Source organism: Delphinus delphis, chromosome 3 (assembly GCF_949987515.2).
Source record: "Delphinus delphis chromosome 3, mDelDel1.2, whole genome shotgun sequence".
In the NCBI taxonomy this organism is placed as follows: Eukaryota; Metazoa; Chordata; class Mammalia; order Artiodactyla; family Delphinidae; genus Delphinus; species Delphinus delphis.
Genome location: NC_082685.1, coordinates 21,457,079 through 21,572,398, shown reverse-complemented (window position 1 = coordinate 21,572,398; position 115,320 = coordinate 21,457,079). Strand labels below are relative to the sequence as shown.

General features: G+C 42.8%; 2 protein-coding genes and 1 pseudogene across 9 annotated transcripts; 2 read left to right on the top strand and 1 right to left on the bottom strand.

The window, feature by feature from the left end:
* The first annotated feature begins 18,238 nt into the window (after window positions 1-18,238).
* Window positions 18,239-75,329, top strand: FAF2 (Fas associated factor family member 2). The gene is made up of 11 exons (XM_060008345.1): window positions 18,239-18,339; window positions 51,481-51,549; window positions 59,433-59,567; window positions 61,231-61,307; window positions 63,657-63,795; window positions 65,414-65,499; window positions 65,602-65,693; window positions 67,313-67,490; window positions 68,461-68,632; window positions 69,265-69,408; window positions 74,496-75,329. The coding sequence occupies exons 1-11, from the start codon at window positions 18,277-18,279 to the stop codon at window positions 74,676-74,678; spliced, it is 1,338 nt and encodes a 445-aa protein (XP_059864328.1). The 5' UTR covers window positions 18,239-18,276; the 3' UTR covers window positions 74,679-75,329.
* An 11,079-nt stretch (window positions 75,330-86,408) lies between these two features.
* On the top strand, window positions 86,409-90,472 carry LOC132422361 (mitochondrial import receptor subunit TOM7 homolog; annotated as a pseudogene).
* Window positions 90,473-92,085: 1,613 nt separating this feature from the next.
* RNF44 (ring finger protein 44) lies at window positions 92,086-107,349 on the bottom strand. 8 transcript variants are annotated; one of them, XM_060008338.1, is made up of 12 exons: window positions 107,198-107,289; window positions 106,295-106,468; window positions 95,961-96,112; window positions 95,563-95,752; window positions 95,217-95,384; window positions 94,636-94,809; window positions 94,368-94,529; window positions 94,161-94,285; window positions 93,757-93,844; window positions 93,547-93,668; window positions 93,311-93,410; window positions 92,086-93,107 (listed from the first exon to the last, which is right to left on the bottom strand). In XM_060008338.1, the coding sequence occupies exons 3-12, from the start codon at window positions 96,065-96,067 to the stop codon at window positions 93,045-93,047; spliced, it is 1,299 nt and encodes a 432-aa protein (XP_059864321.1). In that variant the 5' UTR covers window positions 96,068-96,112; window positions 106,295-106,468; window positions 107,198-107,289; the 3' UTR covers window positions 92,086-93,044. The 8 variants fall into 8 exon arrangements, with proteins under 8 accessions (XP_059864321.1, XP_059864318.1, XP_059864319.1 ...); XM_060008335.1 differs by lacking the exon at window positions 106,295-106,468 and having other exon boundaries at window positions 107,198-107,280; XM_060008336.1 differs by lacking the exons at window positions 106,295-106,468; window positions 107,198-107,289 and adding an exon at window positions 101,443-102,010.
* Window positions 107,350-115,320: the final 7,971 nt, after the last annotated feature.

Genomic DNA, 115,320 nt, shown 5'->3' with positions numbered 1-115,320 from the left:
TCAGTAGCTGTGGCACGTGTGCTCAGTAGTTGTGGTGCACGGGCTTAGTTGCTCTGTGGCATGTGGGATCTTCCCAGTCCAGGGCTCAAACCTGTGTCCCCTGCATTGGCAGGCGGATTCTTAACCACAGGACCACCAGGGAAGTCCCGCTTTGCCCATTTTTAAGTTGGCTTGTTTGTTTTTGTTGCTGACTTTTAGGATTTATTTATGTGTTCTGGATATTAATTCCTTATGATTTGTAAATATTTTCTCCCTTTCTGTGGGTTGCCTTTTTACTCTGTGTATAGTGTCTTTTGATGCACAAATTTAAAGTTTTTCCATGAAGTCCAATTTGTCTATCTTTTCTTTTTTTTACCTGGGCCTTTGGTGTCATATCCAAGAAATCATTGCCAAATCCAATATTGGGAAGCTTTTGTCCTGGGTTTTCCTCTAAGAGTTTTATTGTTTTAGGTTTTACATTTAAGTCATAGATCCATTTTCAGTTAATTTTTGTATGCGGTGTTAGGTAAGGGTTCAATTTCATTCTTTTGTGTGTAAATATCCAGTTCTCCCAGAACCATTCATTGAAGGAGTTGTTTTCTTAATTTCCTTTTCAGACCTTCATTGTTAGTGTAAAGGAATGCAACTTAAATTTGTATGTTGACTTTGTATCCTGCTGCTTTATTGAATCCATGTATTGGGTGGGCCAAGATGAGCCTTCGGTTTTTTTGTTGTTGTTGTTGTTGTTGTTTTGCGGTACGCGAGCCCCTCACTGCTGTGGCCTCTCCTGCCGCGGAGCACAGGCTCCGGACGCGCAGGCTCAGCGGCCATGGCTTACAGGCCCAGCCGCTCCACGGCATGTGGGATCCTCCCGGACCGGGGCACGAACCCGCGTCCCCCGCATCGGCAGGCGGACTCTCAACCACTGCGCCACCAGGGAAGCTCGAGCCTTCGTTTTTTTAAGTAAAAATAGAAGACACATTTTTCATTTTCACCAAGAACTGTATTGAACAACATATTCACCTTTTTGTTCCACTACCTTCTGCCATTTTTCAGGTAACTTCATAATTCCATCTTCCCAAAACTTTTAATATTTTTGAGCAAAGAACTGTTCTAGATGCCTTTTAGGGAATTGAAATTTTTTCCATTAACAGAATTTTGTAAAGACAGAAATAAATGGAAATCCGAAGGTGCAATGTCTGGTGAATGTGGTGGATGAATCAGAACATCCCAGCCAAGCTGTAATAGTTTTTGCCTGGTCATCAAAGAAACATGCGGTCTTGTGTTATCCTGATGGAAGATTATGCATTTTCTGTTGACTAATTCTGGATGCTTTTCATTGAGTGCCACGTTCAGTTGGTCTAACTGGGAGCAGTACTTGTTGGAATTAATCGTTTGGTTTTCTGGAAGGAGATCATAATAGAGGACTCCCTTCTAATCCCACCACATACACAACATCAACTTCTTTGGATGAAGACCAGCCTGTGGTGTGGCTCGTGGTGGTTCATTTAGCTTACCCCACGATCTCTTCTGTTCCACATTGCTGTACAGTATCCACTTTTCATAGCCCGTCACAATTTGTTTTAAAAACAGAACATTTTGGGCTTCCCTGGTGGCGCAGTGTTTAAGAGTCCGCCTGCCGATGCAGGGGACACGGGTTCGTGCCCCGGTCCGGGAAGATCCCACATGCCGCGGGGCGGCTAGGCCCGTGAGCCATGGCCGCTGAGCCTGCGCGTCTGGAGCCTGTGCTCTGCAACGGGAGAGGCCACAACAGTGAGAGGCCTGCATATCGCAAAAAAAAAACAGAACATTTTCATTACGTTTAAATACAGAATCGCATATGGAAATATGGTCAAGAAGGTTTTTTTGCTTAACTTATGTGAAACCCAAATATCAAAGCGATTCACATAACCAAGCTGGTGCAAATGATTTTCAACGCTTGATTTGGATATTTTGAGTATTTCGGCTATCTCCTGCGTGGTATAACATTGATTGTTCTCAATTATTGTTTCAGTTTGATCGCTATCAACCTCAACTGATCTACCCGACTGTGGAGAGCATTGTCCAGTGAGAAATCTCCAGCTCGAAACTTTGCAAACCACTTTTGACACGTTTGATCAGTCACAACATCTTCTCCATACACTGCACAAATCTTTTTGTGCATTTCAGTTGCGTTTTTACCTTTCTTGAAATAATAAAGCCTAATATGCCAAAAATGTTGCTTTTTTTCTGCCATCTTCAGTATTAAAATGGCTACACAATTTTGATACGTCTTTTTTTAAATGCATGCTGATATGACAGCTGTCACATACAATCTAATAAAATTGTTTCGAATGAAGTTGAAGACTAGTAAGTACTACTAGATCCACCTTATGGAAAAAAACGAACGAACTTTCTGGCCCACCCAATATTAGATCTAATAGTTTTGTGTGTGTGTGGAAGCTTCAGGGTTTTCTACATATAAAATCATGTCACCACATGTAGATTGTTATTTCGTCATAGAATCAAGGGCAATTCCTATGCATATTTCTGGAATACTTGCTGTGCCTCGTTCCCTCCTCTCCAGGACCCTGCCCTGTAAACCCTATCCACTTCAATCTCCCCAAACGCCTATCTCTGTCTCCGATTTTTGAAACCACTGAGCTCTGTTTGTGTTCCCCTTTCATACTCAGCAGTTTAGAAATTCCTTCAGGCAGAAAGCCTGGAAAATCACAGCGCTTACTTATTTGTTTCTCTTCTCTCAGGGATCACAATTCTGTGCTGTGTCAATGTTTAAAAACAATTCTATCACATATTTTGTCCAGTTTTCTAGTTGTGTATTGTGGGAGAGTAATTTTGAACCCTGTTACTCCTTCATGGCCAGTGGAGAAAAGTAGAAATCTCCTCTTAATCTTTAAAAAAAAAATGAATATGTTTATGAAGGATAAATATCACTGCTTGAGAAAAGCAGAGTTAAACTTCATTAGAGGATGTGCTTCTCCAAGACTTAATGGAGTTGCTGAAACTGAACGGAGACATTTCTTTGAGCAAAATTTTCTTCTCTGTAGAGATTGGAGGAGGGCTTTCTGGTTGACAATGAATACACATCCCTGAAGATGGAGATAGCATTCTGAGGTTCCTGACATTCTTGGTGCATCCTGGCTGGTGCTGGATTGGGCACAGGGACCCTGGGGGCCGTGGAAGGAAGGAGAATGCCTTCACTATTGTTGATCTTGGGAATTCACAATCTTCCTGAGATGTCTGTGTCTCTGATATACCTGTCTCTGCCTAGAAAATTCAGGCCCTCAGAGGTTACTGAAGGCTGCAGGGTCATCCAATTAAAGGATCTGGCTGTGCTGAGACTCTTTCTTTATGCCCAAACATGAAATTGACATTTTCTTCTCTAAGATCTGCCCAAAGCCTTTCTTGTTCTCCTGACTTTCAGCATCTTTACTGCCCATAACGTAGCCCTGCTTTTTCTGGGCCTGGGCTGACAGGGCTTGTTCAGGAGATGGTCCTGCCCTTTGCCTTTTTGCCAGGTTAAAAACCAGTGAAACAAACCCTGAGTCCTAGTTCTTTCTTTCTTTCTTTTTTTTTAAATTGACGTATAACATATAACAGCATATTAGTTTCAGGTGTACAGCATAATGATTCTATATTTGTATATATTGTGAAATGATCACCACAATAAATATAGTTAACATCTGTCACCCTACATAGTTACAAACTTTTTTCTCTTGTGATGAGATCTTTTAAGATCTACTCTTTTAGCAACTTTCAAATCTGCAATACAGTATTATTAACCATAGTCACTTTGCTATACATTACATCCCTATGACTTACTTATTTTATAACCGGAAGTTTGCACTTTTTGACCTCCTTCACCCACTTCATCCACCCCTCATCCTTGCCTCTGGCAACCACCAATCTGTTCTGTACCTGAGTCCTAGTTCTGAATTAGCATTTTGGAGGAACCTTTCTTTCCCTTCTGTAATGCAAACTGGAGTGTCTCCCTCACAGGAGCCTCCATTAATTCCCTGTCCTGGGCAAGTAGCTGGTCTCTATGGTATGAGAGGTCCATATCTTACTTACCCTTAAAGTTTGGGGTCTCTTAGGGTCTCACTCTATCCATATGCGGTGAAATATAACTTTGCGGAGCTTCCTAGCTCACTGGATTTAAGGATGTTTCTTAAATCTTTTTTAATTTACACATTTCCCCCCACACCCTTTTTTCCTTCAATTTGTTGTTGCTGTTGAAGAAATCCTACTGCTTTGTAGAGTTTATCTCAGTGTAGGTTTATCCATTTGCATTCCTGTGGTGGCGTTTAACTTGCTCTCAGGACCTTTATTACTTCCTATAAATTAGTAGTCAGATCTAGAGTGGTGGTTCTCAACCAGGGTTGATCTCATCCCCCAGGGACCATTTGGCAATGTTTAGAGAACTTTTTTATTTATCACAACTTGCCGGCTGCTAATATCAGCTAGTGGGTGGCAGCCAGGGATGTTGCTAAACATCTTACATGCACAGAACGGCCCCTCACAAAAAAGAATTATCCATCCCAAAATGTCAGTAAAGCCCAAGCTGAGAAACCCTGATCTAGAGGCTTGAGCAGATTCCAGATGAATTTTTTGCAAGAATATTTCATACATGATGTTGGGAAATTCCCATTGCATCATATCATATATCACATCATGTCTAGTCACCTCTTAGTAACATTAACATTGATCAGCAGGTTTAGGTGTTGTCAGCCTGATCATTTGATAATAAAGTTTCAGATCAGCTTTTCATCTCAAGCTCTTAGCACTCTTTGTGATTTTATCTAAATCAGTTACTTTATTTGGGGTTGAAACTGTGGTGATTCTATTTCTCTCACTATATTTGCATTAGCTGGAAATTCTTTTTTTAATTAATTAATTTTTAATTTAATTTAATTTTTTATACAGCAGGTTCTTATTATTCATCCATTTTATACACATCAGTGTATACATGTCAATCCCTATCTCCCAATTCATTATTTCTGTGATGCATTAGCTGGAAATTCTTGAAGAACTTTCTCGTTATCAGTTTGGTTGCCCGCAGGTAGAGTTCATAGAGGACAGGTAAGACCAATGCTTGATTGCTTCTCTTAATTTATCAGCTTTCAGAAAAATGAACTGATGTGCTGGCAATCTCCAAAAGCAATTAACGAGCATGGGTTTGTGGTTGTTCTCTTTCTGATATCATAATAAGCTCCTGGTTTTACGTATACTTGATGTGTTTCAATTCATTGTAGGCATTATATTTTCTAAGTACCTCTATTTATGTATAATTGACATGTAAACTGCACATATTTAAAGTTTACAATTTGAGAAATTTTGACATATGTGTACAGCTAGGAAATCCTCCCTGCAATCAAGATAATGAACATCTCCAAGAACCTGAAACATGTATTTGTTCCCTTTGTTCCCTTTGTTCCCTCTCTCCCTTATCTCCCTGCCTCCCTCCAATCCCCAGACATCCACTGATGTGTTTTACATTTTGTCTTGAATTTTATGTAAATAGAATCATACAAGACTCATTCTTTTTTGTCTGGCTTCTTTTACTCAGCGTAATTCTTTAAAGATTCATCTATGTTGTTCCATGTATCAATAGTTCATTCCTTTTTATTGTGCTGAGTACTAAAATTTGTTCATCCATTCACCTGTTGATAGATATTTGGGTTGTTTCCAGTTTCTGTTTCTGTTTCCAGTTTATCAATAAAGTTGTTATGAACATTTGTGTACAAGTCTTTGTGTGAATACATGTTTTCTTTTTTCTTGGGTAAATATCTAGAAGTGGAATGGCTGGATCATAGGGTAGGAGTAGGCTTAACTTTTATTTTTATCATTTAAAAAGTTAATTTTTTAGAAGAGTTTTAGATTACAGAAAAATTGTGAAAGTAGTACAGAGAGTTTCCATACATCCCATACCCACTTTCCCCCATTAACATTCTATATTAATATGGTATATTTGTCACAGTTAATGAAACAATAGTGATACATCATTAACTAAAGTTAGTGTAATATTATTATATTTTATTTAAAGGCTTTTACCTAGTATTTAAATTGGACTGTTTGTTTATTTTACTATTGAGTTTTTCTTTCTTTCTTTCTTTCTTTCTTTCTTTCTTTCTTTCTTTCTTTCTAGGCTGCGTCGGGTCATAGTTGCGGCATGGCAGGTTCTCCGTTGCGGCGCACAGGCTCTTCTCTAGCTGTGGCACACAGGTTTTTTCTTTCTCTGGTTGTGGTGCGCAGCTCCAGAGCATGTGGGTTCTGTAGTTTGCAGCACATGGGCTCTCTAGTTGAGGCACGAGAACTCAGCACTTGTGGCTTGGGGGCTTAGTTGCCCCACGGCATGTGGGATCTTAGTTCCCCAACCAGGGATCAAACCCGCATCCCCTGCACTGGAAGATGGATTCTTTTCCCCTGGTCCACCAGGGAAGCCCCTACTCTTGAGTTTTGACAGTACTTTATATTTTCTGACTAAAGTCTGTCATCAGATATAACATGCAAATATGTTCTTCCAGTCTGTCTTTTTATTTTCTAAACTGAGACTTTTGAAGAGCAGAAGTTTTACATTTTGATGAATTATAATTTATCTGTTCTTTTATGTATCATACTTTTGTATTATATCTAAGAAATCTTTGCCTAACCCCAGTTCGCAAAGATTTTTGTCTAACGTTCTCCTCCAGAACTTTTATAGTTTTGTGTTTTACATCTAAGTCTATGATGAATTTTCCTTGAAAGGCACAAACTACTTGAATACCCATATATCTGTTAAAGAAACAGAATTTTTAGTTAAAAACCTTCCTATACAAGAAAGCTCACTTTTGCCACTTCTGTTCAACATTGTACTGGAAGTTCTAACCAAAACAATTAGGCAATAAAAGGAAATAAAAGGCATCTAAATTGGAACAGAAGAAGTAAAATGTTCTCTATCTACAGATGAAATTATTTTATATATTGAAAATCCTTAAGACTACACATCAAAAACCATTAGAGCTAATAAATGAATTTAGCAACGTTTTAGGGTTCAAGATCAAGAGACAGGGACTTCCCTGGTGGCGCAGTGGTTAAGAATCCGCCTGCCAATGCAGGGGACACGGATTCGAGCCCTGGTCCAGGAGGATCCCACATGCTGTGGAGCAACTAAGCTCATGCACCACAACTACTGAGCCTGTGCTCTAGAGCCCGCGAGTTACAACTACTGAGCCCGTGCACATAGAGCCCGTGCTCCACAACAAGAGAAGCCACTGCAATGAGAAGCCCACGCACCCCAACGAAGAGCAGCCCCCACTTGCCGCAACTAGAGAAAACCCATGCGCAGCAATGAAGACCCAATGCAGCCAAAAATAAATAAATAAATAAATTTATTAATAAAAAGATCAAAAGACAAAGAATAGTTATGTTGTAAATCAACTATACTTCAATAAAGTAATTTTTTAATGTTCTATTTTATTTATTTATTTATTTTGGCCGCGTTGGGCCTTCGTTGATGCAGGCGGGCTTTCTCTAGTTGGGGTGAGTGGGGGCTTCTCTTGTTGTGGAGCACGGGCTCTAGGCACGCAGGCTTCAGTAGTTGTGGCATTCTGGCTCAGTAGTTGTAGCTTGAGGGCTCTAGAGTTCAGGCTCAGTAGTTGTGGTGCACGGGTTTAGTTTCTCCACGGGGGGTGTGGGATCTTCCCAGACCAGGCTCGAACATATGTCCCCTGCACTGGCAGGCGGACTCTTAACCACTGCGCCACCAGGAAAGCCCTTAATAAAATAATTTTTTTTAAGTTGTATTGCCATACACTGGCAATGAACAATCCAAAAATGCAATTAAGAAAACAATTTCATTTACAATAGGCTCAAAAGCATAAAATGCTTAGGAAAAAATTTAACAAAAGAAGTGCAAGGCTTGTACACTGAGAACTACAAAATATTGCTGAAAAAATTTAAGGAAGACCTACACAAATGGAAAGACGTGCAGTGTTCATGGATTGAAAGACTTAATATAGTCAAGATGACAATACATCCCCAAGTGGTCTACAGGTTCAGTGTAACTGCTATCAAAATCCCAATGACCATTTTTGCAGAAATGGTAAGGTTGATTTTAAAATTCATATGGAATCTCAAGGAACCATGAATAGCCAAAACAATCTTGAAAAAGAAAAACAAAGTTGAAGGATTCACACTTCCCACTTTTATAACTTACTACAAAGCTACAGTAATCAAGAGTGAGGTACTGGCATAAAGATAAATCAATAGAAGAGTATTGAGAGTTCAGTAATAAACCCATATACCTATCATCAAATGTTTTTGAAAAGGGTGCCAGGACTATTCAATAAGGGAAGAATAACTTCTTCAACAAATGGTGCTGGGACAACTAGATACCCACAGTGCAAAAGAATGAAGTTGGACACTTGCCTCATAACATATAAAAAATCAACTCAAAATAGATCAAAGATGTAAATGTAAGACTTAAAACTGTGAAACTCTCAAACCTAAGCGTAAATCTTCATGACTTGGTATTTGGCAATAGATTCTTAGAAATGACCCCAAAGCACAAGCAGCAAAAGAAAAAAATAGATGAACTTGACTTCATCAAAATTAAAAACTTTTGTGCATCAAAGGACACTATCAAGAAAGGGAAAAATACAACCTACAGAATGGGAGGAAATACCTGCAAATCACACATCTGGTAAGGATCTAATATCCAGAATATATAATAAACTCATATAATTCAACAACCAAAAGACAAACAACCCAATTAAAAGAAATATGCAGAGGACATGAATGGACATTTCTCCAAAGAAGACATACAAATAGCCAGCAGTCACATGAAAAGATGCTCAACACCATTAGTCACTAGGGAAATGCAAACTGAAACCACATGAGATGCCACTTTATACCTGCTAGAATGGCTGTAATTTTTTTAAAAAAGGAAAATGTATTGGCCAGGATGTTGCATAATTGGAACCCTCATACAGTGCAGGTGGAACGTAAAATGAGGCAGCCTTTGTGGCAAACAGTTTGGTGGTTCTTCAGAAGGTTAAACATAGAATTACCATATGACCCAGAAATTCTACTCCTAATATCCAAAAGAATCAAAAACAGGTATTCAAGCCAAAAGTTGCTTACAAATGTTCATAACAGCACTATTAACAATAGCAAAAATGTGGAAACAACCCAAGTGTTCATCAACTGACAAGTGTATAAACAAAATGTGGTACACCCATACAATGGAATACTATTCAGCTATAAAAAGACTGAATTGTAACTATAAAATGATTAAAGTGGTAAATTTTATGTTATATACTTTTTACCACACTTTTAAAGAATCAATGAATGTAATTGACAACATTAAAAAAAACCAAGAGAGAAAAACCATATGATCACTTCAATGCAGAAAAAGCCTTTGACTAAATCCAACATCTTCCTAATTAAAACTCTCAGCAAACTAAGAATTGAAGGAAACTTCCTCAACCTGATAAAGGACAGCTATGAAAAACCTTCAGTTAACATTAAACTTAATGGTGAAAGACTGAACTCTTTTCCTCTATGATCAGAGATCACACAAGGTTGTCTTCTTCTAGCACTTCTTTTCAACATTGTACTGGAGGTTCTAGATTTAAAAGGAAGAAATAAAAGTACCTTTATACACATATACAGACAATATGATTAAGTAGAAAAATAGATTCTACAAAAAGCTAATATGTGTGTTCAGCAAGTTTACAGAATAAAAGATGAACACACAAAATGAATTGTATTTTTATACACAAGCAGTGACCAAGAGGAAATTGACAATTTAAAATGCCATTTACAATAACATCAAAAATATTAAATATTTAGAGATAAACCTAACAAATAAAATGAAAGACTTGTACACTAAAAACTATAAAATATTGCTGAGAGAAGTTAAGTTCTAAATAAATGGAGAGATATTCTTTGTTCATTGATTAGAAGACTCAATAGTAAGATGTAAATTCTCCTCGTATTAATCTACAGAGTCAATGCAATCACAAAATCCCAGCAGGACCTAAAATAGTCAAAACAACTTTAGCAAAGAAAAAGTTGGAGGAGTATCATTACCAGATTTCAAAATTTATTATACAGTTACAGTAATCAAGACAGTGTGGTATCGGTATCAAGATAAACAAATAGATCAATGGAAGAAAATAGTCTGGAAAAAGACATGCACATATATAGACAACTGATTACTGACAAAGTTGCAAAGGCAATTCAGTGGAAGAGAGATAGTCACTATACTTTTTGACGCTTAAATTTTCCCATCCTTGGCCCCTTGTAACAGTTTGACAGCTTCTTTGTTCTCTGGTACACGTTCCTGGCTCATCCTGTACATTTCCTGCCCCCAGACTGGAATTAGCTGTTTCTTCAAAGAGTTCTATGACCTGTTAGTGGCAAATAATATTTAGAAACCACTGTCTGGGCTCCTCAGTAGTTATTTCTTATAGACCTCTTCAGTCAACAGAACTAAACAATACATTTTCTGTTTGAAAGAGAAAAATACATTGTGTTCTTGCTAATATTTCTAATTCAAGTTTAAGATTACAATGTTTTTACTCAATCCTTTTGATTTTAGATATATATATTTCTCTTTCACCAAAAATCTTGGTTCTAATGCATAACATAATCACTGTTTTTGCTCTATCTACATGAATATATAGTTTTTATTTTATTTATTTTTTATTGAAGTATAGTTGTTTACAATGTTGTATTAGTTTCTGGTGTACAGCAAAGTGATTCAGTTATACATATGTGCGTCTATCTATTTTATATATAGTAGTGTGTAACTGTTAATCCCAATCTCCTAATTTATCCCTCCCCCTCTTTTCCCCTTTGGTAACCATAAATTTGTTTTCTATGTCTTTGTAGTTTTTATTTTTTTTATTTTTTATTTATTTATTTATTTTTTGCGGTATGCAGGCCTCTCACTGTTGTGGCCATTGCTCCACATTGTGGAACACAGGCTCCGGACGCGCAGGCTCAGCCTCCATGGCTCACGGGCCCAGCTGCTCCGCGGCATGTGGGATCTTCCTGGACCGGGGCACGAACCAGTGTCCCCTGCATCGGCAGGCAGACTCTCAACCACTGCGCCACCAGGGAAGCCCTGTCTGTGTAGTTTTAAAATAACAACATCAATATTATTATTGACCTATGATTACTAAATATCATATAAGATTTCTTTCTGTTTTTAGGATATAGCCTATCAGGAACTTGTAGGCAAATTACTGTGTTTTAAATTCACTTGAAATTATTATTTTCTTATTATTTTCTCCGTGGTTGAGCCACTAATTTGATACACAGCATCATAGGCTAGGTCCCATAGAAAACATAGCCTGAATCAAAAGCTTACATGTTTATACTTTACTGGGGAGTACAATTCCAAGGTATCAGGCATGAGAGAATGAAGCAGGGAGGCAAGGAATAGGGACAAGTACAGGGTAGGAAGTACATTGCGCCACCCCATGGGTTTGCCTCAGAGAGACCATATAAATGACCGCATCTCAAGACAGCTCAACACGGGGCAGGAAATGAGAAATTTTCATGTGGTGGATTCCCGTCTGTCATTGGTCAGGGTTTTGCCCCATGGCATATGAATTCCCCCACATTTCTGGGTAGTGCATGTGTGGGCACCGTGCTGATCCGCAGTGTCTTGTGCTCCAGTAGCAACAGGCAAGCTGTAGCAGGGGAGGCGGGAGGCTGGTGGTGCACGGGTGAGGTGAAGTGCTGTCGGGTTGTGTCTGTGTAAATGGGTCACCATGGTGGTGACTAGAAAGAATCTGTGTAGAGTTGGTCCCACAGAAGTGGCCAAGGTAAAACAAGTGACCAAGGGCCTTGGAGACAGGTGAGACTGCAAAGATCTGAAGTGAAAACATAAGAGGCGTCTGATACAGCACACCCCTTGGACCCCTCCGTGCTATTCATTCCCTCTCATTATACCTGGTCTCATACGACAATATGGGTTCTCCTCTACTGTGGGAAAAAAATGCCCTCACTCCTTCCAAGTGATTTGAAGAAAACATACATTTTAGGTTTTCTCTGAGGATGCTGTACACATGTACTGAGATCTGCATGTCAAAAGGGACCAGCCATGTGAGGACTCAAGAAAAGTGTTCCAGGCAGAGTGTACTGCAAATGCAAAGTCCCTGAGGTATGAATAAGAATAATGAGGTGGAGGTTTGAGAGTAATGTGTTCACAGTAATGAGGTCATAGAAGCGTAAGTTAGGCTTCCTTGTCAGCCACAGGATGGAGGTTGGATTCTATTCTAAGGGCAATGGGAAGCCAATAGAGGGTTTGGAGCTGGGGAGTGATAGGATCTGACTTACTTTTTTTTTTTTTAATTAATTAATTAATTAATTTATTTATTTTTGGCTGCATTGGTCTTTTTTGCTGCATGTGGGCTTTTTCTAGTTGTGGTGAGCGGGGGCTACTCTTCGTTGAGGTGTGCGGGCTTCTCATTGCTATGGCTTCTCTTGCTGTGGCGCATGGACTCTAGGTACACGGGCTTCAGCAGTTGTGGCACGCAGGCTTCAGTAGTTGTGGCTCGCAGGCTCTAGAGCACAGGCTCAGTAGCTGTGGCTCATGGGCTTAGTTGCTCCGCGGCATGTGGGATCTTCCCGGACCGGGTCTCAAACCTGTGTCCCCTGCATTGGCAGGCGGATTCTTAACCACTGTACCACCAAGGAAGTGCCCTGACTTACTTTCTGAAACGTTTCTCTGGCATCTGTGATGAGACTGAATCAGAGAGGGGCAAATGTAAAATCCAGGAGACCAGTTAGGAGGGAACTGCAGCGTTCCAGGGGAGAGATGAGATAGGGAGATAAGAGGACCTATGTGACAGATACAGTCTATTATCGACTTTTGGGTCTCTGTCACTTTCCACCTGATACTGCAGTTGACTTCCTGTTATTCTAGGAGATTCCTGAGGCTAGGTCATCCGCAGAACTGAGTAACTGTAAGACAGTAACACATATTGAATCAATCTATAGCAAAATCTAACTTCTGCGAAGGGCTTTAGCAATGATAAAGCCTTCTCCCTTTTTTCCAAATTTAGTTTATTGAAGTATAGTTGATTTACAATGTGTGTTAGTTTCTGATGTATAGCAAAGTGATTCAGATATATATATATATATATATATATATATATATATATATATATATATATATATATATATATAGTCTTTTTCATATTCTTTTCCATTATGTTTTTTTTTTTGCGGTACGCAGGCCTCTCACTGTTGTGGCCTCTCCCGTTGCGGAGCACAGGCTCCGGACGCGCAGGCTCAGCGGCCATAGCTCATGGGCCCAGCCGCTCCGCGGCATGTGGGATCTTCGCGGACCGAGGCACGGACCCGTGTCCCCTGCATCGGCAGGCGGACTCTCAACCACTGCGCCACCAGGGGAGCCCTCCATTATGATTTAATCGCTGGATATTGAATACAGTTCCTTGTGCTATACAGTAGGACCTTGTTGTTTATCTATTCTATATATAATAGTTTGCATCTGCCTATCCCCAACTCCGAATCCACCCCTCCCCCAACCCCTCCCCCTTGACAACCACAAGTCTGTTCTCTGTCTTTGAGTCTGTTTCTGTTTCGTAGATAAGATCATTTGTGTCATATTTTACATTCCACATATAAGTGATATCATGTGGTATTTGTCTTTCTCTTTCTGACTTACTTCACTTAGTATGATAATCTCCAGGTCCATCCATGTTACAGCAAATGGCATTATTTCATCCTTTTCTATAGCTGAGTCATATTCCATTGGATATATATGTGTGTGTGTGTGTGTGTGTGTGTGTGTGTGTGTGTGTGTGTGTGTGTATCAATCATAACTTCTTTATCCATTCATCTGTCGATGGACATTTAGGTTTTTTCCATGTCTTGGCTATTGTGAATAGTGCTGGATAAAGCCTTCCATTAATACTTTATTTCATTCTGTCCTCTCCCAAATCTTCAAGGTGGCTATGATGAGGGCATGAATTTTACATGTCCTCTCTGAGTTAACCCTTGCCACAAACTGTGAGGTAGAGACTATTTGTTTACAGCTGAGAGATGAGCAAACTGCAGAGAGGTTCACTTTCCAAAACCACACAATTAATGGTGCAATACTCAGGTGTCCCTGCAGAGCATGAGATGTACTTTTTGACTTACATAAGGCAAAACTTTGCTTCCAAGCTTAATTTTTTTTCATCAGTCCAAACACCCCTAGCAGAAGCCTGAGAATCTAAAATACACTATTGGGTGCAGGTATTACTTCTCTCACTCCCCTTACTTTTTGGATGAATCTAGTTGAGTCACCTTAATTCCTGCTAGCTCCACTTAACCAATAATGAATAATTTGATGGATAGCAGGGCAACAAACAAAAAACTGTTGCTGACATCTCAATGGTCTGCTTTACTCAGCAATCAAAATGCCATGTCCCCAACTGACAGAAAATATCTTATGTTCCAGTTATTCAGAAATTGAGGACTTGTTCTAGGATTTCCATGACTCAGCAGGACAGAATTCATCCTTTATCAGGAACAAAATGGTAAGGTGTCAGCAAAGCCTTATTACTAGGATTAGAGAAACAAATATTCATTAGATTCCCTGAGACAGCTCTCAGCCACAAATCCCTGTGTGCACTCAAAACCTCTATCTCTCTCTCTCTTTCTTTCTCACACACACACACACACACACACACACCCCAGTCCAGAGACTGATGAAAATTCATTTAATTTTTCATTAAACTGTGTGTTCTTTCGAGGACAGTGGCTGTGTGTTAACTTTATAGCATGTGGTACAGAGCCTGGATCAGAATAAAGCACTCAGTAAATGTTTGTTTAATCGACTCCTAAAATCTGTAGATGAATATAATTTTTAAAATTTTATTGAAGTATAGTTGATTTACAATGTTGTGTTAATTTCTGCTGTACAGCAAAGTGTTTCAGTTACACACATATATACATTCTTTTCATATTCTTTTCCATTATGGTTTATCACAGGATATTGAATATAATTCCCTGTGCTATACAGTATGACCTTGTTGTTTATCCATTCTATATATAATAGTTTGTATCTGCTAATCCGAAATTCCCAGTCCTTCCCTCCCCCCACCCCCCTTTCCCTTGGCAGCCACAAGTCTGTTCTCTATGTCTGTGAGTCTGTTTCTTTTTAGTAGTTACGTTCATTTGTGTTGTAGTTTAGATGCCACACATAGGTGATATGTAGATGAATATAATTAATAAATCTATTAAAAATATCTTCAGAATGCTTTAGAATGCACTGTCCAATGCAGTGGTCAGAAACCATGTGTGGTAACCCAGTACTTGAAATGTGGCCAGTCCAAATAGAGATTTAGGGAAGTGTAAAATACACCCCAGATTTTAAAGACTTAGTACAAAAAAAGATAATATATTTGATATATTGGGTTAAATCAAATATATTACTAAGATTAATCTCATCTGTGTTAAATGTGATCCTATAGTATTTAAAATTACACATGTGGATATCATTGTATTTTGATTGGACAACACGGCTCTAAAAAGGAAAATAAAGGTCAGAAAAAATTATTCTTAAAGAAGATGGCAAGCCAATATTTGATGCCGCTTTCCACACTCTTCATCTTGAACCTATCAAAAAAGCTTAGGTTTCTTCCAAGGCCAGCTTCTCCCGTGGCAAACAGAGGCCATGAGGATTCTGCCTAGGTCAGAGGGGTGGGCTGGTAGCTCATGGGCTGAAATGTGGCTTGCAGTTATGGTTGACAGTAATTTTCTTAAAAACTGAATTAGTTATTACCATTTCAAAATGGGGAGATTTCATACACAGATCCTTATTTGTTAGGTGCTCTTAGAAAAGGGGAAGTTGTGGCAATGCTGGTCTTTTTTTAAAAATTTTTTTTTATTTGTTTATTTTTGGCAGCGTTGGGTTTTCCTTGTGGCGCGCGAGCTTTCTCTCCTTGCGGTGAGCAGGGGCTACTCTTCGTTGTGGTGTGCAGGCTTTTCACTGCAGTGGCTTTTCTTGTTGTGGAGCACGGGCTCTAGGTGCACGGGCCTCCGTAGTTGTGGCACACAGGCTCAGGGGTTGTGGCTTGCGGGTTCTAGAGCGCAGGCTCAGTAGTTGTGGTGCATGGGCTTAGTTGCTCTGTAGCATGTGGGATCTTCCCGGACCAGGACCCGAACCTGTGTCCCCTGCATTGGCAGGTGGATTTTTAACCAATGCACCACCAGGGAAGCCCTGGTTTTCTTTTTTTTTTAATTGAAGTTTAGTCAATTTACAATGTTTCAGGTGTACAGCAAAGTGATTCAGTTATACATATATATATACATATACGTACACATATTCTCTTTCAGATTATTTCCCATTATAAGTTATTATAAGATACTGAATATAGTTCCCTGTGCTATACAGTAGGTCTTTGTTGTTTATCTATTTTACATATAGTAGTATCTACCTGTTAATCCCGAATTCCTAATTAATCCCTCCCCAGTACTGGTCTTACATGTAAGCCAAAAGGTACAGCTAAAAAGCAGAAGCCGCCTTTGCCCAGGGAATGGATTCTCCAGTTTGCCATATTGTATTCCTATGGTCGAGTTGTTGTTGCTGTTGCTTTTTTTTTTTTTAAGTAAAATATTTCTTGTAGCCACACTTTTATTCAAAGAAGAAAAGGGAAATGTAGACTAAAAGGGTGTCTGTGTCTTAAAGGAAGAGAAGAACATTCAATGGTGTTTAATATAACCACAAAGTTTGTGTGTGGAAAGAATACATCTTAAATCAAAATTATGCAACAACTCCAGATGGCACCTGACTTTGCAATCCCTCATCTAGTTCTTCCGGATCCATCATTATTGGAGACGTTGAATAGTACTGCATCTCATTTGAGCTTTGAGTTGATGTAAAAGAAATTCTCCAAAGTGGCTCTACTTGCTTACAATTTTACCTTAAGGGTCTAAGAAAAATTCTAGGACATTGTTATGCAGTTTGTGCAGACCTAGTAAGACCTGATTCAGGCCTGAAAGAAAGAAATAGCCAAAACTTAAGTCCTTCCATCCTTTAATGTACTCTTCACGGAACTTCAGCTTTCAAAGCACTTCCGGTTCTGTCTCACCTAATTCAACCCCGTGAAGTTCATGGGGTGAGATTCCATAGATGGGGAGGACAGCGGGTGCCCAGGAGGCTGAGTGCCTTGCTAGGAGTCAGACGGGTAGTCTGTGGAAAAGCACCAGGCCATGAACCCTCTGCCTCCCAAGGCCTTCTGGACAGTGGACAGAGAAGGCGGGTGGCAGGAGAAAAGAAGTGGAAACGAAAATGGAGACCTGAAGAGAGGTGGCGGGTTAAAAGGGGCAAGGAAAGTGCAGAAGAAGGCAGACATTGAGGGGTGGAGATAAGGCAGTGGAAAGGGTGGGGGACTGCTTCCAAGGAGAATGAGCTTAGACAGCATATCTGGGGCTGTTGGTGAATCTCATTCCATCAATGGCAAAACTAGAGCAGAGAGGAGGTGGTTTGCCCGGAGATGTCCAGCACTTTGCCAGGTGGACACTAGAACGTGAATCCAAGTCTCCTGATCCCAGTCCTGGGATCTTCCTTCGGTTGGTCACAGGGAAGACGGGCCAGTGGGCAGAGAGACGAGTGAGGGCCTGAGGCAGGCAGGATCAGAGTCGCAAGAGGCGTGGACGGAAAGCTCTGCCTAAGGCTGGTAGTGCCCGGGTGGCCAAGGGCCAACCATTTTCAAGGGGCGCACATCTTCCACAGCTTCCGGCTCGAAGGCGGCGTGGGAAACGCCCCCATCCCCACCACGCCCCCAGTATTCGGGGACTTTCGGAACCTCCTGAGAGATGGTCAGGGGATTTTGGAAACATCATGGCAGGAATCAAACGGCCGATATTTCTGAACGACTGCAATTTCCTAAGAAACATTCAGAAACATTGGAGATGAAAATGGTTAGGAAGAAGGCGAAATCTGCCGAGGGGCATTCGTGAATTTCCGAAGCTTCTCGAGGAGCATTCGGGACCTCTCGGTTCTTTGCGATCTATTCGAGAGTCAAGTCCCTGGTAGATCCGTTCGTCGCCTAACTCCTAAGGGCGACTTGGGCAGACAGTCCCCCGACAATTTTCGTAAGTGTTAGGGATCGGCCCGAGAGTGGTGCCCTCTAGCGGCGGAAATTGTCACCATTCCCGCCTCCAGGTTGGGCCGGCACGCGCAGACGCAGTTGCGCGCCGGCGGCTGTTCAGACCGGATGTGGTTGCTGCTGAGGTCATTTCCGGCGGGTGACGGTGCGGACGGGTCAGAAGCGTAGAGGCGGCTGCAAAATGGCGGCGCCTGAGGAGCGGGATCTAACACAGGAGCAGACAGAGAAGCTGCTGCAGTTTCAGGTAGCAGCGAGTACTCGGTGAAGCGAATGCCACCGCGGGCTAGGGAGTTGGTCCCTAGAGGAGCCCAGAACCCTGCTCAGATTGGGCCCGAGATTCTTCTCAGACCAGCAGGCGGCCTCCTCCCCCCCCAGGCGCCAGTTGCCCTGCTTGCTGCCCCCGGCGCCCGAGCCTCTGTCGGTCCCCAGCCTTCCAGGAATGGCTGCGGGCAGACCCGCTCCCCCTCTCTCCCCTCAAGAGGGTCAGCTTCCCGGGTTCCCCTTAGCGGCGCCCGTCCTCAGCCATCCTTTTTCCAGCCTGGTTACCGGTTGGACCCTCTCCGCCAACGACTGTGGATCTACTGGGATGCTTAATCCCCATCGTGGAGTTGACTTCGTTTCGGGTCTCTGGAAGGCCTCCTCCCAGCTTCCCATGCCATTTCCACAAACGTTTACTGAGGGCCTCTTGGGTGCCAGGCCCTGTGTTGGGCGCTCTGGTGGCAGTGGGGTGAGGATTAGCCCCCGCCCTAAAGATGTGGGAGGACACCTCGTAATGAAACAGTGCATGAGAAATGTCACCAGTGCCGTCTGACGGGGTTTATTACCCCGGGCTTATTCCTGGGCTCACGTTCTTGACTCTGCTTGAGGAGGGTGGGAAACTTGGCTGGAATCTGCCTCCTTTTAGTGGATGTTTGGGTTAAGAACTTTGGACACTATGCACTTTATCCCTGAGCTGGAGAATCTGGTTGGAGGAGACTTAGGTAACCTTGACTCTGTGTTACCCTGATGGGTACCAGTTTCTTTATTTCTAGAATACGTATCTTAAAAGTGTTTATCCCCTAAGGATGTTGTGGAGATCAAAATGAGTTTATGGATGTCTAAAGGGCTTTGTAAACAGTAAATTGCTCTGAAACGTATTGCAACTATTAATCATTATTTAACTTAGGATAGAATTAAAGTTAGTGGTATGCTTATTTCCTAATATAAAATATGCTAAATATTCATTAATTACACAATATTTACCAAAAACCTTAGTGCTCAGGCAATAACAACAAATGGATAGAATACCATTTATTGAGTATGGTGTTGTAAGTACTTTCCTGAAACACTTAATATACATTATTGTATTTAATGCAACCCTATGAGAGTCATACTGTTACAATCCCTATTTTAGAGATGAGGGATATGAGGTTTAAGAAGTAACATGCTTAGGTTACACAGCTAGTAAGTTGTGATGTCAGATTTAAAACCAGGTCCATCTTTCCAGAACCCTTCCTGAGCTCTTGACGTGTGTGCTGTACAACCCATGTAAGTAGCAGTGTACACCTGAAAGTGGAATGCAAATGCTCTAATATTGTATTTTTTTTCTCTTTGCAAGCGCTCACTTTTCTGTGATTTCCTTGATTTCACTGCAGTTAATTTTGAAGTGTTTTCTCTTAAATCAAGCAGTGGGTTGGAAGTGTATAAATTGGAAAATACTGTCATAGAAGTAGTTGACATTTGTTTGGAGTTTTGAGTAGAGAAATTGATGACACAGCACATTAGAATTAAAATGAATAAAGAGCAGATAACTAGCTTCTACTTCCTTACAGACTACTAATTTCAGAGTGTTGTTTAACTCTGGCAGATCATTTTATCCCTTACAACTCTTGAGGGATAAGCCCCCATGTTGTTTAAAGTGTAATGAGGTGAGGTGAACCATAAGTCGTGAAGTACTTAGTCTGGTCCTGGAAGAACATGAATATGTGGTAGCATTTCTGAGATAAAGTGCATAGGAATCTCTGTTTTTGTCTTCATTGGCTGTCTCTATCAGTAAGAGAGGTGAGTAGCAGGTTAAAGTTGTATTAAGATTGCTTTATGAAATTGGATTTAATAAGACAAATACATTTTACATTTGTGTATTCTTTAAGCAGTTGCTTGGGTCAGGTTCATCATCCAGATTACCATTAACATCCTCTGAAATTTACTAGGTGTCAAGTGTTATACGAGGTATTTGATGTACATTAACTCTTTTAAACCTTTTTGTAACACTGTAAGGTGTTAACCCCAATTCAGTTTATTAATGAAGAAACAGGTTCTGCGAGGTCAAATAACTTGCTCAGGTGGTAAGTGGCAGAGATTTAGAAATCCATACCCATAACCATCTTGCTTATAACCTAATGGAAGAGCCAGACACATACATAAATAATGAGTATTCTGCAGTATATTAGTGCTCATGGTGTAATATACATAGTAGTATAAACAAAGTGCTGTGGAAATTTAGGAAATGATAGTATTGATGAGGATGGAGGGGGAAAGAAGGATGGCTCAGTAGTTACCATTAAGTTTCTACCGTGCCTTAGGTATGGTGCTAGATAGTTTAGAACCATTATGCTTAATCCTCACAATAGCCTTGTAAAAGTGCCACAGGTGATATGCCTCCTCCTAGGTAAGGAAACAGGTCTAGTAAAGTATTTGCTCCAGATCATTAAGCTCTTAAGTAGTGGGGATGAAATTAGAATTAGAAATCTAGTGGATCTGGATCTGAACTTAAAAGCTGGACCCTTTCCACTGTACTTTGCTGCTTTGAAGGAGGAATGGAATAACAGGTGGTGGGCAGGAGTATGTTCAAAGCTGAGGCATGGATATGAAATAATGTAGAATGTGTTTGTTGTGATGGATTTAGAGAATTGGAAGATGAAAATAACACTGGAAAGGTAAATTACAGCCAGATTTTGGAGGCCTGTGCTCAATGGTTTAAACTTAAATCTGTAGGCTTGAAGAGCCATCAAAGATTTTTTCAACTAGAGAGTGAAATAACACTAGGTTTCAGCTTTGCTTCACTAACAGTATGGAGCATGTGCTTGGAATCTCCACAGGGGTTAGGACAGAACAGGATGACACTGCTAGGAGTCAGTTTTCAATAAGTTGCTTCATTTGATATATCGAAATTAGCAAAAGTGAAATATTTTGGAAATCTCAGGTTTCCTCTATTTCACTTTTTTTGTGACATATGATTTGATTGGAACTCCTTAGGTTATATTTAGCAGGCTTCTAAGTCTGTTTGATGTCTTTTAAGATTCTTCTAGTTACTTTCTCCTGTTTATTTTACAAGCAGTTGAATATGAATAACTAATGCCATATTTATTTTAGGCTTTCCCCATTTTCTTTAAATGGGAAGTAATGAGTTTTAAGAGGAGCTAATACAAATATGGGGAAGGTCAGTTGTATTGAAGTCCATGTTTCCAAATTTCCAGGTATAGCCGATTCCCCTGGTGTCTTGGTTTACTGCCTCTAGGTTGCTGTTTGAACACCTGGAGAAGGATGACATGGATAAAGAGAGAAGCAACTAAAGGAGCTATACATGGCCAATAGAGGAAGAAACAGTCCTTTTCTGCTTGTACAGCAGTATGAAATTTTGAGATTCGAAGGTGTTTTTGTTTTTGACATTGTTTAAACACTTATTGAGCATTTACTTTATCGAAAGTGCTCTAGATCCATTGTATCTTTAAGTCCTCCCAGTAAACATGGTGTAGGTTCTGGTATTGTTGAGTAAACTAGGATCAGGAGATAATTTACCTAAGGTCAGTGATGAGCTTAGATTTGAATCCAGAACTCTGGATTCTCTTTCTTACTACCTAGCACTGCCGCTCTGGCCCTAGGTTTTGATTTGTTTTCAACAACAGGTAGGTGAGTAGGGCCAATAGAAACAGTATGGGACACTTTGAAGAAAGAGAACACAGCAAAGGAAGTCCAAAAGTGTGATTCTAATCCTGGACATCATCACTAATGTTAATTCTCTTAATCTTCTCTACGTGAAGATGGACTTTTTAAGGAGAAGGGAAGAAGAATCCCCCAAAGTGGGAATGAACAAGGAGGACCGTTCTCTCCCTTCCATACCCACAGGTATGAGAGAGAAAATGGGAGAGAGGGCTTCAGGGGGAGTATCTTCAGGGAAGAGCCAAGTTTCAGTTAGACCATGAAGATGAAGGAAGTGTTCCGGAAGTTAAGGATCCTAGGGGATACTGCTGACATAGCAGGGCTTTTAATTCTAAACAGAATCCTAAAAATGTGGTGTTACTGGGTCAAAACAATGTACGTTGTAAATTTTAATAGCTACTGCTAGACTGCTTTCCAGGGAGTTTTGGCAGCTCACACTCTCACCAAGAGGATGTGAGACGACCAGTTTCCCCACATCCTTGCCAGCACTGGATGGTGTCTTTTCAGTTTTTGTTAATCTGATTAAATTTTCAGAGTCCTTGTTTTAATTTGCATTTCTAGTCGTAGTGGTGTTTGTAGTTTTTGATTTTGTTTTGCAGTCAGTTGAGTTTGAACAGCTAATGCAAACACTTGTTTTAAGCTATTTCAAATGGGAAAGAGTAGGGACATAAGAGTGACGGATTGGCTTTGCAGGTGTCCCATGGTATTATGGAAGGTTTGTTTTCTGTTTGCAGAATAAAAAGTGCTGATTTTAAGATTGAATTCCGTTCTATAAACTCCTGATTATGGATGAGATTGAGCTCCTTTTGGCTACTTATGGTTAGTTATTGTATAAATTCCCTGTTTATCCTTTGTTCATTTTCTATTGGATTATTTGACATTTTCTTATCAGTTTGTACGAGTTCTTTATGTATACTGGTCATGTATAGCAAATATTTTCTTTCGTGACATTTATCTTTGATCATTAATCTCTTCACTTACCCTTATTTAAAATTATGTCATCAAATTGGCATTTTTTTCGTTCTGGCTTTTGGATTTTCTGTTTTGTCTAAGAATGCCGTCTACTTAATGACATTATACATATGTTCTCTTTTGTTTTCTTCAAAATATTTTATAGATTTCTTGTTAAAATCAGATCTTTACTCCATGTGGAATTAATTTTTTGTATGTATGAGATGAGAACCCAAACTTGCTTTTTTCCAGGAAAGACTATAGTTTAGCTGAATAGTCAATCCCTCCCCCAACTGATTTGAGTAGTCCTCTTTATCATAGTGTACTCTGTTTTCGATAACCTATTTGCTAGTGGCATTACTGAATTAATAATAATAGCTTTCTACCAAATTTTACTGATAATACCTGATAGGACAGGACTCCTTCCCTATTCTTTTTTTTAATTATTGGTAATTCTTACAAGTTCTTTCATGTACATTTAAAAATCATTTTGTGAGCCACTATGGAGAACAGTATGGACGTTCCTTAAAAAACTAAAAATAGAACTACCATACGACCCAGCAATCCCACTACTGGGCGTATACCCTGAGAAAACCATAATTCAGAAGAGTCATGTACCACAATGTTCATTGCAGCTCTATTTACAATAGCCAGGACATGGAAGCAACCTAAGTGTCCGTCGACAGATGAATGGATAAAGAAGATGTGGCACATATATACAACGGAATATTACTCAGCCATAAAAAGAAACGAAATTGAGTTATTTATAGTGAGGTGGATGGATCTAGAGTCTGTCATACAGAGTGAAGTAAGTCAGAAAGAGAAAAACAAATACCGTATGCTAACACATATATATGGAATCTAAAAAACCCAAAATGGTTCTGAAGAACCTAGGGGCAGGACAGGAATAAAGATGCAGATGTAGAGAATGGACTTGAGGACACGGGGAAGGGGAAGCTGAGATGAAGTGAGAGAGTGGCAAGGACATATCACTACCAAATGTAAAATAATAGTTAGTGGGAAGTAGCCACATAGCACAGGGAGATCAGCTCAGTGCTTTGTGACCACCTACAGGGGTGGGATAGGGCAGGTGGGAGGGAGGGAGACGCCAGAGGGAAGAGCTATGGGGATATATGTATATGTGTAGCTGATTCACTTTGTTCTAAAGCAGAAACTAACACACCATTGTAAAGCAGTTATATTCCAATAAAGATGTTTAGGGCTTCCCTGGTGGCGCAGTGGTTGAGAGTCCACCTGCTGATGCAGGGGACACGGGTTCGTGCCCCGGTCCGGGAAGATCCCACATGCCGCAGAGCGGCTAGGCCCGTGAGCCATGGCCGCTGAGCCTGTGCTCCGCAACGGGGGAGGCCACAACAGTGAGAGGCCCGCGTATCGCAAAAAAAAAAAAAAAAAAAAAAGATGTTTAAAAAAAATCATTTTGTGCAGCCGTGGAATTATTGGAATTGCTTAAAATAATAATTTGGGACTGGTTGAAATTCAGGCACATGTACATTTCTTTATTCAGATGTCACATGTCCTTTAAAATATTTTTTTTAACTTTCCTCTAGTTTTTGGATATTCCTTATTACACTTATTCCTAGGTATTTTGTAGTTTTGGTCACCCTGTGAATGGGATATCTCTTTATTTCTAAATGGTTACTAATAAAAATGCTGTTGCATTTTGTACATTTATCTTGATTTTTTTGATCTTCTATCGAATTTCTTATCATGTTTTCTGATCATTACTAATTTTCTAGTTTTGTCTCTTGGGCTCTTTTTTTTTAATAACAATTTTATTGTGATATAATTGTCGTATCTTAAATTAACCCTTTTAAAGTGTGCAGTTCAGTGGTTTTTAGTGTATTTACAAAGTTGTGCAACCATTACCACTATTTACTTCCAGAGCATTTTCATCACCTCAAAAAGAAACCCATTAGCAGTCACTCTCCATTCTTCTCTCCTTCTAACCCCTGGCAACCACTAATCTATATTCTGTCTCCATAGATTTTGCCAATTCTGGGCATTTGGTATAAATGGAAGCATACACTGTACAGCCTTTTGTGCCTGGCTTCTTGCACTTAGCATAATGTTTTCAAGGTTCATCCATATTGTAGCCTATATCAGTACTTCATTCCTTTTTATGGCCAATAATGTTTCATTGTGTGGATAAACCACATTTTGTTTATCCATTTTATCAGTTGATGGCCATTTTTATTGTTTCAATTTTTCAGCTATTAATATTGATGCTGCTATGAATATTTGTATACCAATTTTTTTTGGACATATTTTCAGTTCTCCTAGGAGTAGAATTGCTGGGTCACATGGTACCTCTGTTTAACTTTTTGAGAAATTGCCAAACAGTTTTTCCAATGCAATTATACCATTTTCCCTACCAGTAGTATGCGAAGGTTCCAGTTTCTCCACATCTGCACTAACATTTGTTAATCATCCATCTTTGAAACCATCCTAGTAAGCGTGAGGTATTAATCTCGTTTAATCTCGTTTTGATTTGCATTTCCCTAATGACTGAAAAGATGGTTGAGCATCTTTTCATATGCTTATTGGCCATTTGTGTGTCTTCTTTTGGAGATACAAAAATCAAATCTTTTGCCCATTTTTTAAAAATTGAAGTGTAGTTAACTTACAATGTTGTGTTTCAGGTGTATAGCAAAATGATCCAGTTATATTTTTTTCAGATATTTTTCCATTATAGGTTATTACAAGGTACTGAATATAGTTCCCTTTGTTTCACAGTAAATCCTTGTTGCTTATCTATTTTATGTATGGTAGTTTGTATCTTTTAATCCCATACTTCTAATTTATCCCTCCCCTTTCTTCTTTTCCCCTTTGGTAACCATAAGTTTGTTTTCTATGTCTGTGAATCCATTTCTGTTTTGTATATAGATTCATTTGTACTATTTTTTTAGATTCCACATATGTGATATCATATAATATTTGTCTTTCGCTGTCTCACTTCATTTAGTATGATATTCTCTAGGTCCATGTTGCTGCAAATGGCAATATATCATTCTTTTTTATGGCTGAGTACTATTCCATTTTGTGTGTGTATGTGTGTGTATATACACACTACATCTTTTTTTTTTAACTGAAGCATAGTTGGTATACAATATTATATAAGCTACAGGTATACAATGTAGTGGTTTGCAAGTTTTAAAGGTTATACTCCAATTATAGTTATTATAAAATGTTGGCTATATTCCCCATGTTGTACAATATATCCTTGTAGCTTATTTTACACATAGTTGTTTGTACCTCTTAATCCCCTGTCCATATATCACTCCTTCCCCCTTCTCCCCACTGGTAACCACTAGTTTGTTCTCTATATTGGAGAGTCTGCTTCTTTTTTGTTATATTCACTAGTTTATAGTATTTTTTAGATTCTACATATAAGTGATATCATACAGTATTTGTCTTTCTCTGTCTGACTTATTTAACTTAGCATAATACCTTCCAAGTCCATCAGTGTTGCCGCAAGTGGCAAAAACTTCACCCTTTTTTATAGCCGAGTAGTATTCCATTGTGTATATATACCACATCTTCTTTATCCATTCATCTGTTGATGGACACTTAGGTTGCTTCCATATAATGGCAATTGTAAATAATGCTGCTGTGAACATTGGGGTGTATGTATCTTTTCAAATTGGTGTGGGTTTTTGTGTTTTTGGATATATACCCACCAGGAGTGGAATTGCTGGGTCGTATGGTAGTTCTATTTTTAGTTTTTTGAGAAACCTCCATACTGTTTTCCACAGTGGCTGCACCAATTTACTTTCCCACCAACAGTGTATAAGGTTTCTCTTTTCTCTACATCCTCTCCAACATTTGTTATTTGTGTTCTTTTTGATAATAGCCCTTCTGACAGGTGTGAGGTGATGCCTCACTGTGGTTTTGATTTGCATTTCTCTAATAACTAGTGATGTTTGAACACCTTTTCATGTGCCTGTTGCCATCTGTGTGTCTTCTTTGGAGAAATGTCTATTTTGGTCTTCTGCCCTTTTTTAAAATAAATTTATTTATGGCTGGCTGGCTGGCTGGTTGGCTGTGTCGGATCTTAGTTGCAGCACATGGTATCTTTATTGTGGCACACGGACTCTTTGTTGTGTCACGTGGATTTCTCTCTAGTTGTGGTGTGTGGGTTTTCTCTCTCTAGTTGTGGCGCCCAGGCTCCAGGGCACGTGGGCTCTGTAGTTGTGGCATGTGGGCCCCAGAGCGCACGGGCTCTGTAGTTTGCGGCACGGGGGCTCTCTAGTTGAGGTGTACGAGCTCAGTAGTTGTGGTGTGCAGGCTTAGTTGTCCCGTGGCATGTGGGATCTTATTTCCCCGACCAGGGATCGAACCTGTGTCCCCTGCATTGGAAGGTGGATTCTTTGCCACTGGACCACCGGGGAAGTCCCGGCCCATTTTTTGATTGGGTTGTTTGTTTTTTTTGATATTGAGTTGTATCAGATGTTCATATATTTTGGATGTTAACCCCTTGTCAGTCACATCATTTGCAAATATTTTCTACCATTCTACCATTCCGTTGTCTTTTCGTTTTTTTGATGGTTTCTTTTGCTGTGCAAAAGCCTTTAAGTTTGATTAGGTCCCATTTGTTTATTTTTGTGTTTATTTCTTTTGCCTTGGGAGACTGATCTAAGAAAACATTGCTATGATTTATGTTCGAGTATGTTTTGCCTATGTTCTCTTTTAGGAGTTTTATGGCATCATGTGTCATATGTAGGTCTTTAAACTATTTTTATTTTTGTGTATGGTGTGAGGGAGTGTTCTAATTTCATTGTAGCTGTCCAGCTTTCCCAACACCACTTGTTGAAGAGACTGTCTTTTCCCCATTGTATATTCTTGCCTCCTTTGTCATTGATTAATTGACTATAGGTGTGTGGGTTTATTTTTGTCCTTTGCCCATGTTTTACTTGGGCTATTTGTCTTTTGTTGTTGGGTTGTTAAGAGTTCTTTATATATTCTGAATATAAGTCCTTTATCAGATATATCATTGGCAAAAATATTCTCCCATTCTGTGGGTTGTCTTTTCACTTAATCGTGTCTTTTGAAGTTTTTTAATTTCATGAAGTCCAGTTTAATGTTTTATCTTTTGTTGCCTGTGCTTTGGTCATGTCTTAGAAACCATGGTCTAATCCAGGGTTACAAAGATTTACACCTGTTTTCTTTTAAGACTTTTGTAGTTCTGGCTCTTACACATAAGGTCTGATCCATTTTTAGTTAATGGATATGAGGTGGGGGTCCAACTTCATTCATTTGGTTGTGGATATCCAGTATTCCCAACACCATTTCTTGTAAAGATTATTCTTTCCCTATTGAATAACCTTGAAACCCTTGTTTAAGATCAGTTGACCATAACTAAAGGTTTATTTCTGGATTCATTTCTGTTCCATTGATCTGTGTCTACCCTTATCTGTATCTACACTGCCTTGATTATTGCAGTTGTGTAATAAGTGTGATCAGGAAGTATGAGTCCTCCAACTTTGTTCTTTTTCAAAAGTGTTTTGGCTATTCTGGATCCCTTTCATTACCAAATAAATTTTGGGATCACCTTGTCAATTTCTGCAAAAAAAGGCAGCTGGGTCTTTGATAGGGATTGCTGTTACTCTAGATCAGTATGGGGAGCATTGCCATCTTAACAATATTAAGTCTGTCAATCCATGAATATGAGAAGTCTTTCCATTTATTTAAGTCATCTTTAGTTTCTCTCGATGTTTTGTAGTTTTCTGTGTACAAATCTTGCACTTCTTTTATTAAGTTTATTCTTTTTGAAGGTACTGGGAAAGGAAATGTTTTCTTAATTTTATTTTCAGGTCGTTCATTACTACCATATAGAACTATAACTGATTCTTGTATATTGATCTCATATCGTACAACCTGGTTGAACTCTATTAGTTCTCTATTAGTTTTTTTGTAAATTTCTTAGTTTTTTCTATATACAAGATTATGTCACATGTGAATAGATAGTTTTATTTCTTTTTTTTCCTTCTTGCTTAGTTTTAGTATAATGTTGAATAAAAATGGCAAGAGTAAATATCTTTGTCTTGTTCCTGATCTTAGGAGGAAATCATCAGTCTTTGACCATTATTATGTTAGCTGCGAGTGTTTCTTAGATCAGGGTGACAAAGTTCCCTTCTATTCCCAGTTAGGTTTTTATCCTGAAAGGGTGTCTTGGGTTCTTAAAAGGGTTATATGAGACAACGCAAGTAAAGTACCTGATAAATACTAGGGCTCTATCAAAAAAAGGGGCAGTTTTGGAGAATGTTCAATTGTACACATGTTTTGTTACATTTCTCTTTATTTTTCCAGGGAATATTTAATAAAGGGTAGAACTGAAAATTTGCAAAACTGTCCTCCTTTTTTAAAACTGGAGTTAGAAGATAAGAAACACTTATCAAGTAGCCTAATGTATACTCGAAGGAGTGCAAGTCCTCTTCAAAAAGGATACATATAGAAAATATTTTATATACAGAAGACTTGTCTGATATTTTTCAAATTTACAGAATTAACCCTGTGATTTGGGAATTTAAAGTGTTGACAGTTAAACTTTGTAAAGATTTTTCACTTGAAAATTCAAATTTAGCTTAGTTTTAGTATCCTTAGATACATTTTCCACAAGATTAGCATTAGTTTTTGCCTAACCTTTTCATACAAAATGATGACATTCTGACGCTGTCAGCCCTTCTTTATTTGTTAATAGGGATAAAGATACATGTTCCCTCCCCTGTTTAGTTACACCGAGTTATAGTGTATATAATAAAGGCAGGATAAACATTTGATCCTTTCAATTATTTATTAGTTTTTAAATAATGAGTTGATTCCTAGCATCCTATGAAGTAACCATTGAGATTTTTTAAATTTTTATTTATTTATTTATTTATTTTTGGCTGTGTTGGGTCTTCGTTGCTGCACATGGACTTTCTCTAGTTGCGGCAAGAGGGGGCTACTCTTTGTTGCGGTGCGCAGGCTTCTCATTGTGGTGGCTTCTCTTGTTGCGGAGCACAGGCTCTAGGCACGCAGGCTTCAGTAGTTGTGGCACGTGGGCTCTAGAGTGAAGGCTCAGTAGTTGTGGCGCACGGGCTTAGTTGCTCTGCGGCATGTGGGATCTTCCCGGCACAGGGCTCGAACCCATTTCCCCTACATTGGCGGGTGGATTCTTAAGCACTGCGCCACCAGGGAAGTCCCACTGAGATTTTTTTTTTTAACATCTTTATTGGAGTATAATTGCTTTACAGTGGTGTGTTAGTTTCTACTTTATAACAAAGTGAATCAGCTATACATATACATATATCTCCATATCTCCTCCCTAACCCACCCCTCTAGGTGGTCACAAAGCACTGAGCTGATCTCCGTTTGTTATGCGGCTGCTTCCCACTAGCTATCTGTTTCACATTTGGTAGTATATATAAGTCCATGCCACTCTCTCACTTCGTCCCAGCGTACCCTTCCCACTCCCCATGTCCTCAAGTCCATTCTCTACGTCTGCGTCTTTATTCCTGTCCTGCCCCTAGGTTCTTCAGAACCTTTTATTTTTTTTTAGTTTCCATATATATGTGTTAGCATACGGTATTTGTTTTTCTCTTTCTGACTTACTTCACTCTGTATGACAGACTCTAGGTTCATCCACCTCACTACAAATAACTCAATTTTGTTTCTTTGTATGGCTGAGTGATATTCTGTTGTATATATGTGCCACATCTTCTTTATCCATTCATCTGTCGACGGACACTTAGGTTGCTTCCATGTCCTGGCTATTGTAAATAGAGCTGCAATGAACATTGTGGCACATGACTCTTTCTGAATTATGGTTTTCTCAGGGTATATGCCCGGTAGTGGGATTGCTGGGTCGTATGGTAGTTCTATTTTTAGTTTTTTAAGGAACCTCCATACTGTTCTCCATAGTGGCTGTATCAATTTACACTCCCACCAACAGTACAAAAGGGTTCCCTTTTCTCCACACCCTCTCCAGCATTTACTGTTTGTAGATTTTTTGATAATGGCCATTCTGACTGGTATGAGGTGATACCTCATTGTAGTTTTGATTTGCATTTCTCTAATGATTCGTGATGTTGAGCATTCTTTCATGTGTTTGTTGGCAGTCTGTATATCTTCTCTGGAGAAATGTCTGTTTAGGTCTTCTGCCCATTTATGGGTTGGGTTCTTTGTTTTTTTGATATTGAGCTGCATGAGCTGCTTGTAAATTTTGGACATGAATCCTTTGTCAGCTGCTTCCTTTGCAAATATTTTCTCCCATTCTGAGGGTTGTCTTTTCGTCTTATTTATGGTTTCCTTTGCTGTGCAAAAGCTTTTAAGTTTCATTAGGTTCATTAGGTCATTTGTTTACCACTGAGATTTTTAAAATTTGAATTGTAGAGTTTTAAAATTTGCAGTGAACTCATGGATGTAAATATATTTAACGTATTACATTTCATTGCCGTTGTGCTTATTAAGGCTTAGGTTGTGCCATCTTTGACAATTTTGAGTCTATTCATTTATTTATTTATTTATTTGCGTACGTGGGCCTCTCACCGTTGCGGCCTCTCCTGTTGCGGAGCACAGGCTCCGGACGCGCAGGCTCAGAGGCCATGGCTCACGGGCCCAGCCGCTCCGCAGCATGTGGGATCTTCCTGGACCGGGGCACGAACCCGTGTCCCCTGCATCAGCAGGCGGACTCTCAACCACTGCACCACCAGGGAAGCCCTGTGAGTCTATTTAGATTGGCTCCTGATGAGTTTTATTTTTTAGGAAATCCTAGTATTTACATAATTTTATTTTTTCAGAGTCACAGAAAAGATTTACCGTTTGAATTTGTAATTTGGAAGAGGCTTGTATTATTTTTCCTGAAGACTTTTATCATATTGTCATGGCCCCAGTAGTCCTTGATAGGTTTTTAGCTTTTTGACGTTGTAAGATGTTTGACTCATCTTGTGCATTTTCTAGAATCAGGTGTTTCTCCAGGAAACCTTGTTACTTTTTGGTAAGAAATTATATTTAGATGCCACAGGTCTGGTAGCTATGAGTGCTCATCGCTGTTGGGTTGGTCTAGAACTTTTTAGTTAACAGAAGTAGGAAATACATATAATATATAGTACAGACACACACATATGTTTGTATTTATTTAATTCATGATAAAACAATTTGATATTTCCAATTCAAATTCAGGACTGCCAATTCAAATTCAGCCCTACATTTTACCTCTCTTCTTTCTCCATACCCAAAAAATTGGTTCTTAATGAGATTAACATGAGTATTCATTTGCCTTATCACATAATCAACACTTTGTCTCAAAATAATAATACCCTTACTAGTAACAACAATTTGATTGTTTAAAACAATTTAAGCCCTTTTATTGCAGAATGTATAGTCAGTTTACTGTGTTTTAAAGTCATGTGGGATAATTTCATTTTGGATAGTTATGCTACCAACTCTACACTTGATTTTTGCTTCTGATGTTTAGAAATTGTTGCTGCTGCTTTTTCTAAATTTTGTTTTATAAAACAGCTGCAGGATTCCAAAGTCAAATCTACATGTAACAATATATTTAGAGAACTCTAACTTCTGTTATTCTCTCTTATACCCTGTTCCCTGCCTTCCCCTGCAGAGAAGTTTAGAATTAAAACAAAAACAAAAACCTTTCTTTTAAAAAATCTAAGTAATAAGTGTATATATTTGTGGACCCCTCCCTTTTAAAAAAGATAAATGGTGATGTATATTACACACTTTTCTCCAACTGTCTTTTATACTTATTATCTCCTGGTGATCACTGCATAGCAGTATAGGGATTTATTTCTCTTAAGTATTTACAGCTGTATAATACTCTATTGTATGGACATACCGTAATTTAGATTGATGGATGTTTAGGTTATTTCTCATCTTTTGCTGTAATAAATAATAGAGCAATAAGTAGCCTTGTGTACCAACATTTTATTCTTTGCTAGTGTGTCTTTGGGATAGATTCGTAGAAAGATTTCTGGGTCAAAGGATTAAATGCTTATATATATGTATACGAATCTGTAGTGTTGCTAGATATTGCCAAATTTTCCTACATGAGGATTGTACCATTTTGTATTCCCACTAACAATGTATGGGCCCCTGGCAACCTCACCAACAGAGTGTGTTGTCAAATTCAGTATAGTGTTTTTTTTTTTTTTTTGCCGTACGCGGGCCTCTCACTGCTGTGGCCTCTCCCGTTGTGGAGCACAGGCTCCAGACGCGCAGGCTCAGCGGCCATGGCTTACGGGCCCAGCCGCTCCGCTGCATGTGGGATCTTCCCAGACCGGGGCACGAACCCGTGTCCCCTGCATCGGCAGGCGGACTCTCAACCACTGCGCCACCAGGGAAGTCCCAGTATAGTTTTAATTTACTTTTTCCTTATGAGTGAGGTTGATCAACTTTTCATATATATAAGGGCCATTTGAGTTTATTTTTCTATGAATCGTCCACTTTTTCTTACCCACTTTTGTAGCAAGTTATCCTTTTTCTTCTGGGTTTTTTGGGTTTTTTTGGGGGGGGGGTTGTCATTTTGTTTGTTTGTTTTTTGGGTTTTTTGGCCGCGCTGCACGGCATGCGGGATCCCAGTCCCCGACCAGGGGATCGAACCCATGCCCCCCTGAGAGTGGAAGTGTGGAACCCCAACCACTGGACTGCCAGGGAAGTCCCATCCTTTTTCTTCTGTATTTAAAAAAAATCTTTATATATTAGGAATTTTTTTTTTTTTTTTCTGTACGCGGGCCTGTCACTGTTGTGGCCTCTCCCATTGCGGAGCACAGGTCCCGGACGCGCAGGCTCAGTGGCCATGGCTCACGGGCCTAGCCGCTCCGCGGCATGTGGGATCTTCCCGGACCAGGGCACGAACCCGTTTCCCCTGAATCGGCAGGCGGACTCTCAACCACTGCGTCACCAGGGAAGCCCTCAAAAGAACTTTATAATCAGCTTCTCAAAATTGAAATTTTATTAAATTTATAAAATGAATTTGAGGGGATGTGATTGACATCTTTATGCTGTTGAATCTTCTTATTCAAGAACACAGTTATTGTCCTCTCAGAAGCTTTTTGACAGACTGATTCAGTAGCGCTTGCTAGGCTTCGTTTGTTACATTTTTATGTAACAATCACAGGCATTTATGATCAAGTTGGTTCAAGTTTTGGGTTATTTCTTCAGAATGGGCTGGGCATCCCTGTTTGTTTTTGCACTCCTTTAAGTGTTTCAAGGAATAACATCTGTGTAATTGGCAGAGTAGTATAAAAGAATATCTGTATTACAGATATTCTTCTAGAAGCATATCTTCGAGGTGGATATTGATAAGGATTAATTCTGCCAATTTTCTTTTGGGCCAGTTGAGGGTCATTTGACATATTTAGGAAATCTTAGTGGCTATTTCTCCATATTATATTTTTCCTTAAAATGAATAGCAAAAAACAGTAACGTAATAAAATTGAAGATTTGATGTTAAATGCTTCCTCTGTGTTCGTGTGTTTTTAAACTACCGTTTGGTGAGAGTGCCAGAAATGATAAATAGCAAAATCACTATGAGCACTGAGGTGCCTCTTGGCTTTGGATTTTCCCACCAAGGAAATTTTGAAAATGTTTTCATTTTCCTGGTATAAATTTAGAAGAGAAAATATTTTCATGCTAAGTATCTGGGGAATTTTTTTTCAGTATGTATGCATGTGTATATGTATTAGTGTTTATAAATTCCTGTTGGAGTTAAATAAGTGAAACCAAAAAATCCACTACCCTCAATTAACCCTCCACTCTATCTGCATTGCCTCTACCCTAGTTTACACTTCATTTCCCCTTTGGAATATTTCAGTAACTGTACCACTGCCCCTAATTTCAAGTCTCTGTCCTCTTCAATTCAGCCGTCTTACTCTTTCCAGAATAATCTTTCTAGCAAAGATTTGATTGTGTCACTAAGATTTTTCATTTGCTTTGCATTGATTAAAGCAGCATGAAATCTTTGCATCTTATGATCTGACCCATATTTCACTGTCCAACTCCATAATTCTACCCTTTCCATTTCTATTCCAGTGATATTTTTCAGTTCCCTTAACATGGCATTCTTTATCATTGCCTCTGTGCCTCCATGCATACTCCTCTGTTGCCCTGAAACACCTCCTTCTGCTAGTTTTCAGCTCAGAACTCTGATACCATCCTGAGTTCCCTGGAAGACTTGGATTTGTTTATTACTGGTGTATAGTTTATTTATTTACATGTCTTTTTTTTTTTTTTTTTTTTGGCTGCATTGGGTCTTCATTGCTGCACGCGGGCTTTCTCTAGTTGTGGCAAGCGGGGGCTGCTTTTCATTGCGCTGTGCAGGCTTCTCATTGCAGTGGCTTTTCTTGTTGGAAGCACGGGCTCTAGGCGCGCAGGCTTCAGTAGTTGTGGCACGTGGGCTCAATAGCTGTGGCTCACAGGCTGCAGAGCACAGGCTCAGTAGTTGTGGCATATGGGCTTAATTGCTCTGCGGCATGTGGGATCTTCCCGGCCTAGGGCTCGAACCCGTGCCCCCTGCATTGGCAGGCAGATTTCTTAACCACTGCGCCACCAGAGAAGTCCCTATTTACATGTCTTTTTACTCCACAAAATTATTGGGGATCAGGACTGTGATTTCTTTGTGGTGCTTGCTGCATGATGCTCAATTAATATTTGTTGAGTGAATTTAATAACTCACCAGAAATCTCACTTAACCAGAGGGGTTTTGTTTTAGTTGTTGTTGTTCTTGATGTTGTTTCTCTTTCTTTGTTAAAGCAGTTGCAGCAGCTTTAAGTATCCCATTTTTAGGAGGAAGGGAAAAGCAAAAATTCGAGTTAGCCACATTCTCATCTTTGCAGTATGATGTAGGGGAAAGAGCTCCATATTAGGAATTGCACCATTTGAGATCTTGACAGTTAATTAATCCCTCTAGGCCTCAGTTTCCATATCTGCAAAATGACTCTGATATTTCTAACTTTACAGGGTTGTTTTAAGAGTGGATAAGAAAGCACATACTACAGTGCTTGACTCATAGATGTTTAATAAATAATTGAATCTAAATCATGGAGCATTTTATAATGCCAAGTTTTGAGGCTGAAAAGTATAATTAAATTTAAAAGTAAATTGTTAACATTTTGTCACTTGACATTAGATTATACATATATGGATACATGTATATATGTATGTATATATACATACATATATACATACACAAATCTCATGCATGTCAAGTTTTGGAAGTGTAATTTCACGCTATTTTGAAACATATACAGTGGCAGATACTGTTGGCCTCGAGGGTGGGGAGGGAACAGGGAAGGCCAGATTCTCAGATGACATTTTGGAAGACTAGTAAAGTTTGGTGCCTTTGTAATGTTTCTCATAAAGAAGAAAGCAATAACACCTTTATGTCTTCCTAAACAACTTTTCTGCTTGATTCTGAGTAGCTGAGTCACATTAGGAAAGGTTGAATAAGGCCAAAGTGGTTTTTGTTTGTTTTTTAGTGGAATTAAGTGTGTTAAATGAAAGAATAGATACTGAAATAGGAACTTAGTGAGAAGTAATTTATTTGATTCCCAGAAAACAATCTGATTGTAGTACTTTAGAACCTTTTAATCAAGTTCAAGTTCATCTCACAACACACTACAAATGTCTTTTTCCCCCAATTTTTAAAATGTGGCAGAATACACATAAAAGTTACCATCTTAACCTTTTTTTTTTTTTTTTTTGTGGTACGCGGGCCTCTCACTGTTGTGGCCTCTCCCGTTGTGGAGCACAGGCTCCGGACACGCAGGCTCAGCGGCCATGGTTCACGGGCCCAGCTGCTCCGCGGCACGTGGGATCCTCCTGGACCAGGGCACGAACCCGTGTCCCCTGCATTGGCAGGCGGACTCTCAACCACTGCGCCACCAGGGAAGCCCCTTAACCATTTTTTAAGCATATAATTTAGTGATAACTAATACATTCGTAATGCTGTGCAACCATCATTATCATTCATCTCCATAACTCTTTTCATCTTGTAAAACTGAAACTATACCCATTAGACAATAACTCCCCATTTCCCCCTCCTCCAGCCCCTGGCAGCCACCGTTCTACTGTCTTTCTCTATGATTTTGAGTACTCTAAATACATCATTTAAGTGGAACCATACAGTATTTGTCTTTTTGTGACTGGCTTGTTTTTCTTAGCATAATTTTCTCAAAGTTCATCCGTGTTGTAGGATATTGCAGAATTTTCTCCTTTTTGAAGGCCGAATAATATTCCATTGTATGTGTATATCACATTTTGCTTATTCCACTCATTTGTTGACAGACACTGAGTTGTTTCCCATCTTAGCTACTGTGGATAATAATGCTGCTCTGAACATGGGTGTACATACACAGAAGTGGAATTGCTGTGTCATATAGTAGTTCTACTTTTGATTTATTGATGCACTGCACACTGTTTTCCACAATCGTACCAGTTTACATTTCCACCAGTGTTGCACAAGGGTTCCAATTTCTCCACATCCTGGCCAGCACTTTTCATTTCCTGTTTTTTCAATAGTAGCTGTCCTAACAGGTGTTAAATGGTAGCTTATAGTTTTGATTTGCATTTCCCTAATGATTAGTGATGTTGAACATCTTTTTATATGTTTATTGGTTATTCGTATATCTTCTTTGGAGAAATGTCTATTCAAGTCCTTTGCCCAATCAAGTTGTTTATTTTTCTGTTGTTTTAAGAGTTCTCTATATTCTGGATATTAATCCCTTATCAGATATACAGTTTGCAAATATATTCTCCCATTCTGTGGGTTGACTTCTTACTCTGGGTAGTGTCTTTTGTTGTACAAATTTTTAAAATTTTCATGAAGTCTAGTTTGTCTCTCTTCTTTTGTTGCCTGTGCCTTTGGTGTCACATTCAAGAAATCATTGCCAAATCCAGTGTCAGGAAGTTTTTAGCTTATGTTTTCTCCTAAGAGTTTTATAATTTTAGGTTTTACATTTGGGTCATGGATCCATTTTGAGTTAATTTTTGTATATGGTATTAGGTAAATGAGTAGGAAAAACACACTCCTCCTATGTTTCTCCTTTTCTCTGAATAGACATGTACGTTTTCCACACATCAAGCAATTCTTTTTTTTTTTTTCAAGTTCTCATCATTTATTGATAAAGCATAATAGTCCATGGCATTAGAGTCTAAGGAGCATTCTATGCAATTCATGGTGAGTTACAGGACGAATAAGGCAATATTTTACTCTTCAAGTTATAGTCATGGAATTAACCTGACTTTCCTTGGAGCGTAGGACTTCTGCTGGGAGGAAATGATGCAGTGTGAAGTAGTGGAACGTGTACTGTTTTTCTTTTTTAACATCTTTATTGGAGTATAACTGCTTACAATATTGTGTTAGTTTCTGCCAAGCAGTTCTCCTAGATTCAATTCAGTTCAGTTCTGACACTGTGTACCTGAAGTTAGCATCAGATCCCACAAGTTAAGAGTTCAGTCCCACAAGACTGCCCCCACTTCAGATGCCAATCACAAGTCCCAGATGCCACCTGAACTTCTGACTGACCAGCTATATATTGGGGTTCACATGACCCCCTCCTTGGGTTTGATAATTTGCTAGAGTGGTTCACAGAACTCAGGAATACACTTTCGTTTACTGGTTTATTACAAAGGATATAATAAAGGATACAGAAAAACAGCCAGGTAAAGAGATATCTAGGGCAAGGTCCAGAAGGGTCCCAAGTGCAGGGGAGCTTCTATCCCAGCGGAGTTGGGATGCACCACCCTCCTGGCATGTAGATGGCTTCACCAACTCAGAAGCTCTCTGAATCTTATACTATTGGGATATTTACGGAGGCTTTATTGCCTAGGCATGATTGATTTAAATTCCATTTTCAGACCCTCTCCCCTCTTTGGAGATTGGGAGGTGGGGCTGAAAATTTGAATCTTCTAATCATGGTTTGTTCTGTCTGATGGCCAGTCCCTATCCAGGAGCCCACCAGGAGTCACCTCATTAGAACAAAATACAATGATATCATCCAGGAAATTCCAAGGGATTTAGGATCTCTGTCAGGAACCAGGATCAGAGAACAAATATTAGAACAAAAGATGCTCCTAGTGCTCTTATCACGTAGGAAATTATAAGGGTTTTGAGAGCTTTGAGTCAGGAACTGGGGTCAAAAACTAAATGTTAGAACAAAAGAATCTCCTGGTACCCCTATCTGCAAGGGTTTTAGGAGCTCTATGTCAGAAACTGGGGGCAAAGACCAGTATATATATTTCACAGCAAAGATCCAGCTTTGGCATGTGGATATCTAGTTTTCCAGCACCATTTGTTGAAAAGACTGGTCTTTCCCCATTGAATGGTCTTGACACCTTTGTCAAAAATCATTTTACCATATATGCAAGAGTTTATTTCTGGACTCTATTCCATTCCATTGGCCTATATGTCTGTCTTTGTGTCCGTACCACATTGTTTTGATTATCTTTGTGTCAGTACCACATTGTTTTGATTACTGTAACTTTATAGTAAGTTTTGAAATCAGGAGGTGTGAGTCCTCTAGCTTTGTTCTTTTTCAAGATTGTTTTGGCTCTTCGGGTCCCTTGAGATTCCATATGAGTTTTAAGGTTGGTTTTTCTATTTCTGCAAAAAAAAAAAAAAAAAAGGCATTGGGATTTTGATAGGGACTGCTCTGAATCTGTAGCTCACTTTGGGTTTTTAACAGTATTGTCTTCCAATCCACGAACACTGGGTGTCTTTCCATTTATGTAGGTCTTTAATTTCTTTCAGCAGTGTTTTGTAGTTTTCATTGTACAAGTCTTTCACCTCCTCAGTTAATTCACAGTATTCTTTTTGATGCCATTGTAAATGGAATTGTTTTCTTACTTTCATTTTTAGAGTGTTCATTGTTAGTGTAAAGAAATGCAACTGAAACTTGTGTGTTGACTTTGTATCCTGCTACTTTGTTGAATTCATTTATTAGTTCTAACAGGGATGGGGGGCGGTCTTTAGAGTTTTCTACATATAAGAAGTTATGTCTCAATTGATTTTAATAGATAGCTATCATACAAAGTAGCTTCTCAAACCACAATGAAATTAAGGTAGAAATTAATAACAAAAGTAAAACTGGAAGATTCACAAATGTATGTAAACAACACACTCTTAAATAACCAATGGATCAAAGAAGTAATCACAAGGAAAATTAGAAAATATGTAGAGATAAATGAAAACACAACACGCCAAAACTTACGGGATGCAGCAAGAAATGCTTGGGGAGTGGTGGGGGCATTGGTAGCTATTAAACACAAATGTTAAAAAACACAAAAGATCTTAAATAAAATAAAAAAAAATAATAAAAGGGTCTTCCCTGGTGGTCCAGTGGTTAAGACTCCGTGCTTCCCGTGCAGGGGGCACAGGTTTGATCCCTGGTCGGGGAACTAAGATCCCGCATGCCACGCGGTGTGGACAAAAAATAAAAAAAAATTTTTAAACACAAAAGATCTTAAATCAACAACCTAACTGTATAACTTAAGGGACTAGAAGGAAAAGAACAAACTAAACTCAGAGCTAGCAGAAGGAAGGTAATATAAGGAACAGAGCCTAGGTAAACAACACAGAGAATAGAAAAATCAATGAAACCAAAAAATCGGTTCTTTGAAATCAACAAAATTGACAAACCTTTAGCTAGGTGGACTAAGAAAAAGAAAAGATTCAGATTACTAAACAGAAATGAAAATGGAGACATTATTACCAATTCTACAGAAGAAAAAAATGATTAGAAGAGAGTACTGTGAACAATTGTATGCCAAAAAATTAGATAACCTAGATGAGATAGACAAATTCCTAGAAATACAAAACCTACCAAGACTAAATCACAAAGAAATAGAAAATCTGAATAGACCTATAACCAGTAAGGAGATTGAATCCATAATCAAAAATCTCCCAACAAAGAAATGCCTTGAACCTGATGGCTTCACTGGTGAATTCTACCAAACAAATTTAAAGAACTAATTCCAGTCCTTCTCCAACTTTTTTAAAACACTGAAAAGGAGGGAACACTTTCTAACTCATTCTTTGAAGCCAGCATTACCGCCATACCCAGATGCCGCTAAAAAACTACAGACCAATATCCCTTATAAACATTAATGCAAAAATCCTTGACCAAATACTAGCAAACTGAATTCAGCAGCATATTAAAAGGATTATACACCATAACCAAGTGGGATTTATCTCTGGAATGCCAAGAATGCTTCAACATATGAAATTCTATCCGTGTAATATTCCACATTAAATAATGAAGGGAAAAAATCCACATGGTCATCTTAGTTGATGTACAGATGTCTTCCTTGTCCACATGAACTAAGTACAGTTTCATTATAACATTCTCATTTTTAATGTTTCCTTCATGTTTCTTAAAAATAATAAATTGAGCATTCTATACTTAATCTTTACAACCCAGTGGGTTAATTAGTATTTTAATTTCCATTTTACCAATAAGGAAACAACCTTGTGACTTCCCTGGTGGCGCAATGGTTAAGAATCCGCCTGCCAATGCAGGGGACACGGGTTCAATCCCTGGTCCAGGAAGATCCCACATGCCACGGAGCAACTAAGCCCATGCACCACAACTACTGAGCCCACGCTCTAGAGCCCGCGAGCCACAACTACTGAGCCTGCGTGTCACAACTGCTGAAGCCCACGCACCTAGAGCCCATGCTCCTCAACAAGAATAGCCACTGCAATGAGAAGCCCGCGCACCACAATGAAGAGTAGCCCCTGCTTGCCGCAACTAGAGAAAGCCCCTGCACAGCGACAAAGACCCAACACAGCCAAAAATAAATTAAAAAAAAAAAAAAGAAACTGAACCTCAGAAAGATGCCTAAGTTCACCCAGCTAGTAGAATTAGAATGAAGGATTATTCAAGATTCTGGTGTCTTCTAAATTTCCAACAAAGCTCCACCACTTATTCCACCTACTCTTAATTGCTTGGATAAGACCTTCCTTTAGGTGAAGTTAAATTTTTTTTTTCTTTTTAACTAAAGGCAGGACTTTTCAAAGCCTTTAAAAGATGTATTGGGAATTTCCAGAAAGGGGATTTGATAAGCAGCATTTTCCAGTCTTATCTGACACCAAACTCAAAAGAACAAAACTTAATTGTTGACTCTGGGTATAAAGGTGAAAAATTTTATGTACATCTATGAGCTGTTTCTTAGCTACCAGTAGGTACAGTGATGATAGAAGAGACTGGGAATAAGAAGACTGGACAATTCTGCCACCCTCATGCTCTGTGACTTGGGAAAGCTTGTTCACTTTGCTAAGCCTCAGTTTCCTTTTATGCAAAATGAGGGGTTGAAATATTGTCCTCAATTTATCTTTACTCTTTAATGTGAAAATTGGAAAAATTCCAGATGTTTTATTCTCAGTTGAACGAAAATTTTGTTGAAATTTTCCAAATTGAGAATTTATTGAAAACTTCTTGTTTTCTAAGATGAATTAGTTAAATAATGGGAGACAGTATAGCATAGGAGACAACCTGGACTTTGGACATAGTTATTCTAGGTTTCAGTCTTGGCTCCACCACTTATCATTATTCTTAAACGAGGATATTCTTACACAAAGTATATAACCTCTTGAATCCTTGGGTTTCTCGGTGAAAATGAGGGCTTTATTACTTACATTGCCTATTACATAGTAATAGGTGCTTAGGAAATGGAAGCCGCTGGTATTTAATTTGGTAAATCAGTAATTAAATGTGAATAATAAAGATCTGAGTGTAAGAGCTTTAGTTACAGATTAGAGCCGAGGTGTGATCACTTCACTTCCTTAAAGGACTTCAAATTCCATTTCTCCTGCCACTACTAGTGAGAGCATACTGCTTATTGCATAAAGCAAAGCTATCTGTGTTGCAGGAAAGAGAGAACAAAGATCTCTGCTTTTTCCCAAGTTTCTCTCTGGGAATAACTGAAAACAAGTTAAAATATGCATCCTCAACAAGCTAGAGCCAACAAGCCAAGTGGAATTTAGAGAGTACTTAGATTTCAACTCAACCTCCTGCAGTGTTTGTTAGTATAATAAACAGATGAGGTGTGGAAAGAAACACTTCTTAGGAAAGCTCTCTAGTGATTACTGTAGAGTGATTAACTCTAGTTACCCAATCCCTATCCAAATAGTCGAATGAGACATCTGGTTACAACACTGTACGTCTGTTGTTTGTGGTACCTTCCTTGAGTTATACTTAAGCAAGAGATAGATCGAGGATCACAGTATTTCAGATGTAGGTTGCCAAGTGGTGTTGACATCCTACTGTCATCTAATTTGGGAGGAGGAAGTTAGACTAAGGTTGGAATAGGAGAAGGATATAGAATGGTTCACGCACATCCCTCCAATCTCCCCTATGCATTTTGCTAGTTAGAGATTGATTGGGGTTCTGGGTCTTTTTTGCCCTAAAGATAAGTACTTCCTTTCTCCTACTAATGCTGTCAGTCTGTTACATTTGTGTAAATTGATGTAACTAAATGTAATATTATGCTAAATCCTTGGGAGGGCAATTCATTGAAGAGGAGTTAGCTTTGAGAGCTTTGAGGGGAGGCGGAAGGGAGAGATCATCTTGGAACAAGGGATATTTCTCAGTGAGACAGACTTGGATGGGCCTGCCTGAATAGGGGATTTGTGGTACACACTGGTCCTGAAAGATTAGAGGGAGAAGGAGGTGCCAAAGTTAAACTTTCTACTCCTTGAAGCTGTTTTGTCCAGTACCATCTCAGATCACCTCAGATGTCAGTAGATCTGAATGTAAACCAGAGTTCTGAAGAGCAGGCCAGTTAGGTGGAATTACAGATTTAGCTAACCTTTATTGATCACTTACTGTGTACCTGAATTAGTGCGCGGTGTCTTCCACATAATTCTTTTTAAAGAGTCTTGATATTCTCAACTGATAATGGGTATGATGGCACTATCTCATGGGATTGTTGAGGAAACTGTATAGCTCCTTACACAAAGTAGGAATAAATGAGTGATAATGAAAAGAACAATGTTTAAAAACTAGAGAGAGATAAAGAAGTAAAAGTTGATCATTGGCGTGAGGGCAAGATGTTCATTTAAACATTTTCTACTGTATGCTAAGGCACTACACTAGGTCTAGGGGATATAGAGATAAATGGGTTCTCTTTGCAAAAGAAAGTTCCTATTAAAAGAATTACAGCCTGCTGAGTTCTAAAGAAATTAGTTTGGGAGGAGCTTGAAACCAATGACTGAGGTTATTAAATATAAAATTCCCTCAGCTTCTGTGTTTCATCTCTCTTCTGTAAGTACTTATAGCCAAACATGTTATTGCTGAGGAGAGAATTGGTAGCAAAGCTAATACAGTGTCTCCAGCCAAACCTGTAATATTCTTTCTTTTTGAACAAAGCTGGCATTGCAAAGCTTAATTGGCACCGAAATGACTATTGGCTTGACACATATTTAGTTTTTTATGGGACACATATTTAGTTTTTGACTCACGTTGAAACCAGCCCTATTTAATGTAAATTGGAATAGTCCTTTTAAAGTGCATTTTAGCAGTATGTATCAAGAACATAAAAATATGTATATTCCTCTCAGGGAAAACTGAGAATGTGGGGGGAAAAATGTATATTCCTTGGCCCATAATTTTAACTGGATCCTAAGGGGTAAAAGCCTAAATACAGAGAAACTTTATAAACAGAAATGTTCATCAAAGTGCTGTTTTAATAACAGAACATCAGAAGCAGTTGCAAAATCTATATGTAAATTGTTTTAGCCAATTAGAATATTATATAATCATTAAAATGGGTTATGGAGACTAATGCATAAAGGAGTACTTGGTATAATAAGTAAGAATGCTCAAATTTGTGCATATCCTGGAGAGAAGACTCTCATGGAGAAGAGAAAATTGAGAAATCTCCCCAAACCTTGACTGTATGCAGTGATGTGTGAAAGGTGGGGCTTGTTAGTGGAAAGAATGGGGTGGAAAGATTGGTTCCCAAGCCAGGAGAGAAAACACCAGAAGAGTCCTACGAAGATCAGAAAGCGAAGGTGAATGGATTTTTGTCAAGATGCTTACAGTCTAGAAAGGAGAAGCAAAGACCATTAATCAGTTCCCCCTGTATGTTTGTTTTTGTTTGTTTGTTTTTAAGTTTGGAAAGGAGATTGAATCAAAACTCTAAATCCTTTTCTTGGAATACAGGGAAGTGGTAGTGGTTGTGACCACAGGGAAACCTCTCCCTTCCTCATCTTTCTCTAGTATTTAAACTGTCTTAACCTAACTTATACTAGGTTTTTTAAAGTACAAAACTGAGAGAAAACCCAGGTAGCCAACCCATGTCTAGGTTATGAGTTGCATCTGTTTTCAGACAGTGAGTGCCAGATGAGTTCGGCATGTTTTTCATTTTTGGATCCTGTTGGCTAGCTTTGAGGTCAGGAAATCCATTCCCGCACGATGCATTTAGCATCATGATATAATGAATAAGAGTGCATTCATCTTTGGCGGTCTGTTTCCACTTTTCCTCCTAATTTTTTTGAACACTGTATCTTAATATTTCTCTTCTACTTCCACATATTATCCAATCTTCTTGGCTCTGTCTTTACAATATAACCTCAATCTATCCTCTTCTTTCCCTTTTCACTGCTACGATCCTATGCTAAACCAGCATTCTCTTTCCCTAGGATTCCTGTATAGTCTCCTTGCTGTTTCTTGCTCTCTGTCATGCCCTCTACAATTAATTCACAAAGCAGCCAGAATGACTGGCTACATATGGTCATGACACTCCTGCTGAACTTAGAAGTAAGGCTCTGGGTTAGTGATTCTCAACTCTGACTGTACATTAGACTCAGCTGGAAGCTCCTTCCCTTCCAGGAAAAAATTTACCTGTGCCTAGCCTGCATATTCAGAGAATCTGATTAAATTGCTTTTGTGGGGGGGGAGGTGTCTAGATAGCTGTAGATTCCCCTTGGATGCTTCTGATGTGCAAGCAGGGTTGAGAAACACAACCCTAGATGAACTTTCCCTACCCTGCCTACTTCTCAGACCTTATCTGCCAACTTGCCAAGCTTGTTCTGTCTCAGATGTGTCTCTCCCACCCCAGTTTTGTTTTGTTTTGTTTTGTTTTTCCACTTTTTTTTTTGGCTGTGTTGGGTCTTCGTTGCGCACAGGCTTTCTCTAGTTGGGGTGAGCGGGAGCTACTTTTCGTTGCGGTGCGCGGGCTTCTCATTGCAGTGGCTTCTCTTGTTATGGAGCATGGGCTCTAGGTGTGCAGGCTTCATTAGTTGTGGCACGTGGGCTCAGTAGTTGTGGCTCGCAGGCTCTAGAGCGCAGGTTCAGTAGTTGTGGTGCACAGGCTTAGTTGCTCCACAGCATGTGGGATCTTCCTGGACCAGGGCTCGAACCCATGGCCCCTGCATTGGCAAGCGGATTGTTAACCACTGTGCCACCAGGGAAGTGCTGTTTTTCCACTTTTTAAATAAACTTTTTATTTTAGAATAGATTTACAGAAAACTTTTAAAAATAGTATGCAGACTTCCCATATACCTTCACTCAGTGTTCCTTATTAACATCTTACATACTAGTTTGGTACATTTGTCACAATTAATGAACCAGTATTATTGCATTATTATTAACTAAAGTCCACACTTTATTCAGATTTCTTTAGTTTTTACCTAATGTCCTTTTTCTGTTCTGGGATCCCATCTTACATTTAGTGACTGTGCCTTCTTAGGCTCCTCTTGCCTGTGACAGTTTCTCAGACTTTTCCTGGTTTTTGATGACCTTGACAGTTTGAGGAGCACTGGTCATGTATTTTGTGGGTTGTCCCTCAATTGGGATTTTTGTGATGTTTTTCTCATGATGAGGCTGGAGTTTGGGGTTTGGGGAGGAAGACCACAGAGGTAAAGTGCCTTTTCATTACATTTTATCAAGGGTACATATTATCAACAGGATTTATCGCTATTGATGTTGACCTTGATCATCTTGCTCAGGTGGTGTTTGTCAGGTTTCTCCACTATGAAGTTAATCTTTTTTCCTCCTTTTCCGTACTGTACTCTTTGGAAGGAAGTCACTATGCACAGCCCATACATACCTAAGGAGTGAAGAGTTATGTTCCACCTCCTAGAAGGCAAAGTATCTACATAGTTATTTGGAATTCTGCACAGGATTTGTCTATTCTCCCCCATTTATTTATTTATTCAGTCATGTATTTCTGTTCATATGGACTCAAGGATGTTTATTTTGTATTTTGGATTATAACCTATTACTACTTTATTTTCTTGCTCAAATTGTACCAGCTTTGGCCATTGGGAGCTCTTTCAGTTGATTCCTGTATCACTTTGATATATTCCCATCATTATGGGGTTTTTTGAGCACTCCTTTACTTTCTGGAACTACAGGATTCTCCAGGCTCATCTTGTGTATTTTTTGCTCCAGTCCTAGAATTAGCCATTTCTCCAAGGAACCTGGTTCCTTTTATTGGAGAACAGTATTATAAACCAGAATCTGGGCATTATGTGTGCTTGCTATTGGGGTGTGTGTTGTTGCCTCTAGGCCCTCTCAGCTGATAGAGCAAAGACATACGTGTGTATACTAAGCTAACTAGTTCTATATGCAGCCATCTGTCTAAATTAAACTTAAAAATGAGTTGATTCAGGTGTTTCCAGCTCTCACCCACATGGATCATTCCAGCCTTCTCCCCTCGACTATCTGTAACTTCCCGCTTCAACAATGAGAAAACTGGCTCCCACTCTCTGTTTTATTGTTCAGAGTATAAGTATATGGATATAGTGCTTCAGAATGAACATATACAGTGAACCAACTCTGTCAGCTAGAGCACAGTGCTTGTGTGCAGTTCCTTTTGCCTTTAGTCTTACAGACTTCACTCATTTCCAGAGTTTTAGGTTAACACCTTTTCCTCCCACCCCATTCAGTGAGGTTGTTTCATATATTTTTAATACAATTAGATTATTTTGTCACAGTCTGTGTTCCATCCTGGGATCCTCTCACCTTCTAAATTATTTTTTAAATTTCTGTACATTAAGGTTCACTCTGCTGTAAAGTTCTGTGGGTTTTGACAAATGCATAGTGTCATGTATCCATTTGTCTCAGAGTTTTTGCATTTGTCCTTCTGCCTGGAATAGTCTTCCCACATATTTTCCCATGACTGGACCCTTATCTTTCATCAGGTCTCTCCTGAAATGTTATCTCCTTGGAGAGTCCTTCTTTGAGCACCGTATCCTGAGGAATCCCCAGCCTAAATTTTTGTTCATTTATTTTCTCTATGTGTGTGGTTTGTTTTGCTCAGTCTCTCTCTAGTAGGATACAAGCCTAATGAGTGCAGGGACTGTATTTGTATCCTGGATATCTAGAATACCAGATCAGTTAATATTTGTTGATATATGAATAGTCCTTTCCTAGCATATTGCTAGTGCATGTTTTTAATACTCATCAGTAGTGACTGAAAAGCAGGCTTATTCAAGTTGGGCTTCTAGTTTACCCTGATTCACTACTTATACAATAAAAGGGTTTTGCTTGCATTAGGTTAAGTATTTCAGTATACTGAAGATGTACAGTTACCCTGATTGTTCTCTCCTACAGTGTTCATAACCCCTTTTTTAAAAAGTTATTTTAATAAGTGACGTATAATCTCTGGTCCCACTTAGAATTGTACAGTACCATGGATTTCCTGGCCTGACTGTACATTAGAATCAACTGAGGAGTTTTCAAAAAACCCACTGATTCCTTGGCTCCATCCCTGACTTATTGATCTCCAGGAAGATTCTGCAAATATGTATTTTTAACAGCCAGCTTAGCATCTAGTTCTGACTAGATAGAGTTTAATTAAAACCCCAGGGTATTAATATACCATGAGTTTTGGTGACATTTTCTAGAGGATTTCACTTTAGTAGCTATGATTATTGAAGCTTATACTAAAAGGTCTTTTTAACTCGGACAGACTTTTTCTGCAGCCTTTTAAGCCCTTAACTGTGTGCTAGGTACTGGGGAGCATTATATAGAGATGAACCACAGACACTGCCGTTAAGGAGCATGTATCCTCTGATAAGGCAGTAGAATGAGTGTAAATAGTCATAATAACTGATAGAAAATAATAGGTTCATAAGAGAGGTAGAAAACATTTTTGGTAAAGACAGAGTAGTCATTCATACCCTGAGAAGAAGGTAAAAGTAAAGTCCCAATTCTTAAAGAGAATGTACAGAGAGGGAGTGGAACCCTGGACATCCCAGTTATCTGCAATGGGCTGTAAGGAAATCAAAAGTTAAAGGCGATCCTATTATAAGCCAGAAGGCAATAGCCAAACTGGTAAGAGGCCCGCAGGGGTCAGGAAAAAATCCACATTGTCAGAGCTGTCAAAGCCAGTGGTTCTTAATAGAGCTCTAGAGTTCTTAACAGAGCTTTCCAATTGCACTATTGAAAATTTTGTAGTATTTTAAACATAAAAATATATTAGCAGGGACTTCCCTGGTGTCACAGTGGTTAAGAATCCGCCTGCCAATGCAGAGGACACGGGTTCGAGCCCTGGTCCAGGAACATCCCATGTGCCATGGAGCAACTAAGCCCATGCACCACAAATACTGAACCTGCTCTCTAGACCCCACAAACCACAACTACTGAGCCCGTAAGCCACAACTACTGAAGCCTGCACACCTAGAGCCTGTGCTCCACAACAAGAGAAGCCACCACAATGAGAAGCCTACGCACCGCAACGAAGAGTAGCCCCCACTCGCCGCAACTAGAGAAAGCCGGCGCGCAGCAACAAAGAACCAACGCGGCCATAAATAAATAGTTCAGTTTAAAGAAAAAAGCAAATTTCTATACTACTTGTGTAATTAAAAAAAATAAACGACTGCATACCTAAAGAATGCAAAGTTCAGTTTTTGGTTTTCTTCTTCTAAGCTTTGGAAAGGATATCCAAATAGTCCAAATTAAATCCCTCACGTTGTACATAAAGGAAGCTAGAATTAAAACATGTTTGGTCACTGATCACAGGGCACAGAACCAAAGCGAGAATCTCAGGCTCCTGACTCACCAGTACATGTTATGACATTCTTAGCAGGTTGAGATCAATCTCTTTTTCCTGTTGCTTGCTGGTTATTAAGAGGAATTTCTTGAGGATAGAGACTGTATTGTATTCATCCCTATATCCCTGGACATAGTAAGTAATACACAGAATAGGAAATAAACAGTAGACATGTGTTGCATGAAAGGATGGATGGATGGGTTTGGCTTTTGTATTAGACCTTGAAGCAAGGCTAGAATTTAGCTCTGTGGAAATTCTGGTCATTAGGTGTACACGTAAGCTGTTAGATTTGTTGAGTATCGGACACCTAAAGGGAAATAGAAAATAATGTAGAAAGCTAGGTTGGGGCCACATTATAGAAACAATTGAATGCCAAGCTAAGGATTTTGGATTTTATTACCCAGTCAGCTGAAAACTTTTGAGCAGAGAAATAACACACACACAGGGGAGTGGGGAGACCAGGGGAGGTGGGGAAGAGTTAGAAAGAGGAGGAGAAATTAATTATTTTGACAATTCACTTGAGGTGTCATTAAAGCTTGATTGAAGATGCCGGCTCAGGGAATGGAAATGTGATTATAGATATAGAAAACAGTCAGAACTTGATTACTGATGAAGTATGTAGTTCAAGGGATAGAGTACTCAAAGATGAGGCTGAGGTTCCAGATGTCATATTTGCCTGTATATTTTGGAAGGTGGTGATGTCATTAACACATACAGTGGTTTTAAATGATGCATTTGTGGTACTGGTGCCACATCTACGTAGAAATGTTGAATAGGCTATTGGAAACGTGCTGCTAAACTTCAGAAAAGGTGACAGGTCCAGAAATTTATGAGTCATTTGAGTAGAAAGGGTCATTGAGGATTGCCAGGAAGAGGCAAAAGCCAAGGACACATCCTTAGGGAAATTTCTACATTTAGAGGGGATAGGAGAAGAGCCAGAGAAGGAAATTTGGTCATAGACAAAGTGAAACCTGAGAATAGTACAAGGAGAAGGGAGTAGGGAAAGTACATATTGGAGGGAAGCATCTGAATTACAGACTTCCTTTGATAAAAAGTTTTACACATTTTGAATTATAAGCTAATAGGTAAAATGATGTAAGTTAGTGAAAGGCATTACATTTGCAGAAAACCTGCATTTTTATATCAGTATGATAAACAATAGATGTTTAGCATTAAAGACTATTTTGCTGGGCGCAGAGGTTGAAGAAGTCTTTCATTTTTTAAACTTGAAATTGAGAGAATATTGATTTTGATCAAGTAGTCTTGAAAGCCTTGAAGTTTTAAAAGACAAGGAATTTTCATTTTTTTGTTGTTGTATGGGAGTAACATCTACAATAACTGACTGAATAAATTCTGAATAGTGACATTTTACCATACTTGAATATCTGCCTTCAAAACTTTATTTTCCCAGCGGTATTCATAAGTATTCTATTAGGAGTAAAAATATCCAATATGTACTGTTAGTTTTTCCCTAAGTAACTTTTTGTTTTTAATCTTTCAGGATCTGACTGGCATAGAATCTATGGATCAATGTCGCCATACCTTGGAACAGCATAACTGGAACATAGAGGTATAATAGGATTCATTGTGAGCTTACTTATATTTCTTTTTCCCTGGTCTGATAACAAATCTCAAAGACACGTGTTTTTTTTGTTTGTTTCTTTGTTTTTTTATGAATGTCTGAAAATTTTTGTGAAAGGTAACAAACTGTACCTTTTCTGCAAAGTCCCTCCTTTTGCAATCCATGTTAAGTTTTGAGATTTAGCCATTTTGGATACATTTTAGCTCGGTTCATTCATCCTATGTAGCAGGTCTCCTCTATGAGTATACCATTAAAAAACCCCACCGCCCTGTTAAGGCTTTTCCTTTCTCTACTGTCTTGCTATCACAAAGGAGCCTGCAGTCACCACGCAGGGCTGTCTGGACGCCTGCTTCTGGGTGGAATTGTCAGTGGATGGCAGGTGACACGTATTTTTTTTCACAGCAGGAATCTTCTCTCAATAGATGTTTTTCAAATTTACAGCTCTTTAGTCTTTAAAAATAAATTTGTGAGAAAGGTGAGTTTTATGATCAAAGTTTATAAAATCATAGAAAAGATTGTGACCAAATCTCTCAGTATAGTGTCCCTCTCTCTTTATTTTTTCTTAATTACTCTTCGAGAAAAATACTGGTTTTTAAATATTTGATTTGTAACCAGATACCATCATGTGAACCTTTTTCTTACATATTTTATAATTTATTCTTTTGGATTTTCTAGATAGTTGTGTCATCTGCAACTGCATGATTTTTTTTTTCAGTATATGGATCTTTCGGTTTTTTTGATATTGAATTGGCTAGAACTTCAGAGCAGTCTCAATTAATAATGGTAATAGCAGACATCTTGTCCTCACTATAATGCCTGTGATGTTTTATTATCAGGTATGTTTCTGGTTACGTTATTATTTTGAGATAGAACTACTAGAATGTAATAAGCTCCATGAGAGCAGAGTTCTTTTGGTTTTGTTAACTGCTGTATTCCCAGCATATAAATTTGATCCTAGTATGTCTTAGGCTCTCAAATATTTATTGACTCTTCTTCCATTCTTGGTATATTAATATATATCAAGAGTGGATGTTGAATTTAATCAAGCACCCTTTTGATATCTGTTGAAATTACTGTTTAATTATGGTATATTATTTGAATAGGGTGCTGGATTTCTGAAAATATACTCCTAAGTGATATTTAGTTATTCAGCACTATTTTTGAGCAATTAAATTCTAGGCTCTGGTACTATGCCAGCAAATAAGACGAAGTCCCTACTCTCATGGAGCTTAATTCTAGGTAATTTAACTTTGCAGTAAATGCTATGAATAAGATGAGTATAGAAAATAGAACAAAGAGGATCAGGAAAGTTATTTTAATAGGGTGGTCAAGTAAGGCCTTTCTGGGGAGGTTATATTTGAGCTGACACCTGAATGATGAAAAGGAATAACGAATGTGCACATTTAAGGGGAATGCGTTTTAGGCAGAGGGAATGATGTTGCTCTGTATGATACTCTGGTGTTGTCTCCTTGTTAGGCTTTGATTTCAAGCATATGCTGGCTTTATAAAATGACTGACTTGATAAAATGAGTTGAGAAGCCTAGATAGCATAGATTTTAAAGAAAGCACTTGAAAACTTATTTCTGCCTGTTCTTTATTGACTTCTTCATGGTTTCCCCATTATTCATAATCTATTTGTTGATAAGCTTTCTTAGAAGATGCTTTTTTCTTAGAGATTTCCAGGTTATTTAGCATAGGCTATACAAAGCAGCATATCATTTACTCTCTTCTGTGTCTGTTCTATTATCCTCTCTTCTCATTATTTTTATTATGCTTATTTTCCTTTTTTAAAAACAAGACTTGCTGGAGACTAGTTTATTTTATTTGTTTATAAAAAGCTCTTATATTTATCAGTTCCTTTTTTCTGTTTATTAAGCAAAATCTCTCTTTAATGTATTTTTTCATACTTTTGTAGGTTTATGTTCCTTTTTTTAGCATTATGATTTTTGCAGCTTTATTTGTACTCTTTCTTGCATTTAAGGCTGTGAATTTTCTTCTGAAACTGTATTTTAAAAGTTTTTCATTTTCTTCTTTGGCCCAAGAGTTATTTAGAAACATATTTGGAATTCCTAGTAGCTTGTTTTTTTTTGTTTATCCTTTTCATATTAATCTTTCATTTTATTTATATAATTTAATATTTATATATTAAGGTCCTTGTCATTTAATAACATTATAAAATATATATTTTTAAAAAATTAAATTCTTAAAATTTAGAGAAAAATATAGAGATAAAAGGAGCCACCATGTACCTACTATCCAGCTCCTGAAAGCAGGCATTTTGCAATACTTGTTTCAAATTTCTCTTAAACAAATATAGATAAAATTGAAGCCCCCATTGTCAGTTGCTTGCATGTCATCCTGTCTGCACCCCCTCCCTTTCTTTCCCTTCTTTCCTAGAAGTAACCACTATCGACAACAGTGGTTGTCAAGGAATGTGTTTTTTGTGGGATGAAGGTTTGGTGTCTGTATTCAATCAAGCTTATTAAATGTACAATTAAAATCTGCTGTTTCTTTTTTTTCTGGTTACTTAATAAGACTACTTGACATGATGAACTTGAATGTGGTTTTATAGATTTCTTTATTTTTCATTGGTAATATCTTTGTTTTTTCCTGATTACAAAACCAATACATGTCTACAAACAATTTAAGAGTTTATAAAGTTGAAAATTAAAGTTCTTAATAACCATACTTGAGATAACTACTTTTGATGTTTTAGTATATTATATGTCCTTCCAGACTTTCTTATATATACACCTCTGCTTAGTGTGCTGATAATATTAACTTTCCCAATGTTAATAACAAATATATCAAAGAGAATGCTTTTCTATATGCTGTGGGAAGACAGTACATGGTGCAAATAAAATGCATTAATAAATTCTGTGTTTATTTGGTGGGGGATATGTTCTAACTTTTATATAGTTTGACTATTTTATTTGATGCATGAAGACCCGTGGCCATTAGAACTTTCTTGTAATAACATATCCTTTGTTAATATCAGATGATGCTTTTTACTTTAAATTCTAATTTGGTTTATTACTATTGCTGCCCCTGCTTTATTTATTTATTGTTTTACAACTAATCTGGTATAATGTCAGCCATGCTTTAACATGAAATGACGTATAGAAATATTAAAAACTTGTTGCAAAAATACCCATGCACCCACACAGGAAAAGAATTCCAGTGTTAAGAAGAAAATGCTCACCCTTAATCCCATCATTTCATGGATAGCTAGTGTTAAATTTTAGTGTATATCCTTTCAGACTATTTTTGTTCGTTTATATGGCTATATAGGTTTAAATATAATTTTCTTGTTACACAAATGGGATTATGCTATATTTACATTTTTTCACTTTTAGTAACTCATAAAAATAATACATAAAGATAACTGTCATTTGAAGACATACAGATGGTGGCCAATAGGCACATGAAAAGATGCTCAACATCACTAATTATTAGAGAAATGCAAATCAAAACTGCAATGAGGTACTATCTTACACCGGTCAGAATGGCTATCATTAAAAAATCTACAAAAAACAAATGCTGGAGAGGGTGTGGAGAAAAGGGAACCTCCTACACTGTTGGTGGGAATGTAAGTTGGTGCAGTCACTGTGGAAAACAATGTGCAGTCACTGTGGAAAACAATGCGGAGGTTCCTCAGAAAACTAAAAATAGAATTACTGTGCGATCTAGCAATCCCATTCCTGGGTCCATATCCAGATAAAACTATAATTCAGAAAGATGCATGCACCCCTGTGTTCATAAGCAGCACTATTCACAATAGCCAAGAAACAACCTAAATGTCCATTGACAGATAAATGGATAAAGAAGATGTCGTGTATATATACAATGGGATACTACTCAGCCATAAAAAAGAATGAAATAATGCCATTTGCAGCAACATGAAGTTCAAACAAAGCCTAAGATTAAATATGAAAAAAATCCTGCTCAGATCATTTGCCTACCACTGTTTCTCAGTCCTACACACCCAACATAGCAATATTAACAATTTCTTTTGCTTTTTTCCCAGATATTTTTGTGCCTGTCTAAAAATATGTATATTTTTCTCCAAAGAGCTTCTATTTATATGGACTGTATCTATTGATATCTATTACCATATGACAAATTAAAACTGAAATTGTTCTGTTTATTAATTCACTTTAAAAATAATAAACTCGGGACTTCCCTGGTGGCGCAGTGGTTAAGAATCCGCCTGGCAGTGCAGGGGACATCGGTTTGATCTCTGGTCTGGAGGATCCCACATGCCGCGGAGCAACTAAGCCTGTGCTCCACAACTGCTGAGCCCGTGCTCTAGAGCCCGTGCTCTGCAACAAGCCACCGCAATGAGAAGCCCGCATACTGCAATGAAGAGTAGCCCCCGCTCGCCGCAACTAGTGAAAGTCTCGCGCAGCAACGAAGACCAAATGCCAAAAATTTTTTTTAAATAATAATAAATAAATAAACTCATTACATGTTAACATTAATGTTTGCAGACTTTTTTGTCTGGCTTAATAGAAAACAGCTGGATTTTCATATTCACTCCTGCTTGTAATCTTTTGTGATACGTAGTTTTAGTTGAAGTATGTGAAGAAAATCTGGCTTCACCCAGGTATGTAGTTTACCATTTTAACCATTTTTAAGTGGCATTACAATTTAGTGGCATTAATTTAATTACATTTACATTGTTGTTCAACAGTTACCACTATCCATCTTTTTTTTTTAAATTTATTTTTGGCTACATTGGGTCTTTGTTGCTGCGCGTGGACTTTCTCTAGTTGTGGTGAGCAGGGGCTACCCTTCGTTGTGGTGTGCGTGCTTCTCATTGTGGTGGCTTCTCGTTGTGGAGCACAGGCTCTAGGCGTGCGGACTTCAGTAGTTGTGGTGCGCGGGCTCAGTAGCTGTGGCACAGGGATTTAGTTGCTCCGTGGCATGTGGGATCTTCCCGGACCAGGGATTGAATGTCCCCTGCATTGGCAGGCAGATTCTTAACCACTGCGCCACCAGGGAAGTCCCACCACTATCCATCTTTAGAACTTTTTCATCGTCCCAAACTGAAACTCTATACGCATTAAACAATTACTTCCCATTACTGTCTCCACCCAACCTCTGGTAACCGCAACTCTTTCTGTCACTATAAAATTTGACTATTCTAGATACGCATATAAGTGGAATCAGACAATCTTTGTCTTTTCGTGTCTGGCTTATTTCACTTAGCATAACGTTTTCAAGATTTATCCATGTCACAACGTGTATCAATACTTTATTTTTTATTATCAAATAATATTCCTTGTATGAATCTACCACAATATCTTTATCCATTCATCAGTTGATAAACATTTGGATTGTTTCCCCTTTCAGTTCTTGTCATTAATGTTGCAGTGGATATTAGTGTACAAGTTTTTGTGTGGACATATGTTTTCATTTCTCTTGGGTATATATCTCGGAGTGGAATTGCTGAATCATATGATAACTATGTTTAACCTTTTGAAGAACTGCCAGACTGCTTCCAAAGAGGCTACACTATTTTACACTCCCAGCAATGGTATATGATGGTTCCAATTTTTCCACATCCTCACCTATAACTTGTAACATCTGTCTTTTATTATATTACAGTCATTCTAGTGGTTATGAAGTAGTATCTTGTGATTTTGATATGCATTTTTCTGATAGCTAATAATGTAGTACATCTTTTTATATACTTCTTGGTCATTTGTTTATCTCCTTTGGAGAGATGTCTATTCAAATCCTTTGCCCATTTTTAAATTGGATTGTTTGTCTTTTCAATGATGAGTTGTAAAAGTTCTTTATATATACTGTAGATACTAGATGACCCTTATCAGATATATGATTTGTAAATATTTTCTCCCATTCTGTGGGGTTGTCTTTTGACTCTATGTTAGTGTCCTTTGATGCACAAAAGTTTTCAGTTGTGATGAAGTCCAGTTATCTATTTTTTTCTCTTATTGCTTGTGCTTTTAGTGTCTTATCTAAGAAACCATTGCCTAATCCAAGGTCACAAGATTTTCACCTGTGTTTTCTTTGGAGTTTTATAATTTCAGCTCTTATATTTAAGTCTTTGATGTATTTTGAGTTAGTTTTTGTATATAGTGTGATTTAGGGGGTCAGCTTCATTATTTTGCATGTGAATATCCAGTTGTCTCAGCCTCATTTGTTGAAAGACTATTCTTTCCCCATTGAATTGTGTCTTAATATTTGAAAACATGAAACCTACAGGACTACATGAAGTTAGCCATATGGCAAAGTTTAAAGCCAACTGTCAAGGTTGGAGGACACACAAGTCCTCCAAAAGACCACCCTCACTTTTTTTTTAATTAATTAATTAATTTTATTTATTCATTCATTTATGGCTGCGTTGGGTCTTCATTGCTGCCCGTGGGCTTTCTCTAGTTGTGTTGAGAGGGGGCTACTCTTTTGTTGTGGTGCGCAGGCTTCTCATTGCGGTGGCTTCTCTAGTTGCGGAGCATGGGCTCTAGGCGCACGGACTTCAGTAGTTGTGGCACATGGGCTCAGTAGTTGTGGCTCGCGGGCTCTAGAGTGCAGGCTCAGTAGTTGTGGCGCATGGGCTTAGTTACTCCGTGGCATGTGGGATCTTCCCGGACCAGGGCTTGAACCTGTGTCCCCTGCACTGGCAGGCGGAATCTTAACTACTATGCCAGCAGGGAAGTCCCTACCCTCACTTCTGACAGCAACTGCAAGTTCAAGGTGTTCCTAAAACCACCTTCAGGTTTGATAATTCACTAGAAGAGCTCACCGAAAGGTATTATAACTCATGGTTACAGTGTATTACAGGGAAAGGATACAGATTAAAATCAGCTAATGAAAGAGACACTTAGTGCAGAGTCTTGAGTTCCAAACACAAAGATTCCTTACTTCTCTCATGGAATCGGGACATGTTACACTCCTGGCACAAGTGTGTGACAATATGCATGAAGTATTACCAACCAGGGAAGCTCACCTCAGCTTCAGTGTCCAGAGTTTTCACTGGGGCTTCATTACATAGGCATGATTGATTTGATTGGTTGCCTATGTAATTGAACTCAGTCTCTAGGTTGACTGATACTGCATTACCCAAAATCCCCAGCCTAAATTAAATGGTTGGTCTTTCTAGGGTGGTCAGCCCTACCCTAGGTTCCCATAGCAAAGATACTCTTATCAGGTGTGACATAGATTATCTCCAGAAGTCGAAGGCAGAGATCAGACCTCCTCTTGTGTAAGGCCAAATTTTTTTACTACAGTGGGACAAATATCCATTTTCAGGGGCAGAGTTAGGAAAGGAATGAGACTTTTTAACTGAAGATCGTCTGTCTGCCAGGAATTATATTAGAATCTTTGTGTATGGTCACCTCATTAATTTTTCAAATTAACCCTGAGAAGTATTGTTTCTTCATTTTGCACATGAAAAACTGAGGCACAGAATCCAAGCAATTCTTCTGAGTGCTGGAGCTAGGATTCAGACCTAAGTTTCTCTGCTCCAAAGCCAAGCCTTCCATCAAACACCAACCATCAGGATTGCTCCATTGCACAGCTCTGGGGACACAGTCTGCTTTGCTGTGTTCTCTGTGGATGGTTTTCCTTACGCTTGTACAGTGAAGCACCTTGTATCCCAGCCACCCTAAATAACACATACCATCTTAATAAAAGCAGTGAGCTTCCAGACAAGTTCCTAGTACTCCTCTACTGTGTATGAATTCTGGAGCCATCACCACACATTGCCTCCCACCATAGCAAGTTAAAGAAAGGTTCATAATTATATACTCCCTGGTGACCTATTTCGAAACACCAGCAATGGTTGTCTCATCTCTTCTAGGTTGATTTGAGCATCACTGAAGTTCTTGCTATTCTTTTCTTCTCAGGCTGCTGTACAGGACAGATTGAACGAGCAAGAGGGTGTACCAAGTGTTTTCAACCCACCACCATCCCGACCCTTGCAAGTTAATACAGCCGACCACAGGATCTACAGCTATGTTGTTTCAAGACCACAACCAAGGGCAAGTTATTTCATAGCTGGAATTTCTCCCTTTTTTATTTTAAAAGTTCTTTCACTTGGTTATGTTGATCTCTGTATGATAGGAACAAAAGGAATATTCAGAATATAAAGCTGTTAGCTTGACCTAGCTCCTTGGTAGGTTTATTGGGTTTATCATTTTTCCTTTATTCCTTAATGAACCAATGAAAGTATCCTTTTTTTTCCTGTTTCCATGCCAGTTATTTGAAGAGTTTTCTGTGCCTTGTTTATAGCACTTCATCTACATGTATTTACATGTCTAAAAATGTTTGCTATGTGTTTAATAGATCTTCCACTCTTAAGTTAGAGTGTTTACTGAATTCTTTGTTGCTTCATTTTACTTAATTTTAAGCTACTTCTAGGGAAGTACTTGTAATCTCTGTGGGAGAAATTAGCCTTGAAGGGCTAGCAGCGAGGAGGTGGTTCAGTTAAATTCAGCAAGCACTTAAGAGTGTTCCAAGGTCCTTGATATTTTGCTGTTGGGGATCTAGAGATGAATAAAGAGGCATTCTTCCCTCTTCAAATTATTCAGTCAAATTAGGGAAGTCAGGTGTGTATACTGATAGTGAACACTCCAGAGAACTTTTTGGAGTTTCTTATTCTTGGAGTTACACTCACCTCTTATAATTGGATTTAGAATTTACTCCATCACTCCTTTTTGTGGAGTACTTGATAATGTTTTAAAAATAGTTTCTAAGTAGATGTTTTGGGGTATTCTGAAGTAGAACAGCACAGATTCCTAGAGCAATTATATGATTCAAGGAGTAGTTCTAGGGAATTCCCTGGCGGTCCAGTGGTTAGGACTCCATTTTCAGTGCTGAGGGCCCAGGTTCAATCCCTGGTCAAGGAACTAAGATCCTGCAAGCCGTGTGGTGTGGCCAAAAAAAAAAAAAAAAAGAAAAAGAAAACTTTTTTCTTTTTTAAATTAAAAAAAAAAGGAGTAGTTCTGTATGTGTCCAATGTTTCTCCAGTTGTTTTGGGCTTGAATGTGTTTGGGACCCTAATGTCCACTAATGGGGCTCCAGAGCTCTAGAGCTCCCTGGCCATGGACACAGAGGGTCTCAGATTAACACAATATACCGTGTAAGAAATGTTTTGTAAGCTATAGAGCCTTATATATTTGCTAATTAATAATAAGAGCAGCAGTAATCAACACTGTTAAAATAATAATTAAGAGTATTACCAAGATTAGCAGCTGTTTGGAGATTTATAATTGTGGTTAATATAATTATTTGTCATTTATATACAAATGTTCAAGGTAGCAGTAGTGGTTATCTTTCTTGTTATTTCTATATACCACATTTTAATATATTAAGTCTAAAAAGGAAAGAATGAATATTTATGATTTAGAGAGGAAAACTTGCAACTGAATTTGACAGCTAATGTATGTAAGTAGCTGCAGAATAAGTGTTCAAGCAAATTTAATACAAAAATTATTGTATAAAAGAAAAATATAATAGTATTAGATGAAGTGAGGTCAAAGGTAGTTGGTTTTTAAGAAGGATGAGGTGGGCCAGGAAAAGGGAACCTTGTTTTGCAGAGGGAGAAATTACAAGAAAAGGACAAAAAAGAATGTAAATCTTAACTAGCAATTAAGGTATTAGGGATTGAGAGAATGATATCTAACTTTGTTTTTGGAATTTCAGGGGCTGCTTGGATGGGGTTATTACTTGATAATGCTTCCATTCCGGTTTACCTATTATACAATACTTGATATATTTAGGTATGTACCTTTGTATGTATGTGTTAGTAGTAACAAGGTAGACGTTGGAGCTGAAACATAGACCAGAATAAGGTTTATGCTCTATCAATTTTGGCTGCCAGTTTGTCATCAGATTGAATACTTTTCCTGAAGTATTCATATAGCATGAAAATATTTTCGGTTTTTCAGACATAACAACAGATGTTATCATTTTCACAAATAAATCTGCCTCCCTATCCCACATGTTTGTCCCCCTACATTCCCTAGTTAATCTTCACACCCTTTCCTTTCCAACCTCTGTTATCTTTACTAGCTTCACACTCCTTGTAACTTTTACCCTAAATCATTTTACAACTCATAATTCCAACAAATTCTTTTGCTCTGAGATGACCTACTTTCTTCTAGATTCCTCCTATAACAATTTCACCATTCTAGACACACCTTCTGTACATTTTCCTCTGTCCTGGCAACCCATAGGTTGCTGGCACTGGAACCCTTCCATATGTGTTCCCCCTTGCTTCACACTTTCACCTTTCTTCTTAATTCCTTCATGTACCATTTGGAGAGCTCAGCACAGGAAGCTACAGAAAGGCTGGAAAATGTCAAGGGGCCCAAGTTTCTGGCACATCAGACTTGGGGTGTCTGGTCTGGAACTCAGTAGTAGATGAACCCACACCTAGACTTCATGGAGAACTAAAATGTTTTATGGGCATCCATGCCAACAGATGGAACCTTGCATACAGGGCATTCTATACCTTCCTCTAAATATGGGCTAATCTTTGCCTTGCTCTAGGGAGCAGAGCCTGAAGGTAAGGACCCAGCAGCTGCAGAGGATCAGACAATACCTAAGAATGGGCATGTAAAAACCTTTAAAATCATAATGAAGTCTTAGTTGATATCTCTATTTTTTTTAAAAAGCTGATTGTCCTAAATTGTGTTGGCCATTGGAATATATTGTAATGAGAAATAAAAAAATTAAAACCTTTATCCATTCATCAAAATTTGAAAACTTAAAGAGTAATAAGATAATCCTAAAATACTTGACTTCAGAGAAAGTTATCAAAACATTAATCTTCTTAAGGATTTCTAATCACTCCCTCACATACACAGCTTCTTACTTTTGTTTTTAATTTGCTCTGGAATGTTTGTGTCAATGAGTTTGATTTGATTACTCAGGAGAAATTCCAAGTGAAATCATGTTTATATGGGGAATTTGTTAAGGGGATAAGGAATTGGCTCGATATTTGGTAAGGAAGGTATCATAGTTTAGTCAGCTTTTCTATGCTGATATTTCTTTAAGTATATGAATATTGTTTGCTTTCTTTGGGAAAAAATATGCATGGCATGTGTTACTAATTTTAATCCGACTGTATCATCCAAGTAACTTATTTAATGTTACATAGCATATTGACTTATCAAGCCCCTGCTCCTTTGCCTTTTATGGAAACCCAGAGGATAAATAACTGGTACTATACAAATGTGATAAGATGGGCTCTTTAGAAACAGATGTGTGGTACCGTCTTTAACCTTACAGTAAGCCAGGTCTCCAACTCTGCCAGTGTTGTCTAGATCCATTTTATAACTTCCTCCATGGATGCTATCAACCATAAATCACTGAGCAGAATTTACTTGCCCCGTTGAAGAGCAAGTCAGTCATGACTGCAAGTTTGGATTTGAAGTTCTTGTCCATAATTTGAATAGTTTGGGAATGTGGACTCATAATTCAAAATCCCAGGAGAACAGAAAGGAAAGGGAGAGGCAAGTAGAAGAACCAGAAAGAGATACAGCTCTGTTCTAGAATAGCACTAATAGAACTTTCTGTGATGATGGAAATGTTCTATATCTGCAGTGTCTAGTGTGGAAGCCACTAGCCACATGTGGCTGTTGAGCACTTGAAATGTGGCTGGTGTGAGTGAGGAAGTGAATTTTTAAAATTGTATTTAATTAAATTAATTTTCTTGGTAATTTAGATAGCCACATGTGGCTCGTGGCTGCTGTTTTAGACAGTGCCGTTATGGAGAGTCTGGGGACACAGCCTGACCTGTGATCTTTTTGGATATTGCGTCTTCCTTTCCCAATTCTTATAGCCCTAAATTTTTCTGCAAAAAGCACTCAAGATTTGTTTAGGCCAGTGTTGGAATTTATAATTCTAGTAATTTGCATTCTTCTTAAGCAGACAGTGGTGTAACACTTGCTGCTTTGTGGCTTTTGAGCTAGCCTGTACTCTCAGGTTTGATGGTCCACTCACAGACCGTTCACCTCCCTTTGCTGCCATGCCCATGGCTCTGCTATAGGAATCTTTACAAACTGGCCCACTCCATATGCACTACAGTAAGCCGATTCATGTGATATTTATTCCTTCCTCCCCAGGTTTGCTCTTCGTTTTATACGGCCTGACCCTCGCAGCCGGGTCACTGACCCCGTTGGGGACATTGTTTCATTTATGCACTCTTTTGAAGAGAAATATGGGAGGGCACACCCTGTCTTCTACCAGGGAACGTACAGCCAGGTCAGTGCCACAAACCATATAGATGCCAATTTTTGATATGATTCTATCCTCAAAGGAAAGCATAGCTTAGCACTGATCATGTCATTCTTTGATTCAGAAACTTTAAATAGCTTTTTATTGCTTACACAAAAAGAGACCAAGCCCTTTAGCTGGGCCCTCCTTGATCTAATCCCAACCTCCTTTTGAGGTCTTTCCTGCATAACTTGTTTCCCTATACCCTAGGTTCCAGCTGACCATTCCCTTAACATACTCTGTACTTTCCCACCTCTGTGCCTTTGCTTTTGATTTACTGTTTCCTCTATCTAGAATGCCTTCCTCACATTTTTGCTAATTGGAATCTTGCCCATCCTTCACCAGCTCATGTCACTCCCCTCTTGTACCCTTTCCTAATTGTTGCGCCCTACCCTGCCTACTTGCAATCTAAAATAGTAGTCTTTCCTTTTGTACTTTCATAGTGGTTTTCTTTTTTTTTAAACGTTATAGCAATTTCACATTCTTCCTTATTTTATAGTTGTTTGTGTTAATGTCTTATCTCCTGTATCAGACTGCAAGCTCCTCCTTATAGGCAAAACCTAAGTCTTGTATCCCTCGCAGAATTGAATAAGGGGATAGACCATAGACTCAAAGCAACACATCTCATTCAACCCAAGCCACGCAGACATTCGACTGTTGTTACCTCTCAGGGAGCAAAAATTAGGAGTTCTGTGGGTGTTGGGCATATCTCTAGTTTACCAGAGAAAAATGTAGAAGTAACACCTTATGCCTGAGGGTGGTTCTGCAGCCTCCAGGATTCCTGGATCTATCTGGAGAAAGAGAAAAATGCTTACTCTTGCTTCCTTCTGTGATTCTCCCACATCTGCTTTTTCCCACTGGCTGCTCCCACCCCACTCAATGAGCATTAAGCACGTACTATATGCCATGCATTGTGCTCAGTGCTAGAGATACAGACATGAATGAGATGGGCACCTCTCATACACCCTCTTTGCTGTAATCCTGAAGGTAGACCACCAATGGTCATTCAGGAAATCTTAATTAAATTGTAATGTACTTGGGATTCTGCAAATGCAAAAGCATACACAGAAATCTGGGACACTAGCCTTGTCTTTGAAGATCTTTTAAACCCCATGCTCTTTAAAATGCCCTTGGGTCCCTCAGTCCCTCATCCCTGCTTGGTATGTGGCCTTGGATCAGGCTCATCTTCGCAGTATTTTTTATGTTGTAGCTGTAAAGTGGCAAAACTCTCATCTCCCTTTTCAGGTCAGATTTTCCTGTTTACATCTTCCTTTAGATTGTGGGAACAGATGACTTTTCTGTGATTGGGTGGGAAGGGGGCCTTTTTTTGTCAGCCTGCCTACTCTTATGTGCCTGATAGAATTTAAATCCTAACAACACTAAAAACTTTTTCATTGAAGCTTGTTAGCATGGACTTTTTGTAGGGAGAGAAATGCCAGGGTTATGAAGGTAGGAACCCAGGAATTTTCTGGTTTTCTTGCTCACCTTTTTCCCTCATTTCTTCTTTTGTTCCTAAATACGTAGCTGTATCCATTAGGACCCTTAGCCTAACTAAAAGTTTGAGGCACAGTCATCATCATAATTTGTGATCTTTTGTTTCTCACAGGCACTTAATGATGCCAAACGGGAGCTTCGCTTTCTTTTGGTTTATCTTCATGGAGATGATCACCAGGACTCTGATGAGTTCTGTCGGTAAGTGGATTGATTTTTTTTTTTTCCCTCTTTTCTGATCTTATCTACTGATAATTTGTAGTAAGCAAGTTCTTCTCATGTCCTCTTCATCCCTCTCCACAGCACCACACTCTGTGCTCCTGAAGTTATTTCACTAATAAACACTAGGATGCTCTTCTGGGCATGCTCCACAAACAAACCTGAGGGATACAGGGGTAAGTCGTGTTTCTTTTGCCTCATTGAGATTGTTGAGATATCTTTGGAATAATCTGGAAGGACATGCCATTTATTGCATGAGTATTCTGTGGCTGACCGATCCTCTCAGCAGTCCTGAGAGATGGGGGTTGTATTACCTCCACTTTATGGTTTAGGAAACAAGCTCAGAGAGTTTAAGCCACTGGCCCAGGATCATACAGTTAGCAAGTTTTGGAGCAAGCTCAGGTCTGTCAGGCTCTAGCCCATTCATTACAGTTAACCATTGCCAGAGCCTGTTTTATTTTTAAAAATACCCAGTCCTGGGGCTTCCCTGGTGGCGCAGTGGTTGAGAGTCCGCCTGCTGATGCAGGGGACACGGGTTCGTGCCCCAGTCCGGGAAGATCCCACATGCCGCAGAGCGGCTGGGCCCGTGAGCCATGGCCGCTGAGCTTGCGCGTCCGGAGCCTGTGTTCCGTAACGGTAGAGGCCACAACAGTGAGAGGCCCGCGTACTGCAAAAAAAAAAAAAAAAAAAAAAAACCCAGTACTGGCCAGCAGCTTGCCTTTAATCTTAACGAGCTTTTTACTGAAGAGTTTATTCTTGTCATCAGCAATTTTAACAGAGCTTCTTGCACAATGAGTTTGAGTACCCTGAGTGCTGATAGGGATTCAGAAAGCTCAGATCTTTGCTGACTATAACTAACTCTTAACTGGAGGTAAATATCTTTAGAAGTCAGTATAAGATATAAAGGCATCTAGTGAAGGAAAATGTAGTTACTTTGCAGCTACTTCTATTCAGCAACTTTTGAATATATACTAGCATACCAGGTGCTGTGCTAAATCCTGAGAACCAAAGATGCAGCAGATGTTTTGTCTACATCCTGGAATCCGAATTGTTATTCCTAATTGGTTTTTAAACATCTGATAAGTTCCTGCAGTATATGTTTTGCCATTCTCTTACGGCTTTGGGTGTGAGGAGTGATAGATAGAAGGAGACTAAGAATATTTTTAACAGAAGCTTAAAATCTCTTCTTTCAAATCATAAGGTAAAACAGGTAAAGCTCTGTAATTGTAAAATCTTGGTTATTTGGAAGACCAACTTTCTAAACTCCTTCAGAACAGAAAAGCTAGCCCTTTTTTAGTGGGTGGGGGCAGGTAGGACATAGGAAAAGGGGATAAGGAAGGGATTGGATGAGAGGAACAAAAGACAAGGAAGATGATGGTGGAGATCCTCACCAGTAACATAAACTTGAGACTTGCAGCCTTGTCCCCTTCGACACAGGGGGAAATTATGCTGAGCAGTAGCCAGAGTCTTTGTAGAGCCTTTTCCCTCCATCAAATAGACATTGTTCTTGAACTCTGCAGCCTGCCCTAGCATCATCATGACAACCACACCCCACCAGAAAAGCCTGTCCTACTCTAATCAAATTACCTGGGAATAGGGACACAAGTATATAACAACAACAGCAAAAAGATTGAGAAACTAGGAGGGAAAAAGGTAGGCAGGGAATAAATGACACCTCCCTTCTTTCCCAACTGAGACCAAAGCAGTTCTCTCTTGCTTGTTGTGTAAAGTCTAAGAATTAATCTGTTTTATCCCTAAGTCCTGCCCTTGATCTTTTGGGTCTTCTTTCTGTCAGTCTCACAGGCTTTAAGAGAAAACACCTATCCATTCCTGGCCATGATTATGTTGAAGGATCGGAGAATGACTGTGGTAGGACGGCTAGAAGGCCTCATTCAGCCTGATGACCTCATTAACCAGCTGACATTTATCATGGATGCAAACCAGACTTACCTGGTGTCAGAACGCCTAGAGAGGTACAGGGGAGTTCCTCTCTGGAACTGAGACGAGCTGTAGACTTGGGTGCCTTACCTGGGGCTCCACAAATCCTGACTTCTTCTCTGTTAGGCAACTTTAAAAGCCTTGTCCATTTAGTGTTAAAATATTTATATATTTTTACCTAAATAACTCCATCAGATCATCTTTTCTTGGAGATGTGATTCAAAATAAAGACAGGACTCTATGCTCAGGAATGTAAATTGTGTCATTTAAAATAGCTGAGCATGATATAAAGAACTTAAATGTAAAAAATGAGGAATGCTTATAACTTGGTTATAACTCCTCCCCCATCACATAAGTAATGTACATTAATTAATGTAGAAAATTCAGGAAACATAGAAAAGCACAGAAGAAATTTTAAATCACTCATAATCCTACCACCACTTTTAACATTCTGGGGTATTTTCTTTTAATTTTATAGACACAGACACACACACTCCTACGTACATACACAATTTTTTGGAGAGAAAAAGAAATATCCCAAAATGTTACAGTGTTTTCTCTTTAATTAGTAGAACTCTGAATAAGATGTTTCTTTATTTTTCACATCTTCTAAAATGTGTGTATGTGGTTTTTTGGTTTTATGAAAGCAACATACACAAAAATGTTGTAACCCAGAAAGGTATTTACCTATAAAATATGATCCCACTGATCATTTTATGGCAATAATATTGTGTTACTTCTGTTAGGATTGGGGGGAAAGGATAGTTTTACATGGAAAGTTAAAAAGAGAGGGAAAAGCTTGCCATTTCTTTTTCTGCCAAATTAAAGTAAGAAAAGAGATGGCTCATTCAGATTCTGCATGAGAATCTGAATCCCTTATGGTAGTATTAACTGTCATCTGCCAAGATTGTCAACCTTTTTAACCCCCTAAAAAATTTCAATATAAGAAAACACAGAGCTTTGTGAGATTTATTTTTTCCCTCTATGCTTTTGATCTGTCCACAGGGAAGAACGAAACCAGACCCAGGTGCTGAGACAACAACAGGATGAGGCCTACCTGGCCTCTCTCCGGGCTGACCAGGAGAAAGAGAGAAAGAAGCGGGAGGAGCGGGAGCGGAAGCGGCGGAAGGAGGAAGAGGTGCAGCAGCAGAAGTTGGCAGAGGAGAGACGGCGGCGGGTAAGGAGCCTGTCTTTATTTACTTCTGGTGACTCTCAAACTGGTCTTTTCTCAAGTGTGAGAGAAAAAACTAGATGATAGGATTGTGAGTGATTTAAATTCTCCATGCCATTTTAATATTTACTACATTTTCACAAAAAGTATTTTTTAATTGTTTAAAAAGTTTATTAAAACAAATACAAGAGTAAGTAAAAGTTAGGCAGAAAAGCTCTGTTCCATGAAAAGTAAGTATAAATAGATAATAAGCAGTTCAATATGCTAATTCACAGCAGTAGATTTTAAGCATTCATTCTTAGTACCAGTGTTTAGCTCATCTGACATTTTATTCATCATCTTGTTTCATTGCATATTGCCGCTTGATTATAGCCAGGGTCTTTTAGTCATTCCCTTTTTTCTAACAGTTACATACCTTAACATAGTCAATAAATAATACATGTGATGCAATAGTGTGTAATCAAATAAATATAATTTGAATTAGGGTGTTTCTGACCCTTGCCAAGAAGTTTTCTTCTGATACTGGTCATTAATTTTTCATCTGACTGCCTAGTAAACCTACATGTTGTGATTGTGTTTCTTGTTTCCTTGTTCCCTGATTGGAGCCATAGCCTCACCTTTGCTTTGTGTCTCTACAGAATTTACAAGAGGAGAAGGAAAGGAAGTTGGAGTGCCTGCCCCCGGAGCCTTCCCCTGATGACCCTGAAAGTGTCAAAATCATTTTCAAATTACCCAATGATTCTCGAGTAGAAAGACGATTCCACTTTTCACAGTCTCTAACAGTAAGGACTGCCTAAGTTGTGTGAAGTGTATGTAAAGTCTGGGCTGTGTGGGCTGTAGATATGGAAACTTTTAAAGACTCTCAAGAGTGTTATTGCTGTATCTGCTGCTCTGATGAACAGGGGAGGAAGGAGGTGGGGCAGAGAGAAGAGTGCACTGAATTATTGTAGGTTCCTTCAGGTCTAGCTGCCAACTCAAAGCAGTTATTAAGGTTTCATTTTATCATGTTTGAGCTCTGCTAAGAAGAAAAGATAGCTTACCAAGAAGTCCCACAAAAGACTTGTATGTTGGAGGTGGGAGGCTCTTCCAAGCTGCTCGACTCGCATTGGCTTTAGAATCCCACCAGAACCCCTTGCTGTGTAGAAAAAGCTCTATCCCCGCTGCCCTGGAAGGACTGGAATTACACAACTGAATATAAGTGCATGCACAGCTTGCATGCAGTTGTCACCCTTTCTTTCTACTCAGCCCATTAGAAGCCCCACTTAGTAGGGCTACCTTGGGTATCTGGTGTCCATAGGTAAATAGTGTTTGTCATTCCATAGGGATGTAGTTACAAGCAGAGACTCTCAGAGTCTCACAGAATTAAGATCAAATTCTCATTGTTCCAGTGTTAATAGGTGTGTTTCCTTGGTCAGTTTACTTAATCTGTAAGCCTCAGTTTCTTTATCTTTAAAATGGGTATAATAGTCACTCTCTAATAGGATTGTTAGGATTAAGTTCATATGTAAAGTGCTCAACATTGTGCCTGGCTCATAGTAAGCATTCAAACGCTATTGTTTTTGGTGTTTATTATCAGAAGGAAGTTCCTGTTTATATTGAGCGTTGGTAAGTTGCCTTTCCAAGTTTACAACTATAATAGATGCTGCCATTTCCCTGATCATTTGAAATAATCAGGAATAAACTGCATAATAGAAATGTGGATGCTCTGTAGTCAGGTGAGGCTGGGTAGCACATTCATTACTTCTCCTGTTTAACTGGAAAACATTGGACAAGTTACAGAGTCTCTTATAGGGCCTCAGATATATCCTGCATGTAAAATGGAAATATAACCTGTCCTCTGATAACATTAAACTGAAGGTATGTCAGGCACTGTGCTAGGCACCCTAGGGGTTATGCAGGTGAGTAAAGCGTGGTTCTGGAATTCATGGAGCTTACTGGCCAGTAAGGAATGTAAGACGATTCAAAGAGCTAATTCAGAGTAAAACGTTGTGAGGCATCCTAGTGAGAGAGAAGCAATAGCTTCCTCGTTTTATTTGTTTCTCTCTCATTTATACATTGATTTATATGGGAGAAGGTGCTCACATCTCTAACTTTGGATGTTTTAGTTGGGAATAACATGAATGAGCCTCACACAGGACCTAGCATGTAGTAGATGATTTCTAAATGTTCATTCCCCTTCCTTGATGTGTTTCCTAACTACTGTTTTCTGTGTGGGTATTAGCTTGCAGCCATGTTCACTGACAGTTTCTCTGTAGTATGCCCAAGCGCTTACGGAGCTTTTACTCCCCAAACTCTAATTATCATTTTGTATATGAAAAGCCTAACCAAAATTTCCTCTCTTGAGAGTTTTGGAGGAAAATCTGTTAGAATTGTGGAATAGAATAGACTTTTAGCCAAAGGGGAACCAACCCATTTATTAAATATTTAATCCTTGTAGGCTTTTTAAATATGTTTACACTACAAGTTATTTTTTAAAGAAGAAAAAAACTTCAGATGGAGAGAAATAATTCGTAAATGGGGACAAGGATCAGATGGGAAAGAAAGAAGTGTAAGAGGAGAGGTGTATTGGCAGTGCTGGCCTTTCATTTAACATTTATAGAGTTAATAACGTAACTGAATAGTGAGTTACAGTTTTTTAGTGCTCCTGCGGAGTTTGTGTGATCTTCTGTGAGCTCTACCATTTATAAATACTCTCAATGAGTGAATGTTCAGCAAAATGCTCAGTTTGTGTATGATGCTCAGCTCTTGACAGGTGTTAAAAGCTAGGATAAAAAAGGGTAAACTGTAGAAAAATCTCTAGCCTTCAAGAGTGAGCAGAAAAGTGGCAGCTGACTTTCTCCTGAATGAATGCATGTAAGAGAGAAACCAAATTATACTCAGCCCAGAAATCATTTTTCTATCCATTATGAACCAAAAGGGACCTGTAGAGGTGATTTCATCTGTTTCCTGATGGTATTGGTGCATTGCCAATGATAAACAGAAAATGTCAGTGTTGTATCAGTGTTGAGTATTGTCAAGCAGTGACTGAAAAGGAAGCAAGATATTTTGCCCTTTTGTAAAACCCTGTTGGGTTCATACCAAGAATACTTGGTGCAAGTCTAACTGATGCATCTCAAGAAAAGAAAAGGAGAATGAATGTTAATGGAAATTGCAAAGACAGAGAAAGGAGCTGAAAGTGATTAAGGTTGATGGACCAAAATATGAGAATTTTGTAAAATCATGAATGGATTAGGTGAAAGGAAAATGAATTTACTCCTTAAATGGATTTGTAGCAATAGCCTCTTCAGGCAGAGGGAAATAAACTTATGAGAGGTGGAACAAAAAGGAAATAGAAATAGATACCCTCAAAAAAGTAAGGGTAACTTGAATGGGGTGCTCCTGATCTTTGGGATGGACCTGAAAGAGGTTAGCAGTGCCCTTCACTGCACATCCCTTAGAGTCTTGTTAAAAACAGAATTTGAGATAAAGAGGACCATAGATCAGATCCAGGGTGCCTGTTCTTAATGTGTGGCGTTAAGAGACAGGGGAAAATAAGAATTTACCTGTACCTTGCCAGAGCCAGACCAGGGTGAAGAGGGCTTTCTCACAGAAGAGAGGTCTACGTGGAAGGTGTCAGATCTCGATCAAGTGAAGGAGGTGTGCATATGTGAGAGCACCCAGTGCAGAGAAGTCAGAGCCCAAGTGGCCTGGAGATGGGGTGGGTGTTAAATCCAGAACCAGGTAAGGAGGGTATACATGAGGAGAGGGGAATCAACTCATGGCTCTCAGTATACAGGGGGAAATAGAGATATAGATGCATATATGTATGTACACATTGTCTGGCTTTCTCCACAGAGAGTGCTTGGGAACATCAGCACCCCAATAGCAATGAACATACCTAGCACCTAGGTCATTGTTGTTATTTATTTATTTTCTGTTTTTTCGTTTTTGGCCGCACCACACAGCATGCAAGGTCTTAGTTCCCCGACCAGGGATCGAACCCATGCTCCCTGCAGTGGAAGCATGGAATCCTAAACACTGGACCTCCAGGGAATTCCCTAGATCGTGGTTTTTAAATAGCATTGTCCATTAAGAAGAATCACGGTTCCTTGGAGAAATGGCTGATTCCAGGACTGGGACAGGGAAAATACAAGATTAGCCTGGAACACCTTGTACCACAAAGCAAGGAATTATTCAAAAAATGATGGAGACATGTCAGAAAGACGTGGAGGCCAGCTTGATTGGGCTCCTCGGACTCCATCTGAAACAGTTTGAACATTAGAACCTATTGAATAAAATAGGAAAGCATGGCTCTATATTAATATAAATAAATAAATTGAAGAAAGTTTGAAGAGCCAAATGTCTCCGTAGTCTCAGAGTACCCCCCCACAAAATACTCGTTAATAACAAAGGAGAAAAGACTAACTTAGAGTGGAGAGACCTGGCAGGCACCATCTTAATCAAGTGGTCACAGTGGACATCATAGGTAATGGAGCAAAATGAAATTGTACTCCACCTGAATAGGATGCATTGAGTAGAGCACAGCATCATTTCTGTAATACTCCTGTCAAAGATGCATAACTGGAATCTAATCAAGAGTAAACATCAGGGCTTCCCTGGTGTCGCAGTGGTTAAGAATCCGCCTGCCAATGCAGGGGACAAGGGTTCATGTCCCAGTCCGGGAAGATCCCACATGCCGTGGAGCGGCTAGGCCCATGAGCCACAACTACTGAGCCTGCGCGTCTGGAGCCTGTGCTCCGCAACGGGAGAGGCCGCGACAGTGAGAGGCCTGCGCACCGCGATGAAGAGTGGCCCCCGCTTTCCGCAACTGGAGAAAGCCCTCACACAGAAACGAAGACCCAACACAGCCAAAAATAAATATAAAATAAATAAATTAAAAAAAAAAAAGTAAACGTCAGATAAACCAATTGAGAGACAAAGTAACTGACCAGTAATCTTTAGGAGTGTCAAGGTCATGAAAGTCAAGGAAATCCTGAGTATTTGTTCCAGGCTAAAAGGAGCAGACTTAGGAGATGTGACAACTACTAAATGCAACATACAATTTAAAACTGGATCCTTTTGCTATAAAAGGCAACTGCCAAAAAAAAAAAAAAAAAAAAAAAGGCAACTGCCAAGACTTGAATGGGGCCTGAATAAAAATTTAGTGTACATTATTATATTACAGTAGTAATGTATCAGTTAAGTTTCCTGATTTTGAGGGTTGTATTATGAAGGTGATTGCCCTGTTTGTAAGATATACACAAGAGGGCTTCCCTGGTGGTGCGGTGGTTGAGAGTCCGCCTGCCGATGCAGGGGACACGGGTTCGTGCCCCCGTCTGGGAGGATCCCACATGCCGCGGAGCGGCGGGGCCCGTGAGCCATGGCCGCTGAGCCTGCGCGTCCGGAGCCTGTACTCCGCAACGGGAGAGGCCACAGCAGTGAGAGGCCCGCCTACCGAAAAAAAAAGATATACACAAGTATTCTGGGGTGATGGGACATTCAGTTGGTAGCTCACTTTCAACTGGTTCAAAGAAAAAATTCTGTACCTGTGCTTCCAACTTTTCTGTAACTCTTGGTTATTTGTAAGTTAAAAATGTTTAACTTTATATCAGACACGTTTTCAAAAAAGAAACAGATGGGTCAATTCAGAGTAGGACTAGCATTGGGCTATGTAATAAATCTCTTAAAAGAGCTGCCCGACATGTTTGCTCTTTGAAATTGATCAACTTTGAAATGGAATTTCAGTCTAATGTGATTACTTCATATCTCCAAGTTACCCTGGGGAGAGCTGGGGTATATTTGATTTCATGGTTGTGTGTGTGTCTGTCTTTGTCTTTTTCTCACTGCCCTTTTTCTATAGGTAATAGAAAATTACCTTCTTTTTCTGCAGGTAATCCACGACTTCTTATTCTCCTTGAAAGAAAGCCCTGAAAAGTTTCAGATTGAAGCCAATTTTCCCCGGAGGGTGCTGCCCTGCACCCCTTCAGAGGAGTGGCCCAACCCCCCCACGCTGCAGGAGGCCGGACTCAGCCACACAGAAGTTCTCTTTGTTCAGGACCTAACAGACGAATGACACTTTTTCTTCCTCTCCTTTTCAACCCCAATCCCTAAAAGAAATGGAAAAAAACAAAAAAATAAGAGAGAGAAATTCATATTATTATTATTATAATACAATATTTTTTTTAAAAGACTGCTGCATCCTCAGGAAGGATCAGAAACCATGCTGCCTGCAAAAGTCACCACCTGTGTGTGCACTCGAGGTTAGCAGTGAACGTTCCTGCTGGCAAACCCACCCTTCCCTACTGCCTCTGCACCACACCTTCCAGTGAAAGGAGACTCTTCACCTCCAACCCAGCCATTGTCCCAACTGGGGAAGGGGACATTCCCACTAGATCTCATTCATTCTTGCTTTTATAGAAAATAAAAGTGAAAAAACCTCCAACAACCAGCTACTGCAGCATCTCCTGAGGACTTGCTTCTTCCACCTCTGGAGAAGAGAGAGAAGGGAAGGCACAGAGCAGAGATGTTCCTTGAACTTCCCACAATTTATGAATAACTTTAATTTTTTTGTTGTTGTTGCTTTGTAATGACCAAAGGAATGAGGCTGACATAGATGTATTTTTTTTCCTTAACATCATTTGATAAAGAGCCATTTCTTAAACCCATGAGTTCTTGCCCTGGGCTCCTTAGCCCACAAGAGTGTAATAAAGGTGTCCCAGGCTGGTTTGTGCTTATTTCTGCCATTGTCCCTCTCACGTTCCCAGAGAGGTTCTTTTTGGTCCAACTCTTGCTGTCCTTTCTTGCCACCTATGCATCCCACTTGGTACAATGGGAGGAAATCTGGGTTTGTAGCTCTACAAAGGCTGTGTATGTACAGATACACCCATATACATGGTATGAACTCTGTGTAGACTAACCTATACGTACAACTGCAGCTTTTCCTTGGAATCTGGACCAGGTGGTCATTATGGGATCTGAACAAAGGATATGTGTTCTGACATGTGCATGCTATTCCTGCCCAGCCTTGAGCTTTCCTGAATTGCCAAGCTTGGTGCCTTTCCAGAGGACAAGCAGGGTCTGTGGTGGAACCAGCAGAACCATGTGAGAATACCCCGCCTGTCTCACTGGGAATGTGGTGGTGGTGGTGGTGTTTTAAGGGTTGAAAGAACCGGAGGCCTTGAAGGGAGCCAAGACAGAACTCAGCCTGTGTAAAGTGTCAGAAGGCACATTTCAGTTTTTGGTGTAGCCACCTGCTGGGGGCAGTTTTATCCTCTCCCTCTATTGCTGTGTTGAAGCAGTAGGGGTTTTTCCCTCTGATGTCTCATCTGTGGTTGAGTTTATGGTAATGAGTATAGGGGTCAGGCCATGTATTCACAGATGTCAGCGTGAGCTGACAAGTATTCCAAAGTGTTCTGTAGCTAGACTTGCAGAACTTGTAACGCTGCAACCTACTGAAGTTACTGAAGTTATTGCAGTTCCCTAGCATGCTGTGAGGCCAGGGTTCATGTCAACATAAAGCATAACTTGCTAGACTTGCAGCCTCCAAAGGCTTTCTCTTGCTTAGCTAAAAGCTAAGGACCATTCTTTTAAGTAGCAGTGATGTGACTGCTCTTCTCTGCCACCCTTAGTGTTTGGGGTAAACACCAAGGGGCAGGGTGAGGAGCCCCATGGGTATCACCTGGGGAGCCTGAGAATTTCCCAGTTGCCTTGGCACAGGTGTTTGCAGTACCATCTCCAGGAAACTTTAATTCTGCTCCTGGCTCCCTGTTTTTCTTTCACTTTGTTTCCTGCTGTCCCAAGTCCAGATGAGTGGGAAATCGCTTTCCGACTGTTGTCATAAAATGTATCTGGAGTGACTAAGGATAAACTGTTCTCCACTCTACCTTACGTGAAGTCTACTTCCTGCTGACAACCATGCAAAGATGAATTTTTCCACTTAACTCGGAGCCACCCTCCCTGTCTGGAATGCAGAGCTGTTTCCCCGCATAGGAGGGTATTAAGGACCTTCACCAGGCTGGGTGTACCAAGTATCTTTTCCACACCACTTTGGGAAGTTGTAAATATTTTCTTAATAATTCAATCTGCATATTATTCTATGATGTGCACTTTACGCCTCTTGCCTTTTGATAACTTGTCCAGTGAAGAAGGTCAGATGCCAGAGTATTAAAGTCTTCCTAGCGTTGAAACAGCCCTGCTTTACTCAGTCTCGCTTCCTGTCTTCATGCTGACCTAGACCTGCTGCCTAGGTGCCATCTCCTCTCCTCCATGAAAGATGCACATTTTGTCAACGCCCGGACAATCTGTATGTTACTCCCAAAGACCTCTGGGAACTTGATGGGACCTGCAAGTGAGAAAATACTGAGAAGCCGGTGATCTGCAAGCATTTGCTCTTCTTTCCAAATCACCTCCTAATTATTTCAGCTGTTGTTTCCAAATGGCAAGTCATCAACTAAACAAAAACACTTGTTTCCAGTTTTGTTTTGTACTCCCAAGACTAAAGTTGTAGATTCAGCTGAATTTCCATAGGAACTGACCAAGCAAAGATACCTAATTGAAGTCAGTCGAATTTCTGCAGCCTCAGTCTTTTCTTTCACTTCTGCAGGATTTCCTGCAGCAAATACTTCTTTCTCCTTGCTTGTTTTCACTATGATGTTTGGATAAGAGATGGCCAATGGAGAATATTTCTTTTAGAAAAAAATAAAAAGAACCTAGAATCTTCAACTGAGCTGTCATGAAAATTGCTAATGGTGCCAAGGCCAAGGAAAAAGTTACAGAAAATGACTGTGGGAAGGAGTGATAACCCCCAGAATGCAAAATCAGGAGTGTATTATCTGGTGCTTGAACAAGGAGCTCCACTTTACAACTGGTTTTTTTTAGGACTTGTGAGGGATGCAGCAACAGGAAATCCATCCACAAAGGATGCAGTGCCCCAACTTGTACTGCACCTGAATAGTTACGTGATAATTTACTGAAGAAATCTAGTGTACTTTAAATTTTTTTCATAAAAGTTTACATTGTATTGTAGGTTAACATTAAATGTTTTATAACAAAAATTTCCTAACAAGTTGTGGGTCTTTCTGTCTAGGGGAGATCTGGTAGATGTTTCTCTGTCTGAAGGCAAGGTTGGAAAACACCAGGAGAGGGAACAGAGGGAACATTGCCAAGAAGCAAGGAGTTAAAATAGACCTTCTACAATGTGTTCTTGTGGAAAATGGCAGCTCAGGCAGTGTGCTTTAGTAGAAGGAGCTGGCAGATCTGGGTTCAAGTTGGGGCTCTGTCATTTGTCAGCCTTATGACCTCAGACAAGTTTTTTAGCTTCCATGAGCTTTAGTTTCCCCAACTGAAAAGTTAACATCATCTGCCTCAGGATAGGCTTGTAGATTAAAAGATTAAATAAATGGAAAAAAAACTTAAAATGTATATGAAGCACCTGACACAGGTGTCATTCAATATTTGTTCCCCTTTCTCTAAGGAAGTGTATTTTGAAGGTGTATTTTCTGGCATTAAGAACTCAGTTTTTTAAGGCATGTCGTTTCTCCTGCCAGAACAGGCCCGTGTCCTTGCAAATCAGTGGCTAGAGAAGAGTCACTTTGGATCTAACAGATTCTGGACTATTGGAACTATGCTCCTAGGTATTTTTGCTCGTATTTTCATTTGAGAGGAAACTTAAGCCTCAATTCTTTGCCTTTCTCTTTCCCACTGTCTGTCCTGGGCAAAGAACTCATTTCTGTGAGTATGGATTCTTGTCATCTTCAGAGTCTGCCCTGTTGCTTATCCAAAGGTATGTAGGTGGGTATGCGTGTGTGTGTGTGTATATAATTTTTTTGAATGCACATCTTAAGTGTAAACTAGAATGTCTTCGTCTAGTAAGTTTTCAAGAAGAGTTTATTCACCTTAGGTCAGAATCCACTAAAAATGAATACTTCGCAATTGTGAAGCTTACATATAAAAATTTTGCCATCGATTAATAGAGTCAAGGAAGATGCAGACTCTGATGCCAGATACACCTGGTCTCAAATCCTGACTGGGGCTGTGATTTTGGCCAACTAACGTCAACTCTAGGCTTCAGTTTCATCATCAGTAAAATAGGGCCAACTGTACCATTTCCATGAAGATTCTGTGAATTGCTGCTGCAGATAGCCTGGCACATAATTAGTGTTGGGTAAAAGCTCCTATTACTGTTTGCCAGTTTGTAGTTTGCCCACTGCTAGCAATTCACCCCATATGGATTAAGGAAGGAGAGGAAAAGGGGAGGGGTTGAGGCTTTGCTTATGGGCAAATAGTGCCCGACACTTTTTTCTTGACACACTTCCATCATTGCAGTTGGAACTCCACGTGTGCTTTTACCTTGATGGAGCCACAAGCCCCGAGCCACCAGAGTCCCTTCCTCTTGCCTCTTCTGCCACTTTGATGCACTGTCCTCCAGGGCAAACTCCCAAAGTACATGCCATCTGCTTGGACTACTTTATCCTGTTCTGGTTGCTACTGGCCATTCTCCAGATGTTGGCAACTGATAGTTTCCACCAGCAACCTCAATGACTCACATCTACATATTTGGATTCCCTAAAATTCCAGTTCTTCTGCTGATTTGCCTTGTGTGGCAGCTGAGTATGGTGGGATGTGGCTTTGGGGTCAAATCTGGATTTGAAACTGCTGCTTACGGATTGATCTAGGGCAAGTTTCCTCCTATATAAACCTCATGGCAGTACATTCCTTGCAAAAGTCCGGGTGCCATTTTTGGGGGGTTGGGTTTTTTTTAAATTCGTTTTGGCCGCACTGAGTGGCTTTCAGGATCTTAGTGCCCCGGCCCCCGGCAGTGAAAGTGCCAAGTCCTAACCAGTGGACCACCAGGGAATCCCCTCCAGGTGCCATTTAAATGAGCTGATACCTGTGAGTGCCTGGCATTGGGTAGATGGACACTTAGATGAGTGGTCACTTCCCTCCCTCCTTTGCCAGCAGTCCCCTGCTTTGAGTGTGGCCTTCACTCAGAACTACTTCACCCTCAGGACTTCAGAACCAGTCCCTCTCACCACAGCTGTTACCACCCAACTCCACTGTCCTTACTCTCCTCTCAAAGCCCTCCTGTCCCTTCACCCTCATTTCAGTCTCCCTTCTGATGTCATCTTGGCTTCACGCCTCTCTCCACTACAAGCCAGTACTGACTGTCACAATTCCCAAAGTAAACTCAACCGTTTGATTTCTTTCCTCTTGCTCCTTCAGCTGCAGAATCCTAGTATGTATCACAGTGAGTTGAAGAGCCCTGGGGGTTGGTGCCCACTCCTTTGATCCAGCTCTAGGAAACCCTATGCATTTCTACACCATAGGCACTGCTTCACTGTGTCCCCCTTTCTCAAATCCAAGCCCACCTGCATCCTCCTCACTCTAAACCCACTGCAACATCTTACTTCCTGAGAAAACTGAGGTCTTGTCACAGAACTTCCTCATCTTCCTTTTTCACCTCAAAATTGTTCTGTGATGTCACCTGCTTCCTGTTTCTCTTCTGTCTTGTGGGTGTATTTTCTTTTAAAAGAGATATAATTTACACCCAGTAAAATGTCCAACTGTTAAATCCACAGCTTGATAAAATTTTACCTAAGTATACACCAAAACTAAGATGCAGAACACCACATTACCCCAGAAAGTTCCCTTGTGCACCTTCCCAATCAATAGCCTCTCAGACATAACCATCTATTCTGACTTCTTTCACCATAGAAGTTTTGCCTGTTCTTAAACTTGGTATAAATGGACTCCCTATGTATGTGTGTGTGATTTTATAAGTTGTTTTCATGATGAAATTTTAGGAAGTTCAAAGAAACAAAAAAATGTATTATACCACACTGTCCAGAGATGTCTGCTGTTAATACTGTGGTGTATATCTTCCCAGACTTTTCATTGCATATAAAAACATTTTTAATACAGAAATGGGATAATATTGTAAATACTGTATTATCTCTATTTCACACATTCTTCTATATCGTTTTTAATGGCTATGCAGCATTTCACTGAATAGCTGTACCATAAATTGATCAAAAGCCTATTGTGACATTTAGGTTGTTAACCTTTTTGTTTGCTTTTATCTAATAGATTATCTAATAGATTGATAAACATCCCTGTAGCTAAATATGCACATCCATGTTTATTTTCTCAGGAAAAAAAATTTTTAGTAGTCAAAAGGACTACTAAAAGGAATGGAAATTTTTACTTTTTAAAATGTTTGTGTTATCTCCAAATTGTGGTGCAGAAAAGTTATTTATACTCCTATCAGCAGTGTGTGCTCAGTCTCCCATCTGTGTCATGATCGCCAGATCTTTACCAAAAACTATCCCCTTTCCAATTGCTTGGATCTCTTTATCTTCCACCAAAAACTGTTTGGCATCTCCTCCCTTACAAAATCTTAATGTTGCTTTACCCACAAGTCACCACCCTGTCTCCTTCCCTGCCAAGATAGGTTGCACAACCAGCCTCCACTTCTTTCTTAACCTCCTGTTAATTATACTTTCATCTCCACTGACTGTCTCTTATGGTCACCTGTGACCTCTTTTTTTTTTTAATAATGTATTTTTAAAATTTGTTTTATTTGTTTATTTTTGGCTGTGTTGGGTCCTTGGTGCTACGCGCGGGCTTTCTCTAGTTACGTGAGCGGGGGCTACTCTTTGTTGCGGTGCACGGGCTTCTCATTGCGGTGGCTTCTCTTGTGGAGCACAGGCTTCAGTAGTTGTGGCACGCGGGCTCTAGACACAAGCTCAGTAGATGTGGCGCACGGGCTTAGTTGCTCTGCGGCATGTGGGATCTTCCCGGACCAGGGCTCGAACCCGTGTCCCCTGCATTGGCAGGCAGATTCTTAACCACTGCACCACCAGGGAAGTCCCACCTGTGATCTCTTAATTACCATTTTCATTGGCCTCTTACAAGACCTTTCAGAATGTAGAAGTCACCCAGCTGATATTTGACACAGAGTAAGTGTCGCCTTGTTTCCATTCCCACAGGTTGGGGGTCAGAATATGTAAACGAGGTTAAAGAATTCACACTTTATCCTGCAGGCCATTGAGGGGCTTTAAACAAGGGATTGGGGTTTTAGAAAGCTGATTCTCTCACCATGGGGAGACTGGATGGGAGGGGGCAAGATGGCAGGCAAGACAAGTGACATGATGAGAGTCGTGGATCAGGAGCGGCCTGGGGACGGAAAGAGTCTAATGATGGGCTGAGCACTATTTAGGAGGGACAGTGGCCAAGGCTCGGAGGCTGATTAGATATGGAGGGTCAAGGAGAGGGAGAAATTAAGGATGGTTTCTGACAACTAAATTTAGAAACAAAAATAGTCTCTGGTGCCCTTGGCTGGTGCTATTTCAGTGGAGGAGTACAGTGTCAGAGGCACAAGTAATGCATGAGAGGTGAAGTGGAAAGATCGAGTATAGGCAGCTCTCACAAAATTTGTCAGTGAAAGGTATGGGGGGAAATAGGAGCCAGGACTGAGGAAGAGTTATTGTTTTAAGGTAGGAGAGACTTCATTATGTTTAAATGCTAAAAGCAATGAGATTTTAGAGAAAGAGGTTGAAGATACACAGAGAAGGGATAATAGAGAAAGATGCCACTGGAGTGGTGGGAGGCATTGGCTTTAGGAGGAAGGATGGGAGCAGAAGTCAGTGCATTCTGACTTCTGGAATGTAGGTTTGAAGGCAGAAGTTGAGGGTGTCCCCAAGTGATTGTGTCTGTTCTATCTGTCAGGTTGGGGGGAAGTGATGGGCCAGAGGTCTAAGAAGACTGGGGAGATTTAAAATGGCTATTTAAGAGAACAGAACAGAGTGTAGGAAGACTCAGAAGTCTGTCTCAGCAAACTGAGGGCCCAGGCGAGACTGAGACCAGAATACACGGTGGGAATATGCACAAAAAGTTACTAGTCTACCTCCCTCACTGCTGCCGATTTCTTTCTGAAAACAGAGGTCACCTGGGAGCATTCAGAGCCTCTCAGTTCCCCAGCCTAGAAGTTGGGGCCTCAATTCTAGGGCCCTGATGGAACTTCATAACTTCATTTTTCTCTGTTCCTCCACATGGTCACACTAAGTAACACACACAGATCTCTTGATTGTTCCCTAGACACACCAGGCATCTTCCTGCCTAAAGCCAGGCCAAGAAAACTCATATTCAATAGAAATGGTTTAAAGGATGTGCTGTCAATTTTTCAAACTCCTCTGATTGCCAGGAAGGCAAGTGCCTAGACCACATGATTCTAGTCTTCCAGAATCAATCACATTGACAAGACTCTTTTTTAACTCTGGCTTCATTATCACCCAGGTACTGGCAGGAGAGTAGATGTAAATCATAACTGGCCTGGCATACCAGTTTTGACACACAGAGCTGCACACACCTGGATGTTCTCACACAGCTCTTGCCTTTTGGCACCTATCTCTAAAGAGGTCTTTAGTTAGCAAACAAACAGGAAACCCATTCTAGCTAATTTAAGGAAAAAACTGATGTGTTGAAAGGCTATGGGGTAGGTCCCAGAATGGAAAGCCAGACCTCAGAAAGGGTGGAGTCCAGGTTTCAGAAAGGGTGGGTGGAGTGCAGTTGTGGGAAAGGGATTGTCGCAGGTAGAGGGCACATTTCAGATGTCAAGGACTCCCACCTTTGGAGCATAACTGGCAAGCAGATTGAGGTTTTTCTGTTTAGTTGCACCCCATACAACAGAGGCAGAGCCTTTTAAAATGGTGCAGAAAAGTGTAAAGAACACTTATTAACATTAACATTCCCACCACTCAAAATAATTAACATTGATATTTTGGCATATTTGCTTCAGCTTTTTTTTTTTTCCTGGATATGCTTTGGTTAAAACCACCTAAAATGTTTATGTATTTGCTAAAATAAATCCATTCATATTCAGCAGATGTGGCTAATTTCTGGCCTATCTGGGCCCTGGCGCCAGCCCCTCGGGTGACCTACCATGGCCTTGAGTACTGACCAGCTGGCCGTGAGCCTCTGCTGTTCGGAGGGCTTTCCCAGCCTGCACTTCATCTGTGGTCAGATTAACAGTGAAGCATGATGGGTGTGTCCCAGCTTGTCAGTGGAGGCCAGGGAGTGGACATCATCATACCAAAAATAATTAATAATGAGAGAGAGAACAGTTAATTTCACTACCCTGGGATAATGCAAAGAGAGGGCAGGGCCTGTGTAAGATCATCTGGGCCCTGGGGCTGGGGTCAACTTCCCACATATTTTTCCTCCCAGGAGCTCACTCATTTATTCATTTATTCAGTCATCTATTTAGAAACACTCACAGATGCCTACTGTGTCCTTGCCCTTTTGTTAGGGTCTGGGAATGTGGCGAATGTGATGGTCCTTTGTCTGGTGAAGCAGAGTCATGGGCAACAAGAAGGATTCATAACAGGTGAGCCATCTGCGTGGTGTGCAGTGGAAACCAGAGTAAAGTGTGGCCTCCTCTGGCTTGAGGGACGGGTCTGAGGAAGCTCGCTTGAGGAGGGGACATTCAAGCTGGGCTTTGGGAAGGGAGCATGCTTACCAGAAGGAGAGAATTCAAAGCATCTGAGGCAACTTAGTGTGATTCATGGGCCAAAGGGAGCAGGAGGCACATGGCATCTCCCTCTCTGAGCCTCAGTCCTCAGTTTCCCCAGTGGGAACTATGAGGAAGGTAGGAACAGCTTTACAGTCAAGAAAACAGAAGAAGGATCCCGTGAGAGAAAAACTTGGTGTGGTGTGTGCTCACGAAATGTGAGTGGTCTTCCAAGCAGAGAGAACAGCACGCAAAACAAGGGGGTGAAAACAGGGCACGATGGAAAAGAAAAATAAACAAAACTCCCTCTGTGGCTGCCAGCCCCCGAAAGACCCCTCCAAGGGACAGAGATCTTCCACTTCCTGTTGCATTCAGGAAGTTGTAGGTGGCAGTCGGGGAGGGCTCGCCTGGAGCCTGGAAGAGGGGGAAGAAGAGACCAAAGGGAGGCCTCCGTGCGGGCTTTTCAGAGGTAGATTCTCTGACTTGGAGAATTTAGAAGTGGAGACTACAAGGCTATCTTGATTCTCGCATTTTCTAACTGGGCCTAGAAACCAGGCCTCTATAGCCTCAGTGCCCCCAAATGGAAACCGAAGATAATAAAACTCGGCGTGTTGAGGGGCAAACACTATGGGACCTGGCCCCTGCCTCCTCTCCAACTTCACCCTGTGCTCCTGCCCAAACTCATTCTTGCCTCTGGGCCTTTGCACATTCTGTCCCCTCCCTCTAGAATGCTCTTCTCCTGACTAGCTCCTTCTCATCACTCAGGTCTCAGTAATCTCAATGTTGCCTCCTCTGAAAGACCACTGCTATGTCAGGGTGCCCCTCCCTGTATTCTCCTTCATGGACCTTGTTATATTTGAAACTATTGTTTTTTTGTATTTTGTCTGTATCTCCTTCTGGAATGCCAGTTTCTGGGAGGCAGGAACTTTGTTTCATTCACTGGAGTTTCCCCAAGGCCTAGAACAGTGCCTGGCTTTGGGCAGAAGCACTCAGCCGGGTTTGTTGAATGACAAACTAAGCACCCTACCAGGCCTTGAGGACCCAGTGGCAACTAAACGCCTTTATGGAATGTTTAGACTGTTACACCCTCTGTGCCCAGAGGAGAACTCTGAATGTTCTACCTGTCAGCATACAAGCTGAGTTCAAGGGACACTGAGCCCAAAAGTGAGAGAGCATCCAGTCCTGGAGCTCCACCCTCCTCCCTCCAAGGACAACTTGTAGTGTGTGACCCTTGGAAAGGTGTTGCCAATGACACCAACTGTTATTAAAATAAAGACACACTTTACTGGCAATTCATTCATTCAAAAAAATGGCCACCATGGGCCAGGCATTGTTGTAGTTGGTGGTAGGCAGAGCTTTGGACAGAAAGGAGGTAACCACAATAATCTCTTACCCCCCGCCACTGCCACACCTTACGTAGCAGAATCGCAGCCCAAAGATGATATGATTTTACTCTGATTCATAATGTTGAATCTTTACCCAATTTCCCTTTCTTTACTTTTTATTTTGAAATAAATATAGGTTTACAGGAAGTTCCAAAAACATTACAAAAAGGTCTTACGTACATTTAGTTTCCCTCAACAATAACATCCTGTGTAAAACCAGAAAATTGACGTTGCCACCATCCACAGATTTTGCCAGTTTTACATACCCCATTTGTGTGGGTGTGTGTAGTTCTGTCAATTTCATCACCCGTGTAAATTCATGTAACCTCACCATAATCAAGATATGGAACTGTTCCATCACCACAAAGATCTTGCTCCTGCTACCCCTCAGTAGTCACACACATCCCACCTTAGTCCCCCATCCTTAACCAACCCCTGGCAATCACTAATCTATTCTCCATCTCTCTAATGGTGTCATTTCAACAGTATCGTAAAAATGGAATTATATGTCACCTTTGTGATTGGCTTTTTTCACTCAGCATAATTCCCTTGAGATCCTCCAAGTTGTCACGAGTGTCAATAGTTCATTCCTGGTGACCTCCCTGGTGGTCCAGTGGTTAAGAATCCGCCTTCCAATGCAGGGGATGCGGGTTTGATCCCTGGTCAGGGAACTAAGATCCCACATGCTGCGGGGCAACTGAGCTGGCGCGCCCAGAACTAGAGAGAAGCCCGTGTGCTGCAAAAAAAGATCCCACATGCCCCAACTAAGACCCAACCACCCAAAAATAAATACATACATACATACATACATATTTTTTTTAAAAAAATCATTCATTCCTTTTCACTGCTAAGTGGTATTCCACCATCTGGATGGACTACAGTTTATCCATTTACTCATTGAAGGACAATTTGGGTTGTCCCAGTTTGGGGATATTAAGAATAAAAATGGCTATTGAACTTTTGTGTGTATATTTTTTGTGTAGACACGTTTTCATTTTTCTGGGATAAAACTCCCAGGAGTGCAGTTGGTGGGTCATATAGTAAGTGCATGTTCAGTTTTATAAGAAAATGCTGGGCCATTACCATGGTGAAGCTGGGCAAAGCGGCAGAGCAGGGGCTGCAGCAGCTCTTCAAGAGCGGCCAAGTTGCCACTTGCTGGGGGTTTTTATGCCTATCTTGGTTTACCCAGGATTTAAGAGGGGTGCAGATGCTGGGAATGGCCAAGCCAACCTATTTTGAGCTTACTTTGGGGATCAATGACTATTTGGTCATCTGGATTTGGAAGCAATCAATGGACAGGAACAACATGGAAGGTGTGCGCTCTGGCTGGGATGAGCTGGAACAGTGCTCACCAACCAATGGCACACGGCTCTTACTTCACAGATGCATCTCTACTGACTTATTTATGATACACTGCATCAAAATTAATATTTTAAACACAGTTTTAAAATATAAAAAAGAAACTGCCAAACTATATTCCAGAGTAGCTGTGCTATTTAACATTCCCACCAAAAATGTATGAGAAATCAAATTTCTCTGTATCCTTGTCAGAATTTGACATTGTCACTATTATTTTAGTTGTTTTAATAGGTGCAATAATCTTATTGTGGTTTAACTTGTGTATCCCTAATGGCTAATGGTGTTGAACGCAATAAATATCCTCTTTGCTAAAATGTATGTTGATGTCTTTTGCCCATGTTTTTTAATTGGATTGATTTTCACTGAGTTTTGTGAGTTGTTTATATATCTGACATGAGTCCTTTGTCAGATATGTGACTTGCAAATTAGGTTTTAATTTTTGATGAAGTTCAAGTTTCAGTTTTTTTCTTTTATGGACTTTTTCTTTTTTTAAACATCTTTATTGGAGTATAATTGCTTTACAATGGTGTGTTAGTTTCTGCTTTATAACGAAGTGAATCAGCTATACATATACATATATCCCCATTACCTCCTCCCTCTCGCGTCTCCCTCCCACCCGCCCTATCCCACCCCTCTAGGTGGTCACAAAGCACCGAGCTGATCTCCCTGTGCTATGCAGCTGCTTCCCACTAGCTATTTTACATTTGGTAGTATATATAAGTCCATGCCACTCTCTCACTTCGTCCCAGCTTACCCTTCCCCCTCCCCGTGTCCTCAAGTCCATTCTCTACGTCTGCGTCTTTATTCCTGTCCTGCCCCTAGGTTCTTCAGAACCATTTTGTTGGGGTTTTTTTAGATTCCATATATATGTGTTAGCATATGGTATTTGATTTTATCTTTCTGACTTAACTTCACTCTGTATGACAGACTATAGGTCCATCCACCTCACTACCAATAACTCAATTTCGTTTCTTTTTATGGCTGAGTAATATTCTATTGTATATATGTGCCACATCTTCTTTATCCATTCATCTGTCGATGGACACTTAGGTTCCTTCCATGTCCTGGCTATTGTAAATAGAGCTGCAATGAACATTGTGGTACATGACTCTGTTTTGAATTACGGTTTACTCAGGGTATATGCCCAGTGGTGGGATTGCTGGGTTGTATGGTAGTTCTATTTTTAGTTTTTTAAGGAACCTCCATACTGTTCTCCATAGTGGCTGTATCAATTTACATTCCCACCAACAGTGCAAGAGGGTTCCCTTTTCTCCACACCCGCTCCAGCATTTATTGTTTGTAGATTTTTTGATGACGGCCATTCTGACTGGTGTGAGGTAAATACCTCATTGTAGTTTTGATTTGCATTTCTCTAATGATCAGTGATGTTGAGCATTATGGAGTTTTTGGTATCATACTTAAGAATTCTTCACCTAGCCCTAGATCCCAGTGAAGATTTTCATTTGTTTTCTTCTAAACGTCTTCTAGTTTCATGTTTCACCTTTAAATTTATGATTTTTTTCTTTTTGTTTATGGCTTTCCAATTACTCCAGTATTATTTGCTGAAAAAAACTATTCTTCATTGAATGTTCCAAAATCAGTTGGTTGTACTTGTGTGGGCCTATTTCTGGGTTCTTTATTCTGTTCCGTTGATCTATTTGTCTATCCCTCTCCTGATAAACTGTCTTAATGCATCTCTTCAGTGAAATATTGCAATCAGGCAGTGATTCTTCTCACTTTATTCTTGTTTCTAAAAATTGTCTTAGCTACTCTGGTTTCTTTTGCCTTTTCATGTAAATTTTAAAATAAGCATGGCAATATGTCAAAAAAACCCCACAAAACTTTGCTGGATTTTAATAGGAATTGCATTAAACCTAGAGATTACTTTGGGAAGAAATGACAATTTACTATGCTGAGTCTTCCAATCCAAGAACATGACATGTTTCTCTGTGTAGGTCTTTGCCTTGTTTCATCAGTGTTTTGTAGTTTTCAACATACAAGTCTTATGTTTTGTTAGATTTACATGTTTCTTTTGTCTTTCAAGTGATTGTAAATAGTATCAGCAGGTTTTTACTTTCCATTTCCATGTGTTCATTGCTAGTATGTAGAAATAATACAATTAATTTTTGTATATTGATCTTATATCCTATGACCTGACGAACTCATTTAGTTCTAGTTATTTGTAGATTCCTTAGAATTTTCTACATAGATCTTCATCATATCATCTACAATAGAGTTAGTTTGATTTCTTCCATTTTAATCTGCATTCCTAATTTCATTTCCTTTTTCTTGCCTTGTTGTGCTGGCTAGGACTTCCAGTATGATGTTGAATAGAACTGGTGAAAGCAGATATCCTTGCCTGTCCTGATCTCAGGGCTGGTAAGCACCTAGTCTTTCACATCATTAAGGATGATGTTAGCTGTAGGTTTTTGTATAGATGATCTTGTCAAGTTTTATCATGAATGAATGTTGAATTTTGGCCAAAAAATTTTTTTTGCATCCATTGATACGATCTGTGATTTTCCTTTCCTACAGGCTTTTTGAAATACTGAAAAAAAGCTTAGCGACTTCCCCATCTGACAATTCGCTCAGACTGGGAACTCAGCTCCTACCGCTCATCTAGTGCACCATGCCTCAGTGTGTTCCAGAGAATGCAACTTGGCCTGGCATGTGGCCAAAGAAGCCCAATGTAGGAAATGCTGCCCAGAGTATGTATCCACTGCTAGAGATTTACAACACACATCAGCATAGCCAAGGCTCAGAAAAGCCCTGCGATATAGGCTGTTACTCTCAACATGGAATTTCCCAAACTTATCTTACCAGAGTCCTTTTTTGCACAAACTCCAGTATGTTCCACGAGACTTTATCTGAAACACACTTAGGGAGCCGCTCAACTGAGTCTGACCCTTAATTTGCCGATGATCCAAAGGTTGAAAGAGAAGTCCCCTGACCAAGGTCACAGATAGTGGCATCACAGGGACAACAGGTCTCCTGCCCCTGACCATGCTGCTTTGACATACTACCAAGTCAGCGGGCAGCCCTGCCATACCACACGCCACCATGGAGAAGAGGAACGTACCCACGTCACCAGTCTGGCCCCTTTAGTGGCTCTTGTGCCCTTCGTCCCCACTGAGCTTGAGGATCAGGGGCTCAAATCCTTATAGGTTCAGTGGGGTCCATGGGTGGGTGGGTATGTAATGCAGGCTGGGCCAGTCATGCTGTTCTAGCTCCCTAACGGTAGCACACGTTTCAGGGATGGGCGTGCAACCTGTTGGTCCAACAAGACTCCAGACCAGGAATTATTAGAATTACTGGGGGGGAAAAACAGTTTTTGCATGGAGATGATGCTAAATTAGAAGAAACTGAGCTAGAGGTACCAGGAAGCACCAGGCAGAACAAAGTTGTAAGATGAAGAGAAACCTGGTTCCTTAGGACATGCCTGAGCCCCATCTGGTCAAGGCTGAAGCAGAACCTCCCTCCAGAACTTAAATGACAGACTAGTTAAGTGCCGTTTCCCTCAAACCAGTTAGATGGAATCCTGTCGGTTGCCAACAGAATCCTAATTTGCCCGTGAAGCAGTGTGGCCCGGAGCAAGCTGTCACTGAACTGGCCCCGTAGATCCCTTTCCATCAGGAGGTATCATTTCCCCCAAGATTCCACAGCGAAGAACAATCTTTTCTGCCCCCCTCCTCCCTGTCCCCTACCCACTCTCAGACCGACATCCCCACGCGCGCTTCCCATCAAAAGGACGAGAACACAGGCGGCCAAAGGCAGCTTGGGCAGTACTCGATATACATCATACATTTATTATTAGTGAATATCCCTCTGAAATCAGCAACAATATTAAAAAAAATAATGATTGCACTACTTGGTCAAGCAGAACTAGCAAGTTTCATTTTAAAAAAAGTACAAATCTGTTAAAAATTTCAATCAGTATACACATATATAATACAACATACTAGTTATGTTAAATGCTACAAACCAATGTGAATCCAATGGAATGGAGAAAACCACACATTTAAGCTTTAAGAACCATTTTTTTCTCTATATATTAGCATTTTCTCAAATACATACATGGGAAAAATGAGGTAACTGTAAAATGTGCAAGGAACAGGGCCCCCCAAATTACATATATTTATATATATATATGTAATTATATATATATATATATATATATATATATATATATATATATATATATATATATATGTATATATATAAAAGACCTTTCTAACACAGAATACAGGCACTGGGCCCAGCCAGGGCTGGGGGACAGCACCCACTGTCATGCCTAGGCCAGAAGTTGGTAAATAAAAGAGTAAACAATGACAAGCCCCCACCACAGGAAATCATTGGTAACATGGCATCTATAGCAAGGTCGGCAAATCACAAACATCCTAAATAATTGTTTTATAAATCTTTTTTTTTAAACTTTTTTTTTTTTTTAAATGTTGTGTTTCCCCCCCAATAGCTGCTCGTTGGAATCACTGCTGCAGTCAACACACCATCCGTGAGCCTGTTTCCACCTGCCCCAGGAACCGTTAAGGGTTTCGAAAACCTTTTTTTTGGGGGGTGGGGAAGGGAGGGGGTCGGAGAGGGTAGTTCTCTGTGTAAAACAGGTGGGGTTTCAACACTGCTATAAATATAGAAATGTCACCTGGAGTTATATACAGTAAGACTCTGGGTTCTCCATGGGGTGGGGGCCAGGCTGATGGGGCCCCACGGCAGGCTGGGGGGAGGCGGTGGGCCAGGGCCGCTGCGGGAGAACGAGGGTGGTTGGAGCATCCCTGAGGCAGCAGGCGCCAGGGGCTGCCTGCTAGGATGTGCCGGCCCCACACGCGGTTCGTTCGGCGCAGCAACCCCAGCGGGGGGTGAGGAAGAAACGGAATGGGACCCGGGTGGGTGAGGGTAGGGAGCTCGGCCAGACCCTCCGGGGGCTCCTCCAGGTCTTGGAGGGCAGGGCTCAGGCTGGGAGGGGGCCCCTGGAGGCGGGGTCCACACCCTCCTTGGACCCTGTCCCCCTGGGACTTCCCTGGAGGAAACACGCCCAGGCAGGTGGGAGACAGGCCCTGGCTAGAGAGGGAGAAATGCCCTGAAAAGCGTACGGTCCCGGTAGGCTCTGGGGACGTGTGCAGTACAGTGCATGGCAGTTATCAGCTGAGCACAGACCCCCCCCACCCCCCCAACCCCACCCATGACCGCCAGCCGCCTGGCCCCGCCCCAGCCGCGCACATGCATGCAGACCAGGCGGCACCACCAGACCATTCCCTGCCCCTGGGCACTTGGTCCTGGTTGGTCCCTATACACCCCCCCGCCCATTAAACCAAAAGAAAAGAAATTGTTTAAAAAATCCACACCCTCAAATCCTACACGCGATTTTGGGCCAAATGAATAAACAAAAACTGCTGCTCCTCACGTTCATGCAAAACGACAGAGAGGGGAGATGGGGCATGGGTCTGGGCCCTGTCACCGCCAGGCAGGGGCAGCCACCAGCAACACAGGAAATCACTCTCCCTGGCCTGGTCCAGGCCCCCTCAGGATACATGCCGTCCCGGGTCAGGGCCTGCCTCCCACCTGCTCGGGAGGTTGGCTCTGATGCCCTCCAGCCTGGGCTTGGGGCAGGAATGTTGTACCCGAGGTGAGGGTCCTCTAGGGAGCCAGCCCCACCCCACAGCAACCTGGGTGGGGCTGGCTGCCTGAGTCTGTCTGGGGTCAAGGCAGGAGAACCCACTGGCCTCCTGCCACTGTCTGTCCACGCCTGTCAGTGCCACCTGAGCAGAGAGCACACCACTTCAGTGCAAGAGACCAGGCGACCGAGGACAGCACCCCCTTTGCCCATCCCGGGGCCAAGGATCTCCACCAGCCACACGAGGGTAATGAACCCCTGGCTCCCAGGGCCGGCAAGAAAAGGAGACAGACCCGAGGGCAAACAGGAGAGACTGAGTTAGGGACTCTCAGGCCGCTCCCTGGCGGGCGTCTTTTAGACTGGTGGGCAAACGGGGAGGGAGTCTTTGGAGCTTGGCAAATGCAAGGGCTTATTGCAGGGGCTTCTCTCGGGCTGACCCTGGCACCAGCTCTGGAGATGCAGGCAGGAACGGCAGGGCAGGCCTGGGCCACGCCCTCCTCGGCCTTCCGGGGCCCCCGGAGTTTCCAGAGCTTTGGGCAGGGTTCTCCTGGGTGGCTGTGGACTTCACTCAGCCTCCCTGGGCACCTCGGAAGCGTCAGCCCGACAAATGGGACACGTCCGGTTGGCCTGGGGGGAGCAGCCGCACATCAGGCTCCACTCTCACCGGACCCCCAACCCATCCGGGGCTGTCCTGCTGCCCGGTGGGGACCTGGCTCCCTGAGTGGAGCCGGAACTTCTGGATGCTGAAGAGGACACGAAGGGAAGCCCTCCAGGCCACCCTCCTCCCTCACTACACCAGGAACACCTGGGAGCGGGCGTGGCTACGTTACCTTCAACCACTTGTCGACACACTTGGTGTGGAACTCGTGGTTGCAGGGGAGGACCCGGAGCAGCTGCCGTGCCTCGAAGTCGCTGAAGCAGACGACACACCTGGGAGGAGGGCACAGAGCGTCACCCGCACACTGAAGGCGAGGGCAGGTTCGCGGCAGAGCACGAAGCGCTACCCTGGGAAGACCGCAACGCATCTGTGCTCACAGAGAGACAGGAGGGGGCGCAGGGCACTCACAGCGTCTGCTCTGACTGGTGGCTGTCAGGATGAAAGCGGTACGATGGAAGCTGCTCGATGTCCGCTTTGGTGAGGCCGCGAGGCTTGGCGTCTCCCAGCCGCTCTGCCAGGTTCAGGAGGGCCTGGACGTGTGCAGGAGGGGAGGGTCAGTGGCAGCCAGGGCTGGAAGTCCCCCATGCCCCCACCTCCCAGGACAGGGCTCCACGGGACCTCATAGTTCTCCATCTCCACGTCATCCACATCAAGATCCAGGCTGATGGTGGGCCCCATTGCTGTTGGTGACATTGGCAGCATCGAGCTAGGGGGAGATAGGTACGCGGGCCCGGGGTCAAGGTCAGTAGGCGTAAGGGGCGCAGAGCTGCTCCCGACTCCCGCCATGAAACAAAGCCCAGAACTCTGCACTGTTCACACCAGGGACCCCAGTGTCTGTCCCAAGATGTCGCAGTAGGGCAGGGAGCCCAGCTGGTGAGCGTGAGTGTGCATGTATGGTTTGGCGGGGATGCTAGGTGGCTCGAGAGGCCCCGGGACCCCACGGGGCTGTGTTTGGCTCTAACCACTAGAGGCCCCAGAAGAACAGGGCACCACAGCTCTGGGGCACATGTACAGGTACTTACAGGAAGTAGGGCAGGAAGCTGGGGTAATACGGTGGTGGTGGAGGCGGCGGGGGTGGTGGCGGGAGCGGCTGTTGTAGGCGGTATCTCTGGGTGCTCAGTCTCCGGGGCATCATGTGGGAATATGGCTGCAAGAGGGGGGCCAGGTGCACGTCAGCCATGGGCCTGTCTCCCGGTCACCCTAGATCCTGGGTGGGGAGTGGCACTTACCACACCAAAGGACAGCTCCTGGTGCAGGGTATCGTGGGGCAGGTAGTGCAGGGGCACGGATGGGGACAGAGTTGGGCCCGGGGCAGAGGTGGAGTAGGTGAAGCTCCCCAGGGGGTGCTGATCCCCCCGCAGGTCCACATCACTGTCGAGCCGCTGCAGGGGCTGGAAGAAGCAGGGGTGAGTCAGCAGAGTCAGTGACAAGGAAAGCCCCCACCTCCCTGCCCCACTTGCCATCCCCTCTAGCATCAGACCCATCGCTCAGACTCACCATACGTGGATGCTGGGTCTGCAGCGACACAAACTGCCCAAGAGGCGCCATATGAGCGGGCTGGGGGTGTGGGGCTGGCGGTGGAGGGTGCAGGATATAGTGGTCACTGGAGATAAGGTGGGGGTAGGCCTGATAGGGCACAGGGAGCTGCTGCATGGTACATGCCTGGATCAGCTGCTGAGAAAGGGGGCAGAGGCTGGAGAATGTTCTTCTGGGCTCTGGGCTGGGTCTGCTTGTGGCTGGGCCAGGGGCCATTCCACCCAGCGAGCGGTCCCAATCAAAGGCCTCTGGACCACCCATCCCTGGCCTAGGCCTCCCAGGCAGGACGTCTTGCTCTTAAGACCCACAGTTACCACTCCAAACCATAAAGCAGGCACTGGGAGCAGGGAGGTCCCTGAACTCTGAAGTGCCCTCCCACTGGACGTGAACACACATATGCCGTTCTGGACAGGGCTGTGGCCTGGAGCCGAGCAGACACTGACAGCCTGGATGGGCGCTGTAAGCTCAGCTCAGTTCCGACACTGGCCTGTGCCTGGGGCCTTCAGCTGGGGGCAGGGCAGGAGGCCCAGGCGCTCACTCACCGGGGGCGGGAGGCAGCAGAGGGGATAGTGCTGCCCGCTGAACATCACGGAGCATGCTGGGAGCTGCTGGGTGCTGCAGCCAGGGATGTGTTGGCCTGTAGGCAAGGGGAAGCCTTGGGTCGTCACTGTGGTGACTGTGTAGGACAGAGGGACAGGTCCCTGGTGCACCTGCAGGAGGAGAGACCCAGGAACTGTAGGGAGGCCACTCTGCTGCCCCCAGGTGAGAAGCAAAGTCCTGCCGGGCCAGCTCTGGTGAAGGTGAAGTCAGGGCTTGCTCCCTCTGCTCCTCAGACCGGCTCGCCAGAGGCCAGGGGCAGCGGGGCGTGGGCATGGGGGTTCCGCTTACCTGCTCGTGGAGATCAACCATGAACGGGCTCTGCTGGGAGGCTGGGTGCAGCATTCGGGGGCTCCCGCCGGCAGGAGCCGAGGCTCGGCGCTCCTCTACGGGGAGGTATGCTGGTCGGGTCGGCGGCTGCTGGGAGGGTAAGCGCTCATCCTGGGTAGGTGGGCTGGCCAGGGGGCCCTCACGGCCAGGGCTGCACCACAGAGAGGAAGCCCCAGTAGCACTGACGGGGGCCGCTCATTCACAGAGCATGGAGAGAAGCCAAGGTCACTACCCACTGGGGAAGGAAGACAGCTCAGGGCCCTGTGCCCTACCACCCCTGGCCCCTGTGCCCCAGCCCAGGCTGAAAGCTCCAGTACCAGGGGCTCCGGGCTCCACAGGACTGGGAGGTTCCCTCCTACCTTCCCCAGAGCTGGCCTGGGCTGCTGCTGGGTCCTGCAGAGAATCGCCGCTGACCCACAGGGGCAGAGGGCGGCCACCTAGTCACTGCCAGAGCCCATGGCTGCATCAGGGGAGGCAGAGGGGTGGAGGGGCTGGGCCAGGGCTCACAACCCTAGGAAGCAAACCGACAAAGGAACTAAGGTACAGAGAAGTCCAGTCCCTTGCTCCATTAGGGGTCGGGGAGACAGAATCAAACCTCTGCAGCCTGGTTCCAGAGGCCACTGATGCCCACCACACCCTGGGCTCCCCAGGCAGCGCTGCGCTCTGGCACTAGGGTTCAGGCTTGGCCTGCAGGGAGTCCAGGCCTTAGTTTCCTGCGCTGTGAAATGAGATCAGGGTCCGCCTCAGGGTAAGTTCAGAGGGCTGGCCGGCATGCTTCCAGGCCAGGGGGCTCTGGTAAGGCCCCCTCAGGGTGGGGTCTCCAGGAAAACCTGTCCTGGCGTGGGGATCTACAACTCTGACCTCTAGGTAACTGGGGCTCCTGAGGGGACTCCAGCTTCCTCCCTTCTGTCTGGTTGGCTCAAGATGGATTGCAAACAGGCCTGGGGCCTAGTTCTTCCACTAGTAACAGGTGAGAGGTTCTGACTTGGTTCTTGCCCTCGGGGTTCCCAGTCCAAGCCAAGTCAGTACAGTCATTCCTCAGTATCCACGAAGGATTGGTTCTAGGACCCCCACGATACCAAAATCCGAGGATGCTTAAGTCCCTTATATAAAATGGTATAATATTTGCATATAATCTACACACATCCTCCCATGGACTTTAAATCATTTCTACATTACTTATGATACCTAATACAATGTAAATGCTATGTAAATATGATGTAAATGCTATGTAAGTGACAAATTCAAGTTTTGTTTTTTGCAACTTTATGGAATTTTTTTCCCTAAGTATTTTAAATCTGCAATTGGTTACATCCATGGATGTGGAACCCATAGATAGAGAGGGCTGACTGTATACTTTCTTTTCATAATCTGTTCCCACAGTGCCTACCCAAATGGGACTTCACCTACTCTTCAAGTAAGGTACTGTTAGCCTCATTTTGCAGAAGAGAAAACTGAGGCTCAGAGACGAAAGGACTTGCCCAAGGCCTCACAATAAGTGTCAAAGCTGGGAGGTGGGCTGACTACCAGCCTCTTGCTGCACACTGATGCTGATGGGAAGGGGTCCAGCCCAAGGGTTCTGGCAGGACGTGATGAAGGAAGTCAACCTCTGGTGAACTGGTGGGTCTGGCGTGCAGCCAGGCCCTTTGTGTGTGGGGGGAGTGCATGCAAACCAGACCCAACACAGCCCCCAAGTCGGAGGTGGGGCTTGCTGAGAAAAGAGGAAGCAAGAACCTAAACCTAAGGGAGGAAGTTGAGTGAGAATGGGGCGGGGCAGGAGCTAGGGTCCAGGTGGGGAAAGTTGGGGGGACCACTCATTAACTCCAGAGGTTGGAATGAGGCCCTGGCAGGGAAAACTCTGGAAACTGTCAGACCCTGCAATGCTGAAGGGCGCATCCAACAGGACCAGCCTTTGGCTGTTCCTGCCACAGGGAACCCTGCCTCCATCTAACAAAACTCCTATGCTTCCTTCATACCCAGCTTTAAGTGTCACCTCCCTGCTAACACAGCTAGGGAACCGGTGTACTGTCCCCTCAACACCTTGTTCCTTTCCTCTGTGCTGGGCTTTACGTGCATGGGCCCTGACTTTCAAAATGAGCCTGAAAGGGAGGCTCTTCACCTGATAAGACAGCACAGGGCCAAGGCCACAGCCACAGTAGAGCTGAAATTCACATTTCTCCCACCCAACCTGGGCTCCAGCACTTGGCAGAGGGGTGGGCAGGGCCCAGTGACCAGCTTGTGTCCAGCACAGGGCAGGCCCGATGTGGTAAATGCTCACTGGAGAGCCAATTACATAGGTCTAAGGCCATGTCTGGCAGCAGTGAAGTTAGTGCCAATGATTAAAAACTGGGACATAAAAAAATCTGTCCTTTCAGTGTGTTGTGTGTGTGGCGGGGGGAAGGAAGCAGAAAATCTGGTCCCACTGGGCCCTCATTTCTGCTTGACCCACCTCACTCTGGGCATGAGTTTTCTCTCCAGGCCACCCCAGGCCCATTCCTTGCCTGCCCACCACAGGTGACTGGGGTCGTGAGCCCCCAGCGTGGGCCAAGTACATATCCTTACACTCATGTGTACACACACAGCCTCCTTGATTCCTGCTGATAATCCAGCCGAGCAAACAAAGGCCAAGAGAGACTCAGAGGAAACCCCTAAATAACTTAACAACAGACTCCTGACCCACCCCAGATTTTTGGATCAGAATCTTTGGAGGGTTGGGGAACAAGGGCACCTAGATTTCTACTAAATTCCCCAGCAGTTTCTACAGCAGAGGCAGGTGCTTGAGAACCTCTGTTCTAACTGACCTCTGAGATCCTGGGAGCCCACAGTCCTGCCTATGAGGAGTATACAATACTTCCCATGTGCCATCCTGATAAGTCCTCATAGCAACCTTCAGAAGTAGGCATGCTGAGGCTCAGAGAAGTGAGGTCCAAGGCCAGTCAGTTGGAGCTGTGAGTGCACTGGGACATGGCAGTGGCCTCAACTGCTCCTCTTGTGCCAGGCTGTCTTGAAGTCCGGGCAGTGTCAAGGCTCAGGGGTGCAGAATCACAGAGGCCTAGGCCCATGGGAATCTGCTCTGGCCAGCCTCTTCAAGGACACCCACACCTCAGGAAAGGAAGTGGCAAGGAGCCGAGAAACCCAACCACCAGACAGAAGGCCTCTAGCTGTGACTGACGGTGACAAAGATGACAGTGTTGACCCTTGCATTCTTACACACAATACCCTGACTTCTGGCCAGAGTCTTGGCTGAGGATTGGGCACATCGCCTCCCCTCTCTGAGCCTCAGTTTATTCATCTGTAAAATGGGAATAGCCCAATAATCACCTCCCAAGACTGCTTAAAGGCTGCTGCAGTGATTTGTAAAGTTTAGGTGTGACCGATCACTATCAGAAAATACAACAGGCTGACCTTCACTCCCACCCCCCAAGCAGCTTAAAGATGCTATTTTAAGCTCTGCAGGAGGCAGCTGGGAAACATGCCTCCCTCAGGGAATATCCTCTCCCAGCTGGCAAGGGAGGGGACCCTGGTTCTTGACTGGAGACAGAGATGTCCCATGGGAAACTCACCCACTTCACAGTTGAGGAAACTGAGACCAGGAGAAAGAAAGTAACTTGCTGCAGACCACAAAGCCAAAGAAGGACAGAATTAGTCCTGGCTGGCCCGCTAGGCCCAGATTTCCTCAACCCCTGACTCTCATTACCATCAGTAACCTCAAGAATTACCTAATGCCAATTCTCTACTGCAGGCCCTAAAGAAGATCAGGGGAGCTTTCTCTTTCAGGCATCCTGACTAGACCTATTGTGGAAAGAAGCAAGTAAGGCCCAGAGCTGGAGCAGCAACTTGCTCAAGGTCAAACAACAAGGCCACCACCTAACTGCTCTGCCTTTCACCACACCTCTTCTGTGCTGGGCTCTCAGTGAGGTCTCCGTAAAAGGGTCTTGAGGGTCCCTAAATCCAATCTCGCCCAGAAGCAGGGACTGCACCTTGCATCCACCCCCTCGCCCAGGAGGCAGCCAACTCCCTAGTTCCTATCCCCATCCTGGTCTAGGGAGATCCTGACATATCATTTGGGCCTGGGGGCTGTTTGCAGGTACAGGGACTGTTTTGCAGATAAGCTAAGTCAGGCCCTGAGAACAGGAGCAGACTCAGGCAGGCTGAGGAGCCCCCCTCCCACCCCTCAAAAAAGAGGCGGGTTGGGCCCAGCACTGACTGGTGGGCAAGCAGAGCTCCCTAACTGTAGTGCCTGGAGGCAGCTGAGAGCAGGACCACCAGGCTGCGAGTTAAGAGTTGTTGGCCAGCCCAGACTCCCTGGGTGACCTTGGTCAAGGAAATCTTCCCTTCTGTGCGCCTCAGTTGCCACAACTGTAAAATGGGAGTGGAAATCTCTCCTTCCCAGAGCTCCCAAATAAAGCCACAAGAGGCAAGACGCAAAAAACCAGGTGGTCACATTACTGGGGGAGGAAACCAGTGTCCCTGAGGAGCAAGCCCCTCCTCAATGTGGGCCAGGAGCAGGTTGCGGGATTCGGGGAGCTTCCTCAGCCATCCCTCCCTGCGACTGGGGACGTGGGTGGGGAGGACGTGGTACAGATACTCGCCCAGAGAGGGGCTTCCCTCATCCCCCTCTCACTCCTTTGTGCCGGGCTCGGGGGGACATCGGGGGCTGGAGGCCATACGGCGGCGTCGGGGCCAGAGCGCTGTGACTTTAAGAGCCGAGGATCCCGTACCATGTGCTCGGCGTGAGACAAAAGCAACAACAAAGGAAGTGGCGGCGGCAGGGGGAGGGGGCGGCTCCTTCCTCTCCAACCGCAGCGCTCTGCCTCTGAAGAAGGGAGACTCGGCCTGGCCTTGGGGGGCGCTGGGGGTGGGGAGGGGTCCCGGATTCTAGAGGCCTCGCCATCTCCCCTCCGGACTGCCCGTAATTAACTCCTGCAGAGCCAGCTAGATCACAGCCCTCAGTCCCAGGGGAAGGTGGGGGCAGGAATTCCAAGGATGCGGAAATCGGGAGCTGGGGGCTCTGGCCCCGACTCACCTTCGGCCGCCTGGCCACACGTTGACTCCTTTGTTCCCGATCTAGGACGGCCAAGCTGGGCAAGAGGCGGGGGTGGGGGGGTGGGAGTGTGCTGCCTGGACCCTTTAAGAGCCCCCGCCCTGAGGAACAATGTGCTCCCTTCCCCACCCCCCCGGTCCGGGGGCAGTCCGGCTCCTTCCGGGGCCCTCTTTCTTTGTTGTCCGTCCGCCGGGCGTCTGCCTCGCGAGGCCCACGCGCGGTCAGTCTCTCGGCCCAGGCCCTCTGGGAGCGGGAGGCGGCGCAGGACGCGGCCGGGTTTGCGCAGCTGCCGGCGACTGGCCCTTTAAGAACTGTCCGCGGCGGCAGCGGAATGTAACAAACCCCACATTTGATTCACAACATTCGAAGCGGCGGGGTCGCGCGCCGGGCGGGAGGGGGGCTCGCGGGGGCGCGCCGGGAGGTTCCGGCAAACAGTAGCCGACTGCTCCCCGCGAGGGCCCCGCCCCTTGCTAAGAGTTCCGCCCCTCGGGGGCGCCAAGAGCCAATCATTCGCCGAGACTCGGCACGTGATTAGTGGGCCGCCATCTTGGAAGGCAGTTTTTTTTTTTTAAAACCTCCTCTCGCCCCCACCTCCTCACTTAAAGTGCCCGCAGCCATCACAGGAAAGGGGCGGGGCCACATGGTCTGACCTAAAGAGGGGAGACCGCGCGGTAAGCAAGACAAATTGGCTGTAACTCTAACTTGCTATGCAAACTCACAAATCACTCATGCTTCTGAGGCTCAGTTTCCCCGCCACATAAGTGGGTCCCGCCGGGAGAGCCGCAGCCCGGACTTACTGTGTCATGGTCCCCTCCTTGGGACGGCGCCTGGGACGCAAGTGCAATGGACCTGACCTTCGACAGGGCAGCAGCGGCTCTTAAGCCAGTCCGAGTGGTTAGGAAGGCTCTAACAGCCCTGGGCCGGCAACCTCCCCGGAGATGACGTCAGCCCCGAAAGCTACTGCGCCGCGATGACATCATGGCCTGGCCTCCTCGCATCTCCTTGTTTATACTGCGCGGTGGCTTTAAAAAGTTGGGAGGGGCTGGATTGCCCAACGAACCAATAATGGGCAACCCATGCAAATAAGCTAACGCTTGTCGGGAAGGATTGGCCCGGCTCGCGTTGACGTCACAGAGACATTTAAACACCCCGCCCCCAGCGTGGCCCGGGAAAAGGGCGGGGAACAGTTTGAAGCTGGAGCAGCAGTTGTCCCGCGCTCTAATTGCTCTAGGCGAGGCCTCGGAGAGCTCCCTGCTTAGGGGGATTGGGGAACTAAACCCAATGAAGTCTTTAGTTTTCTACTGTACTCCTCCGAGCAATTATGAGACGTATTACTACAACCTGCCCATTTTACAGATGGGTAGAGAGAATCAAGAGGGGTGTCATTCACCCCAGGTTACAAAGCGAGGAAGAGTGGCCGAGCAGATACTTGAACCCAAGCCAAAGCCCAGCGTCGTTCCCCTTTGCCTCGACGCCTCCCCAGGCAGACGTTATACAAAGTGGGGTATTATCTCTACATCGATAGAAAAAAAAAAAAGCTGGGAGCTGGGAACAGGTCAAATAAATTATGCATATAATCAATAACTGGACTCCTCTGTATGCAGCTGCACTGACATAGGGTTACCTCCAGCACAGCCCTAAACAAGATACCAGCAAAAAATGTTAAAACATTTGTTAAGCCTGTGTGGTGGGGTTGCTGGGTGTGTGTGTGTGATTTTCTATGCTTCTTTGGTATATTTCATAATCCCAAATTTAAAAACTGAAAGAAAGATACTGAACAGAGTATAACAGTATCAATGTTTTTAAAAATTGGATATATACAGTATCTGTATATAGAATATTCCTGGAAGGATATACAGGAGACTGATTAATAACTGTCCTCAGGGAGAACTGGAGGAGAGCACTGGGTCAGGATAGACTTTTTATTGTATACGCTTTTGTACATTTGCTCCTTAAAAACAAAACAAAACAAGAAAAACTCTATACAGTATAACCTACTGAAAATTCTAAAGAAAATTACTGTGAAAGAGTATGTTTTAAATATTTTAAGCCATAAAAAACTTGTGTTCCTTTAGAGTCAGAAATCCCCCTTTGGAAAGGGTATCCAGTGGAAACAATCCAGAAGGAAGCTGGGGAACAGACATGCTTATCCAAGTGTTGTTTAGACCAGCAACAATCTGACACCACAATGTGGATGGCAGCCAGCAACACGATGACTGAAAATGGTACCCACTCGCTGTTTGCATATCTCTAAGGACAGAAGATCAAGTTCATGATGCAGTGCTACAGACGTTACCTGGAATGCCAAACTCTATCCATCATAGTTAAACTACGTGTGCATGAGAATAAATGGGGTTGCGTTTCTCTAACCATCTCCTTATCAGCAACTCTCCCTTCTCCTAAATCCCTTCCAACCTTTTATTTTTCTCACTCTGTAAAAGCAATCAGAAAATCCTTCCCACATTCAAAGTGCCTACATTGTTAAGACCACCCCCCTGCTTGCCTGTGTAGGGATAGAACCTGCAATGGCTCCCTAATGCCTGGCTTTCAGGGCTCTGTTTAACAAGACAAGCTTCCCTTACCAAACTTTTTTTTTTTTTTTTTTTTGCGGTACGCGGGCCTCTCACTGCTGTGGCCTCTCCCATTGCGGAGCACAGGCTCTGGACGCGCAAGCTCAGCAGCCATGGCTCATGGGCCCAGCCGCTCCGCGGCATGTGGGATCTTCCTGGACCGGGGCACGAACCCACGTCCCCTGCATCGGCAGGCAGACTCTCAACCACTGCGCCACCAGGGAAGCCCCCCTTACCAAACTTTTCAGGCTCACCTCTCCCCAGCCTCTCTCCCATGACCATGGCAGTGCTCCCTCTGGCCTTCCCTGCCTGAGATGCTCTCTCTTCCTTTCTACGAATCCATTCCTCTTCTCTGTCCCTTGAGGCTCTGCTCCCATCTCACCTCTTATAGGAAGCTGTGAAGTCTCTAGCTTGTACTGAACTCCTCTGTCTCTGAACTCAGGCCTAGACGCACCCTGACCTTCACTTCATGCCATTTAATTTGCACACAACCCTGTCGTGATTGCTTCGTGTCTCACTCAGTAATCTCCTCCTGGGCTTCCCTGGTGGCACGGTGGTTAAGAATCCGCCTGCCAAAGCAGGGGACACGGGTTCAATCTCTGGTCCGGGAAGATCCCACATGCCGTGGAGCAACGAAGCCCGTGCACCACAACTACTGAGCCTGTGCTCTACAGCCCATGCGCCACAACTACTGAGCCCGCGTGCCGCAACTAGCAAAGCCGGCGCGCCTAGAGCCTGTGCTCTGCGACAAGAGAAGCCACTGCAACAAGAAGCCCGCGCACCGCAACTAAAAGTAGCCCCTGCTCGCCACAACTAGAGAAAGCCCGTGCGGAGCAGCGAAGACCCAACACAGCCAAAAATAAATAAATAAATAAAGAATCTCCTCCTGGCGGAAGAGGATACAGCATTTTTAACTGCACTGACATTCAGCCTTCACTGAGAGGCAGACACCACAGGGTAACCAGTCTCATTTTATGGTTGAGGATCTGAGGCTCAAGGAGGTGAAGTGACTTGCCCGAGGCCACAATGTGAAAATCCTTTACCACTCCCTACCCTCAGAAAGCGACTCCAGTAACTACTCCACAATCCAGTTACTCCTTTGAAGCCACCAAGCCTCTGACTGTGCCATTCTCTCAGTCTAAAATGTCCTCAACACCCCTACTCACCTCTGGCCAAACCCTGCTCAACCTTCGGGGCTCAGCTCAAAGGCTGCCTCCTCGGAGCCTCTCCTGACCATCTGCTGGCTTCTTCAATATACGGCATGACTATTATCACACCACATCAGGATGGCAGAAGGTATCTCCATGGGACTGCTCTCCCTACCCGCAGCAGGGCCTGGCTCACACTTCCTTGGATGCCCAAGGAAGGGACTCTGTATTGCCCTTCCTTGCCCCTGATGCTTCAGGGCCAGGAAATCCTTGCCCTGTGTTCTCTCATGCATGACCCTCTAGTTTACGCCCCTGGGAGGCCCTCAGTAAATTCCCACAGACCTCTGGGTTCCCCCCAGGACCGGAGGCCAATAACACATCTCCCTCTGAAAAACCTTGCTGGGTGCATGCAGAATCACTCTGGAGCAAGAGGGAGAGAGGCTCAATTTTACCAGATTTCTCAGAGAAGCCAGAAGTCTGGACTTTCCTCTCAGGTTCACTGACAAGTCTTATGCTTTGGAACCCCAACGTGGGCCCAACGGCCTGCATACCTACTCTGTGCCCCATTCTTATCACCCCACCCCCACTCCCTTGAAGGCAGGTTCTGTTACTTTCACCTTACACAGATGAGGAAAGTGGCTAAGGAAATGACTCCCCTTGCCACAGATCCCAGAAGTGTAGCCCAGGTGGGGGTGGCTCACTCTTGCCCAGGCATCTGCCTCGAAGCTCTGTGGAGAAATCAGGGTTCTAGAGTCTTCTGCATGATCTGGGCAAGTCCTACCCTGATCATCTCATTGGTCCTTCCAATGACCTAAGAGCTAGGTACCAGTGTTTGCTCCAAGAAGCTTGGGCAAGAGAGGATATGATTCACCCACCGTCACACAGCCATCAAGGGGCAAACCTGGGATCACATTTTAAACGAAGATTAAGTTTGGTGCATGCAATGCAAATGCCAACACAGGGTCCCCAAGTGTTGCTCAATAATCAAAAGCACAGATGTCCTGGGGCAAGAGACTCTCCAGGTCCCAGAGTGGAAGAGTAGCAGAGAGGGATTTGAATCCTGGTCCCTCGAGTGCAAAGTACTGGATGCTACAATCCAGCTTCCACTCCCAGGCCTCCTCTGCAGGAGATGGGAGGGATTCTGTGCAGGCAGGAAGAAGGTGGGGTCATCGGTTCCTTCTGGAGCCCTCCCCTGCTCCATCTGCCTACCTAAGACCTGGACAGCTGGCTGCCTCCTTCCCTCCATCAGGATCAGAAAGTACTCCACTCCTTTTTTCTAAGACCCCTCAAACTCTCCTCCAGATGCAGGGCCTTCCCAAGTGGAGCTGGCAGAACATAGAGATTGAGGGACCATCCAGGGACACACAACACAGCCTGGTAAAGCCAGCTCAGGACACAGACCTCCCAGCTACCCCAGGGCATCAGACTTGAGCCTCACGCTCCAGGCTGGGGGTTGACAGGCCCCCTGCCAAGTCCTCTCTGCTCAGGGCAGGCCTGAACACACCTGAGCCCCAAGCTTTGTCTCCCCTAAAAAGCAGAGGCTGTTTGTGCATATGGGGGAGGGCAGAGTGTCTGTAAAGGTGTTCCCAGGTCTGGGTCCAGGGCTGCAGCACTCTGGCTCCAGCTTTGAGACTTGGTCACTTATGTGGTCTCACTCTTCTTCAGTCTCATCTGTAAAACCAGGATGATGACAACACTAATGACAGATGACATTTACTGAGCACTTAGTGTGTGTAGCACTGCTGTTCATCTCCTATAGGCTACTGAGGGGGCAGGCATACACTGATGGTTAAATACAGAGCCTCTGAAACCAGCCCACCGAGGCTTGGACCCTGGCTCTGCCTTTTATCAGCTTGGTGACCTTGAGGAAGTCACCACCTCTATGAGGCTCACAGTTTGTCCAGGTGTAAAATGGGGGCGATTATACCTACCTCAATGAGTAAATAGTGGCTCTCACTTGTGTGTGAATCTTCGGCGGTACCTGCCTGGCTTTCTGGGTCTGGGTCTGCGCTTGAATGTGTGAGCTTTGAGGGTAGGGCGTTGGGAGGGGCTCCCCTTTCTGACTACCTCCCCGCTGTAGCTCTCACCACTGGAACCCGCAGGGTCTGCAGAGGAAGGAGCAGGTACCATCACCACATCATCCGGTGATGAAAATTGGGGGCTGTAAGAGTGGGGGTGCCTGGCAGACCCAGGGAGAGATGAGTCCAGCCGAATTCCCCATTTTCCCTCTATCCAAGGCCAGTTTCCTACACCCACATCTCCTTCCCACCCCGACACCATCTCGACTCGGGCTTAATAGCCCTCAGGCAACAGAAGGTGTGTGACCTTGGACAAGACACAGACCCTCTGGAGTCCCCGCCTTCCTACGCCCTCAAAGCAGTAACCAAGCCGCTGGCGCGCGGCGGCTGTTCCCCGGACCCGCAGCCGCCCCAGGGCAGGGCTCGGGTCGCTCTGGATCCCCAGCGGCTGGGACAAGGAGCGTTGGTAAAGTGGGGCAGTCGTGACGAGGCCAAAGGACTGCAGCTCTGTCCCGGACGCCTGGGGCCCAGCCGAAGCCGACACTCGCCAGGGGTTGCGATCGGGGCATGAGTGGGGCGCAGGGCACGCTGGGACTCGTAGTTCCCAGGGCCTCCCGTACTGGGGCTCTTAGACCTACCGGGCGGAGCAGCTCTGGCTCCGGGTCCCGGGACAGCGAGCTCCGGCCCTGCGGGCGCAGGCAGCGGCCTCGCTGGATGTCCCTGTGCTACACTGCCAGCCCGCGGCCGCCCCCTATCGCTCCGTCTCTCTGGCCCCGCGCCTGGGGCACAAGGCGCAGGGTCCAGGCCGGGCGTTACCTGGGGCCGCGGCGGGGCTCCACCCCCACCGGGAGGCCGGCGCGTCGCTCCCGCTGCAGCCGGGGGTCCCGGTCCAGCTGCGGCTCGCGCCGCCTGCCGCGGCCCCCCCTCTGGCCCCAGGCAGTGGAACCGTCCACGAACCTCTTCGCCCGGGCGCGCGCACGCGCGCGCGGGGTCCACGCCGGCTACGCAGCTTCACCCTCCCTCCCGCGGGTGTATGGAAGTACCTGGACTGCACCAAGCGCGCGGGAGCGGAGGGTGGGAGGAGGAGGGGCGTGTTTCGGCCACGCCCACTCAGTGTCCAGCGGCAAAGGGCGCGCAAGGGCAAAGAGTCCGGGGCCTGGCCTTCCAGCCGCCCCCTTACTACTGTGTGCCCTTGGCGAGTGACTAAATAGGAAAGATATTACGACTCCGTGGTCGTTCAAGGAACCTTCCCTTAGCGGACAGTTTGTTCCCCTCCCTCAGCCTCGGAATTGTGTGTGTGTGTGTGTGTGTCAAGGATCAATATACAAAGATTAAGGACTATGGGGTCAGCAGTTCTTGGTTCCTCCCTTTGTGTCGTTCTCTGAGCTTCAGTTTCTTCGTCTGTGAAATGTGAGCGATGATAACCGCCTTTAGGCGGTAGGGAGACTAGTGATAAGAGAATGCGTATGCCCATGGCTAGAACTAGCCTGGACCGGAGCATGGCTGATACCTGCTCAGGCCGGGCATCCCCAGTCCCAGAGGGGATCCCCGCCGCCTGCATCCTTGGGTATAATTAGCCGGCAAGGACTACAACTTCCAGCGCGCCCCGCTCCGGCTGGGTCTTTCCGGGAGTTGTAGTCCCCGAAGTCCTCACCTCTCAGAGGCTGCCCTCAGGAGGCCCCCTTTTCTCAGCCCAGGACTTGGCACCTCTGCAGAGGACTGTTTTAGACCCGCTACCTCGAGGCCGATTTATTTATTTATTTATTTATTTTTATTTTTATTTTTTTTTGCGGTGCGTGGGCCTCTCACTGTTGTGGCCTCTCCCGTTGTGGAGCACAGGCTCTGGACACACAGGCTCAGCAGCCATGGCTCACGGGTCCAGCCGCTCTGCGGCATGTGGGATCTTCCTGGACCAGGACATGAACCCGTGTCCCCTGCAGCGGCAGGCAGACTCTCAACCACTGTGCCACCAGGGAAGCCCCGATTTATTTTTTAAAGCTTGCATTTGTTGAGCTCTTCCCACGTGCCAAACAATATTCTAAGTGATTAAAATGAATTAACTTAGTTGGTCCATAAAATCCAGCAATCCAGTGAGGGAATATTATTATTGTCCCTGTTTTATAGATTTGAAACCGAGACATAGCCAGCTAAGGGATTTTGCTAGGAAGCAACAGGGCTCAGGATTTCTGCTCAGGCGGGACATTCAGAGCCTGTTTTCTACCCCACTCTGGTTCATCCTTTAAACAAACAAGTTTATTTGTTTTTTGGGTTTTTTTTGTTTGTGTTTGTGTTTTTTTCTTTTTAAATCAGAACTACATTAAAGCCTAAATTAGGGTATACTTTGTAACTCTACAGTAAAATAAACAAATCTTACGTGTATAGCTTAGTGCATTCTTCATAAATGTATACCTCTGTATAACTAAAGTCCAATCAAGATCTAGAAAATTTCCATCACTCCAGAAAGTTTCCTCTCACCCCCTTCGAGTCAATTTACTCTGGTCATAACTATCGATCTGTTTCCTATCACTATAGATTTGTTTTTCATGTTTAGAACTTCATGTCAATGGAATGGCTGACTGTATAAATACTGCCTTCTTTCATTCTGCATCATGTTTTTTGAGATCCAACCTGTGGTGCGTATCAATAGTCTGTCCTTTTTTTACCCCCAGCTTTATTGAGATCTAAGTGACATATAACATTGTGTAAGTTTAAGGTGTACAATATTATTCGATACATGTATATATTGCAAAATGTTTCCCAAGATAAGGTTAGTTAACACATCCTTCACCTACACAGTTCCCATTTTGTTGTTTTGGTGAGAACATTAAAGGTCTACTCTCATAGCAACTTTCAAGTATAAGATAGATCCAGGGTTTCCCCGGTGGCAGAGAGGTTGAGAATCCACCTGACAATGCAGGGGATACGGGTTTGAGCCCTGGTCCATAAAGATCCCACATGCCGTGGAGCAACTAAGCCCACGTGCCACAACTACTGAAGCTCGTGTGCCTAGAGCTGGTGCTCCACAACAAGAGAGACCACCGCAATGAGAAGCCCGCGCACCATGGCGAAGAGTGCCCCCCGCTTGCCACAACTAGAGAAAGCCCGCGCGCAGAAACGAAGACCCAACACAGCCAAAAATAAATAAATAAAAATAAATAAATTTATTTAAGAAAAAAGATAGATACAGTACTGTTAACTATAGTCACCTTGCTGTACATTAGATCCCCAGAACTTACTCATCTTATAACTGAAAGTTTGTATCTTTTGAGCAACACCTCCCAGTTTCCCACAGCCCACAGCTCCTGGCAAACACCATTCTACAACCTGTTTCTATGTATTTGACTTTAAAAAAAAAAAAAAGGTCTACACGTAAGTGAGATCATCCAGTGCTTGTCTTTCTTTATCTGGCTTATTTCACTCAGCAAGGTGCCCTCCAGGACCATCCATATGGTCACAAATGGCAAGATTTCTTTATTTTTTATGGCTGAATAATATTCCATTGTATGTGTGTGTGTGTGTATGTGTATGTGTATATATATATATATATATATATATACATATCACAGTTTCTTTATCCATTCATCCATTGCTGGACACTTAGGTTGTTTTCAAGTCTTGGCTATTGTGAATAATACTGCAATGAGCACAGGTAAGTTTTTTGTTTTAGTTGTGTTGTGTTTGTTTTTTAACTTGCTGGCTAGTAATTCATTGTATGAATGTACAGTAGTTTTTGAAACCCAATCCTTTGAACAAATGACCCCTGAGTTCCAGCCACCTTGGTCTTTCAGTTCCCCCGAGGGCCCGGTTCTTTCCACAGTGGGGTTTGGACACACTGTTCCCTCTGTCTGGGCTTCCCTTTCCTTCCTCTTGGCCTGGACTACTCTGCTCTCATACAGAGTGTCCCTCAGTGGGGGCAGGGATGCTGGTCCCTACCCCACCAGTGCCCACCGCCAAGCACAGTGCCTGGCTAAGGTAAGCAGTAAGCCTCTGTCTGTTGAATGGACACAGAAGTGGCAGGGGACCCCAGGAGGGCCGTGTGACACCAGGTTGCATTCCTAGAGGGCTCAGAGGCCTGTTCAATCTCAGAGCTCCACGAACTGGACTGACAGAAAAAAAGCACATGTTATTTCACTTCCCCCTATTTTCCTGATGTGGAAACTAAGGCTCAGAAATGGAGAGTGGTTTGCCCTAGGGCACACAGCCAGGAAGGGACAGAGCTGGAATGGGAACCCAGGTCTGCCTGGCTGCAATGCGGGCTTGGGATGGTGGTGGTGGGGAGTGATGGGAAGAGCCCGAGGGAAGGCCCTGGGAGAGTTGTTCCAGAGCAGAGTGGGGAAGTGGGGCCTGGTGCTCCCGAAAGTCCAGCCCCGTGGAAGTGGCCAGGCAGCTCTCAACTCAATAAAACAAATACAGTTGTGGCCATGGAGTGGAGGTCATGGGATGAGGTGAGCTCCCCATCACTGGAGGTGTGCAAGCCATGGCAGAACAGCCCCTTGGAAGTGGTCCTTTAGAGGGACTGTGTGCCCTGGGAAGGGGCTCAGTGGTCTGGGGGGAGGTGAGGAGTTGGTCTTATGGGTCTCCAGGTTCTTTCTAAGGTGGGAGGTTATGAGTCTCTGACACCAAGGGGCTCCTCTTGGGCTGGCCCCTCAGCTGTAAGAGCGATGAAAGAAACTTTTACTTTGCAAAGCTGTGTGCAACAGGGAGGGATGACTGGAAGGTTGAGGAAGGATCAGACACATGCACAGAAAAGAGCCACACTCAGTGCAGGCTCTCCAGGTCACCTCTGAAGCTGCACGCTGTGGGGGAGGGGTGGCGCCTCCATGTTGCTGATGAAGAAGTGGCAGCTGAGGTGAGTGAATTGTTGGACATCATACAACTGGTCAGAGGGCAAGTGAGGACTTGATTTCAGCTTGATTAATTTCTGAGCACATAGTGAGTGCACACAATAGGTTGCCAGCAAAGACAAGCAATGAGAAGTTTTTCTGATCAAAACTTTTAAAAACCACACCCCTGAGATAGTGGCTATGAAGGATCCCTGATCTGTGTCTGAATTGCTACCTCAGGTGCACACCTCTTTATCACTTGCCCTGTGCTGGTGCTTTACCACGTTACCTGCTTCATCTTTTTTTTTTTTTTTTTTTTGCGATACGCAGGCCTCTCACTGTTGTGGCCTCTCCCGTTGCGGAGCACAGGCTCCGGACGCGCAGGCTCAGCGGCCATGGCTCACGGGCCCAGCCGCTCCGCGGCATGTGGGATCCTCCCGGACCGGGGCACGAATCCATGTCCCCTGCATCAGCAGGCAGACTCTCAACTGCTGCGCCACCAGGGAAGCCCCAGCTTCATCTTTATAACAAACCTATGAGTTGGTTTCTGCTGTTGTGCCCATTTTACAGATGAGGATTTTGAGGGTCAGGGAGATGAACTCCCTTGCCCAAGTCCCCAGCTGGTAAGCAGTAAGGAGATGATTAGGACCCAGGTCATCTGAGTCCACATTCTGGCCTCTTAGCCCTACTGTGTGCCTGGCTGTCTACCAGTACCCAAAACTGACTCTGGGTCTGGATCTGTGACTCAGACCTGGATCATCACAGCCCAGAGCCCAGTGAGCTTTTCAGGCCACCTTGTGGCAGGCAGACAGGTGCCCCTTGAGATGGTTATGGCACCATCTGGCCATACCCGGCTCATCCACACACTGGCCAAAGGTCTGGGCAGGCCAGGGCATGCCCTGTGGGGGTCGGAGCAGTGATCCAGAGCTGTTGGCCCCAGCGGTCAGAGCAGGGAGGGATAGCAGGGCCTTAGGTTGGGATCTGCCCTACTTGGTCCTGGGCAGAGAGACTAGGCTAGCTCCCTTGGTCTGCGGTGGGCCTGGAGCCTGGAGCTTTGGGCAGTGTTGCCTACCTCTCCGCCTACCAATTAAGCCACCAATGATCCCACCACACCACTACAAAGCTAATATTCCATGAGCCTTCACTCTGTTAGTCACTGTGCTCGGGACTTTAAGTGCATGAATTCATTTCTTCCTTACCACCACCTTCTGAGGTAGGTTTCATACATAACCCATAATTTACAGATGAGGAAATTGAGGCTTAGAGAGATTCTGTAACTTGCCTCACTACAATTGAACCCAGCCCTGACTCTGAACCTGATCTCTTGACAGCTACGTTATAATAGCCGTGTCAAGTGCCATCCAACCTCCTGCAGCATCCTTTCCTTGGAGACACACAAGAGGAAACACATCTTAGGTATTAGGAATTGCACCATAGCTCCCAGATCCTGGTTCACGATTCCTCTCTCTCTCTCCCACCCCCGGTCTCTGTTGCATGGATGCTGAACTTAATGGATCCCAGATCCTGTTTCCCTCTTTGCCTTGCCTGCTGGGAAGCTCAGAACCCAATTCATGGCCTATCTCTGACATTTATCCAGAACTTCAAGGTAAATATTTAAATATTTCATGGACTCTACTCAGGTCTAAATTTTCCTCATTTTTCTCATTTGTTTTCCTTTCATCCAGGTTTCTTCACTTTTTAAGCTTGTTGTAGCACATAATTTTTCCAATTTTTAAAAATTGTGGTAAAATATATAACATAAAGTTTACCATCTTAACCATTTTCAAATGTACAGTTCAGTGGTATTAAGTACACTCATATTGCTGTGGAAACATCTCTGCCATCTGTCTCCAGAACTTATTTCATCTTGCAAAACTGAAAGCCTGTATCCATTAAACAATTACTCCCCATTCCTCCCTCCCCCAGCCCCTGGTAACTACCATTTTCCTTTCTATCTATAATTTTGACTACTCTAAGTAGCTCCCATAAGTGGAATCAATTTTTGTCTTTTTATGACTGGCTTGTTTCACTTAGCATAACGAGGTTCATTTATAGCATTTGTAGCATGTGTCAAAATTCCCTTCCTTTTTAAGGTTGACTAATATTCCATTGTGCGTATAGACCACATTTTGCTCATCCATCTGTCAGTGGACATTTGGGTTGCTTCCACATTTTAGCTATTGTGAATAACGCTGCTATGAACACGGGTATACATGCAGCATATATATTTTGATAATCTGTTTTAAAATTGGAGGTTTAGGAAACAAACATTCTTTTAAAGTGCCTGGCATATTGTGACTACCTGATACATATCTATTGAGTGTAAGTCAGATGTGGCACCTGCCATGAGGAGAGGGCCACCCAGGATGATGGAAAGACAGTGGGCATGTGTCCTGAGCAAGCCATGGATTCAATGCCCTGGGAGCTCAAACAATTGGTGGGTGGGGTCCTTGCTATGTACCAGTCCCCATGCCAGGAACAGTATCTCAGTGATCTGGTTTTATCCTCACAAGAATCCTGTGAAGTAAGGAATATTATTTTCTCTAAGTTATGAATGAAGATGTCCAATATCATGCTACAGGGAGAAGTGGGGACTCCAGGAGGCTTAACAGGGAGATGGCCAAGCCAAGTTCAAACTCTGGCCTCTCTTACCCTAACTCTGTGCCCCATCCTTAGCATCTGGGTGGGGCGGTATAGGGATGGGGAACTTCCTGCCTGAGGGGCATTGTAGTCAGGACAGACTAATTCAACCAGACCTAGCAAAAAAAAAGAAAGTATTGTTTCAATAATGGAAGAGTCTGGTGGTGATGGCTTCAGGCATGGCTACATCTAGGGGCTCACACAAAGTCTTCAGAAGTCCACGTGTCTCCATTTCTCAGCTCTGCTTTACTCAGTCTTGGATTATTTCTCTGTAGATCTTTCCCTCATGGTAGTAAGACAGACAGCTGTTGGAAGTCGCTTTCTCACAGCTTGGACATCCCAGCGGGGAGCAACGAGGTTCTCATTCTCAGCAGTTCCAACAAAAGTCCTTTATTTGAGTCCCACTGGTTCTAACTGACCCAGCTTTGGTCACATGCCCAAACTCAAGCCAACAGCTCTGGCCAGGGGGTTGCTGTGCCGGACTGGTCAGGCCTCATCACATGCACCCCATGGGGTAAGGAGAAGGAGGGGTGAAGAAGTTTCCCAAAGGAAAACTGGGTGTTGTTACCAGGGAAGCGAGGAGAGCTGCTAGGTGGCCAGAACGGGGGGTGGGCAGGGGTAAGTGTGGAGGAGGCCCCACTGGGTGAGGAGAAATGGGGAGGGCTGAGGTGAGCGAGGAGGACTCTTTCCTCATTGCAGGGCCTTGGTGCTGCGGTCAGAGTTGGTTCCTGGCTTACGGCCACTTCCCCTCTCTGAGCCCCATGACACTTCTCTGTAGCGTAGGCATGGTTAGAATGGAACCTGCCTCTCCTGGGCAATGTCAGACATCAGAGAGACCATGATGTAAAGCACACCGTAGGTGCTCAGTAAATGCTGATTCCAACTCCACTCAGGAGGCACAAGGACATCCTCCCCTAGGACTTCCCTGGAGCTGAGAGTGTATTTGCATCTCACAATCTCTTTTGGTTGTTCGAGGCCTCACTGAGTGCCCATCCTGGGCTGGGTGTCTCCCTGGCCACCCTCACTTGCCCCTGGTGTGGGAGGACCCAGCGCCCCATGGTCCAGACACAGACAGCATGGCTCAGAGAGGGGCGGTGACTTCCCCAGGCCTCCCAGCCCCAAGAACTTGAGATCCCCTTTCTCCTGTGTCAACATGGGGATGGTTGGGCCTGAGACTGGAGGAGGAGTTGGGGGTTCGGCCTCTGCTGGGAGGCCGTGGGTTCTGGGAAGATATTTAAAGCCAGTCTGAGGGTGGATGAGCTCCTGGTGTGGGGGGGTAGATACCCTCTGAGGGCCTCAAAGGAGGGGAACAATCAAGGTTGCCTTCACTCCTCAGTGAAGACCTCGTGTTTGATTATTACGCTATTTTACTAGTTCCCTTCCCTGACCTATTGCCTTTCTCACCTTCCACACAGGTCCTCTGCCACGGAAGACTCTTGTAGCAAGGAGGGGATGGAGGGCTCACCTTCCTCGCCT

What these genes read in the sequence shown, in the direction of transcription:
- FAF2 (XM_060008345.1), top strand. Translation starts at nt 18,277, where the DNA reads ATGGCGGCGCCTGAGGAGCGGGATCTAACACAGGAGCAGACAGAGAAG. An exon ending in ACCAGGGAACGTACAGCCAG is followed by an intron (nt 63,796 to 65,413) that starts GTCAGTGCCACA and finishes TGTTTCTCACAG; the next exon opens with GCACTTAATGATGCCAAACG. An exon ending in GACTCTGATGAGTTCTGTCG is followed by an intron (nt 65,500 to 65,601) that starts GTAAGTGGATTG and finishes CCCTCTCCACAG; the next exon opens with CACCACACTCTGTGCTCCTG.
- RNF44 (XM_060008338.1), bottom strand. Translation starts at nt 96,067, where the DNA reads ATGCAGCCATGGGCTCTGGCAGTGACTAGGTGGCCGCCCTCTGCCCCT. An exon ending in CCAGGCCAGCTCTGGGGAAG is followed by an intron (nt 95,753 to 95,960) that starts GTAGGAGGGAAC and finishes TCTGTGGTGCAG; the next exon opens with CCCTGGCCGTGAGGGCCCCC. An exon ending in AGACCCAGCATCCACGTATG is followed by an intron (nt 94,530 to 94,635) that starts GTGAGTCTGAGC and finishes TGCTTCTTCCAG; the next exon opens with CCCCTGCAGCGGCTCGACAG.